General features: G+C 55.1%; 2 protein-coding genes and 1 long non-coding RNA gene across 11 annotated transcripts; 1 reads left to right on the top strand and 2 right to left on the bottom strand.

Annotated features, from left to right (window-relative positions):
* Positions 1-19,739: 19,739 nt before the first annotated feature.
* Positions 19,740-90,682, top strand: BRF1 (BRF1 RNA polymerase III transcription initiation factor subunit). 8 transcript variants are annotated; one of them, XM_023628561.2, is made up of 18 exons: positions 19,740-20,340; positions 30,100-30,180; positions 48,244-48,417; positions 62,509-62,540; positions 65,418-65,490; positions 72,719-72,868; positions 73,980-74,073; positions 75,338-75,464; positions 75,997-76,036; positions 76,121-76,213; positions 82,335-82,604; positions 84,069-84,130; positions 84,785-84,866; positions 85,006-85,061; positions 86,211-86,464; positions 87,907-87,958; positions 88,893-89,064; positions 89,598-90,682. In XM_023628561.2, exons 1-18 carry the CDS (start codon positions 20,157-20,159, stop codon positions 89,633-89,635), a joined length of 2,034 nt encoding a protein of 677 aa, XP_023484329.1. In that variant the 5' UTR covers positions 19,740-20,156; the 3' UTR covers positions 89,636-90,682. The 8 variants fall into 8 exon arrangements, with proteins under 8 accessions (XP_023484329.1, XP_023484330.1, XP_023484331.1 ...); XM_023628562.2 differs by having other exon boundaries at positions 20,019-20,340; positions 84,072-84,130; XM_023628563.2 differs by lacking the exon at positions 48,244-48,417 and having other exon boundaries at positions 20,019-20,340; positions 62,458-62,540.
* LOC138920519 (uncharacterized) lies at positions 22,426-46,803 on the bottom strand. The gene is made up of 2 exons (XR_011431833.1): positions 46,277-46,803; positions 22,426-23,783 (listed from the first exon to the last, which is right to left on the bottom strand). It is a non-coding gene; the product is annotated as an uncharacterized lncRNA (long non-coding RNA).
* On the bottom strand, positions 66,348-69,526 carry BTBD6 (BTB domain containing 6). Of its 2 annotated transcripts, XM_005605516.4 has the most exons (4): positions 68,534-68,988; positions 68,325-68,415; positions 68,071-68,189; positions 66,348-67,892 (listed from the first exon to the last, which is right to left on the bottom strand). In XM_005605516.4, the coding sequence occupies exons 1-4, from the start codon at positions 68,890-68,892 to the stop codon at positions 66,860-66,862; spliced, it is 1,602 nt and encodes a 533-aa protein (XP_005605573.3). In that variant the 5' UTR covers positions 68,893-68,988; the 3' UTR covers positions 66,348-66,859. The 2 variants fall into 2 exon arrangements, with proteins under 2 accessions (XP_005605573.3, XP_014591298.2); XM_014735812.3 differs by lacking the exon at positions 68,325-68,415 and having other exon boundaries at positions 68,534-69,526.
* Positions 90,683-108,378: the final 17,696 nt, after the last annotated feature.

The raw sequence follows: 108,378 nt of genomic DNA, 5'->3' as shown, positions 1-108,378 counted from the left end.
CAGGCCCTGGCGGATGGCTGCGGTTCCTGCCCCCGGGGGCCTGGGGCGCCCCACAGGCTCCGTGTGTAGAACTGACCCTCCATGAATCCCTTTGGAGTGTCCCGTTTCTGCCCGAGCCCTCTTAGTATCCAGCAATGCCTCTTCTGCGTTTTTTGCACGAGACAATGGAGAACAAATGTCTGGGGGCAGGGGCGGCTGCTGGCCCTGCCGCTGACAGTGAACTTGGGGACTCAGGCCAGTAAGAGGCAAAGACCAGAGCTGCCCGCTGGGCCCAGGAGGCAGGGAAGGTGGAAAAAGGCCCTGGGAAAGGACATCTAAGTTTGGGGGCCCAGGGAGGAGTCCCCTCCCCCCATCCTTTTGGCGGCGGTTCTGGTCAGTCACCAGATCCTGCGCTGAGATTTAGGAAAAGCTTTTCTGGCGTCTCTTCCGTTTCTTTGTATCCACAGTGTTACACAGCTGCTTTTCCCTCCCGGTTCCTGTCTGTATCTTGCTGTCTACAAGCAGTTTTATTGAAACTAGTCCAACCCAGGCAAACTGACTTTGTTCCCTTGCCCTTGGGGTTTACCATCCGAGCGCCCCTTAGCTCTTTCTCCCACACACAGTACCCCAGCCGGCTCCCTCCTTTGTAAGAGCTCAGCCTCCTCCGGCTGTAACTCCCGGATCTGGAGCTGCAAACAGCTGTGACTGCTTAATGCCAGGGTTGCGCTTTGGGGAGAACAAGAGGATCTGTGTTCCCCACATGGTCCTGCTCCTTTGGGATGGTACAACTGAGAGCCGTGAGGGTCCCTCTGTCCTCCGCCAGCTGACTGGTGTTGTCTTACACTGCTGCTCTTGCCAGGCAGAGTGCCTGCGGGTCTCATACCTATGAGATGGGGGGGATGACTGTGTTCGGAGGGCAGGTCTCAGTCCCCTGCGAGAACAGGCTGCCTTTGGTGACAGGGCAGAAGACAGACACCCATTGACCTCAGCATTTGGCGTGCTGCGCTGTGGGACAGCGAGGAACAGTTGCAGTCAGATGAATGGGCCGCCTGACACTTGGTGTCTGTGTGCGCCAGCATCTCGCCTGGCAAGGAGTGCGGGAGCGGGGGTCAAGTGAGGAAATGTGGGGTGACCAAACCCTGCACCTGGGGGCTTGACACCAGTTGCCCGCCACAGTAGAGCTGTGCCCCTCCTCTGTGCCAGCCACTGTCGTGAGCCCTTCATGGACATGACAGTCCTGTCCCATCCCCATTTAGGGTGAGGAAACTGAGGCAGATGAGTTTATGCAGCTACTAAGGGGAGAAGCCAGGGTGTGGGCCCACCAGGTACCCACTGTGGTGGAAAGCCTTAAACACTCCTGCGAGGCGGGGAGGCGGAGACTGGAAACACACTGTGTGCGCTGTACCTGTGACCCTGTGCGTGTCTGTTTGTTAAGGGGGGACCATACGGACACAAAAATGTTAGTGGTGATGAGATTGTGGCCTTCTGTATCTTCCAGGTTTTCTATAGTGGACAGATATCACTTTGGTCATCAGGGTTAGTTTTTTGGCCAGAACCTGTTATTTGCTTTGTCGCTCTCTGTGTTTAAAAATGATCCCATGTTCATCTTCCTTCCAAGGACCGTGGGTCCCAGGATGACTGCCCTGAGAGCTGAGAGGACACCCCATCAAATGAGCCCCCACCCCCAGCCCAGTGTTTGGAGCACGGCTGTTCTTTCTGATGGCTGTTTATTTGAAGCAGGAACTTAGTTCCAGAGGAACCTCGCTGGACGGCTGGAGTGGCTGGGTGTGGTTGGGGAGGAAGGCCCCCAGTAGACAGTTCCCTAGAGTCCTGGGATCCCAACAGGGCACCCTGAAAACCTTTGCTGAGGACCTGACAGTGCGCCACCTGCCCGTCAAGTTTGTAAAATAAATCAAAGCCGTGGATTTCCAAGTGGTTGTTTCCCGGCAGCACTCCCGCTCTGTTGGAACCCCAACTCCTGGAAGACTGGACTGAGTGAAGGCTGCCACCCCTTTACCGCGGTCCCGCCCCTCGTCGCTGGGGGGCCCTCCGCCTGCAGGTGGTGGCTCTGGCATTTCTGGTTGGTGGGTTGGGACCTCCTGCTCTTTGGAAACTCATTCATCTGTTCAGCCTGGGTTAAGATGATGCACCCCGGGGGCTGGCCCCGTAGCGCAATGGTTAAGTGCGCACGTTCCACTTCAGCAGCCCTAGGTTTGCCAGTTCGGATCCCGGTGCGGACATGGCACTGCTTGGCAAGCCATGCTGTGGTAGGCGTCCCACATATAAAGTAGAGGAAGATGGGCATGGATATTAGCTCAGGGCCAGCGTTCCTCAGGAAAAAGAGGAGGATTGGCAGCAGTTAGCTCAGGGCTAATCTTCCTCAAAAAAAAAAAAAAAAAGATGATACACCCCAGGCTTGGGGACGTGATGAAGCACCAAGCAGGCACGAAACTCCCCTCCAAGAGAGGGGAGGAGGCAATCTCCAGGGTGTGGGCACTGTGGGGCTCCCCTCAGGCCAGGCACCATGATGTGCGTCTTTGAGCCGTGAGCACTGCAGGCTCTTGGGCCTGGAGTTAGCCACAGAGAGTGTGCTGGCACTTGCCTCTGCCATGCTCATGTGGGGCGGCTGCTGCACTCCTAGGCACTGTCACCTTTGGAGTGGCTGCAGCCAGTCAGGTGAGTGGCCAGGGCCTCCTTTAGGGCCCAGGCCTGGGTCAACCGGATGGTTCCAGCCTGCTCCAGCCCACAGCTCTTCAGTGCCTTCTCTGACTTCAGGAGCAGGGCAGAGTAAGCTGTCCCGAGTGGAACAATGGACAGATCTGGGAAACCTCTGGATGTGGCTTATGTCATATCCCACTCCCATGAGTGGGACACGTCATATGGCTGAGCCACCATCACTGAGGTTGGGGCTGAAACTCTTTGCATGGAAGGCACAGTGGATCACAAGCAGTGGCCAGGGAGGCAGTCCTCTCACAAGGAAAGGAACAGTTGTGACCAGGGATTCAGGCAGCCTGGTACAGGGCAGGTGCACAGGGAATGACGTGAACAGGAAGCGTGGCTGCAGAGCTCCAGACCCCAGGGCATGTCTGAGATGCTCCATGAAGGTGGAACAGGAATGTGGGTATTTGGCACAAGAACTCCATAGGATGGGTGGACTCACCTTGAAGGCACCACCAATAATCCATCCTTTGATATTCAACATAGGGTTAGAGATTCAGACACCTAGGAGTGCCTGCCTGTCTTATTGCCCTGTCCACCCCTGACGAGAGCCTGCACTTCATGAGTCGAGACAGTATGTGGCACCACCCCTGGGATGCTCTGCTAAGTGGCTGGCATGGAGCAGGCATCCCATGAACTACTGCTGCTGACTGGCTGCTGTGGAAGCTAGAAATTCCACCAGGAGCTGTCCCAGGAAACATCCCAGGCGACCCTCACAGAGTTGAGTCAAAGGTTCAAACATTTTTTCGTTTAATAAATGATTGTCAAGCCAGTTTTAAACCCTGGGAACATAGGAAAGAAAAAGCAGGGCATGGTTCCCACCCTCGTGGAGCCTATATTCTCCTGGAGAGAGACTATGAATAGGTCAACCAACGCACAAAAAAGGTGTACGTTCAGAGAATGGAAGTATAAACCCGAGTGGTGTGGCCAAGACAGGATGGAAGGGGAAGATGTCTGAGCTGAGGACTGAAGGACAGTGGGGAGCCAGCCACAGAATGGGCAGCACTGGGTCAGGAGCACCCAGGAAACATGTCTGCTTGGCTCAGGCTCTGGAGGGGTAGAATATTCCCCAAGAGTTTAGATCGGGGCTGCCCTCAGCATGGTTTGCACTAAAAATTCATAATCCCTGTGTTGTCTGGGAGACCCTAAGCCAAGACATTATCCCAGAGTTCCAGGTTAGGAGGGTCCTAGGCGGCTGGCGGGAGAAGCACAAATTCCCCCGGGGGGGCCTCCTTCGTCCCAGACTGTGCAGAGTTGTCAAAGAGAAAGGCAACTAGGCTGGAGATGACAACACCAAAGGAAACAAGCCACCATGCGCTCGAGTTAGAAGAATCGACCGTGAAGGACCTCAGATACTGACGTTATCGCCTATAGATGAAAACACAAGAGGGTTTAAAATAAACATGTGGAGGAAGAAGATAATATAAGAACAAAGGCCAGGCAGTTTTCAAAAACAAAAATTGAAGAGAACTTCTATAAACAACAACAAAAAAATCAAAGTTTGTGAAGTTCAGTGAATGGGTTAAAATAGCAGATTAGATGCAGCTGGAGACAGAATCGATGAAGCTGAAGACAGATCTGGAGAAATTAACCAGATTGCAGTGCTAACAGAAAATGCAAAAGAGAGATAAAAAATGTGATGACAGGAGACCAGCCTGCTGGCGTGGTGGTGAAGTTTGTGTACTCCACTTCTGCAGCCTGGGGTTTGCTGTGGCAGCATCCCACATACAAAATAGAGGAAGATTGGCACAGATGTTAGCTCAGGGCCAATATTCCTCACCAAAAAAAGGAGACAGGTGAGAAGGTCTGTCACACACATTTGCTCAGAGTTCCCCAACAATGAGGGAGGCCCTTTTGCCAATGGGAACCCCTAGAGTCGTGCAGCTTTAGGGCAGAGCATTCTGAGCAAGTGAGCAGAGTGAACAGCAAGTGTGGAGTCCTACAGTCAGAACTGGCGCCGCCCTGGCAGGAGCAGGGCCAGCAGGAATGAGAAGTGTGGGGACAGGTAGAGAGTGGGCGGGAAGCCTCGGCCCCACTCAGGCCTTTACTCCTATTCTGAGCATGCCCTGGGGAGCCACTGGAAGGTTCTCCACAGTGGGGAGAGACAATCTGCTTCCTGCTTCTGAAGGCTCCCGCGTTGTTCTGGGAGAATCAATTGTGGGGGCAAAAGTGGAGTGGGAGACCCTGGGAGGCATGGACGGAGGGGGAGGCAGGGAAGGGGGTGAGCTGTAATCGCAGGATCACATCCATTGTAAGATGGATTTTGGAGGAAGAGTCACCAGGATTCGGAAATGGACTGGAGGAGGAGGATGAAGATGTGAGATGGAGGTGGTGGCCGCTGTGCCTTCATTGCAGGGACAACTAGGGAGGTGAAAGATGAGAGGAGGAATGAGGGTGAGCCGTGCCGCACCCAGTGGGCAGGTGATGATGCTGTCAGTGGGCATAGTAACAACGTAATGTCGATAGATAAGGACAATAGTCTATCGGAAAAGTCCTTCCAGGAAACAGGCGGCGCCCTCCCATTGGCAGCAGGTGTAAGGGAATCCCAGACAGTTCAGGGCCCCAGGGGCAGGAGCTGAAAGGGGACAGGGAAGGAGAGTCCTGAGAACCTGGGAGGAGGGAGCAGCGTGGAGGGGCCTCCTCTATAGGGTGTGACTTTCAGACCTGGCCTGGGCACAGAGGCTGATGCACCTGGAAGCCTGGAGATGAGGGAACCTGTTCATTCAGAGGCCGAGCTAGATAGAAGGAGTGGCTCCATGCAGGTCTGTTGAGTGACAGGATGAATGAGGAAGAGCTGGCAAAGGAAACCATGAGCCAGAGGCATGGCCCGCATCACTCCAACCCCAGCGGGTAGGAAACACCACGGAGAAGAGATCCTGCTTAGAACAACAAAAGAAACCGAAAAGACCAGGGGATAAACCTGATAAGTTAGAAAGTGTTGAAATTTGGGAGATAAAAGAGGTTTACTCACTCCTTTAGTCTGTACCTGAACTGTGATCTTCATCGAAATGCTGATTTGGAAATACTTAAATTAATTCTCAGATGTTTACAGAAACCTGAACGTGAGCATACATGGCCAGGATGCTTTTGGACAAGAAGAGTGAGGAGGCACCAGGTCTGTCACAAGGACGAGATGATCGATGTCGCTGAGCACCGATCAATGGAACAAAGTTAAGGGCCTGAGTCGTGTGGGAAGTTAGGACACGTGGAAGCTGCAGCTCAGGCATTAGGGAGAAGGCGGATGATCCACAAATGGAATTGAGGCAACTGGCTGGACTTAAAAAAATGCTGGGTCTTTATCTCACTCCTTAGCAAAATACGTTCCAGATGGAGAAAGAATTTAATTGTGAAATATAAATCTATAAAAGCTCTACAAAAAATTAGAGTTTATAATCTTGGAGTGAGGAGGGCTTTTACAAGCAAGCCACACAACTCCAAAGGACAAGATTAATAATTTTGTCTATGCCTCAAAAAAAAAAAATTGTAGTCCTCTGACCACAAACTGGGAAAAAAATTGCAACAGATGCATCACAAGATGATTTTTTTAACTCATAAAATGCTCTTGTAAATCCGTAAGGAAGAAAAAGAACCTAATAGAAAAATCTGCAAAAGGATACAACCCCCCATTGCACATCCACATTAAAAATTAAATTATATAACTTAATTTTATGAAAAATAAAGGTAATAAAGACACAGCACTCTTCCTAATAATTTTAATACATTTTACAATTATCCATGCTCTTGAGGTGTTTATGTCTTTTCTATCTAGATGGTGGAAACACCGCTTGCATCTCTTCTCCAATGCATACTCAGCGACATCGCATTGGTGACATCCCACTGGTGGCTTGAAGTTGGCGGCGGTGGGAGCATTTACATAAAGGATATTGGCAGACAAAGGCCGCTTGATGTACTGCTCTGTTTGTTGCCAAACTTCTCAAAAGCAATAACTCAGGGGCTCATCTCACAAGAACTAGGCTCTTGAAACTCCTCACCCACTGCCATGGACCCTACAGGGCATGTGGGTGTGACAGTTTCTGCAGATTTATTCTTCCAAATGAATCCTTTCAGGGTCAGGAAAATGATTTTTAAAAAAACCTTAAGCAGAGTTGCAGATGCTTCATTTCCTGGAACAAAAGATAAAGTTCTGAAGCAAAGAAAGACAGGTAGCAGGCAGTGTCGTTCCTCCTGAATGAGTTTATGGGAAAGAGCTCGTTCCCTGCTCCTCCTGCTCCACGCCCCTTCCCTGAACTCGGCCTGCATCCAAACCCACAACTCTGGAGGCACCGCCAGAGCCAGGATTCTATCAGCGCCTCCGCCAGGCCCCCAACACCTACTACGACACGTGCAAAGGTCACCACCTGCATTTCACAGGAGAAGGCATTGGATGGCGGCAGCCTTGGCCAGGAGTGCAGGACGGGGATGGGGCACCCTGGACGGGGAGCCCGTGGACCAGGTGGCCAACCCCTCGGCTCTGCCACCCAGACTCCCATCAAATATGGCAAAATGGGAAAGTGGCCTCGAGGGCACTTTCTGAGAATAGAAACACTGCAGAAAATTGCTGGCTGATAGCCAGGCTATGTTTGTGCACCTGGAGACGTCAGATGTCTCTGCAGCCCCAAACCCACCATCAGTAGAATTAAAAAGCAAACAGGAGAAACATATCTACAACATATACTGTAGGCCAAGGGTTGATGCCCTTGGTACCTGAAAACTTCCTGCAAATGGATGGGAACAGAGATAGGGAAGCATGTTCCATGGAAAACTGTGGATGGAGACGGATTGGCTGGAAATCATGGGGATGGCCTTCACACATACAGAGATGCCTGTGTGGCCCGTCAGAAATCCGGAGAATGGAACCCCAGTGTCACTGTGTTGGCACTCGGTGGGAAACGGGTGCCAGGGCCCTGGAGGGGCTCCACCAAGGTCCCTTTGGGGAAGCCACTGGAGGATGGTTAGGAGCGCTAAGCTGCCCTCAGACCAGTGGGGAGTAGGGTGCGCCTCGAGGCCCAGCCAGCTCGGTGTCTGAGGGTGAGAGCACAGAATCACCTCCAGGGTCATGGATCAGGATGTCGTTAGATCAGCCATGGCACAGCCACCCCATGGAACATTCTACAGCTGTGAGAAATGATGGGCTCAAAAGTGGCTAAATATTGAATGTATAATACGATTCTATTTGGTTAACAAAATACACGCGTAAATGCATGTGGACACAAAATACGTGTTTACATGTATGTGATTATACACGTAAATGACCTGTTTACAGGGAGGGAAAAATACCAAAGGGTTAGAAATGAATCCAAAGTGTCAAGAAATTATCTCTGTGGAGGGAATTCAGTTGATTTTGTTTTTCCTTTTTGCTTATCTTTATTTCAAATTTTCTCCGCCGTGAACGCGTTAATTGTGTAATAAAAATAAAGGAAAAGAATACAAGCTTCTGCAGTCAAACCCCAGCCCGAATGAGCAGGCTGCTGACGGGCATCAGGCGCCACCTGGCTGGGGCTTCGCTGAGTCCTGGAAAAACCAAAGGAACGAGGGCCCCCACCCCAGCCCCAGCCCCGTGACACACTGGGCTGTTTTTGTGAGATGCTGTCTCACTGAAATAACGTATCTAACATTAAAGAAATCGTGCACATCTATGAGGCGGTGAAAAGGTCCCAGTGGAAATGGTTAGAGAAGTAACGATGATTCACAGTAGTAAGGATTCGAGACCGTCTGTGCATTGTTGCCAGTATTGTGAATTGAGAGTGAAAACAAGATGCACGCTTCTCCATCTCCTTGATGTAGACTTACATAGACTTAACGTGGGCCTTAGGTCACGACAACACCCTGGCATCTCCGTTTACTCGTGGCTGGTGTCCGCTGGTCGTGCTCAGCGCAGGTGAGGCTCAGGTGTGGCACCTCTGGGGCTGGGACCCGAAGCGGCCCTCTGCCTGGTGGCCTGGCAGCAGATCTAGGGCTCACAAATATCCCATGGCATCCTGCGGGTAAAACCAGAAATGTCAACAGGGATGTGGGAACAGGTGCATGCGACATTTCAAATAGCAGAGCTTATGGGGCTGGCCCCGTGGCCGAGTGGTTAAGTTCGCGCGCTCCGCTGCAGGCGGCCCAGTGTTTCGTTGGTTCAAATCCTGGGTGCGGACATGGCACTGCTCATCAAACCATGCTGAGGCAGCGTCCCACATGCCACAACTAGAAGGACCCACAACGAAGAATATGCAACCATGTACCGGGGGGCTTTGGGGAGAAAAAGGGAAAAATAAAAAAAGTAACAAAAAAAATTAGCAGAGCTTAGGGAAAGGAATGTCTTAACGACAGAGAAAATGTTGAAATCGGCCATGGCACATCCACCCCGTGGAACACGAAGTTTCAGGGAGAGAGAACGCAGTTTTAACAACGTGGGGAGATGCTCGCCGTACATTATGGTGTGAGAAATCAGGATAGATAGCTGCTTCCACAGTGTGCCCTGGGGTCAGGAACAGGGCACAGAAGCCCCAGCAGGACATTGCCTTCCCCCGCCCCGTCCCCCGCCTCTTCCTGGGGTTATTCTGGCCCTGAGCATAAGGGGCACCTTTGTGTTTAAATTTTAATACTTCTCTGTGTTTCCCACAATGGAAACAGTGTCACAATAAGCCAGTAAGTGAGTTAAATGTTGGAAGAGAAGGGAAAACTGGAGGCCCTAATACAGAAATCGGCAAAGGACGGTCATGGATAATTCATGACAGGTGGGACACCCGTGTCCAGCCTCAGTGCCGTTCTGATTAACGTAGGAATGATTTCTTATTTTCCTTATTTTTCTAATGTTTTACAATTAGCAAAACTAATTGTAAAATTGTATAATTGTATAATTGATTTTGGTAATCTGAAAGCAACATTGTTTCTTTTCTATTCTTTTTTTTTTAAAGATTTTATTTTTTCCTTTTTCTCCCCAAAGCACCCCCCCGTACATAGTTGTATATTCTTAGTTGTGGGTCCTTCTAGTTGTGGCACATGGGACACTGCCTCAGCGTGGCCTGATGAGTGGTGCCATGTCCACACCCAGGATTCAAACTGGTGAAACACTGGGCCATCAAAGTGGAGCCCTCAAACTTAGCACTTGGCCACCAGGCCAGCCCATTTCTTAAGTCAAAGAAATAAAGTCGGGCCGGATGGAGGTGGGCCCGGCATGCTGGGGTTTATGCCATAACAAGCTCAGAGGTGGGAGGGGCGGTATAGTTTTGAGGAAAAAGAGACATGAGTGACACGGCATTTTTCAAAGACTTGTGTCATCAGTGGTGGTGTGGGATCCAGGAGAGAGGGACGTCTGGGAGCATCTGCCGGCCACAGGTGGAAAGGCCGCAGGAGCCTGGGGGGCGCACAGCCCCGGACCAGCCTGGCTGGAGCTGTGAGCGAGAGCCACTGGAAAGATGGCCTGAGTGTGACTTGTGACTGCTTGGGTTTGGAGAGGAGGAGGAGAGAGGAGTAAGAACCAGCCCAGGTTTGGAAACTGATAGTCCCCCAGGAGAAAGAGAAACTTCAGGAGGGGAGGCGCAGTGCAGAAAGCAAAACCAACACCAAGCCACCCGGGAGTGTGTGGGATGTGGAACGACCGGGTGGGAGCTGGGCTCTATGTCATAGAACTGCAAGGGGCACTGAACATCACAGACCCAAAGCACCTCCTGGGGAACTTCCAGACCCCATACACCGGTGAGACTCGCCCTGACATGTTTGTTGGGGGTAACTTAACTGGGGCGGGAGGGGATTAACTGGAGGTGCAGGGAGGGGAGGTTTGCCCCGAGGGCCGCCTGCACAGAGTGGAGGGCCAGGCACTTCCCACGACCAGGGAGCCTAGAGGAGAGCAGGTGAGGAATGCCCTCGTCCAGCGAGGTAAACTTACCCATCCAAAGAATAACTAGTGGGCGTTGTCCCCTGTGGGCCATGGGATTGTGTTTTGTACATAATGCTAAACTTTGCAGTAGGCTGGGAGTTTGCAGAAATAGGTCCAGCTATTCTACTGACTAATACTGTATGCTGACTTTAATCCAGGAGGACTCTGGCTCAGGGGCTGTGTCACCGTTGCGCTGTCCCCTCCCCAGGTCCTTCCCTTCTTGGGATATGTACTGGGGTCATTGGGGTCAGCCAAGGCTTGGAGACATCAGGACATCCAGAGGTCCCTGGTCCTTAACCTCAAGGTCCTCTCCCCAAGGATGCCCTGCTCGGAGGACCCGGGTGCTCCTGCAGGTGCCTCCCTTGGAACTTCCGGACCCTGTGCACCACGAGCTGATTGGGGCCCTCAGTGAGGGCCCAGGGACGGTCATGGGAGGTGACACCGTGACTGTAGGCAGCCTCAGAGCACAGGGATCGCATAGCACCCAGGGACCCCTCAGATTCTCCATTTGCCAAGCCTGACCCTTGCAGGGTTGTAGCAGAATCGCATACGTGTTAATTTGGCCTTAAAGGTTTTTCACACTGGTAAAGGATGAGGTGATTCCTGGCTTGCTAAATTATGAACTGCCAGCTTTTATCCTCCCTTGCCTGCCTTGGCGCATCCCCTGGTGAACTTCTTCCTACAGATCAAGGAGGTGCCTTCTCTGAGCAGATGGATCTAGGAAAAGTCTCCATCCCCAAAAGGCAGTGGCCACAGCCGCGCACCTACTCACGAAACGATGCTCCTGTATCTCAGGACACTGGATGTCTTGACCTCAGGAACTTTCCAGTGGCCTGCAGAATTCAGGGTTCAAAGGAACCATGGAAAGAGGTCAGGCCTCCCTCCACTCTGTCCAGGGGTGGGACCAGAGAGATGCTGGCCAGGCAGACGAACCCGCACGAGGGACTCCTCCTGCCCCTTGTGGAAGTGGGAGACTCCAGATGACTGACTGTGCAGAGGTTGTCCGGCTGTGCTGGGCCAGGAGGTGGGACCCCAGGGCTCTGGCCCTTGGCCTCTGTGGTGGAAGATGGACTGACCCCCACCAAGTCACGCAATGAGGGCGGGTGGATTTGCATTCTGAGCAGTCTGAAAATGTAGCTACTGTCCATGGCCTGTAGGTTATTTCCCCTAGAGCTCCCTACAGTGCTGGGCTGGAGGTGCCATCAGCCCGGTCACGCAGATGAGGACGTACAAACTTGGAGAAGTCGCCCACGGCCATGTAGCAGGTGATGTTCAGGCGAGGTGATGGGAGCCTGCATGCCCAGCCTTGGTCCTCGCATCTGCACTGACGGCTGCCTGTGGGAAAATGTTTTAAAATGTACCTGGGGTTCATCTTAATTAGTATTGCAAGGTAATAGACTCAAGACAACTGCCTTTGAAAGAAGACTTTATTCCTTATAGTTCCCAGACAGCGGGGCACAGAATGCCACGCAGGGCCATGTAGGAAGCATCTGTGTGGGTCGTGAGGCAGAGGGAGCAAGGGGGAGGCATGGGCAGAGCTTTTATTGGGGTTTCCAGGGGAAGGAAGGGGCAAGAAGGTGGGCATGCTGAGCAGGCTTAAGTTTGGCCTCTGGGCTGGAAGGTGGGCTCCAGTCCAGAACCTGGCTCTGGGGGCATTTAGGGCAGGAGGACAGTGTCCTGGACTGGAGGAGCCCATAAATGGAGGGAGGTGGGGGGGGGTCTGCATATTTGCAGATGGGTTGGTTTGCATATCAAAGGAGCGCCCCACCTCCCTGAGTTGTTTGTTAGCTCTAAGAATTATCTAACCCAGGTTTGCAAGGCCCCAGGATGTCAAAGCATCATGAAATATACGAAATAAAAAACATGATTAATACAGAAAGCCACGAGGAGTGGGCAGTTTGCAGGCACCTGGTCTTTCCCTTGAAACTGTAATTCAGCGGGCAGGTCATTTTTCTCGGGCCCTACAGAATGGAAGTCCTTCCTGGTTTGTGTTTCAGGAAACCTCCAGCTTAGATGAAAGCTGCTCTCTCTGCATCCTGACAGGACAGTGCGGTGCTCCAGCTCTCCACGGCCCCTCCAAGAAACATTTATGCCCCAAGCCCCAGCTGGGCCCCCCTCCCCGTCTGCTCTGTGTCCCTGGGGTCAGAGAGGTCTGGAGAGGACCCAGGGCCCCTGTTTACCGGTGAGGGGAGACATGGCTTGACCTCCCTGCGCCCTGGCTTCCTCTTCTGTGCAGGGCAGGGAGGGTCCTGAGCTGCTCATGCCGGGAGCCCACGTGGGTGCTCAGGGTGTGGTGCCCTCCGTCTCCCCACGCTTGGCTCTTATAGCTTGTCAATCCGGGCTTGCACCTGTCAGCCAGTCCTAAATGCTTATTGAGTGTCGCCTGTGTGCTAGCTGTTGGGGGTCCCCAGGGGAACCTGACAGACGTTCCCAGGGAGGCAGCTGCCTACATCCTCACTCCAAGCTGGCTCCATTCTTTATACCCTCACGCCACCTCGGGGTGCCTCACTCCCACTCTGTCATCTGTTCTGAGCAAAGACTTCTGAGTCCAGGCAGCAGCCACCTTCTGGCCATCACTCAACTGAGCCACACTCTTTCAATGTCTTGTCTTTGTGGGTGCTGTCACCTCCACACCCCCACTCCTTTGACCAATGAAACTCCAGTCCTGCCCTGCCTGACTCAAATGCTGTGCCTGGGGTCCCCAGCTCCTTTGCACGTGCCTCCATCAGTGACCTCACACAGGAGCCCTCTAGTGCATCAGGTGAGAGCAAGATTCAGGGACCACCCGGGGCCAGGTTGAATTCTGGCTTTGCCACCTACTGGCTGTGTGATGGGAGCTGTCACCCCTCAAATTCTCAGGGCGTTCCTCTGTAAATGGGATAGCAGTATCTGCAACATACTGTTACCGTAAGGATTGAATGCATTGTGCACATTTTGCATAGAAATTAATTACAGAAATTTATTTGAGAAATCCCCAAATATTTGGAAATTAAACAACATACTTCCAAATAACTCTTGGGTCCAAGAAGAAATCAAAAGGGAAATTAGAAATAATTTTGAACTGAATGAAAATGGAAACTCAACATATCAAAATATGTGGAATTCAGCTAAACTAGTAATTTTAATTTAGTAACACTATTTAGTAATGTATAGCACTGAAATGCCTATCTTGTAAAAGAAGGGAGATCTTAATTGATGATCTCAGCTTCTCCTTTACAAAACTAGAAAAAAAAAGAAATTAAACCCCAATTAAGCAGAAGGAAGGATAGAATAAGAATCAGAGTAGAAATCAATGAAATAGAAAACAGAAGAACAACAGAGAAAATGAATATACCAAATGCGCTCCTTTGAGAAGGTCGGTACAACTGGTAAATGTCTAGACTGATCAGGAGAACGAGGACAGAGACAGACAGGACCAGCACTGGGGTCTGGATGGGAGGAGATGTTGCTCATTGTCTTGATTGTGGTGATGGTTTCATGGGTGTAAAGGCCAATCAAACTTATCAGATAACCTTTGGGTCCAAGAAGAAACCAAAAGGGAAGCTTATCAAATTATAAATTTTAATATGTGTGGTGATTATGTCAGCTGTACCTCAATGAAGCTGTTAAAAACACAAAAGCATTACTGGCAGAAATTTTCAGACCTAAATAAAAGGTGAGAAAAAAAAAGCAAAGCAGAGATATCAGAATTCTAGGGGGGTCCCTGGGGACCCCTCAGACTCTCAGTTTGATCCCTGAAGGGCATTGCTGTGGAAGAGGGAAGACCGGGAGCCCTGCAAAGCCTGGAATAACTCTGGAATGCTATCAGAGCCGGATTATATCAAGGAGTGGACCCCGCCCTATTTGATTGACGGAAGAAAAATAAATTCTCTCTGAATAACAAAGACATCTCCCAGAGACACACAGTTTTTCTTCACAATGATCATCATTTATTCCAAAATTACCAGGAGTGCCAGGAAACAGGCTCACATAAAGCAAGAACAAGCAACAGACATAAATCTATAGGTCACCAGATATTGGAATTATTAGAATGAACCTTAACATGTGATTAATATGTTCAAGAAAATAAATGAAAAAACAGGGAATTTCATCAGAGAATTGAAATCTAAAGAAAAAGAATCCAATGGAAATTCTAGAACTGAAATATAAAGTAACTGAACCAACAATTGAATAGATGGTTTTAAAAGCAGATTACACACAGCAGAAGAGAGGATTAGTGAAACGGAAACTAGATAAGCAGAAAATCCCCAGATGGAAGCGTGGAGGGAAAAAGGAGTGAAAACACAGAGGATGAGGAATACAGGACCTAGTCAAAATCGAACAGGGGTGTAATTGGAATCCTAGAAAGAGAGGCGTGAGAGAGAATGGCCCGGAAGCAATATTTGAACAATTTTGGCCAAGAATTTTAAAAATCGAGGGTGAGGTGTTGTTCAGTCACTGGACTCAGGACATGAGGAAATTTTGTATGTGTACACGTACACGCACATAAAGACAAAAAGCCATAGATTCAAGAAGCTCTGTGAATTATGATTAGCATAAATACAAAGAAAATACCCCCTGGGAACATTGTGGTAAAACTGCTGAAAATCAAAATTTTAAAAGCATCTGGGGGAAAAAAAGGTACACTATCTTTAAAGTGGAACGCAAAGATACAAAGCAGACTTTTTCAACAGAAATGATGGGAGCGACCCACAACGAAGAATACACAACTATGTACTGGGGGGGCTGTGGGGAGAAAAAGGAAAAAATAAAATCAAAAAAAAAAAAAGAAGAAATGATGGGAGCAAGAGAGCAAGAAGACAATCTCAGGACGTGTGGAACGCGCTGGAGGACAATGACCCGCAGCTCCGCCCCCGCGCCGGCCGGCCCCTCCGCTGTCCAGCCGCCAGCTGCGTCCCCGCGTCCCCACCGCCTGGGGCAGCAGCCGGGCTGCAGTGTCCCTGGGCGCTCCACGCGGGGACGCGCATCCGGGGCCCCGCGCCCTCTCTCACCGCCCCCTCCCCGGGGCCAGCATCTCCCGGCCCTGTGGGCGTCTTCAGAGCAGTCAGCCCCCGCCAGGCCGAGAGGGAGGCTCCCCGCACTCCTCTCCCGCGGGAGGGGGAGAAGAGCCTCCTGCTCCCGTGAGCGCCCCCCGCAAGGAGGCCGCCAGGGTCCAGCCCCATCCCGCCTGGACCGCAGGGATCTTGTTAGCCGGGCCGCTGTCCTCGAGTGTGGGGGCTGGACGCCGCCTGCTCTTACTCTGGATAGGAGCCCCATTGCACACCTGGTCACCCTCCCCTTTGTCCACATCCATGACAGGCACCAGGGAGAGAGCGACAGTGCTCTCTTGTCGTGGCCCACTGGTTCTCCGACCATTCCCCCACTGGGGTGGTGACACACTCTTGGGACCACATCTCCAGCATCTGCTATGGGGCCGGCGCTGGTCCTCTCCAGCCCGTGGCGGCTCTCCTGGTCTGAGTGCCTGCCCTAGATGGACGTCCAGCGTGTGCACTCGTGTGTGTGCCACATGCGCTTTCAAGGACGTGTCCCCAGTCCTCCTCCTCCAAGAAGTGTGCTCACCCCCTGACTGTGGCTGGACTTACACATGGAGCTAGGGGCGTGAGTGGTCATCATCAAAGCCCGTTGCCTGGCTCTGGCCCACTGCTGTGGGGCAGCTGGCCGCCCAGTGGCAGGACAGCCTAGCAGTGCAGTGGGAGGCCCACTGCTGTGGAGTCCGGGCCACACCACAGCCATGCAACCCTCCAGGTCCACTCGTCTTCAGAGGACTGCAGCCGTGGCCCATGAAGTGACCAAGCCTCCTAGAGACCCCGAGCCAGAACCATCCAGAACCACTGCTAAGCTGCTTCCACATCCCGACCCTCAGAAGCGGTGGGATCATAAATGCAAAATCAATAAAAGAAAGCTTAAGGAAACTGGACTGGAGGGCCTGTTGGGGGTTCTCACGCCCTGTCACACCTTGTCACTTACACCAGCCAGAAAGAGACTGAGTCTTAGGACAGGATGTAAAACTATCTTACCAGGAAAGAAAGATTTCTCTCCCCACCTGGCAACAGCCCAGCCAATGAGACGGCGTCACTGCCCTGAACTGTTACTTTCCCCCAACGGCCTTTCCATCAGAACAGCGCCTCCCTGCTCCCCCTTTTCTCTATAGAAGCAGCTCCCTGCCTTGTTCTCCGGGCTTGCTTAGTAGGGCTTGCCATAGGTACTGCCATAGGTCCTGCATCCGGAATTCTAATTATTTGGGCTATTCCCAAATGAACTCATTTTGAGGTAAAATAACAGGCGGATTTGATTTTCAAGTTGACATAAATATTTGTCATTTTAAGCTGCCAAGTTTTGTGGTAATTTGTTTTGTTTTGTTTTGTTTTGTTTGAGGAAGATTAGCCCTGAGCTAACTGCTGCCAATCCTCCTCTTTTTGCTGAGGAAGACTGGCCCTGAGCTAACGTCCGTGCCCATCTTCCTCTACATTATACGTGGGACGCCTACCACAGCATGGCGTGCCAAGCAGTGCCATGTCCGCATCCGGGATCTGAACCGGCGAACCCCGGGCCGCCGAGAAGCGGAACGTGCGAACTTAGCCGCTGCGCCACCGGGCCGGCCCCTGAGGTAATTTGTTATGCAGCAATTGACAATTAATATACCAGGAGCTGGCCCCATGGCTGAGAGGTTAAGTTTGGCGGCCCAGGGTTTTGCAGGTTTCGATTCTGGGTGCAGACATAGCACCGCTCATCATGCCACAACTAGAAGAACCCACAACTAAAATATACAACTATGCACCATGGGGATTTGGGGAGCAAAAGAAAAAGAAAAAAAAGATTGACAACAGTTGTTAGCTCAGGTGCCAATCTTTAAAAGTAAATAAAAAAAGGGGGCCGGCCGGTGGCACAGCGGTTAAGTGCGCACGTTCCGCTTTGGCAGCTCAGGGTTTGCCAGTTCGGATCCTGGGTGTGGACATGGCACCGCTTGTCAAGCCATGCTGTGGCAGGCATCCCACATAGAAAGTAGAGGAAGATGGGCACGGATGTTAGCTCAGGGCCAGTCTTCCTCAGTAAAAAGAGGAGGATAGGCAGCAGATGTTAGCCCAGGGCTGATCTTCCTCAAAAAAAAATAAAAAAATAAAAATAAATAAATAAATAACCAAAAGTTGGCCAAAATATGGAGCCATATTGGACTATGGGACTGTAAGTTCATAGAAGAATTTTGGGGAACAGTATGTAGCATGTTGAGGGTACACATGTTCTGCACTCCAGCGATGCCTCCTGGGGTCTTCCCCTGGAGAAACATCCACATACGTTGGGGTGGGGGTGGTGGGGAGGGGAGCTGGGAGGGCTGGGGGAACAGAGGGGCACAAAGACGAGGATTGTCACCACAGCAACCTCAGTTTCCTCAGCACAAGATTGATAAAAAAAGTCTGCTCTGTTCTCCCAAGGAAAGACTGTACAGCAGAAAAAAGGAATGTCTGGGTGTAACTAAGTCTCAGAAACATTGAGGAGAAAGAAAAGCAAGCTATGGAAGGTTAGGTATGATGTCATTTATGTATAATTGTAAAATATGTGAAACTATAGTGTCCATTGACTATGGACAGTATTAAAATATGCTTGGCATTGATGATGACCCCGGGCTGGGTAGTGGTTACCTTCGAGCAGGGAGGGAGGAGAGTGGACTCTGGGGGACTCAAGGGCTGTGTTCTTCACAACCCAGACCTAACAAATCAAAACAAGGCAAACAAAACAAAGATAAGTGAACCAAATAGCAAATGTGGGAAAATGCTAAACTTTGGTGTGGCAGAGTGGTTGCTCCTTAGGTCTTTTCCTATTTTCTCTTTACTTTTAGGTGTGCTTGAAAGATTTTTATTAAAAAATAGAAAAGCCGCTAGTTTAGGCTTTTGAGAGCAGATAGGTCCTTCTGCTTTGCATGTTATCATGACCCATCCATGCACTGTCTCCCAGCTTCACTGCTGGCTTGCCCCCACCCCGTGGTGAGAAAGGCTGGACTGGGCGCTGGCAGGTGCTGGAGAGGACGGAGGCCGCACGCAGAGGAAGGGGCTCACGTGGCGGCCACTCTCCCCCCCCACGGTAAATTTCCACTGGAGATTTATGATGTCCTCCTGTATTTGATTCCAATAGACTTGCAGTTTTGTTTTTACTTTTAGCTCTTAAGGCCACTTGGAATTTATTTTTAGAACAGTGTGACATTGGGCTTCAATTTACCCTTTTCCTCCTTTAAATGGAAATCCCAAAACCGTTGAAGACTCTATCTTTTCTTCAGTGATTTGGGGCCCTTAAATTTCCTTGTATATTTGGGTTTACTTCTGGATTCCTAGTTTTATTCCACTTGTCCACTTGTCTGTCCCTGTACAAATACCACATGGTTTTAATAGCTGTAATTTGATATAATATTTTGATATACAGAAGGGCAATTTTCCGCTCCTTGAGTTTTTCTTTTATAATTTTCTTGACTGCTCTTGTGGATTATCTCTTCCAGATGACCTTAGGATTGTCTTATCAAGTTATTTGAAAATCTCGTTGACATTTTGATTGGGATCAAATCGACTTAACAAACTGACTCATGAAGAGTTTATGTACTTACAACTTTGCTTCCAAGTGGGAATGGGACGTTTTCCAATTTAGTTTGAGCTCCTATTGCATCCTACAGTCAAGGTTTAGAGTTTTAAAAAAATGTAGTCTTGCCCATTTCTTTTTAGGCTTATTCTCAGGGATGTCATGGGTGTTGCAGCGACCGTGAATGGCCCCTGCCCATACTTGAGGGTGCGTGTGGCTGGGGGGGACACAGAAACGTGATTGTCATGGGTAACCACAGGTGGCACAAGTAACTGTCAGGACGCGGGGAGTCCTAGGGGGACAGACAACACGTGGTAGGGGTCGCATGGAGGCATCCCGGAACCCCGGGCCCGAGTCTCCGCCCTCGACTTGAGCCCTCTGGTCCCTGAGCTCCGTTTCTCAGACCTCGCTCCAGGTCACCCCTCATCCCGGCCCCCAGGTCCTGGTCCCGCCCCGCGCCCTACCCTAGGCCCCGCCCACAGTCCCTGGTCCCGCCCCGCGTCCCACCCTAGGCCCCGCCCACAGCCCCTGGTCCCGCCCCGCGCCCTATTCTAGGCCCCACCCACAGCTCTTGGTCCCGCCCCGCGCCCCGCCCCACCCCAGCTCCAGGCCCCTCAGACCCCCGCCCACAACTCTCGGCCCCGCCTGCGCTGGCCGCCCGACCCCTCTTCCAGACGCTAGCGAGCGGCCCGCGAGGTCTGCTTGTTTTTCGTTCCGAGGTCCGGTGGCTGCCCCCGCCCCAGAGGTCGCGGGTTCGAGTCCTCGGGTCCTCGCCGCGGCCCCGGTGCCCCTCTCCGTCCCGCGGGCACGGCCGTTACAAGCGGCGCGACCCCGGCGCGCGCTGCGAATCTGCTGCTGCGAATCGGTGGGCTGAGCGGCGGCGGCGGTCTCGCGAGAGTCTGGGCGGCGCGGACAGGGCTGCGGGCGGGCCCGGCGGGCCCGGCGGACACGCGGGCGGGCGGGCTGACCCGTGGACGTGTGGACCGTGGTCAGGGGCCGGCGGGCGGAGCAGCCCGCGTCCGGAGCCGACGGCATGACGGGCCGCGTGTGCCGCGGCTGCGGCGGCACTGACATCGAGCTGGACGCGGCGCGCGGCGACGCGGTGTGCACTGGCTGCGGCTCGGTGCTCGAGGACAACATCATCGTGTCCGAGGTGCAGTTCGTGGAGAACAGCGGCGGCGGCTCGTCGGCCGTGGGCCAGTTCGTGTCGCTGGACGGTGGGTCCGGGCGGGCGGGCGGGGGAGCGGAGGCGGGCAGGCTGGGGCTCGGCGTGGCCCTAACCCGGGACTCAGAGAAGCGGGGCCCGGTGCGAGCGGGCGGCCTGGGCCGGGATCGCGCCCGCGCTCCGAGGGAGCGGCGGTGAGCCGGGCCTCGCCTCGCTGCAGTGAGCACACGGTGAGGACGAGGGGAGTTGCGCGGCCCCGCGGTCCCCTCGGGCTGTCTCTTCACTGTCCCCCTCTCCCCACCCTCCTCGGGCGGCCGAGTTTGTTCTCCGCCCTATAGTTTTGTTTTTCAGGAATGTCCCATAGATGGAATCACACTACTGCCTTTGGGGACTGGCGTCTTTCCCTCAGCCCAGTACCTCTTGAGATTCGCCCAGGATGTTGCGAGTATCAGTTCTGGATCTTTTTGTGCCTGAGTGCTGGTCCATCCTGTGGCTGAGTGCTGGTCCGTCCTGTGGATGAGTTCTGGTCCATGCTGTGGCTGAGTGCTGGTCCATCCTGTGGCTGAGTGCTGGTCCATCCTGTGGCTGAGTGCTGGTCCATCCTGTGGATGAGTAGTGGTCTGTCCTGTGGCTGAGTGCTGGTCCATCCTGTGGCTGAATGCTGGTCCATCTGTTGATGAGTAGTGGTCTGTCCTGTGGACGAACCACGATTTGTCGAAGGATACTTTGAGATTGTTCCAGTTTGGTGTGATTAGGTATAGAGGTGCTAAACGCATTGGGTGTAGTTTTTTATGTGAACCTAAGTTTTCACTTCTCTGGGGTGGTTATGCGGGAGTGGAGTGGCTGGGTCGTACAGTAGCTGTATGTTGTTTCGTGAGAAGCTGTCAGGCTGGTTGTCCGTGTGGCTGAGCTGTTTTGTGTTCTCTCTGGTTGCTGCACATCTCTGAGCACTTTATGGTGTCACTGTTTTTGTTTCTCATTCTCATGGGTGTCCATGGGCCTCATCTCGGTGTTAGTTTGCATCTCCCTGATGCCTAGTGATGTTCAACAGCGTTAGTGTTTATTTGCTGTCCCTCAGTCCTCTTTCTTTGCTGAAACGTCTGTCTTTTGCTTGTCTTTTATTCAGGTTGTTTTCCTACTGTTGAGTTTTGAGCGTTCTTTAAATATTCTAGTTACAAGTCTTTTGTTGGATATGTAATTCGTAGAGCAGAAGTTTAAAATTTTAATTACAAGTTTTAGATTTTGATGCAATCCAATTTATCAATTTTTTTCCTACATTGTACTTTTTGTGTCTTGTCTAAGAAATCTTCTCACCCTAAGTCACAATGTTTTCTTCTGAAAGTTTTCTTTTCTTATGTCTTACATTTAGATCTATGACCGTTTTGCGTTTTCTGTAAGGTGTGCTGTGTAGGTTGAGGTTCAGTTTTTGCGTGACGTCCAGTTTTTCAGCACCACGTGTTCTCGAATTTCTTGAATTGCCTTCGCTCCTTTGGCAAAGATCCCTGGGCAGCGTTTGGTGGGTGCGTTCCTGGGCCCTTTGTTCTGTTGATCAGAGGGCCAGTTCCCTTGTCTACACAACACTGTCTTGTCTACTGGGCTTTTGTAGTAAGTCTTGAAATCGGATACTGTGCATCCTCCAGCTTTGCTTTTCTTTTTCAGAATTGTTTTAACTATTGTAGTTCCTTTCCATTTCTACTCAATTTTAGGATAAGTTTGTGTATATTTACAAAAATTCCTGCTGGGGTTTTGTTTGGAATTGCATTAAATCTCTTGACAAATTTGGGGAGATTTAACATTTTTACCATATTGTGTCTTTCAACCCACAAACACAATACGTCTCTGCGTTCATTTAGGTTTTCTTTGCTGTCTTCCATGAGTGTTGTGTGGTTTTCAGCATGTAGCTGCTGTACATTTTTTTTAGATGTATACCTAAGATCCAAATAGAGCTTTTGTAAGTGGTGTTTTTTTTAAATTGTTTTCAATTGTTCATTGCTAGTATATAGAAACATGGTTGGATTCTGTTGTTGGCCTGTTTCCTATGACCTTCCTAAACTTACTTATTAGTTCTAGGAGTTTTTCAAATAGATTCCTTGGGATTTTCGATGTAGACAGTCATGTTGGCTACAAGGAGGGGCTGTTTTATTTTTTCCTCTTGTTTCTCTTTGTTGCCTTATGGCAGACATGCTTGCCTTCTTCCCAGTCTTAGGGGGAAGCAGTCTCTTCCAGCTCAGTGTGATGTCAGCTATAGGTTTTTGGTACCTGTTCTTTATCAATAAAGTTGTGGAAATTCCCTTTCTGCTCCTAGTTTGCTGAGAGTTTTTATCACGATGAGCGTTGAATTTTGCAGTATGCTTTTTCTGTATCCACTGAGACAGTCTTGCATTTTTCTTCCGTAGTCTGTCACTGAGGCTGATTTTTGAACGTTGAACCTGTCTTGCATTCCTGGGGTGAACTTGCTTGGTCGTAGGATATTGTTCTGTGCACGTGGTGCTTGATTGGATTTGCTAAAGCTTGTTGAAGATTTTTATTTATATGTTCACGTGGAATATTCATCTGTAGTTTTGTTGTAAGGTCTTTGTCTGGTTTCAATATCAAGGTAATGCGCCTTGTGGAATGAGTTGGGAAATGTTCCCTTCTCTTCTGTTTCCTGGAGGAGATTGTATAGCATTGGTGTTCTCTCTTCCTTGGATGTGTAGTAGGATTCACCATTACAGCCATCTGGGCCTGGAGATTTCTTTTTCAGAAGGTTTTAACTACAGGTTCAATTCCTCTAATAGCCGTAGGTTATGGTCCTATTGTAGATCGTCTTGCACCTTGGGTGAGTTTCTGGTCTGCGGATGTGGCTCCTTTGTCTCAGTGGTTGCATTCACACACACAGAGTTGGTACCATTCCCTTAGGATCTTTCTGATGCTGCAGGGTCTGTAGTGATGCCTCTTTTCCTTTCAAGTATTCGTGGTTTTTTGTTTGTTTGTTTTCGTTTTTGAGGAGGATTAGCCCTGAGCTAACATCTGCTACCGATCCCCCACTTTTTGCTGAGGAAGACTTGCCCTGAGCTAACATCCATGCCCATCTTCCTCTACTTTCTATGTGAGATGCCTGCCACGGCATGGCTTTCGCCAAACGGTGCCATGTCTACACCCGGGATCCGAACCAGTGAACCCTGGGCTGCCAAAGTGGAACGTGGGCGCTTAACCACTGTGCCACCAGGCTGGCCCTAGGTGTTGGTGTTTTATGTCTTCTCTCTTTGTCCCGTTGTCTCTCGTGCTAGAAGTTTATCCATTTTATTGATCTTTTCAGAGTACTGGCTTTGGGTTCCTTGACTTTCTCTCCTGTTCTTCTCCCCGCGTCATTTCTTATGCACAGCACACATCTGTGTGTTCTCCCGTGGCGACTTCCTGGGACTACTGGCATGGAGGCTCCATGGCGCTGTGTTTTCGGCTTTGTCACCTGTTGCCAAACTGCCTCCTCGAGTCATCCAAGACTTCATTTGATGCCTGTTGAGACGAGAGTAACAACAACAATGAGAATGAGTAATCGTGGTAGCTGACACTTAGGGTTTTCTGTGGGAGGGTGCTGTGCTGAGTGCACTCCTTGACCTGAGGACAGTGCCTGTCCTCACTGCAGACAGGGAAGTGGGTGCAGAGGAGATGGATGCCAGGGAGTCCCAGATGTGAGAGATGTGCTCCCACCCATGCACAGCAAAGTTGGTTGCACAACCTTGTGAGCACAGCCTCAGAGCTGGGCCCCGTTTGGTGATGTGATTTAAAGGTCATACAAAGATGCCTCTCCAGCCCAGGCTGGCTCTGTCCTGTGGGCCCACTCTCCAGGCGTCCTGCTCTCTGGGGGGCCTGCAGGGAAGTGCTGTAGGGGTTATGGGTTCTTAGCCCCTGTGGGACCCAAGGAAGCAGCGCCTGGGCAGGGGCGGGGCAGAGAGGGGAGAGGGCAGCCGCTCCATCCCCCGGGTAGGGCTCTCCCAGATGCCTGACCTCCTTCCTTCCCCATCACAGCAGCGACTGCACCAGGCTGTCCACCTTGGTTGCTCTGAGCCCCCTGGCACAGGAGTGTGTGCACAACCAGCCCTTTTTAGCTTTTCCTTTGCTCCACCCTCATCCTAGAAGCTGACCTTTCTCTCTGAGTTGCCCTTTTCTAGGTCCCAGGACTGCTGCATGCTGTCTTTCCTAAGCGTTCCTGCTTATTTTTTTTTTTTAAAGATTTTATTTTTTTCCTTTTTCTCCCCAAAGCCCCCCGGTACATAGTTGTATATTCTTCGTTGTGGGTCCTTCTAGTTGTGGCATGTGGGACGCTGCCTCAGCGTGGCTTGATGAGCAGTGCCATGTCCACACCCGGGATTCGAACCAACGAAACACTGGGCCTCCTGCAACGGAGCACACGAACTTAACCACTCGGCCACGGGGCCAGCCCCCCTGCTTATTCTTTGAGAACTGAGCGTGGACAGGTGGCTCAGCAGTTTACTTGGGAATATGTCAATTAGACATCAGGGCCATGTGGCCAGAGGCCCTGCCACTGAGGGCTCGTGACCAGGCTTCTGGAAACCACCCCAGTGCTCTGGTGTCCAGGGGCCTTTCTGAATGAGCAGCCACTGTGCTCCAGGCCGGGACCCAGAGGTGGAGGAACCCTGGTCTCCCTGGTTCCCTGGAAGATGTTTGTGGACCAGCAAAGTGTGGGTCCAGTGTCCTGGGCGGGACACACAGACAGCACCTTGCTGAGTGGTGGTGATAAAGGTGGTGCTGGGGACACCCAGGCTGAGTCCTTCAGCTGATGGGCAGCTGGTGAGGGGTTGGGCACAGGCAAGGGAAAGGTGATTGGCCAAGAGAAGGAACCAGTGTGTAAGGACTGCAGGCAACCGGGTGTGGCCAGAATGGCAAGGCAGTGGGCAGAGCTGGAGCTGCTGGGGCCTCAGCTGGGTGCTAAGGAAGGGTCCTGCTGCTCCCTGGGCGAGAGGCTCGCTCCACGTGTGTCAGGGACCACGGAGTGGAACATGGTTTCCCAGCGGGGCTCAGAGAGTGTGTAGCGGGCCCACTTCAGTGTCCTGTGCCATGTGTCCTCACTGAGGGTGTCAGGGACAGCAGTCCTCTCCCCTAGGTGTCCCCTGCGCACTTGATGGTACCTGACACTCCTATGGGGCGCTCCCCTGGGCTGCAGCCTGAGGCAGAGGGAGCTCCCACACCAGGCAGCCGAGGCTCCTGCTTCCCCAGGTCCTTCCCTCCCTCCCCTGGGGAGCCTTCCCATGGTGTCCATAGTCACAACTTGTCGTGGCTGCAGACTTTGTCTTTGAAGTCAGGGTGTCTGTAAGTGCTAGTGTGCTCGCAGTTATGAGTAATGAAGTCCTTTCAGCACATGTGTGGCGGGTGAATCCCCAATGCAGTGAGAAAGGTTTGCTGCCCCATCCCTGGGCGGGCGGTGGGGGGGCACCCAGGAGGTGGAGCCGCTCCTGTTTGCTGGGGAGCTCCCTCCGCCCTCTGCCCCTGGGGCTCTCCGGGCACAGCCTGGCGCCCACTTGGAAGGTTCTGCGTCTCTTTCTATCCTGTGGGCCCTCAGAGCCCCGCTGAGTTTCTGGCGGAAGGGACTTGCTCTCAGGAAACGGCTGAATCCTGTCCTGGAGGCACTTGGGTGAGAGGGGACCGTTGTTTGTCAAATGTTGTTTCTGCTTTTTTCACCCACCATGCTCCGTGCTGCATGGTGTCCCTAGTCAGAACTTCAGTCACCACAAAACAAGCAGCTTCCTGCTGGAAGAAGTTTAGGCTGCTGCCACTGTTCAGCTGTTTATTCATCAGCGGCGAGAGGTGTGTGTCCTCAGTACTTGGGGACTCCCCGCGGTCTCGTCAGTGTCTTTCAGATGCTTGGAGGGGCCTCCGTCCACGTGCAGCTCAGGCTGCAGACCACTGAGCTCCTCTTCCATCCTGGAACCGCTCAGCGGGGCCTTGTGTGGGTGTCTCCCCTTAGAAGGAGTTTCACAGCAGTGACAGACACCACTCGCCTTAATTACAGCTAATACAAAACGATTAAAGTTTTTGCTTGCCCATGTTGGAGGAATCCGTGAGTGAAACCAGGGCAGTGCTGGGCACGGGCGTCCTCCACCGCGCCTCTCCCTTTCTGGTCTTGGGATGTCGTTGTTGCTGGCTTTGTCCACGACGCTCAGAGTGGCAGAGCCGTGACGCTGGCCTTGCATCAGGCCTTTGTGCCTCTCGCTAGTGCAGCTGCGTGCCCTGGCTCTGCTGGGAGCGGGATTGCGGGTCCCTCCCCTGCTGGCCACAAGGGGGCAGTCTGGGCCCGGCCCCACCGGCAGAAACTGTACCTTCTGCTGTCCCGTTCGGCTCATTGTATTGTTTTTGGTACCAGATCTTGTTACAGAAAATAGCAGGTGTTTTTAGAAGGAGAGGGAAGAGTAGGAAGGGCATCTGAAGAGCAGGGATGTCGTCTGGTGGCAGTTTTGGCCAGTGCTTCAGGTTTCTTTTTTCACGCTTCAGGGGACCCCAGCCTGGTGGTTTTAGCGAGAATTGCTGAATAAGCACTTTTCATACCATCCATGAGTGCTTTCCGGATGTTATCTTTTGTAACCGCTTCCCCAGTGGGTGGTGTTTGTTGAGTAGTGAATCTGTATCAGTTCAACAAGCAGGGTTTGACACCCCCCCCCCCCCCCCCCCGCCCCCAGCTGCCTGGACCAGTGAGGTGCCAGCCTTGCAGCAAAGAACTTAGTCTGCGGAGGGCACTCCTGTTCCTGTTTCCCCTGGGATCACATGACAAACTGAGGCTACACACAGGGAAATCGGAGAGCATGGGGCGGGGCTGTGTGTCTGTGTGAGGGTGTGTGTGCATGCACATGTGTCAGTGAATATGAGTGTACCTGTATGTGTGTGTATGTGAGTGTGCACATGTATGTGCATGGGAGGAACAGGAGTCAGGAGACAGCTCCCAGAGCACGTGTGGCTGGAGCTGCCCCGGGAAGGTGCCTGGGTGTAGGGGAGATGGAGAGGGACAGCAGAGGAATAGGAAACAGGTCCCAGAGGGCGCAGGGGGAGTGTTGGGTGGTTCTGTGGCAGTCCTGGGAGTGGAAGCTGGATTGGAGCCGGTCGAAGAGTGAGGAAATTGTATTTGACACTCAATGAAAATGGGAGTATCTATTTTTCTTTTCCTCCCCAAAGCCCCAGTGCATGGTTGTATATCCTAGTTGTAAGTCATTGCAGTTCTGTGTGAGCAGCTGCCACAGCGTGGCAGGTGACAGATGGGTGGTGTGTTTCCATGACAGGAAGCGAACCCCGGCCACCGAAGCGGTGAGCGCCAAACTTAACCACTGGGCCGTCAGGGCTGGCTCAGAAGTCTCTGCTCTTGTCCAGCACAGCATCCCTCTGTGATCTGTCCTGGCTGCCTTCCGTCTGTGTCTAAGCAGGGAGAGGTGGCTGGGAGGAAGGCCACTGCTATCTTTGTTCCTAGAAGATGGGGCTTCAGGGGGTTTATACTGTTTCATTGTCCTTTCTCTAATACAGTATTATTCTAATTATTTATTAAAAGCACGTATCCATTTTAGTTAAGACAATATGGGATTCTTTCTCTTTTTCTTAAATAAAAGTTGGGGGAAGGTGGAAACAAGCAGGTCAGGATGTGGCTGTGCCAGTCAGGTGACTGAGTGATGATGGCCTTCTTCAGTGATTCCATTGTCTACAAGATTTCAGATATAAAAATTCTAAAGTTTAAGAAAGCCACTGCCACCAGATCAGGAGGATAGGTGACGCAGACTGCTGGTCGCAGCCCTGTGAGCCCGTGTTGGGTTTCTGCAGAGCTCAGAGGTAACACACTGTGCTGTTGGAAGCCCCCTCATTCCTGGGCCCTTCTCCAGGCCCCGTGTGCCCCACCTGGCCTCTCCAGCCCCATGAGGATGCGTCGCTCAGCCCTCTCCCTCCTCGCCCTCCACAGCTAGCTTCTTTTTTTTTTTTAAAGATTTTATTTTTTTCCTTTTTCTCCCCAAAGCCCCCCAGTACATAGTTGTATATTCTTCGTTGTGGGCCCTTCTAGTTGTGGCATGTGGGACGCTGCCTCAGCCTGGTTTGATGAGCAGTGCCATGTCCGCGCCCAGGATTTGAACCAACGAAACACTGGGCCGCCTGCAGCGGAGCGCGCGAACTTAACCACTCGGCCACGGGGCCAGCCCCCTTTTTTTTTCTTTTTAAAGATTTTATTTTTCCTTTTTCTCCCCAAAGTCCCCTGGTACACAGTTGTATATTTTTAGTTGTGAGTCCTTCTAGTTGTGGCATGTGGGACCCCGCCTCAGCATGGCCTGGTGAGCAGTGCCATGTCTTCGCCCAGCATCTGAACCGGCGAAACCTGGGGCTGCTGAAGTGGAGGGTGCGAACTTAACCACTTGGCCACAGTAAGTCTATGGTGACCTGTGGGCAGCAGTGGGAGGCCAACACCCAGTGTGACAGCAAAGCCATCTCCAGGCCCTGCCACCTGTCCCTGGGCACTGTGCTCTACTGGACAGGGTCGTAGGCTCTGGCCAGTCACCCACTGGTAGGCAGTGCTCATTCCCCACCAAATGGGGCTGGCCCTATGGTCGCCGTAACCATAGGAGGCAGCAGAGGACGCTGCCCAGCTCTGGCTCAGCCCTAAGGGGGCTGCTGTGGTGGGCGGTCGGGGGCCATCCGACTAGTGTTTTTGTCTGGAATTTGGTTGCAGTCACTGTTAAGTGGGGGACCATGCCTGTTCTGTGCTGTCTGAGCTGGTGGCTGCCCAGGGATGGCCCGAGGTCCCTGCTGGCCCCAGGAGGTGGGCCATGTGCTTTCCCTGGAGGCCTGTTCCCAGACTTCAGAGAGCTGGCTTCCCAAATCCGCGTCACTCTGAGTTTCCATCTCATCCTCACACGTTTCTCTGTCTTTCTGACGGGCCCTGCACCCTTGCCTTCCCCCACATGGCTGAGGTTGTGTGGTCGTGTCCCCTAACTGCAGAGGCCTCCAATCCTTTGGTCTGTACTTGGTAACAAATGCACTGGCCTGTGGGATGGGTGGCCTTCCGGGCTTCGCTGCCTGTGCTTGGCCACTTGAGCCCCTCGCTCCGGTGAGGCACTTGTTGGAAGATTGCGGGGCTTGTAAGTCTGGTGAGCAATCCGGATGCCCACCTGGCTGTTTTCAAAGGGTAACGCCAGAAGCCCCAGGCCCGAGCCCTGCAGAGCAGGGTGCGTGGGACTTCCTGGGGTGCCTTGGAGACCTGAGTTCCCAGGCAAAGGGCCTGGGGCATCCTGGCCGCCACTCTGCGGATGGGCAGCACACGGGTGGATAGAGGGGTGAGCGCCTCCTGCAGACCGGCTGGCGCAGAGACTCAGGGCAACAGAGGACACAACCCTGCCCTCCAGGAACCTGCAGTCTCATGGGGAGATGGACGCAGTAACAAATGGCCACCCTGCAAGTGTGACTCCTGTGAATGGGCTGGCCCAGGGCATGAGGGGGCCGGGGTGAGGGACCTGAGATGGGCCAGGCTGGTGCTGTAGTTTGGAGGTGAACTGTGTGCTTGCCTGACCGCTGTGGGAGCGTGGTCCACTCTGGACTTCGAGTGCGTCTGGAACATGGTTAGAGAATACAGATGGGCATGGTCCCCCTGCCTGGCTCCAGGTCAAGGCCACAGCCCGGTTGGCAGGGCAGAGCTGTGAATGGCAGGGAGGACCCCCCTTCCTGCTGTCTCCCGCTGTGAGCACTGACCTGGCTGTGTTCTTGCTGCGGAAACACCCGCTGTGATGAGAGGGCTGTCAGCGTAGACTTTCTCTGCCCAGTTATGCCTAATCAGTCTGATTTGTGTTTCTAGGTGCTGGCAAAACCCCAACCCTGGGTGGTGGCTTCCACGTGAACCTGGGAAAGGAGTCGAGAGCACAGACCCTGCAGAACGGTATTTCCTGGCATGGGTGCTGCTGGACGAGGGCGGGTTCTGAGGGTGGGAATGAGGATGTGGGATGAAGGAGAAGAACAGGCAGCATGCAGTGACCCCCATCGCCTCACCCTCCAAACCCAGCGCAGGCTGCACTTCTGGGAACAGTCCTGGAGTCCCTTCCCCCAGTCATCAAGACTCCCCTGGACTCCCCGCCCAGGTCCTCAGGACCCCCCTGGAGTCCCCTCCCCCAGGTCCTCAGGACCCCCTGGGTGTCCTACAAAGACTCTGCCAGGGCTACTGGGTGAGATATGTGGGTCCTGCTGGGCTCTCACCTGTTTGTTATTGGTCTCAGTCGAGACAAGTACAGAAAGAACAAATTTATGGCAATTTGACCTGCAGTGCCATTTCCATTGTATTTTATAACAGTACCAGCCAGTCCGCACCATGTTGGCCTGGTTTTAATTGGGCTGTCTCCTTATTATTGAATTATAAAAGTTATTCATATATTTTAGACACAAGGCTCTTATTGGTTATATAATTTACAGAAAATGTTCACCATTCTCGGGGCTGCCTTTTCACTGTCTTGCGGTGTCCTCTGAAGCAGGAAGGTTTTAGTTTTGGTCATGTGCAGTTTATCTGTTGAGTCCTTTGTTGCTGTGCTTTCTGTGTCATAACTGAGAAACATGCCTAATGCAGTCCCATCATGAAGATTTGTGCTCGTGTTGTCTACTGAGTTCTATGGTTGTAGCTCTCTGATTTAGGTTTCGATCCACTCTGAGTTGGTTTTACGTATGGTGTCAGGTAGGGGCCCAGCTGTGCCCTTGCCTATGGAGATCCAGCTTTCCCAGCATCATTTGGTGAAGAGATGATATTGAGCCAGTTGGTGCCTTTGTTGAAAATCGGTCGGCCATAAATATGACCAGGTGCAAACAAGACCACAAGTTCCAGTCATTGCAGCTTTGTAGCAAGTTTTGAGATTGGGAAATAAGAGTCCTCCAACTTTGTCCTTCCATTTAAACATTGTTTTGTTGACTATTCTGGGTCCTTTAAATTTCCTTATGAATTTGAGGATCAGCTTGTCACTTTCTGCAAAGCAGCGTGCTGGGGTTTTGGTAGAGATGGTGTTGAACTGGGTAGATGAATCTGGGGAGTGCTGCCCTCTTGACAAGGTGAGCAGTCCCCGGTCCCTGAGCATGGCATGTCTGGCTGTTGATTTAGGTTTTCTTTGATTTGTTTCAACAATTTTTGTGGTTCTCAGAATATGAGTTTTACATTTCTTTTGTTAAATTTACTCCTTAGTATTTTTTTGATGCTGTTGTAAGTGGAATTGTTTTCTTAATATTATTTTTGGTTGTTTCTTGCCAGTGTTTAGAAATATGGTAGATATTGTTCATTGATCTTGTATCCTGCAACCCTGGAAAACTCATTTATTATAATAGTTCTCTAGTGTATTGCTGAGGATTTTCTACACACAAGATCGTGACGTCTGCAGAGAGAGATGGCTTTACTCTCCTTTCCCACCCAGATGCCTTTTTGCTTTTCTTGGGCCTGGTTTCAGGGAGAGCATCCCTCTGCCACCACTGGGTGTGGTGTTTGCTGTGGTCAACTCTGGCAGGGACGCTTTCTGCCGGGACCTCTCAGACACATCCACGAGGACACTCTCAGGAACATGACGGCATATGCGAGCGCCTCCGGAGTTGGTGCGTCCCCATGCCCTGTGGTCTTTGCCTGCGCTCTGGGAAGGCGGGCTGGGCCGCTAGAGCACCTCAGCTGCATGCTGGTCACTTCTTGGCTCTCGAGGACCCGCTTCCCCTCCCGGCTGCCACTGTGCGCAGGGCGGCCAGCAGCTCGTAGGGCCCGCACAGCCGACCTCCACGTCGGCTGACTAGACTACCGTGAGGGCGGGGTGAGCTTGTCATATGTTTTTAGATTTCATGTGCTGCCTTCTTTGAGCTCATGGGTTTGTTATCCGTGTCGTTAGCGCTCATCTTGTTTCCAGCTTGATTCTGCTGTGGTTAGAGGTCATCCGCCAGAGCATTTCAGTCTTTTGAAACGATTTGACGCTTGCTTACGCCCTGCATGTGGTCACTTGTGGTCCATTTGCGGCACCTGAGTGTGTTCTCTGCAGTGAGTGGCAGTGAGGTCAACTTCCTCCTGACGCACGTTGACTTCAGTTCTGCTTGTTGTCTCTGTCGCTGAGAGGGCACATTACAGCCTCCCAGGGTGACATGGATGTGTCCATTTCTACCCAGAGTTTTGTTGGTTTTTAGGTTTGCTCGTTTTAAGACTCTCTTATTGGGGGCTGGCCCCATGGACGAGTGGTTATGTTCACGCCCTCTGCTTTGGTGGCCCAGGGTTTTGCCAGCTCGAATCCTGGGCGCGGACATGGCACTGCTCATCAAGCTATGCTGGAGCGGCGTCCCACATGCCACAACTAGAAGGACCCACAACTAAGAATACACAACTATGTACTGAGGGGCTTGGGGGAGAAAAAGGAAAAATAAAATCTTTAAAAAAAAAAAAAAGACTCTGTTATTAGTGCATAGACATTTAGAACCATCCCTGCTGGCAGTGCGAGCCTCGTGGCTGAAGCTGTGCCCGGCCGTCATGCCCACCTGGCCTTGGCCCAGCCCCACGTTGTTCTTCTAGTTGGTGTGCCACAGAAGCGTTCTTTTTCCCTTTGGCTAACTTTAAAATCTTTTGCATGTGAAGCACTTTATTCAGTAGAGAATGTATTTCCAAAAACCTGTGGTATGTTTACTAGAGTAGGTTGTACTCAGACCCAAAGAAATTGTAAAGAGTGGCATTCATGCAGACATATTCATGGCAGTAAAATTGGAAACTAACAATAAAGAGAGAAATAATCCATCTTATTAAAAAATACCTTCAGATAACCCTTGGTTTAAGTAAGAAATTAAAGCAGAACTCACAGGCTCCTCAGAACAGGGTGTCGGGGGCCTGGGCCCGGGGTCGTGGGCCGAGGGAGGCCAGCGAGTCCAGCCTCTCGGGTTCTGTTGACTTTGACCAGAGTGGTTGCCTTCCGCCGGGGCCTGCTGGCTTCTTCCGTCCTCCGAGATTGTCCTTTCTCTTCGCCCTGGTGAGTTTTTGCCGATTTTATCTCCTCACTGTCACTTTCTGTAGCTGTGGGGAGGGTTAAAGGGCAGATTGTATCACGTCTCCCAGACGCTCTCTAAGAGGCACAGCTGCTGCATTTGGTGGGCTGGGCTGTCCTGCCGCCTCTTCCACCTCATGTGTTGGTCTTTTTCAATAGCCTTTCCTGCCGTTGCCAGTTGAATCGTGTTTATGTTTCCCTGTTTCCTTCTTATTCCGTGTCCCCCTCCTCCCCTCCTGCCCGGCGTGGGGTTGTTGGTGGTGTCACCTCTCAGTGGTAGCCAGGTTGTGTTCGCAGAGACGTGCTTCTCTCAGTGGCTGAGCTCGTCTGCGTCCTCCCACCTAGGAAGCCTCTCGCTGCGTTTCCTGCCCACCGCCCGCACCAGCCTGTTGGGTTTGGGTGAAATCTCTGAATTTAGCTTCAGCTGTTCCTATTTTCGTTCAGTTTTGGTGCCTTTCTTGGAAAACAAGAAAGTTGGAAACGGAACATTCTGACATCTCAGAGCCCCCTCGTTCAGAGCTGCACATGGAGGCTGGCAGCTCCCGGTCTTCCTCCTTCCCTGCCTCCCGGGACTCCTGTGCCCACACCTGTCCCTTTCACAGGTCCTCTCTGCTTTTGTGGGGAACATGCTTGGTCGGTGAGAGAGGTGCTCTGGCCCATGGGTGGCAGCGGGCTCTGTCTGCCCTGGGTGCTGCGGTCCTGCAGAAAGCGGGCTGCGGCCATCCGGGTCCTTAGCGAGGGAGCTCACTCCCAGTCTGCGTTTCGACCTCTCTTTCTTTCTTGACAGGGACCTTTTGGGGTTCTCTCTCTGACTGTGGGGTTCTGGAGTGCCACGAGGCTGCAACGTTTTCCACTGGCTTGATGAGCCCTTTCGTTTGGGAGACGTTTTTCGGGGGATGTTTTTTCTTTTCTTTTGTGTCTGTTTTTCTCGTTGTACCACACATATGGTAAAGCACATAAGATGAGCTGACTTGAGTGAGCTGCTGGGTGAAACTACGTGCGGTGGGGGCTGCCTGGCAGGGCCCGCTGGGACACGTGTCTTGTGCCCAGGAAGCCACCTCTTGCCCATTGATTTTTCTTTTTCTTTTTCTTTTTTTTAAAAGATTTTATTTTTTTCCGTTTTCTCCCCAAAGCCCCCCAGTACATAGTTGTATATTCTTCGTTGTGGGTCCTTCTAGTTGTGGCATGTGGGATGCTGCCTCAGCGTGGTTTGATGAGCGGTGCCATGTCCGTGCCCAGGATTCGAACTGACGAAACACTGGGCCGCCTGCAGCGGAGTGGGCGAACTTAACCACTAGGCCACGGGGCCAGCCCTGATTTTGCTGCTTCTGCTCCACGAGACCGTTGGATCCATGGAGGACATCCTTGGCTGCATCGGCGGTGTGTCCCTTTGCTGCCAGCAGGACGTCCTAGTGTGAGAGATGCGGTCATGTGTCTCTCTGCCTCTCGGGGACGTCCAGTGTCCCGTTTTGACTGCTGATCGTGAAGCTGCGTGCACGCTCCTGTGCGTCGTCTTCTGGTGGACGCGGCACCTGCGTGCCCAGGAACGGGCCGAGAGTGGGGTTCCTGGGCCCTCTACAGTTGGGGCGGCTGGGCGTTTGCCAGTGTGATGGGTGGTGCACCCTCCCGCCGGCCCTCGCCGTGGAGGCTGCAGCTCCTGGGCGTCAGTGCTGCGCGTCTCTTGGTCTTTCCAGAGTGAGTCGTCCTGGTGGGCGTGTAGAGAGCTCGCGCCGCTTCGTGTGCTGTCCGTCTGAGAAGCTGTGGCAGCCACCTTCTCCTGGGCCTTTGGGCTGTTTGGAGATTGTTTGTGAGGTGCCTGTTCATCGTGTCTTTTGCACAAGTTTTTTAAAAGATTGAATTATCTTTTTCTTTTTGGTTTGTGGATGCTCTTTATATATCCTAGATTTGAGTCCTTTGTTGGAGATATGTATTTGGAATCCTTCTCCCAGTTGATGGCTTGTCTTTTTGCTTCTTAGATTAGTTCTTTTTTTTTTTTAAGGAAGATTAGCCCTGAGCTAACATCTGCCACCAATCCTCCTCTTTTTTTTTTAACTTTTTATTAAGATTATGATAGTTTGCAACCTTGTGAAATTTCAGTTGTATATTAGTGTTTGTCAGTCGTATTGTAGGTGCACCACTTCACCCTTTGTGCCCTCCCCCCACCCACCCTTTCCCCTGGTAACCACCAATCAGTCCTCTTTGTCTATGTTTAACTTCCACCTATGAGTGGAGTCATACAGAGTTCGTCTTTCTCTATCTGGCTTATTTCACTTAACATAATACCTTCAAGGTCCATCCATGTTGTTGTGAATGGGATGGTTTTATCCTTTTTTATGGCTGAGTAGTATTCCATTGCATATATGTATATACACCATATCTTCTTTATCCATTCATCAGTTGATGGGCACTTAGGTTGCTTCCACGTCTTGGCTATTGTAAATAATGCTGCAATGAACATAGGGGTGCATGGGACTTTTGGAATTGCTGATTTCAAGTTCTTTGGATGGATACCCAGTAGTGGGATAGCTGGGTCATATGGTATTTCTATTTTTAATTTTTTGAGAAATCTCCATACTGTTTTCCATAGTGGCTGCATCAGTTTGCATTCCCACCAGCAGTGTATGAGGGTTCCTTTTTCTCCACAACATCTCCAACATTTGTCACTTTTTGTTTTGGTTATTTTTCCATTCTAACAGGTGTAAGGTGATATCTTAGTGTAGTTTTGGTTTGCATTTCCCTGATGATTAGTGATGATGAGCATCTTTTCATGTGTCTATTGGCCATCCATATATCTTCTTTGGAGAAATTCTTTGGAGAATGTCTGTTCATGTCCCCTGCCCATTCTTTGATCGGGTTGTTTGATTTTTTGTTGTTGAGCTGTGTGGGTTCTTTATATGTTCCAGAGATTAACCCTTTGTTGGATATATAACTTGTAAATATCTTTTGCCAACTGGTGGGTTGTTTTTTTGTTTCAATCCTGTTTTCCCTTGCCTTGAAGAAGCTCTTAGTCTGATGAAGTCCCATTTGTTTATTCTTTCTATTGTTTCCCTTGTCTGAGGAGTTATGGTGTCCGAAAAGATCTTTTTGATACTGATGTCAAAGAGTGTACTGCCTATATTCTCTTCTAGAAGACTTATTGTTTCAGGCCTAATCTTTAGGTCTTTGATCCATTTTGAATTTATTTTTGTGAATGGTGAAAAAGAATGGTCAATTTTCATTCTTTTACATGTGGCTGTCCAGTTTTCCCAGCACCATTTGTTAAAGAGAATTTCTTTTCTCCATTGTATGTTCTCAGCTCCTTTGTCAAAGATTAGCTGTCCATAGATGTGTGGTTTTATTTCTGGGCTTTCAATTCTGTTCCATTGATCTGTGCACCTGTTTTTTGTACCAGTACCATGCTGTTTTGATTGCCGTAGCTTTGTAGTATGCTTTGAAGTCAGGGATTGTGATGCCTCCGGGTTTGTTCTTTTTTCTCAGGATTGCTTTAGCAATTTGGGGTCTTTTGTTGCCCCATATGAATTTTAGGATTCTTTGCTCTATTTCTGTAACGAATGTCATTGGGATTCTGATTGGGATAGTGTTGAATCTGTAGTTTGCTTTAGGTAGTATGGACATTTTGACTATGTTTATTCTTCCAATCCATGTGCATGGAATGTCTTTCTATCTCTTTATGTCATTGTCAGTTTCTTTCAGGAAAGTCTTGTAGTTTTCATTGTATAGGTCTTTCACTTCCTTGGTTAAATTTCCCCCAAGGTATTTTATTCTTTTTGTTGCGATTGTGAATGGGATTGAGTTCTTGAGTTCTTTTTCTGTTAGTTTGTTGTTAGAGTATAGAAATGCTACTGATTTATGTATGTTGATTTTATACCCTGCAACTTTGCTGTAGTTGTTGATTATTTGTAACAGTTTTCCAATGGATTCTTTGGGGTTTTCTATATATAAGATCATGTTGTCTGCAAACAGCCAGAGTTTCACTTCTTCATTACCTATGTGGATTCCTTTTATTTCTTTTTCCTGCTGAATTGCTCTGGCCAAAACCTCCAATACTCTGTTGAATAAGAGTGGTGAGAGTGGACACCCTTGTCTTGTTCCTGTTCACAGAGGGGTGGCTTTCAGTTTTTGCCCCTTGAGTATGATGTTGGCTGTGGGTTTGTCATATATGGCCTTTATTATGTTGAGGTACTTTCCTTCCATACCCATTTTATTTAATGTTTTATTCATAAATGGACGGTGGATCTTGTCGGATGCTTTCTCTGCATCTATTCAGATGATCATGTGGTTTTTGTTTCTCATTTTGTTAATGTGGTATATCACGTTGACCGACTGGTGGATGTTGAACCATTCCTGTGTCCCTGGTATAAATCCCACTTGATCATGGTGTATAATCTTTTTGATGTATTGCTGTATTTGGTTTGCCAAAATTTTGTTGAGGATTTTTGCATCTCTGTTCATCAGTGATATTGGCCTGTAGTTTCCCTCTTTGTGTTGTCCTTGTCAGATTTTGGGATCAGGGTGATGTTGGCTTCATAGAATGTGTTAGGAAGTGCTCCATCTTCCTCAGTTTTCTGGAATAGTTTGAGAAGGATAGCTATTAAATCTTCTTTGAATGTTTGGTAGAATTCTCCAGAGAAGCTGTCTGGTCCTGGACTTTTATTTTTGGGGAGGTTTTTGATTACTGTTTCAAGTTCTTTACTTGTGATTGGTCTATTCAGAGTCTCTATTTCTTCCTGCTTCAGTTTTGGGAGGTTGTAAAAGTCTAAGAATTTGTCCATTTCTTCTAGGTTGTCAAATTTGTTAGCAGATAGTTTTTCATAGTATTCTCTCATGATCTTTTGTATTTCTGTGGTATCCGTTGTGATTTCTCCTCTCTCATTTCTAATTTTATTTATTTGAGTCTTCTCTCTTTTTTTCTTAGTGAGTCTGGCTAAGGATTTGTCAATTTTGTTTATTTTTTCAAAGAACCAACTGTTTGCTTCATTGATCCTTTCTCCTGTCTTTTTTGTTTCAGTTTCATTTATTTCTACTCTAATTTTTATCATTTCCCTCCTTCTGCTGACTTGGGGCTTTGTTTGTTCTTCTTTTTCTAATTCTGTTAGGTGTCATTTGAGATTGCTTATCTGAGATTTTTCTTGTCTTTTGAGGTGAGCCTGTATTGCAATGAATTTCCCTCTTAGGACTGCTTTTGCTGTGTCCCAAATGAGTTGGTATGGTGTATTTTCATTTTCATTTGTCTCCAGATAATATTTGATTTCTTCTTTAATTTCTTCAATAATCCATTGTTTGTTCAGTAGCATGTTGTTCAGTCTCCACATTTTTGCCCCTTTCCCAGCTTTATTCATGTAGTTGATTTCTAGTTTTATAGTATTATGATCGGAAAAGATGCTTTCTATTATTTCAACCCTCTTGAATTTATTGATGCTTGCTTTGTTTCCCAAGATATGGTCTATCCTTGAGAATGTTCCATGCGCACTTGAGAAGAATGTGTAACCTGCTGGTTTTGGATGGAGTGTTGTATATATATCTGTTAAGTCCATCTGGTCTAATTTTTCATTTAATTCTGTAATTTCCTTGTTGACTTTCTGTCTGGATGTTCTGTCCATTGGTGCTAATGGGGTGTTGAGGTCCCCTACTATTATTGTATTGTTGTTGATGTCTCCTTTTAGTTTTGTTAATAGTTGCTTTACATATTTTGGTGCTCCTGTGTTGGGTGCCTGTATATATTTATAAGTGTTATGTCATCTTGGTGGAGTGTCTCTTTTATCATTATAAACTGCCTCTCTTTGTCTTTCTTTATCTGTTTTGCTTTGAAGTCTGCTTTGTCTGATATAAGTATGGCGACACCTGCCTTCTTATGTTCATTATTAGCTTGGAGTATCGTCTTCCATCCCTTCACTCTGAGTCTGTGTTTGGGGCTGAAGTGTGTTTTCTGGAGGCGCATATTGTTGGGTCTTGTTCTTTAATCCATCTTGCCACTCTGTGTCTTTTGATTGGAGAGTTCAATCCATTTACATTTAGAGTGATTATTGAAATGTGGGGGCCTAACACTGCCATTTTATCACTTGTTTTCCGATTCTCTTGCATTTCCTTTGTTTCTCGTCCCATGATTTTTGGACTACCAATTCAGGTAGGTAGTTTTCTATATTTGCTTTCTTCTTATTTGTAATTTGTGTCTTTATTCTTGTTATTTGTTTAGTGGTTACCAGGTGGTTTGTATAAAACATCTCATAGATGAGAGAGTCCATTATCTGATAGCCTCTTGTTTCCTTAGATTAAGATGTTCCATCCCTTTCCTCTTCCCCTTCTAGGTTGTTTTTGTCAGATTATTTTTTCTTCCTTCTTATGTTGTGAGTTTATGGTTAAAACGACAAGGTTCTATTTATTCTTGGTGTTTCCTTTCCTTTTATCTTTAATGTTATATTTAACTTTTGTTAACCTGTTCTGATGGAGAGCTGCTACTTTCTGTTATCGTCCTTCTACTTATTTCCTTTGATCTGGGTTTTGTAGCCCCTTTCCTTTTTTTGATTTTTCAGGTATGAGGGTTTTCCTGAGCATTTCTTGTAGGGGAGGTCTTGTGGCAATGAACTCCTTTAACTTTTGTTTATCTGGGAAAGTTTTTATTTCTCCATCATATTTGAAGGATATTTTCTCTGGATAGAGTATTTTTGGCTGCAAGTTTTTGTCCTTCAGAGTTTTGAATATATCATTCCACTCTCTTCTAGCTTGTGAAGGATCTGCTGAGAAATCTGCTGGAAGCCTTATGGGGGTTCCTTTGTAGGTTATTTTCTTCTGCCTTGCTGCCCTTAGTATTTTCTCTTTGTCGTTGACTATTGCAAGCTTCACTACTATGTGCCTTGGGGTTGGTCTTTTTCCATTGATAAAGTTTGGAGATCTGTTAGCTTCTGTCACATGGAGTTCCATCTCTCTCCCCAGATTTGGGAAGTTCTCAGCCATTATTTCTTTGAACAGGCTTTCTGCCCCCTTCTCCTCTTCTCCCTCTGGGATACCTATAATTCTTATGTTGCATTTCCTAATTGAGTCAGATATTTCTTGGAGAGTTTCTTCATTTCTTTTTAGTCTTAATTGTCTCTCCTCCTCTATCTGCAGCATTTCTATATTCCTATCCTCCAAATTTCTAATTCTGTCTTCCATATTATCAACCCTACTGTTCAGAGAGTCCAGATTTTTCTTAATCTCCTCCATTGTGTTCTTCATCTCCAATGTTTCTGATTGGTTCTTATTTATAGTCTCAAGCTCTTTTGTGACATGGCTCCTGAACTCGTTGAGTTGTCTATCTGTATTCTCTTTTAACTCACTGAGTTTTTTAATGATGGCTATTTTGAATTTATTGTCATTTAGGTTATAGATTTCAGTGTCTTTGGGATTGTTTTCTGGGTACTTGTCATTTTTTTCTGTTCCAGAGATTTAATGTATTTTTTCATACTGCTTAATGGCGTGGATTTGTGCCTCCACAGAGAGATAGAGTTTACTTACTGCTGCCACTTGCTTGTACTGGAGTGTTGTGGGGGAGGGAGCAGCTGTTTAATCTGCACCGACCAGGAACCCTGTCAGCTGTTGCTGACCGGACCTGGGCCCCTCCTCGTGGTCACAGTGGTCCTGTGGGGTCTCTTGTCAGCTGTGGGGACAATCGCGGGGGGTGGCCTCAGGCTGCTGGTGCCGACTGTCACAGACCACCTAGATGCGCTCCCTCCTTAGGGTCTGCAGTGGTGTCATGGTATTTCACAGCGGCCAGGGACAGGTTCACCTAGATTCGCAGCTCTGTCACCGTCAGGGCCCACAAGACCTCAGTTGTCCACTGTGGGCTGCAGCAGAGCTATGGGTGTCTTCTGCAGTCTGTGGTTAGCTCACCCAGCTGAGCTACTTCTGTCTCAGGGCCTTCCAGACTTGTGATTGCTGGATGGGGTCTCTCCACTAATGCTGCCCAGAGGCTTTCCCTGCGGCTGCTGTGGGACCGTGGATTTTCCCCCTGGACTGCGGAGCAGGCTTGCTGGGGCTCCAGCCTGCCCCAGCCCACTTATACAGGCTCACTGGGTTTCCCTTCCCTCCTCTGGGCCACAGCAGGAGACCATGAATCAGAGACAGCTGGTGGGCTGCTGTACCACCCGGGATCCTCCTGCCCCGGGGCCTCTCCGCTAATGCCAAGTAGAGGCTTTCCCCACGGCTGCTGTGGGACCGTGGATTTTCCTGCTGGGCTTAGGGGCAGTCGTGGAGGGCTTAGGTAGGGCTGTCATCCCCGTTTACACTGTTGGTCTGCTGATGCGTGACATTCCCGCCCTTGATGTCGTGGTGATGCTATGAGAATGTCCACTGGTAGAAAGTCGCTTGCAGGTACTAGGCTGTCTGGGGGTCGGAGAGTTTTCACTTATCTCCACCTCCACCCAGGGAGAAGTCCGTCCACCTTCTGATGTATAGTGGCACGGGTCTCTCAGGTGTCCTGAGATGCTGTGTGTATATCCTTTGTTGACTGATGAATGTCCAATTAATTGTAGTTCGAAGGGGGAAAGACAATAAAACTGCTTACTCTGCCATGTTGCTGACGTCACTCTCCAATCCTCCTCTTTTTGCTGAGGAAGACTGGCTCTGAGCTAACATCCATTCCCATCTTCCTCTACTTTATATGTGGGACGCCTGCCACAGCATGGCTTGCCAAGCGGTGCCATGTCCGCACCCGAGATCCAAACTGGTGAACCTTGGGCCGCCGAAGCAGAATGTGCGCATTTAACCGCTGTGCCACCAGGCCAGCCCCTGTCTTTTTGCTTCTTAATGTTGTCTTTTTTTTTTGCTGAGGAAGATTCACCCTGAGCTAACATCCACCACCAATCTTCCTCTTTTTGCTTGAGGAAGATTATCACTGAGCTGACATCTGTGCCAGTCTTCCTCTGTTTTGTCTGTGGGATACCACCCCAGTGTGGCTTGACGAGTGGTGTAGGTCCGTGCCCAGGATCCAAAGCCGTGAACCTGGGCAGCCAAAGTGGAGCTCACTGAACTTTAACCACTCGGCCATGGGGCTGGCCCCCTTAATGTTGTTTTTTGACAAATAGAAATTTCTTAACTTTAATGAAGTCTCAATATACTGTTTTTTATGGTTAGGGTTTTTTGTGACTTATTTAAGAACTTCTTGTCCATCCCGAGGTCTGGAGATGCTGTCCTTTGTTTTTATCGAGAAAGCTTTATTGTTTTTGTTTTGCATTTGGTTTGTGATCTCCCTCAAGTCAGTTTTTTATATATGGTGTGAAGTGGGGGTCGGGGTTTTGTTTTTCAGCATCCAGTTGTTCCAGCACCATTTATCAAATAGACCAGCCTTTCCCCAGCACACTGCTCTGGTCCATTTGTCGTCCATCACGTGACCACGTATGAATGAGTGGTGTGACACCACACATCTGCTCTATGTGCTGTCTGTCTGTCTGTCCCTCCTGAGGCCAGTGCTATGTTGTCTCGATACTGTGGTGTTACAGTAAAAATCGGTAGTGTGAGTTCTCTGGCTCTGGTGTTCCTCAAGATTGTTTGGGCTATTCTAGCTCCTTTGTATTTCAAAATGAATGTTAGAATCAGCTTGTTGGTTTCCAGAAGAAAACTTGCCCAGATTTTGGTTGGGGTTACATTGAATCTGTAGATGAATTTGTAGGGAATTGCTCCATTTCCTCATGAAATCTAATAATCTGTAGATTCTTTTCTTCTTCGTTACCAGTCATGCAGCCAGCAAATAGGTATTATTGCTTCTCCCTTTCCTATCTTATAGGTGTCCTTTATCTTCAGGGCTCTGTTTCATTTTGTGTTGCTCTGTTGCATAAGCTGCACCATGATGTTGAAGAGAGTGGCGGGGGGATGTCCTCGGTTGGTTCTTGACCCTCATGTGAGCGTGGTTGACATCCCCCCCCCGTGTTAAGAATGAGTTAGCATTTTGTCACATGCTTCTTTGTATCTATTGAAACGATTATGTTTTTTTCCTGTTTATTTTGTTAATGTGATGAATTTCACTGATTGATTTTGTGACTGTTAAATTCACCTTTCATTGCTGGAATAAATCCTTTAGTCTTTCTCTGTTCTCTGTGAGAGCCAGTGTGTGACTTACCAGTTTCTTCCTTAAATGTGTGGTAGAATTTACTAGCAAAGTCATCTGGGCCTTGAGTTTTCTTTGTGAGAAGATGTTAATTATAGATATAATATTTTTGGTAGAATTTTAACAGGACCATTGGGATTTTCTGTCTCCTCTTGTCAGTTTTGGTGAGGTGTACTTTTCTCCTTGTTGTCTGTCTCCGTAATTCCAGTTCAACTTTGTTGTCCTAGAGTCATTCATAGTGTCCTCCTCTCATGTGTTGGTGTCTCCTCTTTGTTCCTCACCCTGGCAGTTTGCACTTCACCCCTTGTTTCTACACTGATCCTGCTGCGGTGTATGAGCCTGGCGCCCGTGTTGACCCCCTGGCGTCGGTGTGGCTGTGTGGGTCTGCCCTGTGGTGTATGAGCCTGGCGCCCGTGTTGATCCCCCAGTGTTGGTGTGGCTGTGTGGGTCTGCCCTGCGGTGTATCAGCCTGGCACCCGTGTTGATCCCCCAGTGTTCGTGTGGCTGTGTGGGTCTGCCCTGCGGTGTATCAGCCTGGCGCCCGTGTTGGCCCCCTGGCGTTGGTGTGGCTGTGTGGGTCTGCCCTGGGCTCTCCCATTCTGTTTGGTTGGGTGCTGCTCTGGGTCATCCCCTTTGTTCAACATTTTCTGTTTACTCTTGTGTTCTTTTTCAGCTTCTCAAGTTGGAAGCTTCAATCACTTTTTCAAGCGTTCTTTTTCTCATATCTGCATTTAAAACTGCACATTTCTCTAATCTTTGGTCTAGCTGTAACCTACAAGTTTTGAGAGCGCTCTTTGGACTTTTAGTGCTGTGGGGTTTTTAAAGGTTTTATGGGGAAACACGTGTGGCCGTCTAGCAGGGTTGCAGAGAGGGCCTGAGTGCTCCCAGCCCTCCCCACCACAGGTACCTCCACGACCTGCACAGTGAGCCGAGCCGGACGGGACATGGCACGGGACCACTGATGCTCCTGCCGCCTGGGGTGCCCTCCCAGTCCAGGGCCCTGTCCAGGATCCCAGGCTGCATGGAGCCTCACATTCCATAGCCTCCTCCGTCTGTGGCACCTTCTCCCAACCTGGACACATTTGAGAGTCCTGGGCAGGTACTGCGTGCAAGGTCCCTTGGCTGTCTTTTGGGGATCCCACAGAGGTGGGGCGCCCTTCTCTTTGCCCCATATCAAGATGTACCTGAAGTCACGTGACTTGTCACGGGATGTTGGCCTTGGTCACTGCCAGGCTTCTCCATGAAAGGCCACCTGTATTTCCTCTGTTCCTTCGAAACAAGTCACTTGGTCCGCCTGCGCTCAGACTGGGAGGAACTGCGTCTGCCCCGGGTGGCGTTAACGTGTGTGGCCACTGGCGGTGTTGGAGGAGACACCGCGGCTCTGCAGTTGCCCTGTTTCTCCTTAAAGCTCTGCCGCCGCTCCTGGTGCCCATCAGCTGACCTCCCCTGCAGCCGTCTTGTCCTGGTGCCACCGTGCGGTCCCCACACTCCTTCACCATTCGTCTTCGGAGTTTACTCTCCAGTAGGCAGCAGGGGGCCTTCGCTGTCAGCTCTGTCAGTTTACTCTCTGTTTGGAAGCTCGTTATCAAGTCCACACGATGTGGATTTTTATTTCTTCCTGTGGTGTTCCTTCATCTTTATGAGTGCCCTCTTTCTTTCTGAGAGTCCTTCTCGCCTAGAAGCTGTGCCCGCGGAGGGGGAGCCTGCAGGGGCGGCTGCATGTCTCCCCCCGGGTCCCAGCGGCCTTCTGCGGAGTTGTGGCTGGGAGGACCCCTTCCTCCAGCTCCTGGCTCACTTTTAAATCTTCATCTGTGCCCACTCTGCTGTTCGTTATTTTTGAATTTTAAAAAAAGTTTAGTGATCATATTTTTAATTTTCAAGGACTGTGTCTTTTTCATTACAGCCCATTTATGCTTTTCTATGAATTGATGTCTTTTCTGACATTTTGAGGATGTGCTGGGGCTCTGAAAGCTGTCTTCTCTTAGCAGTCTGCTGGTCGAGCTTGGGGTTTTTCTGCCGTCCCGTTGCTGTTTCTCGCAGAGGTTGGATGATTCTTGGTTGTTTGTTCACATTGATATGAATGTGAGTCTGAAGTTGAACCCCTTACTTCTGCAGCTCACGCAGGGCCCCTGACGGCTCTGGCTGGCCCCGGTCAGATCACAGGAGTGTCGTCTCCCGTGCAGCCAAGCGGGGACAGGTGTGATGTGTGGCCCTGCTAGTATACCCGAGTCTCTGGGCCAGGCCAGCAGCATTGCCTGGGTGGCATCGTGCAGGCCCTCCTGGCCTGGGGGAGGCTTGCTGGGGGGCCCTATGGCTTGGGGGCTTTTGTGTGGATCAGAGGGTCTGCAGATTCTTGAGCAGCGTGAGGTAGATCCCTCCTTCCCCACATTCCCAGGGGCGCTTGCTCTGCTGAGCACTGCCTGTGTTCATTTTCACACTCGCTGTGCTGATGCCACGGGCCTGGAAGGATGCTGTTCAGCCACCTCTCAAATGAAAAGGCATGCCTTGTTTTGACAAAGTGTCAGAATTCCGCAGGCACCTCTGTGCTAGTGCATTTACTTCTGGCCCTCATTTATTGGGAGGAAGCCCAAGGAGAGTCAGCTATGGTTAGTTACTTAGGGATTGGTTCTACGTAAACTTCTGTTTATTAGTAACATCTTAGTACGTTTAAAAACTTTACAAATACCTGTGTCATATGACTTGTTCAGTCCGCACTTGTGCTTACTGAACCAGCATGACTGCGGGGACATGGGGGTAACTGCTAATGGGTACAGGGTTTCTTTCTGCAGTGATGAAAATGTGCTAAATCATGGTAATGGTTGCACAGCTCTGAATATACTAGAACCATGGAATTGTACACTTTAAGTGGGTAAATTTGCAGTTTGTGAATTATAGTCTAATAAAGATACTGTAAAATAACTTACTGCGATAATTCCCAGCCCCTCAAGCCTCCGGGAAACCCAGCCTCTGTGTTTCGGGGTTGGGATGGGGGCCAGCCTTGAGTCAGCGCCCTCCAGGGCCACCTGTCTCTCTCCTTGTGTGGCGGGAATTCTCAAACATGCAGCAGAGTGCTGGTGGGGAGCGAGCGCCCAGCGTCGGTGGGTGTCCTGTCAGAGCCTCGCTGGGCAGCGGGTGACTGTGTTCGTCTGTCTGACGTGCTGAGCGTGCGGTGCTAATGGGGGAGGCGGTGATTGGCTCTGTTGTCTTTCTGTCGAGTTGGTTGGGCTCTGCCCAGACCTTGGCTCTGGGGACGGTGACCCTGATCCGGCGTCAGTTCAGCCCACCTGGAGGCCTCAGAGCTGCATGGGCTCCGGGCAGCCCCCAGGGGCTGCTCGAGGGATCAGGACTGCAGTGGGAGGGGAGCTCTGTGGGTGTGCTGACCATCAGGTCCCTCGGGTGTAGTGAGGTTCGTGCCCCAGCTGCCAGTCCACACGCTGGCTGTCAGTTCTTCAGGGCGCTGCCTCCCTGGGTCCCCATCTTTGGCCACTGGGCATTGTGAGGTGTATGTGGAGCAGGTGGGCCAGACTGTGAGACAGACCAGACTGGAGGAGACTGTGCAGCCCTTGCCTGCCCAGCCCACACCCTTGTCAAAGATAGCAGGGGAATTGGCGCTTAGCTCTCTGTGGGTGAAGTGGGGGTCGCTGGCTTCCTTCCCTGCCTGACCTAAGGTGCCTTTGTCAGAAGAGAGAGGACGCCAAGGGGAACTGCGAGTCTCTGAGGGGTCTGCCTGCCCACCGTGCTGACACAGCAGACGGAGGTGTGGGGTGCAAGGGGACCCAGAGCGCGCTGGGAACGACCGTTGACTCCAGGCCTCACTGGTGTTTCTGCTGCGGCCTCTGGGCTGGTTCTGTGCTGTGCACCAGATGGCCCACGGTGCCTCTCCTTTGTGCGGGTCGCAGGTCTGCTGCTTCTCCTGCCGCTGTCTTTTAGGCCTATCGCTTGTGGGATGGGCTTGCTCCAGGAAGGGGGTGTGTGATTGTTTGCTGGGGTCAGTTGACATCTTGGTCCCCCAGGGGTCCCGTGCCCCTCCTCCCCAAAAGGCCTGGTGTGTCATGTGCGCTTCCTAGGATGGCACACAGTAGTCTGGAGCAGCGCCATCTTCTCCGAGCCTGGAACCTGGCCAGGCAGCGGCTCTTGGAGGAGAGGTTGGCGGGGTCGCCAGCTGGCCACAGCAGATGGGGCCCTGCAGGGAAGGCTGAGGCGGGTGTGACCCAGCCCCTGGCTGTTGGAGCAGGAGGCGGAGCCTAGGGCACTAGCCCGGGAGAGGGGGCCTTTCCACGCAGGCCCACGGTGTCTTGTCTCCTGGCCGGAGGCTGTGTCTGTGAGACATTGCTTGGTGGTGGGGAGTGGCAGCAGGCCGGCCAGCCCAGACAGAGCCCTTTCCGGACACCCTGAGCTCAGGAGGCCTCGAGAGAGACACGTACCATGCTGCCCACGCCCACCCTGGCTTGGAACTAACGCCATTCGACGTGGAGGAGAGAGTTTCGTGGCACCTGAAAATTGTAGGAAATTCGCACCCAGTGTCCGTACGTGAAATTTTACTGGAACACATACAAGGAGTGAACTTAAAAATATAAAAGGAGGGCCAGCCCTGGTGGCCTAGTGGTTAAGTTTGGCGTGCTCCGCTTTGGCAGCCCTGGTTTGGTTCCTGGGCCTGGACCTACAGTGCTCTGTTAGCGGCCATGCTGTGCTGGCAGCCCACATGCAAAATAGAAGAAGGTTGGCATGGATGTTAACTAAGGGCGAATCTTCCTCAGGAAGGAAAAGGGCAAATCTCTATTCTTAATCGTGAATGCTGAGGCAGTCATGTGACACTTTTATTTTATTTTTAACAAGTTGTCAGTTAACCAACAGTTGGGAATCGGCGGTAACGTTTCATGTTGTGTCCTAGGGAGGCGTCAGATCCATCACCTGGGGAACCAGCTGCAGCTGAACCAACACTGCCTGGACACAGCCTTCAACTTCTTCAAGATGGCCGTGAGCAAGCACCTGACCCGCGGCCGGAAAATGGCCCACGTGATCGCGGCCTGCCTCTACCTAGTGTGCCGGACGGAAGGCACACCGCGTATCCTTTGGTTCGGGGCCTCCCGGAGGACCCTGTCTTGGCTCTTGGTTGGCCCCCTCCAGTGTGGCTGGTCATCACAGTAACTCGGTGTTTGTGTTTAATAGAGGCACCCGTTGGGTTAACTGTCAGGATGCGTGCAGGGCTTTCTGGACTCGAGGTGGCCGTCTACCGAGTGAGGAGCTGGGGAGCGGGGTGCCCATTCCTCCTCGGCCCTTGGGGAGGATGGGGTGGGCGCTCTACCGGCCGCTCTGCAGCATCTTCCTGTGGTTGTCCGGCTGTAGCCAGGCCGGTGTCCTGTGGTGTGGGTGGGTGGCTGTGCAGAGGCCTGCTGGCCTCCCGCCATCCGCCAGCCTCCCCTTCTCAGAGATGGCTGTGGTCTGCCCTCTTCTTGTGCTTAGCTGGCTGTGCTTGCATCATGAGTGTGGCCTGCGCTCCCCACTGCCCTGGATTCACATGCATCCAGAATTCTGTCCATTGCATCTTCCTGAAGAAATCCTTCCAGGGCTTTCTGGTCCCTCCGCTTTGGCCATCTGCTGTCTGTGCTTTCTTGTGTCTCTTTTCCTGTCACTCTGGGGCTCCTGTCACCTCTGGTGTGTGGGACCCCGCTCCTGGCCCCATGTCTTCCAGTGGCTTGCTGAGAACGGGCACTTGAGAACATCTGAAGATGGTCTTCCTTCCGCCCGCACTCTTAGGGAAAGCCTGGCGGAGTTCCAGGTTGCAGATCGGTTTCCCAGAATTTGGAAGGCGGTGCCTCCCGCATTCCCGTCGAGCAGTTCGGTGCCCTGATCCCCCGTCTTGCGTCTGACGGGTGGGCTGTTCTCGGGGGCCTGTGGCGCCTCTGTCTGTTCTCGCTCCGTCTTGCCGTGCTGAGGATGCGCAGCCCTTCCATCTGCAGCCTCCTGCACAGCCTCCTGAGCCACCCTGCTTTCTCCCTCTGCGTCTGTTCACTCTGCTGCCCCACCCACCTGCCGCCTGTCTTTTCCTTCCTCTTCTGCACGGTTTCACCTCTAGCTTTGGGAGAGGGCCTAAACCTCATCTTTGAACGAGGTCTTCGTTTCTGCTTTCATGTTTTTAATTTGAAGAACTCTTCGTGTTCTCTGAATACTTCCTTTTTGTGAAATCCCGTTGTGCCTGGATGTGGTGTTTTCTCAGCTCTTGTAGGAAGCAGCCATCGTCTTTGAGCTCTCTTCTCCCGTGGTCTGTTGGTCTCTGTCACAGGCTTTCCTTGCTGGCAGGAGGCCCTGGCTGTCTCCTCCTGTTTAAGCGGGGAGCACTGGGAGGGTCCTGGGACAGTGTGCCTGGGTGGGCTTGTGGCGACCCTCACTATCAGAGTGTTTCATTAAGATGTCTTTAAAATCTTGAAATTTATCATTTTAGCATAAAAGTGTCTAAAGCACATGTATGCTTTAAGGGCTGATGTCCAAGACGCAAGTTAACAGAGAGCCCACCGCTGGCCCCCGTCACAGCCCTTCCTCTGCCAGGGTCGCACTGCCTGGGCTTGTGTCAGCCACTGCCTGGCCTTTCTGTGTGCTCTGAGCGCCCAGGGGCGTCCCGGAACAGCAGAGGCCTGCCCCACCTGGCTCTAAGGAGGACTGCGTCCTGCCAGAGGGAGGGCACGCGGGGAGGGCACGCAGAGCCTCCTGAGAGTTTACAGGAGCCCCTGGGGCCGTTGGGGAGCAGGGCACAGGTGTGCAGACTGGCTCAGGAAATGTGGTTGGGGCAGCAGGGAGCGAGCTCACTCCCGGCAGGTCAGAGCAGATGCTTCTGTGGGGAGGAGTGGGGGGAACCTCGCCATGAGGGTGTCCACCAGCTGGCCAGGCCCGCTGACCAAGTGGAAAGAGCAGTGTGGTGCCCTGCACTCCCTGGGTGGATGGGAGAGTGGCATAGCCCCCGTGGACAAGTCAGAGGTACCCCTGGCCGGCAGGCCCACTCCTCCCGTCTGTGAGAAAGGCACCCAGACGTCCACACACACACTTGTGCGTGACGTTCGTATTCAGAGCCGCACCTCCTCTCGCAGCCACACGTCCCCCGCCAATGGTTGGGGTAGCATAGTGGGCGTGTCCACACAGTGGGCTGTCACTCAGCGACAGAAAGGGACAGGGTCATGCGTGAGCCTCGGAAACAGGACATTCAGTGAAGGAAGCCGGACACAGAAGGCCATGCGTTGTGTGATTCCTTTTATAGGAAATGCGCAGAACAGGCGAATCCCCTGAGACAAAGCACATCAGTGGTTCCCAGGGGTTGGGGGAGGTGATAGCTGAAGGGCTGGGGTTTGTTTCTGAGGTGATAAAAGTGTTCTAAAATTAGATTGTGGTGATGGTTGCACCACTCTGTAAATAGACTAAGAGCCACTCAACTGCATACCTTGAGCAGGTGAATTTGTGGCCATAACTTTGACCTTGTAAAGCTTTTTTTTTGGTGAGGAAAACTGACCCTGAGCTAACATCTGTGCTAGTCTTCCTTTATTTTCTGTGGCGTGCTGCCACAGCGTGGCATGATGAGTGATGCTAGGTCTGTGCCTGGGATCTGAACCTGCGAACCCCAGGCCACTGAAGCAGAGTACTCAAAGTTAACCACTATGCCACAGGGCCGGCCCCTTGTAAAGCTATTAAAGACGAGACAGCAGGGGTGTGGGGAGGCTAGCGCTTGGCCCCTCAGCCTGTGGGGTCCCCTCAGCAGTCTCGCCCTGGGCAGGCCTCAGGATGGCCGCTTTTGGGGAGGAGGGTTGGGGGGTACAGCTGTGACACGGTCCTTTTTGTCCTCTTCTGGTTGCTGGCACCACCATCCCTCCCTCACCCAGACAGAGTCGCCAGACTCATCCTGGACACGCCTGGGCTCTCACCACTCCTCTCTCATTCCTGCCCCTCCGCCCTCCCTGCGCCCCTGGCTTGGCTCTGCAGTCCCTGTCCTGGCACCGCCTGCCTTCTACATGCACCCCAAGCCCCTGGAGCACACGCGAAGGCCCCGCTCTCTTCTCCTGCCCCGGACTGCCCGCAGTGCCCCCAGCGTCTCTCCCGCCCCCAGGTGTGCCAGGCCTTGCACGCTCACAGAGGTGTCTGGCACATGTGGGGGCAGGCTTGGAAGAGAGTTGCTCTGCAGACCTTCTGTTCCTGGGCCAGGGTGGGCAGCATTGACAGGCAGGTGCGCGGGCCAGCGTGTTTGCTGCAGAGCTGTGTCCAGGTTTGTTGGTGCAGTCGTGAAAGACAGCAGTGGGAGGTGTTTTTGCCCACAGCTGGTTTTAAGTCTTTGATGTTTACTGGGCTTTAGCCGAGCTGCCAGCCGGCCTGTATGTGAGCAAGTGAATCGAAGCCAGGAAGCTGCTGTCACCTGTGACCTGTCACCCCTGTGGGAGCCCTGGGCAGGAGCGCAGGGCAGCACAGAGCACTCCCACGCCGACTGGCTGCGTCCTGCCCTCCGCTACCTTCAGACCCTCATCCTCTCCCCGGCTTCCGACTGTGCCTTCTCACCCCGGGGGCTTGCTAACAGCAGGTTCTGGTTCACAGGGCTGGGGTAGGCTTCCAGAGTCTGAGCTTCTGCCCCTCCAGCCACCCCTCCAGAATGTCCCTCTCTTCAGGCTCAGCCGAGAACCTTGTTTCTCACCTACTCAAAGAACAGCGCAGTTGGGGACCCTCCTTCCTCCTGCCACCAGGCTTCCCAGGTCACCTTTACCTGCTTTCTTCTGTTCCCCTCTGCTCGCCTCCCCAAGGACAACCAAGGAGTTAAAAATGTTTTTAAATAGACTTTATTTTTTAGAGTAGTTTTAGGTTCACAGCAAAATTGAGAGGAAGGTGCAGCGATTTCCCATATGCCACCTGCCCTGGGACACAGCCCGTGTCGACATCTCCCACCAGAGCGGGGCATTGTTACAACTGGAGAACCTCTGTTGGCACGTTGTCATCGCCCAGAGCCTGTGATTTATCTTGGGGTTCACTCTTGGAGTTGTACATTCTGTGGGTTTGGCACATGTGTAATGATGTGTGTCCATCGTCATGGTGTCACACAGAGAGCATGGGGTTGAGAGAGAAGGCCTCAGGATGGCTGGTTAGCATCTGTCAGAGGTGCCCAGCATCACCGGGCAGAAGGAAGTTGCAGTTTCAGACCCACGCCAGTCTGAGTGGAGAGGGCTGCCCGCAGCCGCTGTTGGAGCCTGGGCCCCTGGAGCTCTGGAACTGCTGCCTGCTGGGGTCCCATGGTGCTGGGCGTGTGCACACCCAGGGGTCCAGCAGTCCTGCTCTGCTCGGCCGCTGCGTCTGGCCGTCAGCACTGTGAGCAAGGTGGGTGTCTGTGCGGGAGGAGCCTCCCCTCCTGGCTGCCTTCTGTTTCTGGGGGGCGTCGTTTGATGAGCTGAGTTCTTAATTTTAATGAAGTCCAATTTGTCTCTTCTCCTTTATGGTTAATGCTTTTGCACCCCATTGAAGAAATCCTTCTCTGCCCTAAGTTGTGGAAATACTCTCCCTCCTAGAAGCTTTTGGTTTGACCCTTCCCACTGGAGTTTAGGGTTTTGGAGGAGTTGGTTTGTGTGTCTGTTGTGAGGAAAGGGCCAGGGTTTGCTTCTTCCCGCTGGGTGTTCTGGTGACCAGGTGCCATCTGTCGAAGACCTTCCCTCTCAGCGCACAGTTCTGGCGCCGCGGTTGCCAACCCAGTACCTGTGGGTCTGTTGCTGGTGTCTCTGACCCCTTCTCTTGCTCTGCTTGCCTGTCCTTGTGCCGAGACCAGACTGCAGTCATGCCTCGGTCTGCGCACGAGGTTGGTTCCAGGACTCCCTACCTCACCCCTCCGGATGCCCAAATCCTGGGATGCTCAAGGCCCTTATATAAAATGGCATGGTATTGTGTACAGTCTACGCACATCCTCCCGTGTGCTTTAAACCATCTCTAGACTACTTATAATACCTAATCCAGTGTAAGTGCCGTGGAAATAGCGGTCTACTGTATTGTCTAGGGAATAATGACAAGAAAAGTCTGTACATGTTCAGTACAGACACAGCCATTACAGGCCTTTCCATCCGTGGCTAGTTGAATCCAAGGATGTAGAACTGTGGATATGGAGGACTAACTGTATTTGAAAAACAACGGCTTATAATATGTCTTGAGATCTGTAGCATGAGACCCACGAGACCTCGAACTCCATCCAGCTGTTCTGCCTCACTGATATCTGGGCCATTCTTGGCCCTCTGTTTTTCTGTATAAATTTTTGAATCAGATTGTCCATTTCTGTAAAAATCTTTCTGTGATTTTGATTGAGGTTTATGGATCAATTTGGGGAAGTTGACATTCATTTTAACAATATTGTTGATGCAAATAATCTGTAACCAATTTATAAATCAAAATTGGGGTGAGTTTATTATGAGCCAGATCTGAGGACCAGATAGCCCGGGAGAGTCCTTTCACAAAGGAATGGAGCACTCCAAAGAAGTGGGGTGGACAGCGTGGTTACATGCCGTCAAAGAGCCTGCATCCCATGTGATTGGAATGTCCCTGTTACAACAGTCAGGAGATTGCCCCACTGGCACAGCGATTCACACAGCAGTTGAGGGACACAGCAGGTAGCAGGTCTGTGGTCTCCAGCTGGGTGGTCACAGGTGGGCGCAGCAGTCAGTCCCTAGCCCGGGGAGAGAGGCTCATCCTTAAGGAAATGCCCGTGTGGGAGAAATTACTTCTTTCTTAAAGGGCATCATTCTTGTTTTGGGGACGTACTAAATGCTTAAAGCAGACATACAGTCGTGCTCCACGGCCACGTCAGCCCCTTTTGGAAAAACAAGGTCGGGCCAAATTGGTTTTACACCAAATGGCTTCCTCGTATGCTCTAGCATGTCCTGTTGCCTGCCATTAGTTTCTCAATATTGAATCTTCCAGTCACTCAATGTCCCTGAGTTCTTTGGGTGGTCTTTACTTTTCCTCAGGGATGTTTCCTTACCTTTGACAAGGAGGTCTTACTCGTCCTGTCTTAGATTTGTTCCTGAGGATTTGTTTTGTCGCTAATGTGTAGAACTACAATTGAGTTTTGCATGCTGATGTTATATCCAATAATACAAAATTCAGTTCTTAAGCTCACTTCTTGAACTTTGGATTCTCTTGTTCTGTTTTTAACGCATATAGTTGTGTCTGCTGCCAGTTTTAGTTCTCCCATCCGATCCGTCCCCCTGCCATCTGTCTTTGGCCTGTGGCAGCCCACGTGGTGGTGACAGTGGTGAGGGTGGTGTCTTGGCTCCTTCGTGGGCCCTGGAGGGTGGTTTTCGACCCGTCGCCTTAGATGTCTGCTGTAGGTTTTTGTCGATGCCCTTTGTCAGGGTGAGGGTGGGTCCTTTTTCCCAGCTGCCACGAGCTTCTATCGGGAAGGACAGTGCATCTTCCGTGTGTGTTGGTGTGGTCATCACGTGGTCATCACGTGTGTACTGAGGTGAATCACACTGGCTGCTTTTTAAAGGTTGACCCAACCTTGCTCACTTGGACTTGGTCATGGCACGTCACCCTTTTTAGATATTGCTGGCTTTTCTTTGCTAATATTTGTGTAGGGGTTGTGTGGTTGGTCTGTGTTTTTCTTCTTGTAATGTCTTTGTCAAGTCAGTGTGTCATGGTCACACTCGCCTCCCGACTGCTGGGGGAGTGTCCCCTCATGCTCCGTGTCTGGGCAGTCTGGGGTGATCAGGACCGTTTCTTTAAGTGTTTGGGGAAAATCGCCATGAAGCCATCTGGGCCTTTAGCTGTCTTTGTGGAAAGGTCGTAATTAGGGATTCAACTTCTCTAACAGACGTAGAACTATCCAGACTTTCTGCTTCTTGTTCCAGTTTTCGTAAGTTGTATTTTGCAAGGCTTTCATTCAGATCATTTCAAACACCCAATGTATTGGTGTAAAGCTACTCTTAACATTCCCTATTATCCTTTTAATGTCCATAACAATTGTTGCGAAGTCCCCTCTTTGGTGTTATGTTGGTAATTTTGCCTTTTTGTTTCTTTGGTCGGTTTGGCAGGGGGTTACCAGTTTTGTTAGTGGTTTCTTCTTGATGACAGCTTTATCGAGATGTAGTTCACATACCATACAATTCACCCGTTAAAAGGTGCAGTTCAGTGGTTTTAGTTATAGTCACGAGATCGTGCAGCCATCACCACAGGCAGTGCCTGGACATTTCCGTCACCTCGAAGGGAAGCCCGCCCGCCCCTCATGCCCGTCTCTCAGGCCACCAGCTCTGAACTCGGTGGGCTGCCTTCTGTCTTTGCCTGTTCTGATGTTTCGCGTAAACGGGGTCGTCAGTGAGGCCCTGGTACGTCCAGGTCTAACCTTGGAGGCCCTCTTAATCTTAGGTTCTCTTCATCTTAGGTTCGTGCACCTGATGACACGCAGGAAGCCAAACACTGAGGCATCGGTGCGTGGAGATGGAGAAAGATGTGTGTAAATTGGCCAGAATGTGTAGGCAGGAGCCTGGGTTCGCTCACGTCCACCTCCCCAAGAACAGGAAGCGGGGGGTTTATGGGGCTGAGGGGCTCGGCAGGAGGAGCTTCGGGGAAACAAGGGGTCAGTCCTGACGGGCCCCTGGGCAGTGACTTCTGGGCTTCAAGGCTGCTGAGCCCCGGCTGTGGATCTGGTGATCACAGCCTCCCTGCAGGCATTCTCTTCCTTCTGCTGAACAAGCTCACAGCCCTGAGAGCCGAGCACCCTCAAGTGAGACAGGAAAACAGCAAATTGGTGGAGCATCTGCGGTACCTCAGGGATGGGCTTCCGCCCAGCCACCTGTTTTCTGGAGCAGCAGCGCCGTTTCCCGTCGAGCTTCCAGTCTCTCCCGTCCTCACCAGCGCTCTGTCAGGCTTCTTAAAGACCAGACTTTGCTTTGTTGCTTGTCTCTATTGTACATTGATTCTGTGTTTCATCACTTTCTTTCTGTTATTTCTTTCCTTCTATTTTCTTTGGGTTTATTTTACTGTTTTTCCAGCTTCTTGAGACAGATGCTTAGGTTCTTGATTTTAGTCTTTCTGGTTTTCCTCATATAAGCATTTGAGACTCTCACTTTCTCTCTAGGCGTGTTTTAGTTACATCACACAGTTTGATGTGTCATATTTTTATTATTCAGTTCAGAATATTTTCTAATTTCCATGATTGTTTCTTCTGTTGGTGCAAATAATCCATAATCAATCTATAGATCAAAATTGGGGTGAGTGTATAATGAGTCAGGTTTGAGGACTAGCCTGGGGCCTTCCTTCCCCAAGGCAGGAAGGGCACCAAAGAAGTGGGGTGTCCAGAGTGGTTCTATACTGTCAAAGAGCATACATCACATATGACAGGAGTCTCTTTTACTTCTGTCTCAAGGTGCTTAACTGGCACAGCAGGTCAGTGGTGGGCAGGTCAGTGGTCACAAGGTGAGCACAGCAGGTCAGTAATTAATCCTTAGTTTCCAGGAGGAGATGCTTATCCTTCTGGAATAAACATCTTTCCCCCCATACTGGGGGGGACGTTACATCCCTGTCTTTAAGGGCATCACTCTTGTCTTTGGGACATAGTAAATGTTTACAGCAGATGTACAATGCATGCTCCACAGGCCACATCAGGCCCTTTTGGAAAAACAAGGGCAAGCTGAATTAAATTTAAACCGAATGGCTGCCTCATATACTCCAGTATATATTAGTGCTTTTCATTTGTTTATCACTTCTAAGATCCCTGAGTCGTTTACAGTGTATTGCTTATTTTGACAACAGTTGGGGTTTCCAGTTATCTTGTGTTACCAGCCTCTGGTGTAATTCCTCTGTACTTGGGGACATTCGCTAGGTTGTTTCCAGTGCGTGGGGATCAGATTTCCAGCCCAGCAGAGGGCCTGTTTGGTAACTGCCACGTGCAGCTGTTGGGTGGATCGTTCTCTAAATGACACTTGGGTCAGGTTGGTTCTTCGTGTCAGATCACCCTTTGCTGGTTCTGAAGGAAGAGGGTGCAACCCCCCACTGCCCGTGTGTACGTGCCTGTTTGTCCTTCTGTCTGCTCGGTTTTCCATTCTATCCTGAAGCCGTGTTACTGGGAGGACACAGAGTCATGACTGGATGCCTTCCCAGTGGAAACGACTCTTTTACCATGATGAAATATGAACGCTTTTCCCTGAAATTCTGAGTTTAGTTTTAGTGTAACCCTGCCGCTTTCTTTTGCTCAGAGTTTATGTGGTCTGTCTTTCTCCAGCTTTTAAAATTCAGTCCTCCATGATATATTTAAGATGTGTTTCTTATAAGCAGCATATAATTGTGGGGTTTTTTGGTCTACTCTTAAAATCTTTTTTATTGGAGAATTTCATCTGTTTACATTTAATGTACTTACTGATGTATTTGGGTTTAATTCTAGCATCTTACTCTTTTTCTACTTGTTCGTTTCTTCTTTGTTCTCTCCACCCCTGCCCCCTTAGAGAAATCAGTGCTGTGTTTGAACAAACCCCATCGAGCTTTTTGGTCCTACCTGTTCTTAGGATCTCTGTGGTGCTTACCAAAGGCCACCCTGTGTCCCGACTGGCCGGGTCCACCTTCAGCCAGCTCATAGACGTGTCCCAGGTTACCATTGTGCTGGAACTGGCAGCTTCACTCATGTGGACCCCATTTGACCCTTTCCATTCCTGTCTTTCTGTGCTTTTACCTGAGGTCATTCTTTCAGTATAATGAAAGGTTTTTTTAGTATGTCTCCTGGAAAAAAAATTCTCTCAGCTTTTGTTTATTTGAAAACATCTTTATTTTGTCTTCATTTTGAAAGATATTTTCGGGGTCTGAGGGCATCGTGGTGCTGAGGCTGCCCGAGCTTGGGGGTGAGTGACCCACTCCAGGTTGTACCCAAGCTCCATCAGAGTGTGGCCTAATTCTGCCCTCTGCCAGGCCTGCTGCATCTCAGGTAGCTGAGGAGGGTGGAGGGCTCAAGCCCATGAGGCCACCTCTCTTTTACACCTTCAAATGTTGTATCGAATTGTGTACTTTTTGCAGGAGTTGTGCTGTGCAGGGGGCTCAGGGCAAGTGCTCTTAGAGCCTCTGCCACAAGTGCTCAGTGTGTACAGGGAGCAGGCCCAGTGCGTGAGAGAGCGGGCCCAGTGCGTTAGGGAGCAGAGACTTCCCCTTGGCCAGCAGGAGTGCTGCAGGCAGGGGTGGAGTTGTCCCTGGCAGGGTGTGGCTGTCAGCTCCTGCTCTAAACAGAGCTGTGGGCGGGGCCGTAACTGCCAAATCGCACTCGGGAAAGATTGGTCAGAGCGGGAGGGACCTGCAGAAGGAGGGTGTGGCATTGGCCAATGGATGGGCGCTGGGCTGGTGGTCCCTCTCAAAGCTCGAGGTTTTGCTCCCAGGTGCTGACGGCGCTGTTGTCCGGGGACTCACCCTCTCTCATCCCACTGGGACCTGGGAGTGGTGGAACTGGTTCACATCGTGGCTGCCCCACTGGTCCCACCGTTCATTCTTCTGCTCCAAGTGGCTTACATGCACACGCATGACCTTTCAGACTCTCTTTTGGATTGGACGTGCAAGAGCAGTTTCTCTCTGTGGGCACCCTGAAGAAACATTTATGTGGGAGGCCATGCAGAGAAACTTCATGTTCTTTTTTGACCTTTAGTTCTGCCTTATTTAAATCTCTGTAAACTTCTCCATTTACCGAGAAGGAGCCACACTTGAAATCAGGTCCAGTCTGTGATTGCTCTCCCAGAAGCAACATGGTGATGGTGCAGGTGGCCTCGGTCCCTGCCCCACTCTAGCATGGTGGAGTGGACCCCTGAAACCACCTGCACCCTTTCTCAGAACCTGTTGAAGGTCTGTGGGTGCCCTCATGCTTTCCTTTGTTTGGACTCTCAAGAATGTCTAGAATCTTCTGAAGGTGTTTTATCTGTCACTGGCCTTTGTGTTTATGCATCTCTTCTAGGACCAGCCCTCAGAGTCGGTGTTCAGTGAGCAGAAGTGCCACCTATGAGAACGTGGCAGGGACCGGGAGGGGGGTGGAGAGTCCCCAGGCCATCGTAGCAGGCATGCTCATGCCCAAGCACCGTGTTCAGTACTCCCAGGGCCTCAGACAGGCCTCATCCCCGCTAACTTAACTTTTACATCATCCCGGCAGTTTCAGCGGGCTGGTATCCCTGGGCCAAGAAGGTTGGGAGAGGCTGTTTAGCAAAAGAGAAAGGCTGCTGGGAAGGACACAGGCCCACTGGCCGTGCTGGACAGAAGACTTTTTGAAGCCACCAGAAGATCCCCAAATTCCCATTAATTAGGGGATCCACCATGGGCCAGGCCCCAGGGGCCTTGACGGGCTCTGGCCCAGGATGGGGCAGGAGGGGAGTGTGGACGCCCTGTTGAGGGAGGCAAGTAATTCAGATTGTCGGGGCTCGGAGGGGGAGCTTGAGTTGTCTAGACCCCCTGTGGAATGCTTCCTAGCAGAGCCAGTGAACATCGGAGCAGGGGCCCTGCCATCGTCATTGCAAGGAGAGCAATCATTTTAACTTAGTTAAAAGTTGAATTCCAATCTCCTTTTTAAAATATACACGTTTTCCCCATCATTGTGCTATGAAAAACCTGAGACACCTGGCAAAGTTGACAGAAGCTGCAGGTCCACACCGCCCGGAGTTTGCGTCCACACCTGGTGGGCCCTCTTTCCGCCCTCTTCTCACCGCTCCCCGCTCCCTACCATCCCTCTCTCAGCCAGGTGCTTTTTGGGCACATTTCAAAGTAAGTTGCTGACATCTGCCCACTCCCCACGAGCCCTTCAGGGTCGGATCATTAACTGAGTAGATTTCAGTATTTATTTATGGTTCTTTTCTCCTTTTGAGGTAAAATTGGCATAGGATGGAATGCACAAGTCTTCCTCATACCATTCAGTGAGTTCTGACAGATGTGTGCGTCTATGCAGCCAGGTGTCCCATGAGGGTACAGAGCAACACCATCATTGCAGCAGCTTCCCCGTGCCCCTTGTGGTCAGGGCACCCACTGTTCTGATGATGCCCGTGGATTAGTTTTGCTTGTTCTGGACCATCCCAGAGGGAAGCATGTGGTGCATGCTCTTTCCTGATGGCATGCTTTCGCAATCCAGCCATGCGGTGTGTGTGAGGAGGGCTCCGTTGTGGGAACCTGTGAGCAGTCATGCTGGCGAGTAAATGCTCAGAGTGGGAAAGCTGGTCAGAGGGCAGGTGCATGTTTGTTTTTACAAGAAACGTGCAGTGTCTTCCCAGCATGTCTGTCCCGTGTGCGCCTGCCAGCAGAGGGTGTGAGCCGGGCCCATCCACGTCCTTGCCCGCATTCGGTGCTGTTGGGGGTGTCACTTTAGTTCACGTTTCTGTGACAGCTGACAAGGGCAGGTCTTATTTCATGTGCTTATGGCTCTTTGCTTCTCATCATGAAGCATCTGTTCAAAACTTTTGCCCATTTTTTTGGCCTTTATTATTATTATTTTAAAAATAGATTTGATTTTTTCGAGCAGTTTTCAGCTTACAGGAAAATTGTGCAGAGTTCCATGTGCTCCTCCTCTCCCCAAAGAGTCCCTGTTAACACCTGGTGTTAGTGTGCTGTCTGTTACTGTTGAAGGACCAGCATTGATATGTTATTATTAACTGAAGTCCACAGTTGACATGAGGGCTGACTCTTGGTGGTGTACGTTCCCTGGGTGTGACAAATAGACAAGGCCCCATGTCCACTGTGTGGTTTCGCACACAGTATTTCCACTGCCCTGAAAGTGCCCTGTGCTCCGCCTGTCCCCCACCCCCCCGTCCCTGGCACCCATGGGTCCTTCCATCTCCATGGCTAGGCCTTTGCCAGAGCATCATCCTGCTGGAATCACACAGGGCGGAGCCTCCTGGTTTCCTTTTTTCTGTTGTCTGTCTTTGTTTTGTTTTTTTTTGAGGAAGATTAGCCCTGAGTTAACTACTGCCAATCCTCCTCTTTTTGGTGAGGAAGACTGGCCCTGAGCTAACATCCGTGCCCATTTTCGTCTACTTTATATGTGGGACGCCTACTACAGCATGGCTTTGCCTAGTGGTGCCATGTCCACACCCAGGATCCAAGCCGGTGAACCCTGGGCTGCCGAGAAGTGGAACGTGCGCTCTTAACCACTGTGCCACTGGGCCAGCCCCATGTTGTCTTTCTGATGTTGTGGTTTCCACTCCTTTATGTGCGTGGCCTTCCTTTCATTTCCCCTGACTTGGCTTTCTTTTCTTCCTGGTTCTTTTCACTGGCTTGTTGGCTGGCTCTGAGTGTGCTCTGTTGTCCCATGGCTGCGCTCGCCTGACATGCGTGCCCTCTGAGACTGGGAGACAGGGTGCCTCTTATTCAGGGGCCTTTGACACCGGTTCAGACACCCGCCACCTCACGTGACACCGCTTGTGTGAGGCTGTGGCATCAGGGACTTCCTGTCTCCTTGAAGTGTTGGGTCCAGCATTTCCCTTGGGACACCTGGTCGGGCTCTAATTCAGCCCAGGGGATTTCTTTCTTACTTCTCACAGCCACAGCAGACCCATGAATGACACGAATTTTCACTTCATTTGACAAGTCTGCTTAGCGCTTGTGTTTTGTATTTTTGTGTATGTGTCCAGCTGAATTTGAATCACTTAGGACATATTCTGGTTACTGTTTAGTCATCTGCTGAGAGCGAGGACAGGTCCCATGCCAGAGTCCCCACAGCTGTCCCCTTGAGCACCAGCTCTGTGGCGGTGCCTGCTGGCCACCAAGGGTAGCCTAGTGTCTGTGCGTCTGTCCCCCAGGATCACGAGTCCTGAGGAGAGGACACTGCCCTGCAGGCGCTCAGTGGATGCTCCCAGAGTGGAGTGAGTGTTGTCGCGCACTTCGCACTTCTGGGCTGTGCCACGGGCAGACGACCCCTCAGTGCAGTGGACACCTGATGGGGCAGGGCCCGCCTGGGGTGCGGGAGCTGCTCTGTGCAGGCAGCGTGCACTCTGAGGACTGTGTGGAAGGTCCCGGGCCACGCTCTGCTCCCCTGTCCTGGTCGTGGTTCACAGGGGGCTCCCAGGAGGTCTGCTCAGCCCTGATGCTGCCGCCTCACTGTTCCGTCATGACCGGATGCCGGGCTTAGATTCACAACAAGGTCCTGTTGCTGGTTTGTCAGGTGGCTGGAGCCGCTGGGCCTGGTGCAGATGCTCCTTGACTTCTCTTGCAGACATGCTCCTCGACCTCAGCGACCTGCTCCAGGTAGACCCATTTCCTTTCTGAGTCCCTCCCCAGGGCGGGCTGGGGCTGGGGCATGTGCCACACACCTCGCTGCTCGTGCTCCTGCCCCGGGTGGGAGGGTCCACCGGCTAAGGACACACAAGAGCATGGTCTCTGTTTTAAAACTGGCAAACTGAGCTGGTGGGGAGGCAGTGGAAACAGTGGGGTCACAGTGTTGTCTTGGGGCCAGGCAGCGCCAGCCTCAGAAACCAGTGGAGGGAGCCAGGTGAACTTTGTTCGAGGCAAAGGAGAGTCTTTAAAAGACCAAAAAAAAAAAAGACTCACATGCATACATTTTAAACAATATGAAAACTTGTATTTACAGTCTATTTAGAGAAACTTGCTTTCTGGGTACCAGGAAAGTGTTTTTCTGCTGCATCTCTTGTTTCCAGATGGCTGAATGTAATGGAAAGACCCAATAAGAGGGACCCCTGTGTGAATGGGACAGCACAGGGTGTGGGCAGCACCAGGGTGGGGCCAGCGAGGTTCTGCCTGTGTTCCCGGTGACAGTGCTGCGGCAGGCCTGGCCCCACCCTGGGTTGGGGCCCAAAGTGATCACTCCACTGAGGACTCAGAAAGAGGAAGAATGTCATTAAAAAGCGGTATGACTACAGTGTGAGGACTTATGCAGAATTCACACAAATTCCAGCCCTATGAGGAAAGCTTTGTCCAGGTCCAAGTGCCCCACAGGGGGTCCAGCGAGCCGGGGTGCCACACTGTCCCTGGTGCTGGGGCTTCAGTGCCCCCTGGTGCTGACCGGCAGGTAGACTTTTGCCTAAATCAGATGCTGCCTATACTTTTGTCCTCCCAGCTGTCTTTATAAATGGCCTCTCTCAGAAGTCCTGCTGAAATTGTCTGTGGTCAAGCTAAAAATAATCCATTGGAATTGTGAAAATGCAGTTCAGGGCAAGGCTGCATGGCCTTGTTTCCCTCCTGGTGACTTCCCAGGAAGGCGAGGAGTGAGGCCCGTGCAGGGCGGCCCCTCCAGAAGTGCTGGGGCACCGCTTGGAAGGGAGACGGAGGGGTTCTCAAGGGTTTTCACTGGACACCTTTGGAAATGGGAAACCAGTCAGGGTACAGACGGAAGAGGGCGACTGGAGTGGATGTCCCTGCTCCCCTGGGCTGAACCAGGGCCCAGGGAAAAGTCACTGTGCTGACCAACGAAACCCTGTACGTTCACGCTGGACCTACACAGACAATTTGGTTTGACCTTTTAATGCCGCAGGTGGAGGGCTGTGCCTTGGGCCCCCTGGGCTGGGTGTGAGGTGGCCTGTAGCTGGGAAGTGGGCAAGGCTGGCCATCACCCCTGCTCGGCCTCACATGCTGCCCCGCCTGGAGGAGCCCATGGCAGGTGCCTTCCCCCCGAGTGGTCTCCCCAGGCTGGGCCAGGCGGGGTGTTCCCAGGCCGGATGTTGTGCACTTGTCCTTGCATGTGGAGCGTGCTGTGTTGGGTGAGGGCCTCACCCAGGGAGCTCGCACTGCCGACGGCTAACTGCTTAGAGGAAACAAGTGAAAGACTTAAAATTGGAAGAGACTACCCAGGTTTTGGGTCTCATTTTGTTTTTATTCATAAACACACCAGGGTTAAGCTTCTCCCCGGTGTTGAGCTCACAGTGAATGTGGAGCCGTGCGGGGCCCTGGCACCCCCTGCGCCCTGAGGGTCCTGGCAGGAGGCCCCTTTTGTTCCTCTTATGGTGCAGCTGACATAGAGGTGCTCACTTGCTTGGGGGCACAGCTCCCCACAGGCCATCTCCGTCCAGGAGAGGAGTAGGGGGGCTGGCTGGCCACACCCAGCCACGGCCAGCCGCCTTCACGGAGACTGACCCTCGAACTAAGTGTCAGTGTCACGATTTCTAATAAATACTAATGAACGTTAGTATCTCTGGCAACCAATGTGTGCATTTTGTATGCACAGCCTTTTTAGAATTTGTCTTTGCATTTGAAGTCCATTCAGAGGGCCCTTTTATTTGCGTGTCCTCTGCGGGACATGGTTAGGTGGTGGTGGGGGGAAGGGGCAGCTCCTTGGGCGGCTGTCAGTTCATCTACCCTGGTCTGAACAGAGGCATGAAGTCAGGGGGTCAATATGCTGGAGCCTGGTAGGAACCCAGCAGAGGGCTGGGGGGCTCTTAGGAAGACGCATGCGTGCACACACACGCATGCACACTTTGGTGGGCAGGCCAAGGGCAGAATGCCTGTCAGAAGGCAAGCTCCATGAGCCTCCAGCCCCACATCGGGGCTTCTCCTGGAGCCTTCAGGGGTGTCTCAGAAGGAATTAGGGAATAACTGGCCCATCAGGTGGAGGGCGCTCACTGCCGTCTGGATGTGGAGGCTCAGCTCCTGCTGGGCAGGCCCCACAGGTACCCTCCATTTCCTGCTGTGAGGGGGACTTGCTTTGCACCATTCTTTAGCACCCTGGTCCCGACGGTAGCAGGCACCCACGTGTGCTGTCTGCAAGCCCAGTGATGGATGCATCACACGCCAAGGTCGTGATTTTTCCTTGGCATCTTTTCTGGTGGCCTCTGGGGCACTGGGCCAAGGGGTCATTGTCTAGGGAGCCACAGGCCAGGCTTGACCAGGTGAGGGAGCTCCAGGGCAGGTGAGGACAGGTGTGCCTGCTCTGCACATCCAAGCTTCCTGGCCCGGGCTGCTGTGTGGCCAGCAGGGCGAAGAGGTCAGGCTGAGGTGTGACCTGGAGGCCTAGTGGAGGACGCCTGGGCTCATGGGTGCATTGGGTTCCCCGCAGTGCTGCAGGGGGCTCTGACATCGGATTCTTGAATGATGGAATGTGCATTTTAAGAAAAACAAGCAAATGTTTCGTAAATACAAATTCCATTCTCAGTTGTGATTTCTTCACGACAGGTGAACGTTTATGTGCTGGGGAAGACGTTCCTTCTCTTGGCGAGAGAGCTCTGCATCAACGCGCCAGCCATAGGTATGCCTGGGGCAGCTGCTCGGAGTGGGAGGGGGTCACATGCAAGAGCAAGGACTCCGCAAGGTAAGACGCGTCTCCCGAGGAGCTGCCAGGAGCCCAGCAGCATGGGGGTCATTTCTGGTTTAAAACCAGGAGGCCTGTGGTCGGTCCCCGGCAGGTGTGGATGAGGTGTAGATGGAGGGAAAGGGGGTGCTGCTGTGTGTGGGGGCCATCTGTCCACCTCTTGAGGAGCACACCTGGCGCCAGGTGCCTCGGGGAAGGCAGGGCCTCCGCACAGACTAGGGTGCTCTCCTGGCTTTGGTCGGCCTTCATCAGAGCTTTCCCAAGAGGCCCGTTCCAACAGGCTGCTCAGAGGGGCTGCCCCCTACTTTGCCCACCTGTGTCTAGAAGTGTATTTCCTCATATGAAGGAGGCAGCATGAGGGGCCAAGGAGGTTGGGCTGGGCGTGCAGTCCTGAATCACCCAGAGGATAGTCTCTTGGGGCTGGGCCAGCAGGGTGCTGCAGGGTGGCCTGGGCCCTGGGTCCAGCAGAGTGCACCCCACACCCCACCCCCTCGAGTTGGAGTCCTCCAGTAGGGCTTTGAGCAGTTAGCGATGCTTTAGGAGGTACAAATACAACCAGACACCTGGCCTGTTCCAGTGTTGTAGCTGCAAACCCGGAAGGTGAGTCCGCCCCAACGGTAGAAGCCTGGCCTGCTGGCAGAGGACAGGCTTGGAGACAGATGGGCCTCCCTGGGACAGTTTGCTTTAACCACTTAGCACTGTTAGCACTGTGGGCCTTCTGTGATGGCAGAGAGGAATATGAGGAATCAACACCCCAGTTTGAGACTTCTCTTAGTCATTTATCTACATGTCACTCCCATTTTATTAAAACTTTATTATGAAAATCCACTTAAGAAGATGAACTGTTTTAGGGGACTTTTCCCCACTGTTGGATAGGAAGGGCAAGTCTTAAGTGAAGCTTAGAACCACTTAGAATCTAAGAAGGTGGGAGGGACAGCAAAGCCTGCAAGGCAGGCAGTGTGGGTGCCACTGGGAGGGGATCCAGGGCCGCCTGGTGCCTCCCAAATTTGCCCTCCACCTGAGACGTGCACCCCAAATACAGGAGATGCCCATGAGGCCCAGCAGCCAAGATTCAGAACCCGACGCTCTGGCTGTGTAGGAAAGAGTCTCTTTCACAGCTTGGCGCTACACCACTGCGTACAAAAAGATACAAAGTAATGGAAGCCTTTAATAATGGCGAGAGCCTTAAGGCAGTCAGCTGCAGAATAAAGGGGTAGCAGAGCGACTAGCACTCCTGGCTGCAGAGAACGGCCCGCGGCACAGCCCTCCCGTGCCTCACAGCACGTGCCTGCCACCCCATGGCGGCTCAGGCGTAGAAGATGAGCTCTGGGATCTGCCCACCCTGCACCCCAGTCCCGTTGGTGCTGTCCGAGGAGCACTGGAACTGGAAGGTCACCTTCCCACACTGCACTTCCGTCATGCCCTCTTGCCCAAAGTAGCTGAGTTCGCTGCCGTCCAGGACGGCGCTGGCTGTGTAGAAGGTGTCCTGCTCGACCTGCACAGGGTGTTCAAACCAGACTGAGAAGGTGTTGCTGGAGCCGTCCGAGACAAACTTGGTCAGGTTCTGAGCCAGGACCACCCCCAGCCGCTTGAGTTCAATCTTCACGCTGTACTCGGCTTTCCCAGAGCTGGATCCGTACAGGCCCAGCCCTGCGATGAACACCCTTCTGTCTACGGCAAACTGGATGCTGTCACAGCGCCCACGGTAGCGCCACTGGTTGCTGCGGTAGGCGGAGGACTGGAAGCGGTGGCACCTCTGTGGGGCGAGGCCCTTCCTCTTGGTCAGGGGGAAGTCGAGGAGGGGCTTGTTGGCTGCCGTGTACCACAAGAAGATGTTGTGGGTCTCCTCCAGCGTCAGGATGTCCGACTGGGCAGCGCCGTTGGCAAACTCCTCCAGGGTCATAGTTGGAATTCGGACCAGATAGAGGGCTGGCCCCAAAACGTGCCGCTTGTTGCGCGGGGTGACTGGCAGGCCCTGCCTCTTGCACTCTGCCTCGGCCCAGTTCAGCACAGCCTCAAAAACCACCGCCTCCTTGGTGTTGAGGGCCTCCCGGGTCACGATGATTTCCAGTGTCTGCCAGTCAATTTCACAGAAGCCCTCGGACCTCAGGGCCATCTCAGCCTGCGCATCAATGACCTCCCAGCAGCGCTGGGTCAGCTCGGGCTCTTCAAACAGCCGGCTCTGGGACAGCAGGACACAGGCATTTTTGGCTTCTAGACTCGTCTCCAGAAAGTTGACACATGCTTTTGCTAACGCTGGGACAATGTACTTTTTGGCAGCGTAGAGAGTGGCCAGCACAGTGTCGGCTTCTAGGTCGATCTCGTCACTGTACATGTACCTAGACAGGGCAGGGACCACATCACAGGCTGCATGGGGCATACTGGGCACCCAGGGCCTGGGAGACAACCTCATCATCAGTCCTTGTGGACTTCCCCTCCAAAGCTGTGGAATGCTGGCTGGAGGCAACCAGCAGCAAGGACCCACCCCATCCTTGCACGCTATCGCAGCAGACTTACTTTAACAAGATCAGAAAAGCTGCAGGCTCCACGTCGGGGATGTGGATTTCTGACTTGACTTCTGCCAGGTCCCCATAAAACATGGCATAGAAGACAGAGCTACCCACGGCCAAGACATACTGTGGATGAGAGAGCGCTGCCCTGAGCCCCTGGTCCTCCCTGCCCCAGCGGCTGCCACACCCGGGGAGAGCACCGTACATACTCAGAAGGTGGCTGGTCCCTTCGGGAGCTCAAAGGGCCTAGCCTCTACCAACCTTGTGAGCAGGCACCCTCTGGGCCGCGCCCGGGGGCCCCACAATGAAGTGGACGTCGGCCATGAGCTCGTTGTTGAACATCAGCGCGTTCCTGCAAAGGGCAGAGGCACACGGCTCGGGCCGCGGGGCGCGGGGGCGGAGGGCGCAAGGGCTGGAGCCAAGGCCGAGCAGGGGTGGGGGAGCGGGCGCGGGGCCGGGGCCGGGCTCACCTCTCGCGCAGTGTCGGGTGGAAGGACTGCCAGTTGGGGCTCTCCAAGTTGTTGTTGTCCGGCGCGGGCGGCGCGGGCGCGGGCGGCGGCGGGGCGGGCGGCGGGGCGCTGGGCGGGCCCTTCCTGCCCGCGGCGGCGGCGTTGCTGTTGGCGATGTCCGTGGCGGTGGCGGCCGCGGCGCCGGCGGGCGGGTACAGCTCCGCGGCCATCTTCGCGGGCAGGGCGGCCTCGGCGCGCCGGGGCGTTGCGCCGTGCGCCCTCGCGCTGCGCCGGGGCCTCGGGGGCGGCTCTGCGAGCACGAGGAGCGCGGTCAGGCACTGCGCCACCCGGCCGTGCAGGCAGGCCAGGGGCAGCAGCATGGGGCCGCGGCGGCCGGCCTGCCCTGCTCGCTCGGGCCAACCCGCTCGCCCGCCCGCCGGCGCCGAGCCCGCAGCCCGCAGCCAGCAGCCCGGCCGCAGGGGGCGCCGTCCGCCCGTCCCGCCGCGTCACGGCGCGCCCAGGCCCCGCCCCCGCGCCGGCCCCGCCCCGCCCCGCGCGGGTGACGTGCGCGCCTCCGGCCCCGGCCCCGCCTCGCGCGCAGCACGTGCGTGCCCGCGGCCCGGCCCCGCCCCGCTCGAGCGCCGCGGCAGCCGGCGGGCCTGGGCGCTTCCTCGCGCGGGACGGGGCGCTCGGAGGAGCGGGCTGCGGGAGGGCCCGTCGGGCGGCCGCTGCTGCGCGAGCGTCGCGCAGAACCCCGACGTGGGGCTGCCCTCCGCAGAGCCTTCTCTGCCTGGCTTCCCGCGCGGTGTCCCCGGGGGCGGGCGAGGGGTCCGCGGGGCCGAGATGCTCCGGGCCGGAGGGCTCGGCGGCCGCCCGACCCCGACGGGCGCGCTGTCCTGCGCTCCGGGGCCCGCGCGTCTTCGGAGACCCTGCGCTGGTCCCCCGCCCGCGGCTGAGTCGGGGGCGGTTGGTTGAGGCGCGTTCTGGAGGTTCCCCCATCCCGCGTCCGACGTTGTTCGACAGCATTTTCTCCTGTTTTTAAGGTGGTTGTCCCATTTGTCGTCTTTGGTTTTGCCGCCTTTGCTTTTGATGCCATATCCAAGAAATCACTGCCACGTCCAGTGTCAGGAAGCTCTTCCCCCGTGTCTTCTTCCAGGACTTAGGGTTTCCTGTCTTACTGTTAGGGCTTTAATCCATTTCGAGTTGACTTTGTAAATGGTGTCAGCGACGGTCCGTCTTCATGCTGAGCGCGTGGCTGCCCGTGTTCCAGCCCGGTTTGTGGGAGGGACGCTCCTTTTCTCGTGGCGGTCCCCGCCCCTCGGGATTGTGTGGCCCCTGTGGGCGCTGTTTCTGGGCTCTCCATTCCGTTCGGTCGGTCTTATGTTATTATGCCAGTATCCTACTGTTTTTTGGTTTTATCTTTTAAAATTCTTTTTCTGGTGGTGGTAATTTGTTTATTTTTCTTTATTACTCTCCTTTGCCTACTTTAAATACTTTATTTTGTTAATTCTCAATTTTCTGTTTACTTAGTTCATTAACTCTTTTTTAATTGAACGTATAAGTCTGTAAAGTTACTTAAAAGATTGTTCTTTAATTTCCTGTTTGTTTGGAGGTGAGGGGACCATGTTTATCTTTCTCTTGCTGATGTTTAGTTTTTTACACTCTGGGTCAAAGGGCATGTCCTGTGAGGTTTCTGATCTCTGGGATGTTTTGAGGGTGGTTTTGTCTGTTAGGACGTGGTCAGTTGTCCTTGCTGGTCCACAGGCGTTGGGGAAGCATGGTTACTCTTTGTAGGGTAGTGAATTTGACGTGCACGTGTTACATGGAGCCTGTGGTGATGGCACCCAACTCCCCACTAGTGTCTGTTCCTCCTAGTCAGCTTCTCAAGTATGAGAGAACTGTGTTAAAATCTCCCATTATTGTGGTTTGGAAATTTCTGTTTGCAGCACATTTTGCTTTGTTTCGTTGGTGCTGTGTTCCCATGTGTCCACAGATCTGTGACTGTCTCGTTTTCTGTTAGATTGTTGTTTTCTTTCCGTCATCCTGTGCTCCTCTTTGTCCTGTCAGTGCCCCCTTGCCTTGGATCTCGTGTTGCTTGCCACATCACTGCTGCCTCTTCTGGGTGACCCTGCTTGGTGTGTCCCAGCGCAGCCATTGGGTCTTGACCTTTTTACATTATTTTTTTAGTGTCTCTTGTAAACAGTACATCCTGGATGTTGCTTTTTTGTCCAAGCCGATTAGGGAATCTAACATAGGTCATGTGATCTTTGTTACTTTCTCCTATAGTTCTCTTTTTTCCTTTCCTAGTTGAAATGCCCAGTCCCTTCCACTCCCACCCCAGTCTCCTGGCGTATTTGTGTTGTAATTTTTACCAGTATTTTTAAACTGACAGTTTCCTATTTCAAGAATTACTCAGTGTCAAAGTCTTACGCAAATCTGGATGAGATCTTTTAACATGCTTTTGATCATAGCCCTGGCGATTTATGTTTTATTCAAAATAGTTAGAAATCTTAATAATGATACTATTTTTATTTAGTATGTATTTATTTATTTATTTTTGAGGAAGACTGGCCCTGAGCTAACATCTGTGCCCATCTTGTATATGTGGGACGCCTACCACAGCATGGCTTGCCAAGTGGTGCCAGTCCGCATCTGGGATCCGAAATGGCAAACCACTGTGCTACCGGGCCAGCCCCTGATACTATTTTTAAAACATATCCGTTTTCTCCCAATAATATCTTTTTTAGCAACCAAATCATCAAAAAAAAGCCCAAACCAACCCAAAACAAAATGCCGACGGTGGAAGTAGGCTGTAGCTGCAGACTGCCCAGGCTCAAACCTGACTGCCTTGGGTGCTGTGTGCTCTCTGTGTCGTTTGCTCACCTGGAAGGGGGATCAGTGGAAGCAGCCGCCTGGGCCGCACAGCTGAACCTGGTGATATAACAAGACCAAGAGGCACCGCTTGCTGCTACAGCCCCCACAGTCGTGTGAGGGGTACTACTCAGGTCCACGCAGTCCCTTTGGGACCCAGGCTGCTTCAGGGGCTGCTGCCAATCTGTTTCCTCAGAAGCCTTCCTTGGGTCCTTTATGTGAGCCAAGACTGGTAGGGGCTGGAAGGGGTGATTCTGGGATCTCATGGGGCTTCCAGGGGAGAGCTCAGTCACGAAGGCCTTGTAGATTCGGGGGGCAGAAGTGGCCGGGACAGCGCCCAGAAGGAGGGTGCTGAGTGTTGGTGAAGAACTGCGTCTGTGTCTCCTGCCCCTGCTGCTGTCGGGGGGCTCGGTGAGCTGGCCAACCCCTCCGCCCCGTGCCTCCCAGGGTCCTCCTGATCTGCCCTTGCCCCTCCTCTGGATCTTCTGTGCACGCCTCCTTCCAGCCACCTGTGGCTCTCTCCAGCACCGGGTCCTCAGGCCTCAGCCCAGACGGCCCCTCTTGAGTGAGACTTGCCTGGACGACCCTGTCCAGAGGTCTGGCCGCTGATGTTCTCTGTCGTAGAACCCTGTGTCGTTCCTTTAGTCCCCTAGGGCAGTCGCTATCGTCAGCAGAGTTTGTTACATCACGCTTGGTTGGTCTTGCACGCCCCAGGGGCTCGAAGCTCCGAGAAGCCTCGTCTTTCAGCTCCTATCCCAGAGCCGGGCATGGGGGAGGCACTGGTGAGGGCAGAGTGTGTGCGCCTGCACGGCCCCCTTGAGCCCGCTGGCTTTCCCTTAGTGAGAGAGGGACATTATTTACAGAGATACACGCACACCCGCAAAGGGTAGAAGGTGTATGCTGGCGTCTCACAAGTGTAAACGCAGCGAGCGTGTGAAACCATGCTCTTCTTCATGGTGGTCTGTGAAATGCCACACGAGGTAGCAAGCTACCGTGTGCATGTGCACCGGCATGTGCGCTGTGTGGGCCCCATGCCACCTGCACAGGCGCCCAATGGGGAGGGGAGCACAGTGGTGGGGCCAAGCACAGCAAGTAGGGGAGGGGGAGCATGGTGACTGGGGGGAGCAGGAGGGGAAAAGGGAACACAGCGGGTGCGGGTGGGGGAGCACAGCGGGCTGGGGAGGGGGAGCATGGCGAGCGTGGCAGTGTGCTCACCATTCCAGCGAGGCCAGGGAGACTGCACGGAAGGACTCAGGGTCCCCAGACTGGGGTGAAGCCACTGGGTGTGTTCCGCCCCAGGGCTGCAAGCCCACTGATGCACCGTGTCTGCCGCAGACCCCTGCCTGTACATCCCGCGCTTCGCCCACCTGCTGGAGTTTGGCGAGAAGAACCATGAGGTGTCCATGACGGCCCTGCGGCTCCTGCAGCGGATGAAGAGGGACTGGATGCACACAGGCCGGCGCCCCTCGGGCCTTTGCGGGGCAGGTACACTGGCCTGGGCCAGCTGGCCCCTGTGGTGGGGGTTTCTGTCCCTGCCTTTTGGCAGGCTGAACTGGTGGGTCATCCCAGAGCCACTGCCCAGGCCTGGTGCTCAGCCCCTAACCCAGTCCTCCCGGACTTCCGCCACACTTGACTGCCACAGTCCTGGGGGAAGGGGCAGGACCCTCAAGAGGCCAAAGGGACTGCTGGGCTCCCTGCCTTGATCCCGGGCTTAACTCTTGGGGTGCAGCCAGCCCTGCCGTGGACCCAGGGCCCAGTCATTACTAAGATGGCACCCTGGCCTTTCGGGTTGGTCCCTGGACACCAGAGGGCAGTTGTCTGATCTCCCCTCTGGGCAGCAGCTGCCCGCAGACAGTCTTGCTCAGTTCCCAATGCTGTTGGGTCTGACGCAGCCCCCAGACCTGGAGCCCCTGCCCGGGGAGACCCTGCAGGCAGTGGGCGTCAGTCTCCTTGGGGGCTCTTAACGCCCTCCCCAGCCCTCAGGCCCCACATCTTCCTGGAATGCCAAGGGACCAACAGGATCGGCGCTGCCGGGTTCGTTTCCACCTCCGAGCCTGCCTTTCCAGTTTGCACTGGAGGTCTGGCCTTTCCTAGGGTCTGGCCAGCTTTGGACACTGTGCACTCTGGGGCCACCCCCTTTCTCCCCGACTTTGGGCTGTGTTCTCAGAACCCTTGGCTCCATCACCACCCGGTGTGTCCCGTACGAGTCACCTCAGAGTTGCTTCGTTTGCTTTGAGGGGTTATAGAAAGTTTTCAGAAAGTATGTTTTAATTCTCCTTGTATTTGGAAAGGAAATGTGTGATAGAGCACTTTCTACATTTTTTTAAATCATGGCATAGTTGCCTGCAAAGGGGTACGTGGCTCTGAGTTGTTCTGAAAGTCACGCAGACGACCCCTGGCCACCGCCCACAGTAAGGTAGAGAGCACTGCATCGCCCCAGGGTTCTCGGACAGCCTGCCAGCTCTCTGGCGTGCAGCACCCAGGCCGGGGTCTCACTGCCCAGGTCATTAGCCCTCTGAGCTCAGGACCAGCCGTGGCCGTCCTGGGTGGCAGCAGAAGTGTCCTGTGTCTAACTCCCCTTCGTGTTCCTTTCCAGCACTTCTAGTGGCAGCCAGGATGCACGACTTCCGGAGAACTGTCAAAGAGGTCATCAGTGTGGTCAAGGTCTGCGAGTCCACGCTGCGGAAAAGGTGGGTGGCTCTTGTTCACGGTGTGGGGGCCATGGATACTCTATCCATCAGGCCCAGCAGGACCCAGCATGGCCCAGGTAGCAGAGGGACTACCCACCCTCTCCCGAGCACCTTGGTCAGTCCTTGTGGGGCCACACCCACTGCATCCACAGTAGCAGCCCCTTTTTTCCATCCCATGTTTTGCTCTAAGTTCAAGTGAGGCCGATGGTGGTTTTTGAAGTTGCCCTGATTTACAACACTCAAGAAACGAGCACTGAGAGTGGCCTTGCCTGCCGCTTGGTCAGTGCAGCCAAGTGACCGGTCTCCCTGGGGGACACAGGCTTAAACAGAAAGCCACCGCGTCTGTTTAACCAAGTGGGGCATGTGCCTGCTTTGGGGTGTGGTGTTCACAGGGTCTCTGCGGCTCGGCTCCATCAGATGGTGACGCAACAGAGCAAGCCTGGCATTGCTGGTGGACCTATAATCATACTTTTATTGTTGTCGACCTGAGGCACCTGCTGAGCTCGGATCCTGTGACAGTTTTCAAAGACGGAGAGAAAATTATTTTCCTTATTTGACCTCTAATTCTTTTAAAAAGCTCCTCTTTGAGTATTTTGGAGATTTTATAAAATGTAGGAAATTGGCCAAGCTGATAGGAATTAACCTTGTTGAGGGGTGGGCCTGGTGGCATAGTGGTTGGGTTTGCACATTCTGCTTTGGCGGCCCGGGTTTTGCAGGTTTGCATCCCAGGTGCAGACCTGCACACTGCTCAACAAGCCATGCTGTGGCAGCATCCCACAGGCAAAATAGAGGAAGATTGGCACAGATGTTAGGTCAGCGATGGTCTTCCTCAAGGAAAAAAAAGAAAAAGAGGGAGATTGGCAACAGATGTTATCTCAGGGCCAGTCTTCCTCACCAGAAAAACCCCCAAGACACACAAACAAATAATTAACCTTGTTGGGCACACTGCAGCACAGAACCCCTGCTTACTGGTGAGTGCTTGAGGCTGCTGGCTTGGCCTCCTTTCCTGCAGGTCCTTCTCTGAGTCTCCCTGTGGGAGCGGTGAGGGTGCCGTGGCCTCTTCTCCCAGGGACCCCAGCTCCTGGCAGGATCGAGTAGGGATTGAGAGGCTGCCAGAGGGCAACGGGGCCTGTGCCCGCAGCTGAGTGCGACCGGGGTGCTTGGCCAGGGCACCAGGCCCCTCTGAGGGACCGTCTTGTGAGCAGGCCCCAGTTCAAATGGCTGTTTTCGGGGCATCGGGTCCCCTTTCGCGTCTCTATTTTAGGCTCACGGAATTTGAGGACACTCCCACCAGCCAGCTGACAGTGGACGAATTTATGAAGATCGACTTGGAGGAGGAGTGCGACCCCCCTTCGTACACGGCTGGGCAGAGGAAGCTACGAATGAAGGAGGTGAGCCACCCCCGCGCCTCACCCGGCTGCCCCTCACCCCTCAGCTGGTGAGCTCTTCGTAGCTCTTTGCAGACCTACTGTGTCGTGTTCTTATTTCGAAACAAGTGGCTTAGTTCTGAAGGCTAAACTGGGTCATAGTCCAGGCACGGCTCGTGGGGAGAGGTGGCCGGGGGTTAGGGCAGGGGCTGAGCCCTGGGGCATCTGGGGGCTGTGCCACGCTGACCTCGGCTGCAGTCTGTGCTGGTCCTGAAGCCGCGTCATCAGCACGGGGCCTGCCTCAGACTCTGCCTGGGCGCTTCTAGAGCAGTTTCTCGGGGCAGCACGGCCTCTCCAGGGCCTGCCGACCTCCCGGCATCCTCAGGTGTTCTGCTTTTCACCCCATGATCAGCACCAATGAGCGAGTCCGAGCCAGGCCAGTGTCAGAATCCAAAGGGCCTGGTGGTCAGTGACAAGAGGCTGCAGGGGCACCTGGCGGGTATCCAGCTTACGCTTCGTTCATCCTTTCATGAAACGTCCTTGTCTTCATTTTCAGCTTGAACAAGTCCTGTCAAAACAACTGGAGGAAGTTGAAGGTAACAAGCAACCACACAGATGCTTCAGGTTCCTTAGAAAGTTGGAATTGGTGCTTACGTTCTACTTTTAATGTATTACTTCAGGGGAAATATCCAGCTACCAGGATGCAATTGAGATTGAACTAGAGAACAGCCGGCCGAAGGCCAAGGGGGCCCTAGCCAGCCTGACGAAAGACGGTGAGTCCAGCCGCATCCCCGAACCCCTGAGCTCTTCACTATGCCAGGCGCATCTCCCCCTCCCCCTGCTGACCTTCAACACCCCCCCACCGCCTCCTTCCATGGCCACATGGTCCTATGTCACAGCCCCACTCCCACCACAGCCCCAATGCACTGTGCCGAGTGTCCCACTGCCCCAGGACCGCCCATGCTACCCTTTCCCCCAGGACCCAGCGCTGTCCCGGGCAGCTCATCAGTGCTGAATCTTCCAGATGGATCTCCTGTCCCCATTGCCCTGAGCTGCAGTCCATCACCGGGGGTGCTGCCTGCGGGAGGGAGCTGGGCCCTGCGCGTGCCCGAGCGCCTCTGCACTGCTGCCCCTCAGTGCCGTCTGGTCGGCTTAGGCGCACCCCACTTCCGGTTTGGGCCTCGCAAAGCTGCTGTGAGCAAGCCTTCTCGGGCAGATCTTTTGTGTACACACGGTTTTCCTTTCTCTCTGGTTCACTCTCATGATGCCGTCCTTCCCAGTGCTCCGGGGACCCTGTCTGTGGTTTAGGCTGCCGCCTGCATCTCTCTGGTTGTCAGAACCAGGACCAGGTGCTGAGTGAGTGCTTGTGCCGCCAGCCACGCCCGCCGGATAGCCATGGTTTGGGCCTCCTCACGCTCTTGCCCCCAGGTTTCTGTGGCTGCTCTTGGTCATTTGTTCTCACATCCTGAAGTGCTCCTCTCCGCCCGCCCCAGCCCCAGCCCCAGCCCCAGCCTGTGCTCTGTTTTCGCTAGCCTGGAGAAGCAGGCTCTGCCCTCCGGCTTGGCTTTCCTGTCTGCAGACGCCCTCGGGCCCCCACTGCCTCCCTGCTGCTGCCCTTGTGCTGTCCTCCGTGGGGCTGTTTGTGGACGACGCTGGTGTGCAGGTGCCATTGTGTGCTCTTGTACATTAGGATTCTCTTAGTGCTTGGCAGCTCCTCGCTGGATTTCCCAAGTAATTAACTCTCCTTCACCAAGAGCGATGCTGTCACTGCTCTTTGCTGATTTCCAGGCCCCCGGGTTCTCCCTCTGCCAGTCAGTTGCCTGGCCCTTCAGGCCCCTGCTGAGTCGAGGTGGTGGCAACAGGCCTGTCGCTGGCTTCCCTGCAAGGCCTCCATGCCACCCGGACACCCGGTGCAGGCTTTGGGCCGTGATGCGACCTTATCCTGGGTCCACGGACTCTTCCTGACTCAGGCAGGGCTGAGGCCCCAGTGTCTGCAGCATTTGGAAAGGACATGGACATTGTTGGGATCGACAGGTGCGATCCCTCATCTTCATGTGTCCCTGGGCCGAGCCCACCTGTGTCCAGGATGGTGAGCCTGTCACTTGTCACGCGGCAGCATCTTTTCCCTCTGGGTCACCAACGCCTTTTGCACAGAGTTGAACACAATTGTGTCTTGAGATACTTTTCACTTATTATTTCCAAGGCTTTCTTTTTTATCCTTTCTTATTTTGCATGGTTTTGTTTTTTTCCCTAGCTAGTTTATTGATTTCCCATTAAACCAACTTTTGCATTGGTTTATTAACTCTGCTGCCTTCCTGCGTGCCGAGTCAGTAAGTTCTGTGTCCACCTGCTCTCCTTGTGTTCTGGCCTTCCAGTCACTGCCTGACTGGTTTGCTCCGGCACGTGGCTGTGTGCATGTGTGGCAGCGTGTCCGCTGTGCGTCATCTGAGCTGCCTTCTGTGTCCTGCTGGCAGGTGCTTTCTGTTGCTCACAGTCTCAGGTGGTTTTCCTCTTCGGCGCTAAGAGTCGAGGGAGTTGAAAGTTTGGGGGAGCGTGGGGTGCCTTTGGTTTCCCCATTTGATTGTTAATTCCCATTTATTGTGTTGTGACTAGGAGTGTTGCTGGCGCTGTCCCTCCCTTGTGTGACCTACTGCGTGTTTGTGACCAGGTTCCTTGGTCCAAGACGCCCATGGGCACTTGTGGGGGAGGCCCCCTCTGCTCCAGCTCCAGCTTCCACCTCCGTCAGGTCATCTTGCTGCTACGTCCTCTGGTTTTGTGATCCTCCCTTTCTCTGCCCAGTGACCTCTCCTGGACAGAGATTGCCGATGTCGGCTGCCTCCGCTGCCACTCCCGTGGTCGCCATTTTCCGACTGTGGCGGGCGTGTTTTTGGTGCCTGGCTCTGTGTGACGTGGAGGGCTGGGCACAGCCTGGTACCCTCCTTGGGTCTGAGCATGCGCCCTGTGGTGTCCCTGTGCCGGCTGCTCTGCCCTCAGCCTCTCCGTCACGTCTTCCTCTTCTCCACGGCGGAGCTGGACTCTGCTTTCTGATGCAACTGGAAGCTTTTACTCTTTAACACTTGAAGCAAGCTCGTTCACGTCTGTCACTGTGCCTTTTTGCGTTCCGTCCTCGGGACATTGGGGAGGTTTGTGTTTTGGTCCCGCTGGTTTTCTGTGTGTCATTTCTTTCAGTGCTCTGTTTCTCAGGCAGTGCCTGCCTGCTCTTGCCCTGGCTGAGAGAAAACAGGCTCTTTCTACCCGGCCTGGCTGTAAGTTATTGTTGGCCACGGCTGTCTGGTGCTGTCCAGGGGCCACCCCGCCTCCTGCTCCAGTTTGAGCTTCTCACATGCTTCCCCTCCCAGTGAGACTGTTGGGGACGTGTCCCTCATCCATGCCCACTCCAGTGTGGTTATCCAGACCGTTTCTGCATTGTTAGGATAGTGGGTATTTCATCCCATCCTGCCCCTCCCGCCTGTCTGGTGCTGAGCTCGGGATTAAGCAGAATGGGTCTGGCCCGCCTTGGGTTGTGGGGCTGCTCCTCAAATCTCCTCCTCCTGAACCCCATCCTTGAACCTCGCAGCCCGGAGTCCCAGGATGGCCTGCCTGGAGGGAACATGGCTCCGGTGTTCCCTTTCCTCTGTGTGTTTCCCTGCCGCCAGAGGGAGAAGGGAGGCGGGCTGGTGCAGGACTGTGGTCCAGTTCCTGGTGGAGGTGCTGGGGTGGGGCTGGAAGTGCTTAGAGGAGAGATAGAGGAAGAGATGGGCTGGGTGAGGAACTGAATGGGAGCCCTCCCTCAGAGGGATGTGCTGTGTGCACCCAGAGTACCAGGCTCTGGGACCCTGCGGCGGACAAAGCGGACAGAGACTGCTGTCCTCCCACTGCTGGCCCTCCTGTGGGGACGTCAGCGACACACACATGGTAATGAAGTGGGCTCCATGGTGCAGCTGCATACGATGGAAAGGGGCCAGAGAGGACCATGTTTCAGGAAAGGCCTGAAAGAGTCAGGGAGCCGTGCATGTGGTTTGGGGGTGGTGCATGTTCCAGGCCGAGAACCTGACAAGTGCCCAGGCCAGCCTGGGTGGGGCACAGCAGGGAGTCTGGCATGGCCAGTGGGAGAACTGCCAGCCATGGCCTGGGGCGTCCTGGGTCAGGCTGTATGGGCCATGCAGAACTGTGGTTTTCACGTGGGGCACAGTGGCAGCCCCAGGAGGGCCTGAGCAGAGGAGGGACATGGTCTGACTCAGGTTTAAGGGGAGCGTTGATTGTAGGAGTGAGAGCTGGGCTGGGAGGTGAATGGCCTGAGGCCGGCCTGGTGGAGGTGATGAAGCGGGGGGAGTTGGTTGGACTCTGGATGTGCTAAATTCTAGGGCTCAGCCAGCAGGATGGGAGTGCTAATGTCTAGGGCACCTGGTGACCAAGGCCCGGGCCTGTTCACCTCAGGCTGGGGTGCCCGGGACCTCGGGGCGGAGATCCACTTGATTTGTCGAGAAGGATCATCACTCCACGGGGGTTTCCTGCTCTTGGAGAATCTAATGTTTTTTTCCCCCAGGAAAACATTTCTCAAGCCCGTCTTACGGCATTCAGTGCTAACCGTGTACTTCCTAACACATTTAAAAGAAAGAAACTTAAAACTGTAGTAAGATTTTGTACGGTACTCTTTATTAAAATTAAGTGTTTGGATGACTGTTTATTAACTTTATTAAGATATTGTTGACGTACAGTAAACTGCACATATCTAAAATGCAGCATTTGGTGAGTTTTGACATATGTGTACGCCTGTGACACCATCATTACGATCAAGATAGCAGACATATGCATCACCCCTGAAAGTGTCCTCCCGCCTGCCCTGTCCCCAGGCAACCACTGAGGTGCCTTCTGTGACTAGTGTCACCTTAAAAAGCAAATTCGCCTGCTATTTTATCTCAAAATGAGCTTATGCAGGGATAGCCAAAAGAATCACAATTGCGGATGCACGACCTATGGCAAGGCAGGGAATGAGGAGGGAGGTGCTTTTATAGAGAAAAGGGGGAGCAGGGAGGGGCTGTTTTGATGGAAAGGCCTTTGGAGGAAAGTAGCAGTTCAGGGCAGCACCGCCTTCTCATGGGCTGGGCTGTGGCGTTTCTCAGTGGCTGGGCTGAGGCGTTTCTCATTGGCTGGGCTGAGGCGTTTCTCATTGTCTGGGCTGAGGCGTTTCTCATGGGCTGGGCTGTGGCGTTTCTCATTGGCTGGGCTGAGGCATTTCTCATTGGCTGGGCTGAGGCGTTTCTCATTGGCTGGGCTGAGGCGTTTCTCATTGTCTGGGCTGAGGCGTTTCTCATTGGCTGGGCTGTGGCGTTTCTCATTGTCTGGGCTGAGGCGTTTCTCATTGGCTGGGCTGAGGCGTTTCTCATGGGCTGGGCTGAGGCGTTTCTCATGGGCTGGGCTGAGGCGTTTCTCATTGGCTGGGCTGAGGCGTTTCTCATTGGCTGGGCTGAGGCGTTTCTCATTGGCTGGGCTGAGGCGTTTCTCATGGGCTGGGCTGAGGCGTTTCTCATGGGCTGGGCTGAGGCGTTTCTCATTGGCTGGGCTGAGGCGTTTCTCATTGGCTGAGCTGAGGCGTTTCTCATTGGCTGGGCTGAGGCGTTTCTCATTGGCTGGGCTGAGGCGTTTCTCATTGGCTGGGCTGTGGCGTTTCTCATGGGCTGGGCTGAGGCGTTTCTCATGGGCTGGGCTGTGGCGTTTCTCATTGGCTGGGCTGAGGCGTTTCTCATTGGCTGGGCTGTGGTGTTTCTCATTGGCTGGGTGGTTGCTGGGTTATTGGGCTCTTCCTGTTCGCTGTAATTAACTGCTTGAGATGGGGCGGAGAGCTCCCCCTACAGGCCTTGCTGACTCTAGTTTAATTAAAGTTTCTTTTATTAATTTCCACACCAAAATTAGTCGTATATTCTCGAATCTTATGTAAATGGGATCACATGGTGTGTGCTCGTGGGTCCCTGGGGCGTTTTCACTCCGTGTGACTGTTCTGAGTCGGTGTCAGAAGTTCGCCCTGGTGGAGTGGTGGTCGCTCGCCCACCGCTGGGTCCTAGGCTGTGGGATTGCTTCCAGTTTGGGACTCTTGCACACAGACCGCTGTGCACACCCACATACAAGTCTTCACGTGGACGTTCATTTCCTTTCCTCCTGGGTGAATACTGACGAGTGGAATTGGGTTGTGTGGGACGTCACATGCTGTCCCTTCCCTAGGTGGGAATTGGTGGCCCGAGATGGCTTCATCTGCATCTCCATGGTGACATGATGACATGGGCTTATTTCACGTCCCTGTGTTTTCTTGCCTGAAGTCTCTGTTCGAATCTTTTTGCCATTCTTTATCAGGTCGTGTGTTTTCTTCTTGTGGGGTTTTGAGAGTTTTTTATATATTGTAGATACAAATCCTTTATCAGATGTGTAATTTGCAAATAATTCTGTGGGTGGTCCTTTTATTCTCTTAACAGTGTCTTTCAAAGGACAGAGTTCTCAGTTTTGAAATTGAGAAATGAAATCCAATTTCTCATTGTTTTATGGATGATTCTGATTTTAGTGTCATATCTAAGAAGTTTTTTCCTAATTCAAAATCACAAACATTTTCTCCTATTTTTTTCTAAATGCTTCCACCTTTAGGTATGTGTTGAAGCCTGCTGCCCATTCTGAGTTAGTGTTTGCATGGAGTGCGAGGTGAGGCCGAGGTTGTTCTGGGCACATGGGCGTCGGGCACCTCTGGGACCAGGCAGATCTTTTGGTGGTTCTTTCATTCTCAGTTGTTTAAATAAGTGCAGTAAATGCCATTTGCAGCCGAGCAGAAGTGTTTCTCTCCACAAAAGCAGCGGGCTCTCTCTGGCTTTCTGCCTGGTTAACAGGTGTTGTGGGAAATTGTGTCCCTAGGCTCCGTTGAGGACACTGCATCCAGCTTATTTGGTGAGGAGGATGCGGAGGACGAGGAGCTGGAGGCCGCTGCCAGCCACCTGAACAAGGACTTTTACCGGGAGCTCCTCGGCAGCGGCAACCCTGGCAGCTCAGAGGCGGAAGGAAGCCCCGAGGCGGGTAGCCGGCCTCCTGCCCTGGAGTCCCTGCTGGGCCCATTGCCCACGGCGGCCAGCCTGGGCATCTCAGACTCCATCCGAGAGTGCATCTCTTCCCAGAGCCGTGACCCCAGTGAGTGCCGCACGCCTGGGAGGAGTGCAGTGGGGGTTGGGGGGCTGAGGCCGAGATGGAGGTTCCCAGGTCTGGGTCGTTCCTCCCAACCTGTGCGAGGCGGAAGTGCTGCCCTCAAGGTGCCGCCTTGTAGGACGGGCTTGGGGGGCACTGCCTGCCCCGCCCTGCAGGGCTGTGTGAGCAGTCGGTGACCTGGCGTGTGCTGACATCCTAGATGCCAGCAGGGCTCGTCCCCATCTCTGGACCGCCCCTGCCGGCTAACCTAGTGGGAAGCGTTGGCTGAGGGTACAGTCTCTGCTGCTTAGATGGTCGGCACTTGCTGAGCTCCAGCAGCGGCAGTGACAGGCACCTGAGCAGGAAACAGCTGTTGCCCCCTGGCTGCGGAAGACCTGGGATGCTGGCAGTTTCGGGAAGAAGGCGGATTTGGTTCCATCACGTTTCACTCCCAGGAGCAGGTCCTGGTTCTCTGCCAGGATGGGCTCCCTGGGTGTCCCCACTGCAGAGCACAGGCCCCGCCTCCTCTCCATGCACCGAGGGTGTGGCCTCTGTGTGTGAGGAGCCTCTGTGAGGTGGATGCCGCTCAGAGATGCCGTTCGGCTGCTCAGATGTTGGTCACATGCCCTGTCAGGCATAGCAGTGGGCAGCTGTGTGCCTGCCCTGGGGTGGTGGTCTGGAGAGGAGAGGGACAGTGACATGGACACAGCCTATCAGCTAAGCACAGGCAGGTTAGACCATGAAGGGCTGCCATGTGGGCTCACGCATGTCCTGCAGAGCATGGGCAGAGGGCACATGCAAAGGCCTCAAGACAGCCGGGCGCTATGACGCTGGAGCAGGAGGAGGACATTTTGGCTGGAGCTGAGTGAGCGAGTGAAGTGAGGCAGAGCACAGAGGGGCGCAAGGGGTGTGTCTGAGCACCAGGGGAGCGCTGGCATGGCAGGAGAGCTTCACAGATGGCCTGCTGTGTGTGACGGGAATCCCAGGACTTGGCAGAGGACCTTCGGGTGATGAGTGCCAGTGGAGAGGAGGGGCTGCGCCCATTTCTGGTCTGTGCAGGTTGTGCTTTTGACTCAGCTGGGGCAGGAAGGCAGTGGCCGACAGGTTTTGGGGTTGTCCTGCGTATTATCACCGAAGGCTCCAGGGCCTCTCTCCTGGGCTTGTTGAGCAGAGAACTGGATGACCTGCCCTCTCCTGATCTGGAAAAGCTCCTTCAGGACAGGAGAGACTGGGACTGGGGGATTTTCTCTGCCGCTCCAGATTAGCATCCTGCTTCCTCCACGTATTGGGGGGATGTAAGCCCCATTCCCTGTGGGCATGCAGAGCACAGTGCCAGCACCCACTGGTGGTGAGGGGAGTGGGTTTCTGGAAGCCTTGTGACAACCCCTGAGTCCTGAGGCCCCAGGTGATGTTTGTACTTGTTAACCAGAAGTCCACTCTATATGACGCTGATGCTGTCCTTCCCTCTAGAAGATGCTTCTGGGGATGGCGAACTGGACCTCAGCGGCATCGATGACCTGGAGATCGACAGGGTAAGTGACTGCCTGCTCTGTGCGCCCCTCTCAGGGCTGGCCAGGGTCTGTGGTCTCCTTGCCCAGGCCCCTGTCAGAGGGCCCCAAGCCTGCACTGGGCCATTGCAGCCTTGGGGGATGGACGGCCTGTGCTGGCCAACGCCAGTTGCGCCTGGATCAGTCTGATTGAGCGTCTCGTCATGGGGACGCCCACTGACCCCAAGTGTGCCACACACTCCAGATCCCAGGCTGTGGGCCTGCAGGCTCAGCACTGTGTCCAGCGGCGCTTGTACCCCTTAGGCAAGAAGTCTATCCCCTGATTTCATCGTCACACGGCACCTGAGACCACACGCTTGTTCCTAAGTCTGCTTCTTGCACCCTCAGCTCAGTCTCTTCTCGGGACCCGTGTCCCTGCACTCTGGCGGGCCCGGCTCCTGTGCCCGTGAGGCTTGTGAGCTGCTGTGGGGCTAGGGGACATGGCAGGGCCCGTTAACAGACCCCGAGGCTGGCGTTGGAAAAGTTGGAGGATGACAGGTGTCCCGCATGTGCTCTCGATGACGAGCCATTAGCCCAGTCTCCACATGTGTCCCCCTGGGTCAGAGGCCTGCTCCCTGACCAGTTTACGTGAAGGGGAAGGATTGTGCCCTCTGAGTGTGACGCTGTGCTCTGCCCCAGTATATCCTGAATGAGGCAGAAGCCCGTGTGAAGGCCGAGCTATGGATGCGCGAGAACGCTGAGTACCTGCGCGAGCAGAGGGGTAAGCACTGCCCGCCTGCTTGCCTGCCCATCGTCTGCCTGCTCGCCTGCTCGCCCGCCCTCCCACCCGCCTGCTCACCTGCCCGTCTGCCCACCTAGCCTGGGGCCCTCAGTGATCTTGACACTCGTGGGCCTTTCAGAAAAAGAAGCAAGAATAGCAAAGGAGAAGGAGCTCGGCATCTACAAGGAGCACAAGGTAGGGTGCGCTCAGTGCGCATGGAGACCTGCCTTTCCCCACCCCAAGTGGCCATGCAGGCGGTGGGGTGCACTCTGGTCCCCGAGCTGCGTCGCTGGCTGCCCAGTCCTGTGCTGTTGTGCCTCCGTGGACGGACGCCCCATCCAGCTCGTGGAGGGCACCTAGGCGGGCCGGGTCGGGACTCAAGGCTTGTGCCGAGTGCCTTGGGCTTGAGTCGTAATCAGGAAAAGAGGCCTGCCCAGCCTCACCGGGCCCCGGCCCACCCCCGTGACCAGGAAAGCCTGCTTGTCATGTCTTCCTCGTCCTGCGGGTGCTCACAGTGACGTGGCTCAGCAGCTCTTGCGTGGTTGGGCTGTGATGTCTGACCGTGGGGCCACAGTGGGGAGTAGTTGAGCCCCTGACTGAGCAGAAACAGAGAAGGAGCAGGGGCCAGGTCGTCTCGATGATCTGGAAGTTCTGCTTGAGGGCCTCCCTGGGCCTGGGAGGGGAGGAGGCTGGCAGGAGGCCTGAGCTCAGGGCTGGGCTTTAGACCCCCAGCAGTATGATCCGTGTTACTGCCCCACGAGGGGGGCCGTGTGGGAAGGTTGGCAGGCAGGAGAGGAGGTGGCAGGCCCAGGGTGGGCTCCTCTAGGTGGTTTGCAGCTCCGGCGCCCAGGATGAGGTCCAGGGAACGTCGCACCCTGCTGGGTGATGGATCCTGGGCACAGGGAGCACGCTGCTCTGCCCTGTTCTCGTGGCCCAGGGCCCAGCACAGCCGGGGGCCCACGTGGTGGGCTTGTGGGCAGTTTGTAGCTGTCACTGTCTGGCGGCCCTCTGGCACTAGGCTAGCCCCATGCCCTAGGGACCTGCTCCCTGCTGATGGCAGGGCTGCCTGGGAGCCCTGCTCACTGGGCAGGGCAAGGCTGGGGCCGGCCCAGGCTAGCTTCCCTCATCAGTGGCCCCCGGGAAGGGCTGGGCCAGGACCCCGTACACCTTGGCTCCCTGGGGGTGGGGGTCCCCATAGACCCTGATGGCTGAGCCCCCTTCCCTGCCCCCTTCACAGGGGCTTTCCCTGGAGTCTGCTGGCCCCGCTCCCGCATCCTGCCTGGCCCCTAGCAGGTTTGCAGGTGCCGAGACCCACAGGAGGCTAACTCCTGTGTTTCCATCAAGCCCAAGAAGTCTTGCAAACGGCGGGAACCAATCCAGGCCAGCACGGCCGGGGAGGCCATCGAGAAGATGCTGGAGCAGAAGAAAATCTCCAGCAAGATCAACTACAGTGTGCTACGGGACCTCAACAGCAAGGGCGGGGGCCTGCAGAGGGAGGACGTGCGGCCGGAGGACAGGGCCAGTGCCAGGAAACTGTCACGGAGGAAAACGCCGGCCAGCAGGAGCGGGGCTGACCCCGTGGCCAGCGTGGGGAAAAGGTACTGTGCCTGGTGGGCTGGGCAGGAGCCCAGAGCAGGCGGAGGAGGCTGCCGGGTGTCTGCCCCCCACATGCTGGGAACCAGTGTTGGTATCCAGCGTGGCCCCCGCTGCCCGTGGCTCACCTTCATGTGCAGGGCTGGGAGCTGAGGAGTGGGTTCCAGCCCTTGGAGGCCCTGCAGCGTCAGGGTCTGTTCTGTCTCAAGGAGCAGGCGGGCCAGGCCTGTGCTCCAGCCAGGGCCTGCTCTCCTGGGAGGGTCCCCAGTGCCCCCTCCCTGGCTGCACTGCTCTCTCTCCTGAGGCCGAGGGGCAGGGAAGTGAGAGCAAGCCACCAGTGGCAGCACGGGGGGCAAGTGAGGTGTGCACCCCTGGCGGGGCTGGCCAGGGCCTCCTGTGCCATGGCCTGCTGTCAGGCGGCTGCCAGCTCACACCCTGGGCCCTGACAGTGTCTGCCACCCCTGCAGCTAGTCACTGTGGCCCCAGCCATGGGGAGAGGCTGGCGCTCAGCCTCACAGGATGCTGCGGGAATGTGCGGGTCACCTGGAGGGGAGGGATGGTGCGTTGCTGTGATGCTGCACTCCTACCCAGCCCGCCCTTATTTTCTGTTTTGTTGCCATTTTTAGTCGTGACTTATCTGAGAAGTGTGTCCAGATGTTCCTCTGACGGGCTCAGAAGCGGGCACTGCGAGTGGTCTGCCCTACCCTCCTAGGGCAGGGCCATGCGCCCTGAACCTGTCTGCTCCTCACTCTGGGGTCACTCGATGGGTACCGTGTGGACTCCCAGACCATGGGAGGCAGCCAGGGGACCCTGAGACCTTGGGTGCTCTGCACGCCTCGCAGGGTCTCCTTCCTCTCAGGACCATGCTTGGGTGAGGCGGCACATCGCCCATCTCCCAGGCCTGTCAGCAGTGTCCCCACAGGGGCAGGCAGAGGGGCAGGTGCAGCCAGCAGTGCCAGTGTCCCCTGCTCTGCTTATTGTATATACCAGAGCCCTAGGCTCTTGGGCCTCACGTGCCCTCCCCACCCAGCTCAGCCTGCGGTTGTTGGAGGGAAGGTGGTGTCGGCGAGCCCACATCTCTGGGGTCCAGTTGTCCCCCTGGGCTGTGCTGTGTTTGCTGTCCAGGCTGTGGGAGGTTTGGCAGCTGGATCCAGAGGTGGGTTTGCATGAGTGGTGGTGGGGCAGTGGCCCACTGGGCGGCGACAGGTCCACCAGGCCACTGGCTGGCTGGGGACCCACTGGCAGGCTGGGCTGTGGGCCAAGGGGAGGAGTGTGTTCTCCAAGTGCTCACAGACGTACTGTGAGGCCCTTCCCTTCTTCTCTCCTACCCTTTTCCCTACTCCTTGCCCCCACCAGAGAGTGTGCACCCACATCTGGGCAGGGCCCCATTCTTCCTGACCGATGGGGACGTTCTGGGCTGAGGGCACCGTGCTCTGCTTTCTTCCAGGTTGAGGCCAATGGTGTCAACACAGCCAGCTAAGAAGGTGGCTGTGGGAGAGGTACGTGGTGACACAGCCAGGCTGGGGACCTCAGGAAGCAGCAGACTCCAGATACGATGTCTATAAGCGAGCTGAGAAGATGGGTCCTGATGGAGGGAGCGTTAGCCGCCCCTGCTGCCTTGGCACTGGCCTGGCACGGGCAGAGAGAATCCTGAGGCCCAGGGGTGGCAGAGGAAGTACCCAGGGGTGCATCTGTTACACAGGGAGCCTCAGAGCCTGAGGCTACCAGACAGCACAGGCCAACGTTGAGCTGTGCCCCCTTCAGCCCAGGCCCCAGGCCATTGGAGAGCCTCTGTGGGGAGCGAGGCCCAGGTCCAGGTTCTGGCCAGGTTGGTGCTGGGGATCCTACTGTGGATAGCAGCCTTGGCTTGCTTCCGGGCCCTCCCAGGTGGGGGTTCAGGGCTTTTCCCTCCTTATTGCGGGGCGCTGGTCTGGCCCAGGAAGCAGGAAGGAGAAGCAGTGAGGGAGGGTACCCAAGGGGTCTTGGGGGTGAACACAGATCGGGGTCACTGGGGGTGGGCCTGAGCGTGACTTTCCAGATGGCTGTGCCGCCAGGCTCATCCTCGGGCAGGAAGCCCGTCTGCCCTCAGCAAGGCCTGTGGTGGACTTGCATAGCTTTCTGGAGGCTCTTGAGTCTGCAGGGGGCGAGGGGAGAGGCAAGGATGAGGGGCTGATTGGGAGGCCAAGGGGCTCGGAATGTCCTCACTGACTGCTCTTGAAGGGCAGGAAGTGTGCCTGCTGGGGGGTCGCAGCCCACGCCACGGCCTCTGGGAGGCCAGCTGACGCTGAACAGCTTGAGTGCTGGGCTACCACGGTGGGCATGCTCCTCTGTGGTTGCCACGGCGGGCATGTTCCTCTGTGGTCGTCAGGGGCCATGCCCCACGCCCCAGCCTGGCGAGCTGTCTCAGAGCCTGTCCCCCTCATTCGCCCACAGGCCTTGCTCCCGAGCTCCCCTCTTGCGGGAGCTGAGCCTGCCAGGCCTGCGGTGGTCGTGGTAGAGAGCGGACCTGTGTCCTACCACCCCGAGGAGGAGCCTGAGGAGGAGGACCCTGACGAGGAGGACGGGGAGCCGTGCGTCAGCGCCCTGCAGATGATGGGCGGCAACGGTGAGGGGCTCTGCATGGCTGGCAAGGCTGACACAGGCGCTGGGCAGGGCGGAGGGGGCTCCCCGAGAAAAGCACGAGCCGTCAGCCCCTGACGATCCTGAACTTGGGCTGTTGGCTTCAAGGTGATCTCTCTTTCACCCGGGGAGGAAATGTGGGCGAGGACGCTTTATAAATTGGCCATATCCGTTTTGAAGTCCTCCGGCATGCTGGGAGGAGGCGGCCAGCCCTGCCTGCAGTGAGGGCTTGGCGGGAAGGCTGCCTGCCAGTAGAAGTGGGGGCCCCCCTGTGCACTGCTCATATGGACTCTCAGCGAGGCACCAGGCCCCCCGCAACATGCATACCAGGCCACTGGCCCCAGGGACCTGCAGGGATAAAGAAACCAGAATGGAGTCCTCGTTGACGGTGGTGGGCCTGTGCCGCCGAGGCCTGGGGGGCTGTCCTTGCAGCCTCAAGGGGGCAGCCTATGGGGGTGCCTGGGCCCTTGACTGCACCGCTCTCCTCAGGCGTCTATGACTGTCCTTTGTGCTTTGCAGATTATGGCTGTGATGGTGATGATGACGATGGCTACTGAGCTGTGACCTCGCAGCCAGGTGACGTCCTGGTGGGACACCCTGCCGGTGCCTCAGGAGGGATCCAGCAGCACCTCTAGGCTGGGCCCATGGGCGCGAGTGCTGAGACTCTTGGTGACCAGACGGGCATTGCTCTCTGGTCCACAGCCCTCATCCGTGGCCATACGTGGTCTCCGTGGCACTTGCTGTTGGGACCACGTTTTGAGCAGTGTCAGGAGTGTTTCTGCCCAGCGAAGGGGCTGGACCGACAGTCTGCGTGTCAGGTCAGATGCAGGTCTCACAGTGCCAGAACTCTCACAGGCAGGCTCTGTGGTGTTTCCATGTAAGGAAACAGGCCTAGTGCTTGTCCCAGGCGAGTGGAGGACCAGGCAGCCCAGGGCCCCTCTCTGCCCCTTGTGGAGCCAGTGCCCTGCACCCTCCCCTTGAGAAGCACTTTGCGTCCAGCCCCTCCCTCTGCTGGTCCAGCCAGACCTCCAGCCTCCCTTCTGCCCCCTGGGCGCTGGAGTCCACAGGCTGCCTGGCCCCAGTCTGGCCCACCAGTGACTTGAGTTGGTTCAGCATCACTCAGCAGTCTCACGACCAGCCGGCTCTTCTGTGCCCGTGCGCACAGCTGTGCTGGGCGATGCCGGCAGCTGAGCCCGGTGGAGAGCTGCGGATGCTTCCTGTCTGAGCCGCCCTGCTCTGGATGGTTCCTGCCGCCCTGAGCCATTCTGGGGGCCAGGCCTCATCCTTGCAAGGCCCAGGGCCCATTTTCAGGGTCTTACCTTCGGCACTGCTGCTCTGGGCATGGCCGGGGGCAGGACAGGCACTTCTGCCCCTCAAGGCTCCCGCCTTGCCTCCACCCCGCCCCCAGGAGAGGATGACCCCAGTGGCAGAGCCATACCACCCTGCCTTCCTGGCGCCAGAGCCCCTCGCAGAGCAAAGCGGTCTGCAGGCGGGATATTCTGAGGTCCCGTGGCTGTGCCCATCTGCCTGCACCCTGGGGCTCTTGGAAGTGTGGAGTGGAGGGGTGGGTTGGATGAAACAAAGATCTGTTACTTGAGCAGAAACTCACTGAGGCTGTGGTCTGTGTTTCTGCGTCTGGCTCCATGGCTGCCCAGGAGGAGTGAGGCCCAGCAGGGTGCTGCTCTCGGGGTGGTGAATGGCGGGCAGGCTGGACTCCAGCCTCCTGCCAGCCTCCAAGCTCCGTGCACCCGGTCCTGTTGTCGGATCATGATGGGGAACCCAGCTCAGCATGTTCTCACAGCCGTCTGTTCTCACTTCACCAGCACTAGCCCTGTTTGTAGGAAGTACGCATCCCCGTTGTCCAGGCACGGGCTGTCCTGGTGCTGGGCCCCTCCTGGGGTCCCAGGGCAGGTGAGGGTCTGGCTGTGGCAGCTCTTAAAGGAGCCCCAAGGCTCTTGGGGCTGGGGGTGCTTGCTGTGCCACGCAGGGAGCAGACAGTGGGCCAGAGCAGGGTGATGGGGAGGGGGCAGGTGGAGGGGAGGCCAGAGGAGTCTTCTTCCCCAGTGAGAGCTGCCCGGGGAGTGCTTCCACTCAGCTGGGAGAGAAGGGGTTCCTGGGCACCCCCGAGGAAATGGGGGGAGTCGACAGGTGTGGGGAGTGTGTTGTTCTGCAGGAGCAGCAGCTCCTCTCCTGGCTGAGCTTCCCAGAGGGGATGTTGCTTTGGCCCAGGAGGAGGAGGGCCACGTGACACACAGAGTTGCCGGCGGGGGTGGGGGGGGCACAGGGAGGGCTTCTTCCGGGATGTTTGCAGCAGACAGATAGACGGACGTTCGGACGGACGGAGAAGCTACTGGGGGGATGGAGAGCAGAAGGTGGAGAAGATTTGAGCGGAGGGCCAGTGCCCTGGGAAGAGAGCCAAGGTGGCCAGGAGCAAACTGAGGCTGCCTCCCCAGCTGTGCCTCATCCACCCTTGCAGAGGGAAGCTGGAGAGGGGCAGCTGGGGCCCAGGGACTTGAGGCTGGAAGGGGAGGTCTGGGGGCAGCAGTGACCAGGTATCTGGCTGAAGCAGGAGTCGTCAAGCCCCGAGATGGCTGGGGGACAGGGAGGGGGCCCTGGTAGGGAGGGACAGTCCCCTGCGAGGGTGAGGCCAGGAGCACTCAGCATCAGGGTCCTGGAGTAGTGGGAGCCTGTGCCACATAGGGGACACACAGGTGGTGCCAGCAGCCACATACTTGGGTGGTGACCCTGGGGGTGAGCCCCCAGGTGAGCAGCCAGTGGCCAGGGTGCCTCTGGGCTCTGGCCAGCACCCCTTGTACAGGCCACCACTGCCATGCATGTGGGCCCAAAGGGGACATGTGGGCCTGTGTGCACCTCCCTCCCAGCCCTGCATGCCACCCTCCCAGCCCCAAGGGAGGATGACCTGTTCCCTCAGGTCCCGAGTCTTGGGGGAGGGAGGGAAGGAAAGAGGAGGTGGAAGCCTCGGCCCCAGCACTCGCCACGCTGTCTGGACATCTATCCAACCTAAAGCAAGCTCCCTCCAGCTGCTGGCCCAGGAGCCGCCTCTCTCCTGGGCTGAGGCCTTAGGGAGCAGTCTTGGCAGGGAGGGCTCAGGCTGAAGCTCCCGGGCACCCTGCAAATCGCGGCCCCTGCAGCACAGCCTCCTGCCCCGTCCCTGGCCTCTGTGGGTCCCTGGCCACTGTGGGCGGCAGGACTGGGCCCCACAAGGGCTTGGAGAGGCCTGGGCACCTGAGCTGGGGAGTGAGCAGGGCCCCAGCGGCCCCCATGCCTCTTGGTGAGCAGAGCTGGGCCCTGGTACCCTGTGCTCACGTCTGAGGGTCAGTCACTGAGTTGCTCTGATGGCAAGTGGGCAGTCCCTGGAGCGGCAGCAGCGGTCAGGCCCCGGTGTGAGGGTCAGCCCCATGGAGGTACGTCTGTCAGTGGATCAATTTGTGGCCTCTGTCTGGGGTGCCTCTCCCTCTGCCATCCAGGCTCCCTCCCCCCTGTGCCTGAGGGCCCCTCTGCTGTGGGCTGTGCCCGGTGGACCTGCTCCCCACCCTGGGCTCTCCCACCCTGGGCTCTCCCACCCTGGGCTCGGAGGGCTTCCCTGGGAGCTGGAGACACATCTTCACCTCCTACTGAATAATTGCCAGTCACTGGTGTTGACCCTCAAGCTCCTGCACGCCTCCTGACGGGGGCACTGATTCCCTCCTAGTCTCTCAGGTGAGGCCAAAGGCACAAGAGCTTGAGTGATCACCCATGGTCACCCAGCTGGGAGGTGGCCTCCCTGGCACCTATCCTGACGACCACCCTGTTCCTGAGGAGGTGGGCCCAGGCATCCAGGGTCTGGCTGTACCCACTCTCAGATGTCTGCAGGTCCTCCCCAGGGCCTGGTCAGGGGACCGCAGGCTCACTCCTGAGGAGAGCACGCAGCCGTCCACCACCTCGCCGTGATGCCGGAGAGCCGCTGGGAGGAGGCGTCCTGTTCCCCAGATGGGAGCCCAGCTCCCCAGGGTCCCCGAGGCTGGCCCATCCCTGTCAGTGCTGGGGCTCCCTCATGGGACCCGGGGTGGGGTTGTGTGCCGTGCTGTGGCTGTGCAGGTATTTGCACACAAGTGTGTGTGTACCCGTGATCACACGTGTGCCCCAGGCAGTCCCAAGAGCGTGTGCCTTCCCCTGATCCTCCAGTGCTGGACCCCAAGACCAGCCAGGCCATCAGCCCCCACACACACGCCGCACTGGGCCAGTAGGGCCAGTAGGGCCAGAAGGGCCAGCGTCCTGTCACTGGGCTCTCCTGGCTGTTTCCTGCCCTCCCCACATCCACCTCACCTCCACCAGCCTGTCCCCTCCCCAGAGGCCTGGAGCAGAGGGGAACACCTGAGCCAGGGCCAGCATGGAGCCTCACACACACGCCCATCCACACACGCATGCTCACACGTGTGTGTGTCCTGACCTGCTCCCAAATGTGCACGTCCTGAGGGGCTGCAGCCTCCAGAACACCCTTCAGGGTGCCGGGCCTTGGGCAGGCAGGGGGGTTCCGCCCAAGCCAGGTCCACACCCAAAGATGCCCGTGGGCCTGTGGTGCTCTGGATGGTGCTGCTCCTTGCGGGCACCATGACAGGCTTGCCCTTGCGCCCACTCCCACAGAGAATGGGAAGGGGAATGGCTGAGGCCGGGGTCTGGGGTCTGTGTCCCCAGCACCTGCTAGTCACCCAGCCCACGCCATGCTATGTGACCTTGCACCAGTTCCCTCCCTCTCTAAGGCAGAGTCGAGCCTGGACTACAGGTAGCCTTCCTGGCAGTGCTTATTGCCCCAGGCTCCTCCAAGAATGGTGGGGCAGGGCTGAGACTGCCTCCATCCACACAGGGCCCTCACAGATGGGCCACGTGCTGAGCCAGCCTTAGCTCCGGCCTGCCCCGCTGGAGCCTCTGCAGCCCAGTCCCAGGCGCCCTGAGCAGGCGGTGGGGACCCAGCAGTGGGCAGCAAGGGTCAGGCAGAAGGGAGGTGGAACAGTGGAGCGCCCCCTGCGTCCACCTCCCAAGAGCTGTCCCCACTGGATGTCATCTGCACAGTCACTGAACAAGGTCAGCCTCAGCTGTGCCCTCCCCTCGCCCTGCTGCCACTGGTCACTAGTGGCTTCAAGGTCACGTCATCCTGCTTGGTTTTGGGTCTTGCCTGCCCTGGGCCTGGGCCCACGCACCTGCCTCCCACCCGGCTGCCCCCCACCAGGTGTCCTCCTGCAGCCGCCCAGGGTTTTCTGGGTTGGTCAGGCCTCTGAGCAGGTGGCAGGGCTGATGGCCACCCACTGGTACCAAGACCCCTAGGGACAGACTGAGGGCCTCCTTGGAGGAGAAGCAGGCGCGGGGCAGCCTGAAAACAAAGGCCCGCCGACAGTGCATCTGACTGCTGGCTGCCTCAGGAGCCCAACCTGAGCCCCACTGTGCCCCGCTAGGGGTCAGCACCCCCACTGCAAAGACGCAGACACGCTGCTGCCTGCCTGCTCAGTGCCGTCACAAGTCCCAGAGCAGCCCACCCTCCACCTTGCCTTCCCAGGACGGGGCCTGGCGACAGAAGCACCTCTGTCCACCTCCTGCCCCTCCTGCATCCTTCTGTCCACTGCTTGCCCTCCACCCCCAGGCCCTTCACCCTCCTCTTCTCCCCCCGTTCTCCACCTGCCTCCTACCCCTCCATCTACCCCCCAACCCCACCACCCCACCCCCCGTCTCTACATCCACCTCTGCAGGCTGAACACGGACCCAGCAGCTTACACCCTCCAGGCCTCCAGCTGCTCCGTGGTGCTGTCCAGTGGAGCAAGGCCTGGGTCAGGCTGGGCCCGTGGGCCCAGATCAGACACAGGGCTGCTGCATGGACACGGGCTGATAGGTCTGGGGCCAAATGTGGGGGCTCTTTGTCACTGGCCTGGGCCTAAGCCTGCTTCTGGGTCAGGCCCCCACTGCCCGGGCTCTGACCATCTCCTCCACACGTGGCCACAGTGCCCAGCGGACCACCAGAGCTCTCGGAGCTTGGAGCCCGGCAGACCCCAGCTGCCTGCACCCATATTGAGCCCCCAGTGTGTCCTCCACTGCAGGACTGGGCCTGGTTACTGCCACCCCTGGGCAGCAGGGGGCACCCCAGGACCAGCTGGACTGGGGCAGGGCACTCAGCATCTGGGGCCGCCCTTCTGTCCCCTGTCCTGCAAGACCCCGCAGCCTCGAGTCCAGGCCCCTGCACCCCAGCCCAAAGGTACCTGCCCTGGGGCCCACCCCCACAGGGACCCAGCCACCCTCACATGCACCCTGGCCTCTTGGGGGATGCTGAGAGGGGCCGATTGGTTCCCGAGGGGAGGGTCTCCTGAGCCAGGGTCATCCAGCTGTGATGCCGTGACTGGGGCCCATGCCTGCACATGGCCGGTGGCTTCCCTGACTGGTCAGCACCTGTCTGTGCCGCTGTGCGCCTACGTGCCTGGAGGGTTGGCCGGTCCCTGGGGAGGCCTGGGCCCCAGCCAGGCTGGCAAGGGGTGGGGGCCGAGGGACGGGCTCCAAGGCTGCAGGTCTCAGGCACTGGCTGCCCGGGCCCTTCAAAGGGCCCGTGGGCGGTGGCAGAGTGGAGGCTCTTTATGGTTTTCCTGCCCGGAGAGGAACCTGGCTCAGGAAGCCATTGTCCCCACACAATGGGCCGGGCTGGGACTCGTGAGGGCAGTGGCCCCAGATTGGTGGGACCTGACCCTGACCCTGATCACAACCTTGATCCTGGTCTGACTGACACACTGCCACCCCAGCTGACCCTGACCAGGCCGGTGCATGGCTGCTCCTCTCTGAGGCCGGGGTACCAGGGAGGAGTCATGACGGCGAGGGGCACTCCTGGGGCAGCCGTGCAGGTGTGGGGAGGGGTGCTCTGCTGCCCGGGCCGGCTGGCGGGCAGGGTCTGAGCAGAGGGGTCAGGAGGGGCAGGTCACCAGACATTATAGGGAGCAGCCTGCTGAGGCCACTATGCCTGCCAGAGCCCGGAGGCCCTGACTGACTGAGGTCAGAGTGGCGGCCGCACCCACTGGCTGGAGGCAGGGCCCTCTCTGCCAGATAACGTGGGACTGTCCTTTCCTTGGCGGCAAGGGGCCTTTGCACCGCCGGTCTGAGTAATCGCTTCCCCCCATTTGGAGGTCACGGTGAATAAGGACATTGTCTGCCAGGTGCCTGCCTTGGTGGGGCCTGGGAAAATGACCGCCCGGCACGTCGCAGGGGGATGGCCACTGTAGCCCCTGTCCCTGGCCTCAGCAGCAACGTGGAGCTGAGCCAGCAGCTAAGGGGACGCCCCTTGGGCGGGAGGGCATGGGTCAGCACAGGCCAGGCCACAGGACCCAAAGTGTCCCAGCAGGGCCTGACTGCCAGTGTCCGCAGGTCCCACAGAGGGAGGTGGGTGCCCTGGGCCCAGAGCTTGAGCCAGGATCAGCACCTGCATGTGCACATGTGCACACGTACACAGGTGCACACAAGCCTCTACTTGCACACATGTAGAGACACGTGTGCACATCGGGTCGATCATGAGAAATGGAGATGTTACAGTTCACACCTCTGTCCATCCCCTGCATGGACTCCACCCCTCTTCCATCATCCCCCCCTCCATCTCCCCCTCACCACCTCCGGCTTCCCCTCCCCACAAAGCCCCTTGCCAGAGCATTCCCTCCAACCACTCACAGCACTCTGGGAAGCATGAAGTTCCCACCCTTTGGCAAAGCCTCATAACAAAGTGGTTCCTTGGAGGTCAGAGGTCGGAGTGGGGACATGGCAAGGAGAGAACAGCCTCAATGCTGTCAAGACCCAGCGGGGGGTGGGGGAGGAGCAGAGGTGGGAGGGGACTAGCAGAGTCTGAGCAGGTGGGCCAGGTGACGGGGTGGGGAGCAACGGTTCGGGGCCTATTGGGTGTGTGGGGCAGCGGGTGGAAGTCTGGAGTGTTGGAAGGGTTCCACGGGTGGAAATAGGGCTCACCAGCCTGTGGATGGCATTCGAGGCCGCTCGGTGTACCCCCGGGCACAACTGCTTTTCAGAGACAGAGCTCCCAGACCACTATCACTGACCCCGGCCTGGGAGCGTAAATGCTGGGGAGGGGCGTGGGTCGCAAGGCCCAGGCCACATGGCCCAGAGGAGTGCACGGGCACACGTGGGCACACACCCGTGCAGAGCACCAGGTCTGGCCCTGCGGGCTCTGCGAGCAGGCAGGGCTGCTCAGTCCTGGCCAGCAGGCGGCGCTGCAGGACGGCCAAGTGGCCTGAGTGGGACAAGGAGCCTCAGGCTGCGTGTGTGATGAGGACCTTCTTGCAGGTTTCGTGTGTGCGTGTGCACGCGTGTGCATATGTGTGTGGGTCAGTGCCTTGAAGAGCCCCTCTCCAGGGACGGGGCCGCATTTCTCCTTTGGGAAGGAGCCCCCTCAGGCAGCTGATTCCTTTGCCATTTATGTCTGCCCTAGGGGGTCCCCTGACGCAGGGAGGGGCGCCCTGCGCCATCAGACCCCAGTGAACCTCCGCTGCCCTCTCTGTCCCTCCCCAACTTCCAATCTCGTCTTTACCACAGAGGGTCCCTGGATGCACTGGGCCAAGGGTGCTCTGGGAGGGTGGGGAGGTGGTTTCTGTGGGTGGGCAGCAGACTCGGTTCCTGCTGAGGGCCCAGTGAAGCTCAGAGACAAGCTCCATGGAGTAGAGGCCCCAGGGTGGGAGGGGTGTAGGGGTTAGGTCAGGAAGGCCTCCTGGAGGAGGAGGGGTCCACACTGGGTCCTGAAGGAGGAGGAGCTGGTCAGGCCGCAATGGGGCACAGAAGAGGCAGGTGGGCTGCTGACCTGGGGCTGAGTGACAGAGGGCGTGCAAGGGCAGAGGGGGGATCCCAGGGGGTGGGGTGTCGTGCTGGTAGAGTGGGGGAGCACGCATGGGCCACAGAGGTGGGGGTGTGTGCTTGGCTCTGGTGAGCCCTGCAGCCCCAAGCTGCCACCCTCCTGGCCACAGGCACCTGGCCTTGGGGAGGTGGACAAATGGGTGGGGGCACCTCAGCTCTGCTGGCTGGGGATGGGGGGGTGGACCCAAAAAGATGAGGAAGATGCTGGTGGGTGGAGACTGGTGGGAGGGCAGGGCTGGAGTCCTGTGAATGGGGGCTTAGAGCTGCCAGCCAGGTGGCGAGGGCAAGAGGGCGCAGGCGGGTGGGTGTGGGCCAGGGTGTCCCCAGGCCGGCTCTCGGTGAGTCACCGCTGACCCGGCGTCCCGGCGCCGCAGGGGCCCAGGCCGCACTGGCCGCAGGAAGTGGCGCGGGCTGATAAAGGGCCATAGTCAGAAGCCGCCAGGCCTCCCACTTCCTGCGGCCGAGCAGCAGGGCTCAGCACTGGGCGGGGCCGGGAGGGCGGCGTCTGCTGGTACAGTCCCGGTGTCCATGGCCCAGACTGCATTGCCCACAGATGACGCAAATGTGGTCCGTGACCACCTGGCTGTGCCTGTGGAGGATGCAGTGGGGGACATCACGATGGGCGCAGACGGTCCCCAGCGGCCACTGGCAGGAAGGGTGCTGCGGTTCCCAGTCTTTGGATCAAGGGGCAGAGTGGAGAAGTGGTCAGAGCAAGGACACAGCCAGGGCCAGGACTGGGGTGAGGAGAAGGTGGCAGGAAGGCCAGTGTGGGTGTGTCCCCCCCTGGGGGCCGGGCTGCATCCCCCTGCCCAGGCCACAGAGGTGTCCTGGTTCCTGAGCTTACCCAGCAGATGGGGCGCTCACAGCACGTGGCGGGTACAGGAGGGCAATTGGCAGGTGGCCTGGCTGCTTGGAGGGCATGATCCCAGGCCACTGAGTGGCCGTCTGGGCAGCCTCACCAGGGCACTCCAAGTGACTGCAGCCCTTCTGCACTCCAGCACTTCCGCTGTGCCTGTGGCCACAACCTCCCAGCTCAGCAGGAGGGCCACCACTGTCAGCAAGACCCTGCTCACCACCTCCGCTGCTCAAGCTGGTCCTGCATCACCAGGGCCACACCCCAGCACCCTCCACCCAGTGCCACCATCCCTACAGCCACCCCACCCAACCCAGCCCCTCGGACACTGGCAAGGAGCCACCACGCACGTGCTCTCCTTGGCGGGCCGGCCTCAGGCAATCACCTCCTCTGTAGCACTGCCACCATCGCAGCAGAGGAGAGTGGATAGGACAGGCCTGAGAGGCAGCTGGTGTCAGGGCAACACCATCTCATCCTGGCAGAGGCCCTGCCTGGGACCTGGGCTGTCCCACTTGTGCTCCTGGACTCCCTGCCCTTCCCCTAACACCTGGCTGCAGCCTGTGTCTGGGCTGCGCCCTCCTGCTGGGTCTGTTCTCCATCCCCTCCTCCCCCGGCAAACTTAACACATGTCACCTCCTCCAAGAAGTCTTCCTTGGCTCCCCACCCACTATGGTTGAGTCAGAGCCCTCTCCTGGGCTGCACAGTCTGCAAGTGTCCCTCTGTCCTGACTCTGCCCACCCTGTATCATCCCTGTCCTGGGGAGGCTCCCACCAGGCCAGGGGCTTGTGGAGGGCAGGGCCTGCCAGCCCCTGGAGGCAGTGCTAGGCAGTGGTGGCAGAGCTGTGGCTGGACAGCTGGGACAGGAGGGTGCCGTGGGCCTGAGCTCCCGACTCCTCCCCCTCCCCCTATGGCTTTCTAATCCAGGGGTGGCTTCTTCCAGAAGATGCTGGGAACCCCCTCCCCCCAACACACACACCCTGCCACTTGCCCTGATTGCAGCTCTGGCCTGTCTCACTCAGGAAGCCTCCCAGGTCAGGGTGGGGACGTGGGTGCACCTGGGCCCTCCAGAGCCACTGCGGAGCTGACTCCTGACCTCCTCTCCATGACGCAGGTCGGGGCAGGGACCCTGACTCCTCCCTTGGAGCTGGGCTCTCAGCGCCCGGCCTCCGCACACTGAGCTGCCCGTGTTCACCACAGTGCCCAGGGGCCGCAGGGGGAGGAGTCCCCAAGGCGGAGAGCCCCGGGGAATATGGCCCTGGGTGGCCTCCACCACCTCCCCTCCCGATGGCGCTGCCCCACGGCCCTGCCCGGAGCAGACGCTCTTCGGGCAGGCGTGAGGACCAGGCTACCCCCGCGACACAGCGGGCCGCCGGTGACCCTCGCAGGAAGCCAGGGGTGCAGGGACAGCCGGCCAGGCTGTCGTTCCACCGAACAAGGCGCGGGAGGCGCAGCCAGGCGCCGGCGTGTCCCAGCATCAGGACGTCCGATGCTTTTTGGGGGAAATGTCGAACATCACGCCCTCTCCAAAGCGTTGCTTCGTTTGCCCGAGCAGCGGCCCGGCGGACCGCCCGGGGTCCGGCACCGCCAAGGCCGCGAGCGTGCCGGGACGGCCCGGGGGCGGGGCCACGCGGGGCGGGGCCGCCTCCCGGCTAGTGTCCGGATTGGTCCGCGAGAGGCCGGGGGGGGCGCGCCGGCTCTCCATTGGCCCCCAGCTTGCAGGGCGGGGCCGTCGCCAGCCCCGCGCTCCCGCCCTGGTCCCTAGCCGGCCGAGCCCGCGGGGCCGGGTCTTATCAGCACCAGCAGCTGGCGGGCTGTCCGTGCGCGAGCGCCCCGGCCCAATTCAATGGCCATTGTCCGCCGGCCCCTTTGTTCAGGAGGCGGCCACTTCCTGCGGGGCTGGGCTGGGGCGCGCGGGCAGGAAACGCTCCAAGCCGAGCGAGGCCCAGACGCCGAGGCCGCCCCAGCCTGGGGTCAGAGGCTGCGGCCACCTGCCCGGGGCGTCCTGGGCTTGGGGCCGGGGGCTCCGAGCTGAAGCGGGGTTCAGCTGGGCTCAGCTCAGCCGTCTTCTCTGGATCTGTCTGCCCGTGTGCACGGTGGGTGGATGAGCCAGAATGTCCCCTCCTGGGAGGCAGGAGTGGGGCTGGGCTCCTGAGACCAGGTGCTGTAGAGCTGAGGGAGGGGCAGAAGGAGGAGAAGGATCCCCAGGCAGACGGGAGCCCTGCCCAGGTCTGCTCTCTTCCCCGATCCCTAGCAGGGGGTGACAGGCTGGAAGAGGTTAAGAACAGCATCAGGCAGGACTCAAGTTCCAGGGGACGGAAACCCAACTGCCACTGCCCCCTAACAGGAGGAGGCAGGACAGTGGCAGGGTAGGGGAGTGAGGGAAATGCCCCAGGCATCCCCTGCTGTGGACAGGCCGTCTCCCTGCGGCCCTGATCAGGCCTCCGGTCCCTGGTCCCCTCTGCTCCAAGGCTGCCCACTCACCAGGCCCGACGGGCCAACCCTGTGCAGCACTCCAATTGGCCGGCCTCGGCCACATGCTCACAGCTGGGAGTGGGGTCTGTGGGAGTGGGTGGGAGACAGCCCCAGCACCACAGCTCACCAGTCCTCACCAAGCCAGGGAGGCATGGGTAGTCACAACCTCTGCTCGCTCTCCCACCTGCGTGGTGCGGACCTCTTGGCCAGCCTCCAGCCCACCCCTCTCCCCTGTCAACGCAAATAATACATAACGAATCTATAAATCAAAATTGGAGTGAGTTCATGAGCCAGATCTGAGGACTAGCCCGGGGTCTTCCTTCCCCAAGGAAGGAAGGGCACCAAAGAAGTGGGGTGGACAGCGTGGTTATATACTGTGAAAGAGCTGGCATCATATATGATTGGAATGTCCTGTCCACAACAGTCACGAGATTGCCCTGCTGGCACAGCGATTGACACAGCAATTGATGGACACAGCAGGTAGCAGGTCTGCTGTCTCGAGCTGGATGGTCACAGGGTGGGCTCAGCAATCAATTCCCACCCTAGGGAGAGATGCTCATCCTTAAGGCAATGTCAGTGTGGGAGAAGTTGCATCTTTACCTTAAGGGCATCATTCTTGTCTTTGGGACACAGCGAATGCTGAAAGCAGTTGTACAATGCATGCTCCACAGCCACATCAGGCCCTTTTGGAAAAACAAGGTCGGGCTGAATTAGGTTTACACCAAATGGCTTCCTCATATCCTCCAATATATCCTATTGCTTGCCATTAGTTCATCACCCCAGTGCCCTAGCATCTCTAGCAGTTCCTTCCTCTGAAGCCCCCATGTGGCCAGCCCTGTCAAACCCTCCCCTGACTCAATCCAGCTCAATCAAGAAAACCACCACGGGTATTTCCAGTGTCGGAATCTAATATGACAAGTTGGTGACAAAAGGCTTTGGAGAGCTGGAGGAGCACCACGAGGTCAGTCAGGCAACCCAGAAAGCCAGTTCTGCAGGAGGCCACCGCCCGAGGTCAGAGGAACTGAGGGCAGACCCCTGGTCGCTGTGTTGCTGCAGGGCTGGGCTGCTTGGGCAAGCCTCGCCCCCTCTGAGATCCTTAGCTATAACACGGATGTCAGCAGATGAAACGAGGTGTCTGATGGGGAGCACCCAGCACAGCACCGGAACTTAGTAGGCACTTTACAAAGAGCAGTGAGCGTTACGAAGGCTCTGGGCACCACCAGGGAGAGAGGGCAGCCATGCCACCCCTGTGCCTTGGTCTGAGGAGCTGGAGGTCACAAGGTCCAGGAGAGGTGGTGGGGGCCTGAACTTGAATCCATCTGAGAGGCTGATGCCAAGTGGGGATCTGACATGAAGAAATTTACGAGAAAACGCTGGTGAAGAATCAAGGCGGGGCAGGAGGAGCGGGCTGGGGGGGGGGGGGGCGCCTCTGCATCCCTGTCACACTCCATCGTTCTGCTGGAGGCTGGGAGCATCTGAGACTCAAGGCCTCAGTGCCAACACCATGTGGTCCAGAAGGCAGCAGCCGGGCCACTGTCAACTGGGCTCCTGCAGCAGGATGTCCGAGTGGAGCCTCGTCATGTAGTCATGCGGGCCAGCCCTGCACCGGTGTCAGGGATGCCCAAGGAGAAGAGCTGTGTGTTCCTTAAGCAAGGCAGTGGGTCCCACTGTCTCTGTGCTGGGGGGACCTGGAGGGGGAGGGTGGGGATTTGGGGAGTTGGCGTGAGACCCCAGAGCTGCAGGAGAGGGTGTCTGGCCACAGCAGGGTTGGTGTGGGGGTGGCAGAAGCCTCAGGAGAAGGCAGGAGGGTGGTGAGCCTGGCCCAGGAGAGACGAAGAGGACAGTGGCCGTGGGAAGGGGCAGGGGGCTGGGGGTGGTAGCCAGGCGTCTTATGGGTCACATGAGCCCCTGGGCCTCAGGGTCTCCAGAAGGGTTGAGACCCAGAGGTCAGGAGACAGTGCCCTGGAGAACCCATCAGAGTGGGAAGGTCAAGGCGAGGGGATCTCCGGCAGGCCCTGGGAAGGGATGAAGAGTCAAGGGTAGAGGTGGATGGAGAGAACCAGCATCTTTATTCTGTTTCCCCGAAGGGGACAACTCAGCGTAAGCCCGGGCTCCGCGTTTGTCCCAGCTGCCCTGAGCTTGCCACCCTTGTCTGCCCCCCATGGCTTCCTCTCCCACGCCCTACGGTGGGGCTGCAGGGTCGAAGGTCAAATCTCCACCCAGGCCCGGCTCTCACAGCTCTTCTCCAGAAGGGAAAGCCCCCAGGGGGGTCCCTCAGGATCCTCCTGCTACCAGCAGGGACTGTCCCCCCTCCCTGAGCAGGTCAGACGTCCCCTGGGCCCTGCGTCTGACCACCTGGGCCATTCAGGACTGCCTGCTACCCAGGACCCGCAGGTGGGCACCAGTGCCTTCAGCCTTGGCCTCTGCGTGGTGGGCTCCTCGGCAGTCACCGCTCAGCCTCCCCATATCCAGGAGCCCCCAGGCCACCCCGCCCCTTGTCCAGAATGTGGAAGGGGGCTCAGGCATTGCAGTCTCTACCCCTCCCTCAAACCTAGGACCCATGGCCTGCCCTCACCAGGCCCCCCTTAGTGCTCGAGCCCATGGGCACCCCATCTCTGAGCTCTTGGGAACAGAGACCCTTTGTCCCCGAGAAGCTCTCCTCATGTCCCCCATGGTTGGCTCCTGCACAGCTGTTAACACTCTGCCTGGGGCCCCCTCCTCCAGGAAGCCCCCGTGTCGTCTCTGAGCCCTGGTGCTGCCTGTCCGGCTCCAGCCCCTCCGCACGTGGGCAAGCTGCTGGGGCTGGAGCTGAAGCACGGGAGGAGGGCAGGGCCGGAGGACAGCTGGTGGGCCCTCGCCCGGCCCTGGGGGCCAGGGGCTGCAGGGCTCTTGGGGCACCGAGCCCTGGCAGACTTGGCTAGAAGCTCCTCTTTGTGGGAGGTCTCGTGTGAATCACCCCTCAGGCGCAGGCACAAATGCAGGAAATCGCCATTCTATTAAACTCTATTTTCTCCCACAGAGGGGAAAGTCTGTCACACGAAGGTCATTGTTCCCCGGGCTGGTGTTTTCCGGGTGGGCTCGGTCTGTGATGGGGCTTGCGCGTTCCTGGGGCTCCTGGCTGAGCTGTTTCCCTTCGAGACCCAGGGGCGCCTAGAGGTTGGGAATGTGGGGCCTCCGTCCAGCCCCCAGCCCCAGGGCGACACCAGAGCCAGGGTCTGCACTGTGTGGCAGCTGAGTGAGGTCAGGCTGGGGTTCAGCATGCCGCCCACATGCTCTCCGCCTGCCTGTGGGCCTCCAGGTCCCATCCAGGCCCTGTTCTAACCTGCCTGCCCCCGCGGGAGGGCCACCCCAACCCTGTCCTGTGGCCCCTGCAACCTTCCAGCCCTGGCCAGGGGCTCCTGCCAGTGTGCCCAGTGCTGCCTCCCAGCCCCCAGCTCAGCTCGGCTCTGCTTATATGGGCTACTCTGTCCCGGGGGGACCCTGCCACTGTTGGGGACAGGGCTGGGCAGGTGGGAATCCAGCCTCTGCCAGGCCCCGGGGGCACTGAGGGGCAGGCAGCCTTCACATGACCCCACCCCTGCCCTGGGGCCTACCATCGAGTCCCAACAGGGGAACACGGGGTACCATGGGGGAGAGGGGCGGTGGCATCACCCGCCTTAGGTCCCCTGCCCAGGGGGCGACAGGTGCATGAGGGGCCGCCACGAGCACCCTGGGCAGCATTGGAAGGACTGTGGACAGCAGGCGCCCCTCTGTCATCCTGGGGGCCCCACTGAGGAGCCGGGCCGCTGTGGGGGCAGGTGCAGGGCTGCCCTGCAGGAGCCACAGACCCCAGGGCCCACCCAGCACTGAGCCCCAGATTAGAGCCAGACAGGTGGGGGGTCGGGGTACATCGCAGGCTGGAGGGCAGGCCTGGGGGGTTGGGTCTCAGGGCCAGGCTGCGCATCGGGGCCCTGGTGGCCAGGGTGGGGCAAGGAAGAGGCCCCGCCCCTCCGCCTCCAGGTCTCCTAGCTCGGTGGCTCCACGGTGGGGCCTGGGCGCGCGGGCCAAGGAGGGATTGCCCCCCGCCCCCAGCAGGCACACATGCGCGCACACGCACGCACCTCCACTGTCTCCGTTCCCTGCTGAAACGCCAGTCAGGAACAAGACAGGCCGACAGACAGACAAGGCCAGATGAGGTCTGTCCACACAGCCTCGAACACGGCAGGTGGCAAGAGGCGCCGCCCGGCCCCTGTCTGCGGGTCCACCCCGGGGGGCGAGGCGGGCGGAGAGAAGGCAGAGCAGCGTGGCCGCCACTCTGGGCGGGGCGGACCCGCGGACAGAGACAGGGCAGACCCACGGACAGAGACAGGGCCTTCGAAGATGAGCTCCGGCCGTGGGAGCCACAGGCTGCGAGGGAGCAGGCGGAGGCCGGGCCGACTCGGGCGGGGGCGGGGCGGGTGGCGATGGGTGGAGCGGGGGCAGCAGGCGCGCGTCTCCCTGAAGGAGAAGGGAAGGGAAGGGGAGGAGCGGCATCTCCGGGCAGCAGCGTCTGAGCCCCCGGCCCCGCGATGGCACGGAGCGCCCCCCCACGTGCTGCGGCCGCGGACCCCGCCGACCCCTCCCGCTGGCGCCGCCTCCCCGCGGTCCTCGTGCGGGAAGCCCTCGGAATCGCTTCCTACTCCGTTTGTCTCTCAGAGGCAGTTGCCCGAACAGAACTGTGACGCCGTCGGCACGCGAACGCCAGGCAGGGGCCCGGCTCCTGGACGGTCCAGGAAAACGTCCCCACGCTGGCCCGACGGGACCCCCGCGAGGCCCCCGCGAGGCCCGGCTCATGTGTCTCTGGATCCTCAGGTTCTCCTCCTTTGCAGGAACCTGGTGGTCTCACCTTGCCCCTGATCGCATGTCTGCTGAGGACAGGAACGAGTGTGGGACGGTCAGCGAGGGGTCCGTGCAGGGTGACCGCCCCTCAGTGGTGTCTTCCGTTAGAAGGCGCGTGCTCTCTGGTTGTTTTTCTTGTGTGTATTTTTTTATTGTGGTAAAATACACCTAATATAAAATTGACCCTGTGACCGTTTTCAGAGTCACACCCAGTGGCATATTGGTGCACACTCCCTGTCCACCTGTCTCCTATCGCCCTCTCCTTCACTCCAAGTGCTCTGGCCACCCCAACTGGCCACCAAAGATGAGTGTCATTCTATGGCCAGGCCAGGCACGCTGTTGCCCCCGGCCCTTTGCACCTGCACTGCTCCTCCCAGATACCTATTCAGCTGGCTTCTATATTTAATCCAGGCCTCTGCTCAGACAGCATCTCCCCAGAAAGGCCTCTCCATTCGCTCCCCAGTGCATTCCCTGTCCCCACCGTGTTCCGTCTCCCGCCCAGTACTCAGCACCCTCTGAACATATCTGTGCATATTTGCTTGCTTGTCTGTTGTCCCCCCACTGCAACAGAAGTCCCAGGAAGGCTTGGGCTGCTCTGTCACTGTTGTACCCCCAGTGCCAAGAACTATGCCTGGCACATAGTGGCTGCTTGCTCAATATTTGTCAAATGGATCGATGAATTCAGAACAACATTCTTGGTGATGCCAACACAGTAGGGATGGGAGAGAGTTTGCTGAGAGGACAGAGGAAGGGGACGCGCGGCAGAGCCAGGTCCTGTGTGGGCACTGATATGCGCCAGCAGAAGGGGAAAGGGCAGAAATGTGGGTCTTAGTAAGTTAAGAGCAACTACCAAAAGAACAAACAGAGTGTCACTGTCAAAGCAGCAGATGGAAATTTTATTTATCCAGTGGAATGTCAGGATGGAGGAAAACAAGGAACGAAAAAAAAAGTGTTCAGTAAATAGTAAACCCAAAATCAATGGCTGAACTGAGTCTGAACATAACAGCAATGACAGTAAATACAAACAGGTTAAACTCAGCGATCACAACCAGAGGCTCAGAATGGAGGACAAACCCCCCAAACTAGGACTACACTGTCAAAATACACTTAAGACAGCAGGACACACAACGCTTGAAAACAAAAGATGGAGAAGTTTCAACCAAAGGAAAGTGGGGGTAGTTATTTTAATAAAAAAGAAAATAGATTTTAAAGTAATAGCATCTTGACGGACAAAGAGATACCAATACTTGTGAGATGAATAGCAGATCAAAAAACCAGAACATACATGCAACTAAAAGCACAGCCTCAGAAGACAGAAAGCAACAGAGGACAGCCGAGCCGACAACTGTCGCTGGAGACGGAAACACTCCCCTCCTCTCAGGAACCGACAGCTCAGGCATCCACAAGCAAGGACGTGCACGGTCTGGACGCTGCGACAAATGGCAAGAGGCACGCTCTCTTCTAGTACCAATGTGACATTCTGCAAATCAACACGTATCAGGTCCCGAAAGAGGCCTCAGGACGGCTTGCGAAGGGCGGGCAGCCACACTGGGGGTAAGCGGACAACGATGCAACGCCTATGATGTGCTGGAGGAAAGTGATTTCCAACCTGGAATTCCACACTCAGCCCAGCTATCATTCAAGTGAGGGTGCAATAAAGGCCTTCTCAGACCTAGCGGTTAAGTTCCGCACGCTCTGCTTTGGCGGCGCGAGTTTGGTTCTCAAGTGCAGACCTACACCATTCACCTGTCAGGGGCCATGCTGTGGTGGCAGCTCTCGTACAAAAACAGGAAGATTGGCAGCGGATGTTAGCTCAGGGCGAATCTTCCTCAGCAAAAATAAATAAATAAATAAATAAATAAATAAGGCTTTCTCAAAGAGGCAAGATGTTACAATGTATCTTCCACGCACTCTACCTCAAGAAGCTACTAAAGGATGTGCTCCATTCAAATGGGAGTGTAATCCAAGAAAGACAAAGGGCAGGCATATGGACCCCCAGTGTCTAATGCAGGAGCCAGGGGATGTGAGTCCCAGGGGGTGGTGAAGGGAGATGTCTGCAGGACAGCTGTGCCCCTGTGAGTGCCAGCCACCCAGATCAGAGTGACACAAGAGATGGCACCTCTGGGGCAGCTGAAGATGCAGCTTCCCCCAGGAGCATATGCTTTGACTGATGCCTGACCTACACTGGAGGACTGGGACAGGGCCTGGTGGGTTCAGAAGCAGAAATGCAGGGCCGCCCAT

Source organism: Equus caballus, chromosome 24, assembly GCF_041296265.1.
Source record: "Equus caballus isolate H_3958 breed thoroughbred chromosome 24, TB-T2T, whole genome shotgun sequence".
Classification (NCBI taxonomy): Eukaryota; Metazoa; Chordata; class Mammalia; order Perissodactyla; family Equidae; genus Equus; species Equus caballus.
Note: the sequence above shows the minus strand (reverse complement) of the source record. Positions and strands in the feature narration are given on the sequence as shown.

Coding starts and splice junctions, on each gene's coding strand:
- BRF1 (XM_023628561.2), top strand. CDS start 20,157: ATGACGGGCCGCGTGTGCCGCGGCTGCGGCGGCACTGACATCGAGCTG. Junction 76,037..76,120: donor ACAACTGGAGGAAGTTGAAG/GTAACAAGCAAC, acceptor GTATTACTTCAG/GGGAAATATCCAGCTACCAG. Junction 84,867..85,005: donor GTACCTGCGCGAGCAGAGGG/GTAAGCACTGCC, acceptor TGGGCCTTTCAG/AAAAAGAAGCAAGAATAGCA.
- BTBD6 (XM_014735812.3), bottom strand. CDS start 69,511: ATGGGGGAACCTCCAGAACGCGCCTCAACCAACCGCCCCCGACTCAGC. Junction 68,190..68,533: donor CACCCGACACTGCGCGAGAG/GTGAGCCCGGCC, acceptor TCTCATCCACAG/TATGTCTTGGCCGTGGGTAG. Junction 67,893..68,070: donor GCTTTTCTGATCTTGTTAAA/GTAAGTCTGCTG, acceptor TGCCCTGTCTAG/GTACATGTACAGTGACGAGA.